Source organism: Scardinius erythrophthalmus, assembly GCF_964197995.2.
Source record: "Scardinius erythrophthalmus genome assembly, chromosome: 15".
NCBI classification, from domain to species: domain Eukaryota; kingdom Metazoa; phylum Chordata; class Actinopteri; order Cypriniformes; family Leuciscidae; genus Scardinius; species Scardinius erythrophthalmus.
In genome coordinates this window covers 28,323,471-28,467,649 of record NC_138235.1, presented here as the reverse complement: position 1 = coordinate 28,467,649, position 144,179 = coordinate 28,323,471, and the positions used below count along the sequence as shown (strand labels likewise).

Here is a 144,179-nt window from a genome sequence, read left to right as displayed (position 1 = left end):
GGTTACATTGCAGAGGACACACACATGCGACGCACACGCAGACTAATGAATTGATAAAAGAGCTGTTTTAGAAATAGATGAATCGCCAAATGAACTAATTGGCGTGTTGTTATTGGGGTCAGCGGCTACAACGTGAACCTAAACTTCAGATTCTCGCTGGTCAGTGAGGCTGGTCCTGTCACATGCTCTGAGAAAGAAAGAGAAAAAGGATTTAATGAGCAGACGTAACCTACTTCTTCCCTTTGGTACCCTGAGTAATGAGTAACTAACTGACAAATGATCAGACCTCATTTTGGTTCAAAAGATGGTGTAGTAATGCTTGTAAATGAATGTAATATCTAATAACTGTAGAAAACCAAACCGTTGAGACATAGACAGCTGCACAAGATGTTCTCGCTCTGAGTTTTGTTTATTTGCTGTTCTCTGCAGCACTGTGAGTTTCGCATGAGGGGCCATTATCATTGTCTGAGACCTGGCTGTTACTTCGTCACTAACATCACCACCAAACTGCCCTGGCACGTCAAGAAGCACGAGAAAGCCGAAAGACGTGCCGCTAACGGGTTCAAATACTTCACCAAAAGAGAAGAATGTGGCAGACTCGGTAAGAACCACATTTTCATGTATTAAAAGAAGCCACGGATCACAGAGCTCATTCTGTCATTATTTACTCAACCTCATGTAGTTCATAATCTGTATGCTGGTTTGGAAAGACATGAATGTGAAAAAAGAATGACCATATTTCCATTTTTGAGGTAAACTGGTCCTTTAATCCCCCTCAATCCTTTGGAAATCTGATTTTCTTGATTCATTGTGGTTTGCCAAGTAATTTGGTGAATTCAGCATTATCAAATCTTACAAATCGTACATGTTCCAGCCTCCCACACTCTTTATTGTTTCGATCACTGTTCACATTAGTTTCTCATGTTTCCAAACACTCTGTTTATTCGTTCACTCTCCCACGTTATTTTCAAGCAGTGACTGCAAGCTCGCTGTTTGTAATACAACTGGAAGGATCAGAGATGGTGTGAAATCAGAGATGATGTAACTGTAATTTCATATCAGTGCCATCACCTGCTATAAAAACACTTTTTCCGTTGGCTCTGGCTACAGGAAAAGTGTCGTTCTCCTTGTTGAGTTGGTAATTGTCACGCTGTTTGCAGCACAACAAACAGCACAGGGCGTAAAACGGCTGCGCTCCACACTTATTCACTGAATTTTGAGTATGTTTCTCAGAAGCTGTTATCTCATTAGTATCTGTGCATTGATATTTTGTCAAGTGAATGGTTTACATTGACAACAGAGTCGGCACGCTAGCAGTCGTTTGCATTTTGCAGAACAAACACGTCTGGTGGAAATAAAGATGGTCTCATCTCATTGTAAAACTGGGGACGTTTTATTTATATTACAGAAAACGGGCCGAGAAAAATGGTGTCTGCCTTTTTGTCATACATTAATACTTCAGTATTTATAGTAGGCAATCAAACAGAGGTTGTTTTCTTGGGTATATTTAACCTGTCAGGAATGAGCAATTACATATGTTTGTTAATTACTGTGCCTGTCGAGCTCAGTCTGTTTGTGTTGCTCTTTTTCAAGCCTCGATCATCATCACAAGCAGGCAGATTAAAAGTTTGTATTTTATTTTCTCTACTCTCCTCCCCTTAAAGGGAGAGTAGACCAAAAAATGGACACCCTCATTTCGACTAAAACCCATCGGATTTTCTTCTTCGGAGGAGACGTTTGGTGGAATGTCCAAGCTGCTCTTTTCCGTACAGTGAATGCTGTTGAGAAATCAAATGACAACAAAATGTCTGTATAAAATAGTCTGTAATGTATGTCTATTGAATAAAACAGGTTGAGTAAATGATGACAGAAGGTTCATTTTTGGGTCAACTATCCCTTTAAGTCGAGAAAATAACATTTATTTAAGAGTGGAAAGTATCACAAGTGTCCACAGAGTATAAGGTCTCTCCTGTTGCGTTGTTAGTGGTATAAACCAGGGACATATGACAAAAGCAAGCCATAGAGTCATAAAGAATTGATGGTTCAGCTGGACTGGGAAAATGGTATCCATGGCAGCTACATTAAACAGAACACCGGCGATGAGGTTACCAGGATCTGGTGGCACAAGATCCCTGATATTTCAACATGTGCTCATATTTACTCAACTCTGCCGTTTTAAAGTACATCACCCTTGTGTACAAAAGCAGTCTGACAACAGGCGGCTTGTTGCTTGACGCCACGGGTGCCATGGTAACGGACAAGCCAGCACCTGCCCTGAATGCTACTCTTTCAATTATTTCAGCACGCATTATTCACAATAAAATTATTACGAGCACCCTACAATATTTGATTAGTGCGCAGAGGCAGTCTTTAAATTTGAAAACATATAGCAATTAAAATCTGTAGGGCCCTTTGTGTAGAAAAAAATAAATAATAAAAAGCAAAGGGACAGGCGTGAGGGGGAGGAAACACACCAGCAACAGATAGGTCATGAAAAATGAATTTAATATGGAAATAATTGTGTGTTTACTTTGGTTTGCAGGGTTGTGCATTATTGCTTCTCCAAATGCTGAATGTATTTATGTAAATTCCAAATTGAATATAAGATGTCATTGTAATAAAAGAGCACCACAGGTCTAATCTTCAAAAGGTTCGACTTTCCCAGTGTGACACTGGACTCATCTGCTCTGTCTCTCTGCATTATGCAGGCGCGGGACGGAAGCACAATGTCCTCATTACCTCGTTGAGAATCCATGATATATGTTGTCCCTGAAACCCGGGCGCGATGAAGACGGTCTTTGCTCAAGTTAATTTTGTCGCTCGTCTCTTGCAGGGTGCAAATACAACCAAGTTAACAGCCACTTCCATTGTATCCGTGAGGGCTGTCAGTTCTCCTTCCTGCTCAAGCACCAGATGACCTCCCATGCCCGCAAACACATGAGGAGGATGCTGGGTAAAAATTTCGACAGAGTTCCTTCCCAGGTACGAAGAAATTTACGTGCACAATTATAATATAAAGTTAACTTTTACTCTAAAAATTTTATATCATTTTAAGTCAGCCCCTTTTTTCAGAATCATATTTTTTTTTTAACATGAATTCAGTGTTAATTGATTTTTGCAAGCTATTTAAGTGATTCAATTATTTTATCCATTGGCCATTTGTAGGTCTCTCGTGCCCACCGACATGAAGAGATGCAGCACATGGCCGGTCTGGCTTCGTCTGCCATGGTAGGCAGCCACCCTAATATGACCCCCAACTTCTCCAGCATGATGGAGGACAACGATGACTACATGGACTACACCGGCGGAGGAAGCCCACTGGGTCTCTCCTCAGAGTCCTCCAATCAAGACCGCAGTTGCACCAGCACCCCCGTGGGCAACGATAGTTCGCCAGCAGGTGAGTCGACCTCAGCAACAAAACTATTTCATCGCAATAAACATGTTCAGCCTCGCATGTTTGACAACATATGAGAGAGATTAAATGATACCACAGGCTCAGTGTGGCCAGTGGAGCAAATTTTCAGAGATTTATCTGGTCAATCAGTCAATCAAATTTCATTTTGTTCCTTGTGATTCTCTTTGAAAAGAGAAACATAAAAACCTGCACCACGTCTCACTGAATTCTCTGTAGCTGACTCATAAAGCTACGTATGTTGCATCAGAGACACCAAATGTTTCCAACTGTAATGATATTTATTGAATTATAAAGCACTAAATTTGTCATCTAGTATTCCACACATTAATGCCATCCCTGTGGCGACTGCATAACAGAGGCATCCCAGACTTTTCTCATCTCTACTGTCATTGAAATCAGCAACACACAGAGGCAGCACAAGTTGTTCATTTTCTCTAGGCTTAAAGGTGCTTTTTTTGTGGAATATGACAGAAAATGTACAGATATTAATATAATGGGTGTCCTGGGAACAACAATAATCAGCAAAAAATTATCTGAATTCAAAATAATTTTTAGCCAATCAGAAAACTTGTGGAGGGTGGGGTTTTGGAAAGAACTTGTGGGGTTGAAGGGGTCTAATTCACTGGCGAAAATTAGCAAACTGGCTAACAATGCTATCAGCACCTTTAAATCTGGGCCTTTGCTCTTTGAATCTGAGCTTTCCTTCGTTGAATTGATTTTTATGGGTTCACTGTTTGATTTCAAATGTTATCTTCCATTCTCATCACTGTTGCTTTCGTCTGTTGTCTGACTTTGGTTACCATTTGGCTTTCATTATTTCATTACTTGATCTCTTTCCCTTTTTACCTCCCCACCCTTGTGTCTTGTACCTTCCTGTCTCTCTGTTACCATCCTTCCTTGGCACCGTGTCTCTGTAGGACCAGGCTGTCAGGTCCCTGCCTCTGCCACCACTACCTCTGCTGACTCTCCTCCTTCTCAATCTGCACCTCCTCCTCCTCCACCACCTCCTCTTCCACCTCCTCATCAGCCTGCACTCCAGAGTCAGCCTCCATCTCTCTCCTCGGCTCTTCTCCGGCCACCACTCCCCTCACTCCCATATCTCCTCTCCCCATCCTGTCTATCATACTCTCTGCTCAGCGCCTCTCTCGGAGCCACTAGGAGTGTTGTCATGCCAACCAACACACCAGCTTTCAGCCCCATCATTCCTACTTCGTCTTCGGTTAAAAATGACGTCCCTATAGTGCAGGACGCTGCAGGTACCTATCTCGTCTCCACCCGAACACTGCAGCTCTAGAGTTACAGTAGTTTGTACTATGGGTAGCAGTTACAAAGCCATTAAAAAGCATTAGCTAGATATAACTCTTTAGCTTTTTACACATGCAGTGCAGTTCATACAAGTCACTGTGGCTTGTGTAGTACATTGCACACCTGCCATTAGGTCCACTGTCTAAAATGCTGTCCATTAGTAGCCTGCTGTAAAGGGCTGGTTTAATCATGCCAGGCTTTAATAGAGTCATGTGATTCCTGCTGGCCAGGACAGGGAACACATCATTAGCACTGACCTGAGGCTTATGGGAGGGTATCCTGCTCTCCCATAAAGCCAGATGTACGGAAGCACCTCTGAACTCTCCCAATGCCTAGACGTGACAATCCCGTTAAAATGTCACCAGTACATCATGCAAATGGAACTGTCTCTGTTTGATTATGGCATGGAATCACATTATGTAGTATATTGCTGTAGGTAGCTTTGATAGGGCATGTGGCTACTCCTGTTTGCAGAATTGCTTTGCTGCTTGTCGTTCTAATTGAAGTCTAACTTGTATACGCCTTTTTTGCAATCAGGTAACACCATCTCTATCCCCACGGCAACTGGCGCCAAGAAACGCTTCTGGATCATCGAGGACATGTCACCCTTCGGCAAGCGGCGCAAGACCGCTTCGTCTCGCAAGATGCTGGATGAAGGCATGATGCTGGAAGGGTTCCGCCGCTACGACCTCTATGAGGACTGCAAGGACACGGCCTGTCAGTTCTCCCTGAAGGTCACCCACTATCACTGCACACGGGAGAACTGCGGCTACAAGTTCTGCGGCCGCACCCACATGTACAAGCACGCCCAGCACCATGACCGCGTGGACAACCTGGTCCTGGATGACTTCAAGCGCTTCAAGTCTTCGTTATGCTGTAACTTCCCCGATTGCCAGTTCTCTGGCAACAGCACCCACTTCCACTGTCTGCGCTGCGGCTTCCGCTGCACGGACAGCACCAAGGTGACGGCGCACCGCAAGCACCACGGCAAGCAGGATGTGATCAGCGCCGCCGGATTCTGTCAGTTCAGCTCAAGCGTAGACTGCGAGGTGGCCGACTGCAAGTACAAGCTCAAGTGTTCGCACTTCCACTGCACTTACCCAGAGTGCAAGCACACAGTGGTGGGCATGTCCCAGATGGATTCCCACAAGCGCAAGCATGAGAAGCAAGAAAGGGGGGAGCTGCCTTCGGTCTCCCCCAACCAGGATGGCAACCATCACCATCACCACCACCACCACCACCACCACTCTGGCCTAGCTGTGCCCCCAATGCCCATGAATCTGCACCCAACCTCACCTGGCACACCGGGGCTGACCCACAACAATATGGCCATGTACCTCACTTCAGAAGGGGCAACTGGTGAGTATGAGCTTTCGGGCTCAACGCTCAACCTTGACAGCTCTCTGAACCTGGGGACGGACACCAACAACTCCTTGTTCTTCCTGAAAAACGCTGCTGGGTTGGGCCTCAGCGACTCCATGGACCTGAGCAAAAAGATGCACCGGGAGCCACTCTCCCTGGCCACCAGTTCTGGCCCTGCTGCCTCAATGGGCCTGAGCAACCCTCAGGACGACACCACCGGCACATCCGGCGATCCCGAAGATGACCTCTCGCCCGAGGAAGAGCCGTTAGCCGAGGAGGATGATGACGACGATGACGAGGAAGAGGAGGAAGTAGAGGAGGACATGAATACAGACTCGTATGAAGATTCCATGCCAGAGCCAGAAGTAGACAAAGACAATGGAGAGAGTTTCGATGCTTCCATGAACCACGTAGAGACTTCCCAACTGGATAAAGAGGAGCCGGAGGCCGAGCCCTAATCTATGCTGTAGAAGGAGAACTATGAATTCCCTGAACAAACGCAAGTTTGAGTGGCCTCATTTATCATGCTTAGAGACGCTGCAGATGACAAGAAAACAACCAACTACAAGAAAAGTGAAGGCCCAAAATGATTTATTATGATGTTTACAAGATGACCAACATTATTAATTTAATTATGCATTAAAAAATGAACAGAGAAACAGACAGACGAGGCCCTCTTTTACACATGGGTGGCTATGTAAACCTTTTCCTACACATCAGTCTTTTGTGTGTGTGTGTGTGTGTGTGTGTGTGTGTGTGTGTGTGTGTGTGTGTGTGCATGTTTGACTTTAATTTATTCGATTTCATTTGTTACTTTTTGTGTGTGGAAAAAATAAGGAAAAAACAATCTCTCTATATATGACTATCTATATAAAGTAGATGTGTGTGGATGTTAATGTACATTTTAATTGCAGTCACTGGATTGCAGGACCCTCGTACCAACCTGAAAGCAACGAAAAGCGTACATTGCAGGAAATCTTTTATAAAGAATGTTGCTCACATAATTGATTCAGAAATACCCTGTGTCATTATTATTATTATGAATATTATTATTGTGCAGGGGCCTGCATCAGTGCTTTGAGTTCTATGCTTCTCCGTTGATCAGATGATTTTTTTATTATTATTATTTACAATTATCACAGTTCTCACTTAAACCTGCTGTCATGGTCAGTGGTGTCATAGGCTCCATTCCATGTGGACATTCGCCTGCAACTTCAGGACAAACAAAAACAAAAACAATGACCAGTGACTGCAAAGCTTCAGGCCATAAAGCATTGATCTCAGTGAATGCTAGCTCTCACTTGATTTCTGTTCCTTCTCCTTTTCTCAATGAGGACCCATTTGGCATTGCATATTCATAGTGCACTTTTGTATAGATGAGAGCAGATACTCAAGCCTCTATTTAAGACGTTTTGTTATCTTTTACATAATTGCATTAATATGGCTTTTTGTTTGTTTGTTTTTGCATTATTCTCTAATTGCACAGGCATGACCAGGTGACGTGGGGGTGCCTCACTGTAAATGGGTCTGTTTTGACGGCAAGAGTTATCGCCCCCCTGTGTTTCGGAGAGTTTGTAATGTGATGATGGTGCTACTGCCCAGTATGAATGGGAGGAGATTACAGCTATGTCTTTGTTTTGCTCCACAAATAGATGTCCTAAAGTGTCCATCAAACACAGATCAGGAGACAAGCGTCTCTGAATGTAGGGAAACGTTTGTAGGTGTTATTTTTCTTTCCTTTTCCCTCCACAGTTTCTGTAGCATGAAGAAAAAAAAAAAAAAAAAAAAAAAAAAAATAGTTGCAACAAAGTGAGGATGGAGACTGGCTTTTTGAAGCTTCTTTTTTCAGAAGCATCACGTATCTATTTCTAAAAGAAGAGGACACATGGAGAGAGACTTTCTTTTCTAGAGGGCTGAATGGAGGACAGGCATCACAAAGGCACCATGATGAATGCTAGCGCCGGTAGCGCTGCTCGGAAAGTGTGTGATTTTATGAATTGTACAGACAGAAAACAATGTTTCAAGCTTTTGTTTTCTATTTACAACAGCTGTGGTTTCACTCCAATAATAAGAAGTTATTTAATATTTATGTGACCTTGCAATGAGAAAATTCTAGGGTGTTTTATGCACTTTTTAGGTTCATTTTTACCTTTTGAAATGATGACATATATCTTTTGACAGGGAATTTGCTTTACAACGTTGTTTAGTTCACTTTGCTTTGATGCACAAATAGTCTTCAGTGTGACGAAGAACTGTTGTTCTGTGTTTTATTTAAGAAAAAAAGAGAAAAAAAAAGAGTTTTTTTCTTCGCTTCCAAGATTGGATGGTTTCAATATGAAACAGGCATGCTAGAACCTGGCTTGCTTAACGAGTAACACTAATGATGACTGTAATTTAAATGAATTCTATACAGAGGAAATTATTGCAGTGCTTCGCTCCAAATTACAAAAAAAAAGATGATTTTTGTTTACTTGGCCTCCATTGAAGATAAACAAAGAAAAGCAAGGCGAGGAAATTAATTCTTTCCTAAACGTGGCTTTGAACGAACTATCAGAATATAGGCAACTAAATGTGTAGATGGTTATCTTTGAAATATTGTTTCAGGAGGGGGAAAAAAAAGGTTGTATAGTATTTTCTTCTGTAAAAACTATATATGAACAAAAATGCTCTTTGATTAAAAGCTTCCTTTAAAAAGAAAACAAGGAGAAATAAAGAATAAAAAGTTCAAAACTGAACTAACACCAGAATAGTTTGCTTGAATGTGTGCGTGAGAGAGCGTATGGAAGCGTGTGTGTGAGGTTTTATTGTTATTACCATGGTTTCCCCATAGTGCTAGAGGAATTAGTGCTAATTAAATCTATATGAGTCACATTATTGTAGCACTGAACAGTGGAGTGTATTTCTACCTTATACGCAAGGAAGTCATCATTTTCAAAGCTGTATATCACGTGCGCTCACAATAACGATGATATCTGCATAATTTAATACCATCCACAACTCTTTGTTTGCTATTGTTTTGGTGTTTGTTTTATTTAATTGAACTTCTGTATTTTGCATATGGCATGCCCCTTTCACAGGCCGTTTGTTCTCTGGTCTCGAGTGCAAAGGCGCAGGACTCACACTGAAGCAGCTGTTTGCCTGGGAGATACTGTGCACTTGAATACATTTTATGTGTGTAAAATAGCAGGATTTGTAAAGAGTCGAAATAAAGAAATTCTAATTATTATAACAAGCAAATGTTCCACACGGTGTTTCTCCAAATCATGGCTTTCTCTCCCAAAACGCAGTGTGGTAGTCTTAGGTAGCACTGCTGTGCTGTGGGGAAATGGTTTAACGAGACTGCGGTTAATAAGCAGCTCCCGCTGAGACTCACACCGTTAAAGGGCACCAGGCCCCGGGTCCGTGCTACGACGCAGAGGACGCCCGGCAGCGCTGCACATACGCTGAGGATGACAGTATTTTAACATCTTTTTTATTTTTCTCTGAACTGAGCATTACAAACAACAACGGAGCATCAAATTCCGACATAGTCGCGGGGCCAGGGGACAAATGCTCTCTGGTGCATTTTGGGAAAGTTTCTAGCACTCTAAAACGGTTTTGGGTGGTTGTTTTTTCATTGTTTTCTTTCATTGTGCAGGATGCTCGTCGCTTTGACCAGCGTATACCATCCAGTCCCACTCGCTACAGCTGTTCTCTTGCCTCACCCTCCTCTTCCTTCTGATGTGTCTTTAAATAAAAACGTGTAAAGCCACCACCATCTGTCTGCCAGCTGGCATCCTGCATATAATCTTGAAGAAAGAAAGAAAAAAAAAAACTATGGAAATTATATTACACAAAAACCAGACGGAAACAACCTCCAAACTAGCGCAGGCTGCTGTTGAAACAACAGACCACCTTATTGTCTAAATAATAAGGGAGAAATAAAATCTGAATAATTTCTAATTTTGTTGTATTAATTATACGTTGCATCCAATTATGTAAATGATGTATTGTAGCAACCATAATTCCAAAAAGTATTTGCCATACAATTTCAAAAATACAAATGTTTCACACAACATTTTTCACAAAAGATTCTAAATGATAAAAAAATGTTTTGAGGTGTCCTTGATACAGTGTAATTACACATTTAAGTACTGAATAATATATGTAACAACATGTACTTAGAAGGTTAAGGTTAGAAATTGGGTTTGGTTTAGGGTTAGCTGCATGTAATTATGCATCATTAACTGCTATTACTACATGTAACAAGGACACTAAAATAAGGTGTGTCATACAGTACATTTATATGTATTGTAAATAATAATAAAAAGGGTTTAGGGTTAATTAGATATGGTTAATTCTGAGAGAATGTCTAGCATTATTTATTTGTACTTGATTTTCTATTTGTTCTGTAATGCAATGAAATTTAGAAAATTGCATAAGCCCTATTTAACTGACATATTTCCACGTGAAACATCTCATTTCCATCATAATGAGTCAATGATGAGGATGCACAAGAATGACGCATACCGCTTTCAAGCAGTCGAGTTTACAGGAAAAGCCGTGCGTATATTTAGTTTCTTTTTGTGTTTTTAATTGCATTAAACCCACAAACAAATGATAACAACTGTGTATGTACGACCGTTCAGAAGTGTACAGTTGTTTGCTTACAAATCACATTTCATATGCTTGTCATAAACATTGAAAGAATCATTTCGTTTGAGCATATAATTGCAGCATTGTTCTGTTTTTAGTTTGCGTCTGTAAATCTCATCCATTTCCTCATAACCTTTGGCATTCACATTCATTTTGCCAATTTCCATTCATGCATGGCTTTATTTAAAGAGACCTTTGGTCAGAGTAAAGAAGAAAAAAAGGCTTCATAAGGAAGCTGCTGTGCCTCTGGTAGCAGCTGTTGCTTGTGTGAAAAAATTAAGTTCAGGGACCCCAAAGGAAAAAGAGAATTAGACACACATTCAGCCAATTTAACTTTAACAAGACCTTATTGGCGGTAATGTCACAGGCCCGCTATGTACAAATGCTATTCTCTGTATTCATGTCTACTGAAATGAGGAGAAATGCTCAATTATGTTCTGGATCAGGGGAGATTTCAGCATAAATATGACTCTAAATGTGTGTCAATTTTTGGCAAATCAGAGTTACACAAAAGCAAAACCAAGGCTCAGAATGATTTAATATCCTCTTATCTGAACATTACACTAAAGGCACACCTGTCGATATTAAGCAAGTTTTTGCTTGAAGCTGCACAGCTGCAGGTAAACAAGTGAAGAATTTCAATCTCAGATACACACTTGCATAAACTCACTGTGCCAAATTCCAAAAGTCACAATCTTTTAATAACAATTTGGTGCATGTGAAAACAAGTCCTCTCTCTGTGCATGGGTTAGTAATAAAGACTTTTCCTATGGGTAATTTTTTACCAAGCGTGATTTAAAATAATCTTTTTAAACTCAAACGTCATCACAAACATTAAAAAGTGGCAAATTGTAATACAAAGGTATGAATGCCCTTGTTATGGGTATTTACACAAATATTTTTAAAATAATATATATATAAAGGCCCAGTAAGAATCTGCAGAAATTGAATTTTGCCACACTTTAGATTAGGGTACAATTCTCACTATTAACTATGACTTTTGCCTCAATAAACTCGTACTTACTGCTTATTAACAAGTATATGTTAAGTTTAGGTATAGGACTAAGGTGTGTAGAATATGGTCATGCAGAATAATGCATAAGCAGGCCTACTAATAATAGCCAATATCCTAGTTGTTATTCATGCTAATAAACAACTATTTAACAGTGAGAATTGGAACCTAATCTAAAGTTGCACCTTGTATTTATATAAATATTATATAAATGGGGGGGGGGGGGGGTAACAGTGTAATATAACGTATAACCCTTATCACATAATGGTTTAATATCACAAGTGCACACACAAAAATGTATTATCCCAATGCCATGTCTGTTGGTAGGCTACTTTCTGCCTCTTAAAGTGAAGTCTCTTCTCGGGCCTCATGCGTTTTCAAATCAGCGATCAAGGATTAATCATCATATGACTTAAAATATGTAGAAATGATGGAATAAAAGCGTTTAGGAGACTTTGGCGCTCGGGCTGGGAGCTGTAACATTACAAGCAGTTTTCTTCAAGGCTCAGCAGCCGTCTCTGGAGCACTGGGAGATGTTTCAGCTCTTTACGACTCCTTCCAGAAAGAGAGTACTGGGAGCAACAAGGCATTACTCTCTCGCACACATGCGCGCACACACGCCAGCAAGGGCCATTTACTTACCAACTAAGGAGATCCTTAAGTGCTAAGCTGTAAATTTGGTTAATTTAGCACGATTCCACAGAGAATTGGTTGGTTTTCTTGCGGGGAAAACGCAGCACGCTTGCTGAGAATGAGCGGAGATGGTTGATGTGGTCCTTAGCGCCTTGATGATGGCAGGAACACGCGGCTGACAGCGCGCGCCGGAGCTATAAAACAGAGCAGCCTGGCAGCCCTACACGCTGGGGCACAATGCATGGCAATATGAAAATTGCTCAGATTTAATCCAATTAGCTTGTATTGAAGAAGGATGAAAATGTTCAATACTTAGAGAGAATGGTGTATACAGATGGAGACCCTGTGAAATCACACGTCCAGGCAATCAACTCTGAAAAAAATCACGCAAATGCAAGCGATAAATCGCGATATTTCACATTGTTCACAGTATGTGCACTACCTGTGATTAGAAGCACCTGAACGTTCATGTATTAAGGATACAAACCAGACCATTTTCAAATTGAACCTTATTGAATGAAAGAAGAGAGGGAGGGAGAAATAAAAGCCAGCTACCAATTTCGTCCATTTAACTGACTCTTAAATCAGACTTGATTTAGAGGGAACAAAGAGAAGTAGAAAAGCTGCTCTTTTGACGAACAGCACAATATATGACGACTTTGAGCTCTGCAGCTCTGCTCAGTCTCTAAAGCCACCAGCTACATGTGTTTGCATGATGACCATAAGGACATGACAGAATCTCCCAATGCATTCTTGAGAACTGGGTCAAGGTAAATAAGAGCTTTTAAAATGTCTTGTTTGGTGCAGCAGCTGCGGCCTTTATGAAAAGAAAAGTGAAAACAGGTGGGACGAGGCTTGTGCTAATCTGTCACATTATGGTGGTTGATAACACACTGGTCTCCTCACTCCACACACTTAAAATACTGTCATACATCAGCAATGTGATATTTGCAGAAGTGAAGATTGAAAAGATGTTGACGACACTAACAATAGATAGTGCTTGAAGTGGAAAAAAAAGTTTATATATATTTACATATAATTAAATGTCAATGCATTTATTTAGTTTGACATTTAAAAAATGATCATGCTAAGGAAAAAAGTGGCAAAGTTCATCACAAAAATCTATATCAACAGCTGAAATATATCATATTGTGTGTGGAGGGGAAAAGTCTGTGACTTTTAAAGGGTTAGTTCACCCAAAAGTGAAGATTCTGTCATTAATTTCTCACCCTTATGTCTTTCCAAAACCCAAAAGACTTTCGTTCATCTTCAGAACACAAATTAATATATTTTTTTATGAAATCTGAGAGCTTTCTGTTCCTCCATTGACAGCAATGCAACTGAAACTTTGCCGCTTCAAAATGTTCATAGAGGAACTAATTTATATGAATTGAGCAGTTTAGTCCAAATTTTCTGAAGAGACTTGATCGCTTTATATTATGAAAGGATTAAATTTAGCCTTTTATTCACATATAAACATTTATCAGAGAACATGAACAGAAGCTCAACCGAACTTGACACGCAAGAATGAACCTCATTGGTTCTTGCGGAAGATCAAACGTGCTGCGTAACACGAGAATGAACCTCATTGGTTCTTGAGGAAGCTCAAACGTGTTGCGTAACACGAGAATGAACCTCATTGGTTCTTGCGGAAGATCAAACGTGCTGTGGAACACGAGAATGAACCTCATTGGTTCTTGCTGAAGATCAAACATGCTGTGTAACACGAGAATTAACATCATTGGTTCTTGCAGAAGCTCAAACGTGTTGCGTAACACGAGAATGAACCTCATTGGTTCTTGCGGAAGATCAAACGTGCTGCGTAACACGAGAATGAACCTCATTGGTTCTTGCTGAAGCTCAAACGTGCTGCGTAACACGAGAATGAATCTCATTGGTTCTGGCGGAAGCTCAAACGTGCTGCGTAACACGAGAATGAATCTCATTGGTTCTTGCGGAAGATCAAACATGCTGTGTAACACGAGAATGAACCTCATTGGTTCTTGAGGAAGCTCAAACGTGTTGCGTAACACGAGAATGAACCTCATTGGTTCTTGCGGAAGATCAAACGTGCTGCGTAACACAAGAATGAACCTCATTGGTTCTTGCTGAAGCTCAAACGTGCTGCGGAACACGAGAATTAACCTCATTGGTTCTTGAGGAAGCTCAAACGTGTTGCGTAATACGAGAATGAACCTCATTGGTTCTTGCGGAAGATCAAACGTGCTGTGTAACACGAGAATGAACCTCATTGGTTCTTGCAGAAGCTCAAACGTGTTGCGTAACACGAGAATGAACCTCATTGGTTCTTGAGGAAGCTCAAACGTGTTGTGTAACACGAGAATGAACCTCATTGGTTCTTGCGGAAGATCAAACGTGCTGCGTAACACAAGAATGAACCTCATTGGTTCTTGCTGAAGCTCAAACGTGCTGCGGAACACGAGAATTAACCTCATTGGTTCTTGAGGAAGCTCAAACGTGTTGCGTAATACGAGAATGAACCTCATTGGTTCTTGCGGAAGATCAAACGTGCTGTGTAACACGAGAATGAACCTCATTGGTTCTTGCAGAAGCTCAAACGTGTTGCGTAACACGAGAATGAACCTCATTGGTTCTTGAGGAAGCTCAAACGTGTTGTGTAACACGAGAATGAACCTCATTGGTTCTTGCTGAAGCTCAAACGTGTTGCGTAACACGAGAATGAACCTCATTGGTTCTTGAGGAAGCTCAAACGTGTTGCGTAACACGAGAATGAACCTCATTGGTTCTTGCGGAAGATCAAACGTGCTGCGGAACACGAGAATTAACCTCATTGGTTCTTGAGGAAGCTCAAACGTGTTGCGTAACACGAGAATGAACCTCATTGGTTCTTGCGGAAGATCAAACGTGCTGCGTAACACGAGAATGAACCTCATTGGTTCTTGCTGAAGATCAAACGTGCTGCGGAACACGAGAATGAATCTCATTGGTTCTTGCGGAAGATCAAATGTGCTGCGTAACACGAGAATGAACCTCATTGGTTCTTGAGGAAGCTCAAACGTGTTGCATAACACGAGAATGAACCTCATTGGTTCTTGCGGAAGATCAAACGTGCTGCGTAACACAAGAATGAACCTCATTGGTTCTTGCTGAAGCTCAAACGTGCTGCGGAACACGAGAATTAACCTCATTGGTTCTTGAGGAAGCTCAAACGTGTTGCGTAATACGAGAATGAACCTCATTGGTTCTTGCGGAAGATCAAACGTGCTGTGTAACACGAGAATGAACCTCATTGGTTCTTGCAGAAGCTCAAACGTGTTGCGTAACACGAGAATGAACCTCATTGGTTCTTGAGGAAGCTCAAACGTGTTGTGTAACACGAGAATGAACCTCATTGGTTCTTGCTGAAGATCAAACATGCTGCGTAACACGAGAATTAACATCATTGGTTCTTGCAGAAGCTCAAACGTGTTGCGTAACACGAGAATGAACCTCATTGGTTCTTGCGGAAGATCAAACGTGCTGCGTAACACGAGAATGAACCTCATTGGTTCTTGCTGAAGCTCAAACGTGCTGCGTAACACGAGAATGAATCTCATTGGTTCTGGCGGAAGCTCAAACGTGCTGCGTAACACGAGAATGAATCTCATTGGTTCTTGCGGAAGATCAAACGTGCTGCGTAACACGAGAATGAACCTCATTGGTTCTTGAGGAAGCTCAAACGTGTTGCGTAACACGAGAATGAACCTCATTGGTTCTTGCGGAAGATCAAACGTGCTGCGTAACACAAGAATGAACCTCATTGGTTCTTGCTGAAGCTCAAACGTGCTGCGGAACACGAGAATTAACCTCATTGGTTCTTGAGGAAGCTCAAACGTGTTGCGTAATACGAGAATGAACCTCATTGGTTCTTGCGGAAGATCAAACGTGCTGTGTAACACGAGAATGAACCTCATTGGTTCTTGCAGAAGCTCAAACGTGTTGCGTAACACGAGAATGAACCTCATTGGTTCTTGAGGAAGCTCAAACGTGTTGTGTAACACGAGAATGAACCTCATTGGTTCTTGCTGAAGCTCAAACGTGTTGCGTAACACGAGAATGAACCTCATTGGTTCTTGAGGAAGCTCAAACGTGTTGCGTAACACGAGAATGAACCTCATTGGTTCTTGCGGAAGATCAAACGTGCTGCGGAACACGAGAATTAACCTCATTGGTTCTTGAGGAAGCTCAAACGTGTTGCGTAACACGAGAATGAACCTCATTGGTTCTTGCGGAAGATCAAACGTGCTGCGTAACACGAGAATGAACCTCATTGGTTCTTGCTGAAGATCAAACGTGCTGCGGAACACGAGAATGAATCTCATTGGTTCTTGCGGAAGATCAAATGTGCTGCGTAACACGAGAATGAACCTCATTGGTTCTTGAGGAAGCTCAAACGTGTTGCATAACACGAGAATGAACCTCATTGGTTCTTGCGGAAGATCAAACGTGCTGCGTAACACAAGAATGAACCTCATTGGTTCTTGCTGAAGCTCAAACGTGCTGCGGAACACGAGAATTAACCTCATTGGTTCTTGAGGAAGCTCAAACGTGTTGCGTAATACGAGAATGAACCTCATTGGTTCTTGCGGAAGATCAAACGTGCTGTGTAACACGAGAATGAACCTCATTGGTTCTTGCAGAAGCTCAAACGTGTTGCGTAACACGAGAATGAACCTCATTGGTTCTTGAGGAAGCTCAAACGTGTTGTGTAACACGAGAATGAACCTCATTGGTTCTTGCTGAAGCTCAAACGTGTTGCGTAACACGAGAATGAACCTCATTGGTTCTTGCTGAAGCTCAAACGTGTTGTGTAACACGAGAATGAACCTCATTGGTTCTTGCGGAAGATCAAACGTGCTGCGTAACACGAGAATGAACCTCATTGGTTCTTGCTGAAGCTCAAACGTGCTGCGTAACACGAGAATTAACCTCATTGGTTCTTGAGGAAGATCAAACATGCTGCGTAACACAAGAATGAACCTCATTGGTTCTTGCGGAAGATCAAACGTGCTGCGGAACACGAGAATGAACCTCATTGGTTCTCGCACGTCAAGCGAACATGCATGAGCTTCCGTTGTTGATGAATGTGATGATATGTGAATAAAAGCCTTCATTTGTATTCTGAAGATTCATTTTCATGCATTCTGAATTAAAGTCTTATGGGTTTGTAACGACATGAGGGTGGGTAATCAATGAAAGAATTTTCCAAACTATCCCTTTAAGAATTTGTGGCATATTGTTGAATGTAAAGAGATATGTTTGCTTTAACTATACTTTTGACACTTCCTCTTGTAATACTATCCCCTAAACTACACTTAACTTCAGTGAAGTGTGATATTTAATTCAGAAGGACTCTTTATATCTGAATGGATGCTTTTGGCCAGATTAAAATATGCACTAAATCTAATTCGGATGGTAAAAACATTGGCTTGTGAGACTAACAGTCTGTGTATGCTGACACTAAACTGCTGAACTATGCCACACTATCTCAGAAGATATTTAATGTTTAATGTACATTGTGCATTATGTGATTGCAGGATTTTGAACTAATGAGGTTATGTAGTGGGCGGAGCTACAAGGATGATTTGGCAGAAATGGAAACCGAACGACTTTGCATCTTGTTAGAACACAGCGTGATACATATTGCTACTGGTGCGTCTTGATCCAAACAAAGTATAAGAGAAAATCCACATTTGAGGGCCATGAAAGTTATATCAAACAGCATTTCTGATCTTAATATTGAGTCTCTTAATGGCTTTATTGTTTCTAACAACATTTTAGCACTGTTTCAAAGCACACAGCATTTTATGCAAGCAGCACATTTCTAAACAGTCTTTAATAAACACGTTAATGACAGAGCAACCCTCCAGCTGTACAAGAGACTTAGTTATTTCTCCAGGCATCAGACATCTTACTTATTCCACAGTCATTAAGAGCTGTGCTTCAGGATATAGCAGAGCTGGTGTAATTACACAGGTACTGTGATGAGGAAGTTAGCAGTGGTATTCATCGTCTTAATTAAGGCATAAACTCTCTGCTCTCAGCTAAAAGCAGCTCTGTTGGTTTAGGCAGCGCACAGGCTTAGTAGCTTGTCAGTGTCAACCAGCACATCCTTTCAGGGTTGTAGTCTGCATTTGCATGTGGAAAGTAAACCACAGAGAAGACTGCGATAAGGAAAGACGACCGAACGGAGAGTCAGCACCAGGCCGACCTTCGCTTTCACTTCCTCCTCAGAGCCTGCGGCGTCTTTCAGGTGCCGCGCATGCGAGGGTCTATGCGATTTGTCTAATTTGCAAGCTTCGGCGAGGGCCGCACCTGTTGCCCCGTCACCGCCTGCAGTCCCGAGCCCTCAACAAGCTGACAAGCACCCCCAGATAATCCATTCTATCCACTATAACACGGATGCTCTCCCTGGTCCGTGCAGGACAAGGGCATTTTTCTCCGGTGGAGCACTCATATCCGCCATGCCGCTGATGGCTCATTACAGGCCAATTCATAAATATTGTCTCCAGTATTACCACTTCCAGGGCCTTCTCAGCTCCCCAGAGATTTATTCTTCTCTTTTACACCATGCTATTGTTTTCCTCCCGCTTTCTGTTTTTCATATCCCACCCTCCGTTCTTCCATACCTCTCACGCTTTGAAGCACCCGAGCCACATCTCCTGCCGCATGAGGACGACGATGACGGCGGCGGGTATTTGTTCCATTTAGAGTTGAAACAGGGCCAGAGGAACATCAAGTGACAGCAGCCACACAGCAAGGCGAAATGCAATCCTGCTCGATTGAACAATCATATAAGTGATGACAAAGTGCTTTATGACTATGCGGCTTTGTTGCACTTGGGTTTAGCCCACTAAGGTCTTATGCAGGCGGTCTTGTGCGACCTTGGCCCATTTTCACCTCAACTCCAGCTCCCAGAAGTGTGGTCCTTTTATACCAGGATACCACATTCAGCTGGAATATGTTTTACCCTATAATACAAAGAGAGATTTAGGGGGGCGGTCACATTTAAAGATGTTTGCTACACTGCTACACTATTGACAAGACACTGAGCCATTTTTCCCCATGATGACTGCACCATCATATGACGTTTTTGTGATTTTATTTCAAATATCAAGGCTAAAACTGACTGAAATGTCTTATTAGTACTGCCATTTTTTTTAATAGCCAAATTACCCTTGTTGCTTAAAGTATAGGCAATGGGGCTTCCAAATATTTGTGCCTAAGCTACAGTACTTGCAGGACCATGATGGAAACCAAACTCTTGTGTTTTGCAGATTGAAGCGCATCATAGCATGTCGCCGACTTCCAGCAGCATCGAGCGTGAGCGTCCTGTAGTGCGTGATACCATCTGTCCATCAGTGGATTCCCTTTGAGTGTAGGATACCCAGTGGTGTTCCAGAGGTCTGGACCCACATTAGCACAACATCAAACAGGCTCCCTCCTACACATGCAGCCCTGCGTGCTCTCCTGCTTATCTTATCTGAGACGGAAGGAGGAAGTCACCCCTCCGGTCCATCCCTGTAGAATTTGGCTTGACCTTTCTCATGCAAAGCTGAGAGAACTTGGAGGTTTTCTGCCCCTGCGACTGGGATTGTGTCCAGGGATATGCTTTAATGGGACACCTGCTGTGCTATTGTTAAAAATAAAGATAGGTATGACTGGCATCGCCTAGTATCTTAAATTCTTTAATAGGTGTTCTAATTCCACCTTATGACAGCAGTGATGAGTTTATGGGGTTAAAAGTGTTTCTTTAGTTTTATTTGTAGCACATGTAGAACAATTCTTTTCATACTGTATATACACCTCTCACAATCACATTATGAAATAGGCCTAGATGTTTTTCTCCAAAACACGTTGGCCACAATTATTGGCAACCTTTAATTAAATACTTTTTGCAATCTCCTTTTGCCAAGGAGCTCATATATATATATATATGATACATAGACGCGGAGCTCATATATATATATATAATACACACATATATATATATATATATATACACACACACACACACACACACACACATATATATATATATATAATATATATACACACACACACACACACACACACACACACACACACACACACACACACACACATATATATATATACACACACACACACACACACACACACACACACACACACACACACACACACACACACACACACACACACACACACACACACACATATATACATATATATATATATATATATATATACATATATACATATATATATATGTTGGTATTTGATAGAATCTATGATAGATTCTATCAAATACCAACAAATAATCAAAAATCAAAACCTGACAGCCTCTGCTAGAAATCTTATAATGGGCTGTGGTTGGATCTTCCATCAGGACACTGGTCCAAAACAAACATTAAAATCAACACAAAAATGCGTCACTGAGCACAAAATGTCCTAGCACCCCAGTCCCCTGACATGAACCATATAGAAAACTGGGTTTCACTTTGATCGTCCTTTTAAAGGGTTAGTTCACCCAAAAATGAAAATTATGTCATTAATGACTCACCCTCATGTCGTTCCAAGCCCGTAAGACCTCCGTTCATCTTCAGAACACAGTTTAAGATATTTTAGATTTAGTCCGAGAGCTTTCTGTTCCTCCATTGAAAGTCAATGGACGGCATACTGTCCATGTCCAGAAAGGCAATACAGACATCATCAAAGTAGTCCCTGTGACATCAGTGGCTCAATCTTAAGTTTATAAAGCGACGAGAATACTTTTTGTGCGCAAAAAGTAAACAAAAATAACGACTTTATTCCACTATTCATTTCCTTCTCTCTGGGCCTCGAGCTATTTCACATAGTGTTTTTGCGCAGCGCGTCTATGTTGTACGTCACACGTAGGCTCACTATTGGCCGACGCTGGTCATGTGTGATGCGTGTGATGTACCACACAGATGCGCTACGCAAAAACACTACGTGAACTCACTCGAGGCCTAGAGAGAAGGAAATGAATAGTGGAATAAAGTCGTTATTTTTGTTTACTTTTTGCGCACAAAAAGTATTCTCGTCGCTTGATAAACTTAAGATTGAGCCACTGATGTCACATGGACTACTTTGATGATGTCTGTACTGCCTTTCTGGACATGGACAGTATGCCGTCCATTGACTTTCAATGGAGGAACAGAAAGCTCTCGGACTAAATCTAAAATATCTTAAACTGTGTTCTGAAGATGAACGGAGGTCTTACGGGCTTGGAACGACATGAGGGTGAGTCATTAATGACATAATTTTCATTTTTGGGTGAACTAACCCTTTAACACATTCTGTTGACTATAAGTAACGTTGCACCTACATGTCTACTAACTCTCATTAGAGTTTTATTAGAGTATTAGTAGGCTGGTAGGGTTAGGGTTAGAATAAGTTGACGTAGTTGCAAAGTTACTTATAGTCAGTATAATGTTTGTAGTTATTTCTGTAAAGAGACCCCACCCCCACCCCTCCCTCCCTTACTTCAAAGAAAGGTTATATTTTTGTGCTTTAAAAAAAAAAAAGATCAAAACGATGAGCAATGCAATTTTTTTCACAGACTTCTTTGTTCATATTTACCAAAGGTGCCAATAATTCTGACTATAACTGCATATTTAAACAATTTAAATGTTTTATATAGTATATTTTTAAGCAAAGAATTTATTATTTACAAATGTTAACAAAAATATTTTTTTAATCATTTATATCTTTATATATATAAAAAGCATAATTCATTTTTATTTCTAAATTTAAGTACACACCAGAACATTTAAATTAAAAGTCATTGAAGTGGTGTTGAAATTGTAGATTTTTCTTTTTTCAAATGGCTCTTTAAGCTACAGATGGCAAAAGACAATCCAGATTGGTACTTGTGGTCCCTATTGCAATTCCTCCATAAGCACCCTGGGCTGTGAGCGCAGGCTGTGTGCAGTGAACCTCCTGGGGCAGGAAGGGCTAACAACCCTTGCATTGATCCAAGGAGACACTCAGCCCTCTAACCTGCTGAGTGCTCAGTTCAGGAGAACAATGGAGTTCAGCACACATCAATACAGCACCAGCCTATTGAGCGCACTCCGTTTAGTAAAGCCGAATGATGAGGTTGAAGCTCCTGAGTCTCTGCAATAGCAGGGCAGACACCTTCAACATCTATATAAACCCCTTTCTTCCCATCATCATGGAAAGATATACAGACACCGGCCTCCCTGTGTTCCCTACTCCAGCTTTCTAACATCTTACCCTGTTACTAATAGTCACGTTGTGGCAAAATGAGTCTCACCTACCACTCTAAAGAGTTGGAGATTGGGATGGAGGCGGCTTTCTAGGCAGGAATGCACTGCTTGTCCCATAAGACACTAAATGACGTACAAGTGCATTTATTACAGCAGCCCCTATAAATCTGAGCCTGGCCTGAACTCCGGGGAGAGGTTAATGGATTACAAAGGGATGCGGTATCGAACCTTTGAGAAGTTTATACACCACATCAATATGTGCAAGGCTATTGATCATTTAGACCTTGACAGACAAATTAAATTCATAAACTTGATAATGTACTGGAATATTTGTATTGCTTACTACAGTGGAATAGGGCCCTTTTTTACATTTTTTTTTTTAAACAGTGCTGCTTTAAGATAAAGGTTTATTGACTGAAATTAACTTAATAGAGTCCACTGAAAACGGCATGAAGAATGCTGAAATAATGTGAAATTTAGAGTAAGATGAAGTCCTTAGTTAATACTGCACAAACTTTATCCACATTTTCTTTTAGGTTGCTGAACATCTCATTACTTATGCAAATTATATATAAAATATGTAAATCATTTAATTTTTTATGGGCTTTTTGCCAATGTTAGATCAGGAAGGCACCTGTTCCAACACAGGCAAAAAGCCAACAAACAAACAAATGTATTATATATGAATCACTTACATTAATTAATATTTCGCCTTTCTTATATTTACAGTAAACACTTTTATGTTGTCTTTTTTGTCACAATGAAACCATGATACCAAAGTTACATTTATTCCTTATTAAATAAAAAAAATCAACAGTAGAAACAAAGATATTTGTGTTAAATCAAATTTATTACAATTATGTACATTCGTCTTTTCATACCAGAATTTCTCTATGACAAATACCAACAGGGTGTCAACAATATCAACATACAGCAACGCTGTGCATTTCAGACAAACTGTTACAGACCTTTGAATTAAGCTTACTTATAAAACCGATCCCACACACACACACACACACACACACACACACACACACACACACACACACACACAAACAAATGCTTAAATCCCTATTCTGAATTGCTGAAACTGAGCAGCATGAGTAAGATTCCTAACAAAACAATCGTAAAAACACAGTTGGAGATGAGAATGTCATCTTAAGAGAGATATAGGCACTGAATCTGTGGCTTATATCATGATTAATTCAGTAGCCCTCACAGAGGCTTTACAATGATTAGCTAAAATTAGCAAACTATGTTCTTTGAAGGCCTCTGCCGCCACACTACCAAAAACAACCTGCCAGTTGCAGGAACTCCTGAATGTGGTCAAGCAAAACTGGTACATACACACACATACACACACACACTCACACTAAAGCTGTCTCATTCTGAAGCCGATGGTCTTCCTTCCTCTCACTTAAATAGCTAACTATCTGTAACTTTGCAATGCCACTTCTGACACCAATCCAATACAATTAACCTTCTAGATCAAATGGACTTCTCGGATTCCATTAAAAGAATAGTTCACCCAAAACATAAAATTTATTTTCATTCTCATGCCATTCCAAACAGCCTTTCTTCAGTGGAACAAAAATGTTGTATTTTGAAGAGTCTTCATGTACGTTTTTCTAGTGTTAAGTGACAGTTCATGTATAGTGACCACCTCCAATATAAGATGCAGAACGACTGATGCAATTCTTGAGCTGTTAACTCAAGAACCGCTCTGGCCATGTTCAGTTGAACACAAGACCCTGATCAGTCCAATTTGTGAATGAACTGTTTAGTGTGCCGGATCAACCGTTTAATCAAGACCGTTTGAAAACCGTTCATGAATCAGACTGATCTGGTTTCTCAAGTTCAACTCACTGACTCAGATCAACTTCAGAATAAATAGACCACTTTAATGGGGTTTTTCATGGTCATTTTTGGAGTTTAACAGACCACTACGTCTGTTAAATTACAAAATTGAACTGTGGTTGTATGCAAAACAGCAGTGTATCCTTTAGCATTCGTGAAAAGAAAAAAAAAAAAAAACAGCATAAAGGTTTGAAATGACGTGAGTGAGTAAATGACAGATGTATTTGTATTTTTTTGTCTTTTTGACTGGACTATTCCTCTAACGTTCACTTAACATTTGGATTTTTAGCTTTTCAAATCAACGCCCAATAAAAAAAAAAAAAAAAAAAGTCACTGCATATCAAACGAACATAGCGGGTTTCTCTTGACATTGTATCTTATGAATATATGCTATTCTTGTGTGGGTTAGTGTTAAGTCAACCCTAGTCTAGGAAGTAAGAAAACATACACACATGGCCAGACAGGTTGAGCTCTTTCATTGTGCCTTCGCATTGTGCCGCCACAGACCCACAATTCACCTGGCTGCGCTGTAATCCGGTTACTCTGAAGGTCATTTGTTAAAAGTGAAAATGTCACAATGGATCTGAGGCTCTTGTTCTCACTCCAGGATCTCTCTGGCTTTGTTTCTCATCAGCTGGTGAGTGAGTAATTTCATTAGTTAAATATTCATACGTTACTCTCCATTTGCATCACAGGGGAATTTTTTTTTCAGTCTTTTTTTTTTTTTTTTTTATCCTCTCATGACTTTCTGAGAGAAAAGCCCCCAAAGAGAAAAGCACAACTGTCAGCACCTCAGCTGAAGCATCCATTGTTTTACACAGTTTAATTACAAAACCCCAGCACCGTTTCATGTTAAGATTATTCACTGCAGGAGGCCTATATAATTTGGACTGGAGGGTTTGTCATGTAATATAATACAATATAACAGGCTTTCAGTATTAGATTTCCGATTTTAGCCTCCTTGACATTTCAAGCCGCATGAACTAATACATCTGTTATTTGTCGATCATTTGATTATTAACATACTTCATAAACCAAATCAGCTACCCTGCTGGAGACTGGAGAGATACGACCGAGACAAACACATTTCTCTTTCGCCTCATTTTCTGTGTTCTCAAACATGTTATCCCTCCCTCTCTTTCTTTCTTCCACAGAAATCTCAAATCCGCCAGCACTCTGATCACAAAATACAAGGCATCGTTGTTACATAGACTGCTGCTGCCCTGTGTACTACACAATCTCAAACGTTTGAAGGAGAGTTATTTCACTACGACAGAGTACAAGGTCTATAAAGAATAAGCGGATCCAACAGTGTTGCTGAACTAGTCTTTACTGCTGAACTAAACTAAACACAACGCAATGACATAGAAACAAATCCAACGGCCTCAGATCACAAGAAAGCCAACTTTCTGATTCTTTGGTACCTCTAATTGGTTGCTATAGTCCCTACACTGCAATTGTTCACGTTTGTATTGTCTTGAAGGGTTATGGAACAAACAGGCTTTTTTGGAGCATGACGGTCTCTATTAAAATGAGTAGCTAGCATTTAGGGGAAATGTATGGACTGACTGGCTGCAAAAGAAAAGTCATAATTCTCTCGTTGTCTATCCAAAAATGTCTGTCGCTGTGCTTGTTCAGGCATGCAGAAGGTTTGTGCCGACAGTCAGGTTTGCACGTTGAAAGTTTGCATGTTGAAAAGTCAAAAGGGGAAAGAACTGCAGTGAAAGGAACATAATCCACCTCAACTGCCGCTCTCATACAGTGTTAAATGATGCTCACGGTAGCCATATTACAGCAACGAGGGTGTGATATCTGGACTTAAATTAACTCTCAGGAAATCTGGGAAAAGGTGACTGGACGGATGAAGTCTGGTTGGGGGTTACTCTCTAATCAACCTCGCTCTCGTTACTCGCCCCCTCTGGACGCCGCAGTTTCTCCACCTGTTCGTTTATCTGTCCGTCGCCTCCTCTCCTGTCCTCGGTCTGCACGCTCAGGGGGTCTTCCTCATCTGCATGGATCACGTCGTCATCCTCGTCTTCTTCGTCCTCATCCTCTTTCTTTTCCTCCTCCCCCTGCACTTCCATACGGACCTGGTCTTTCAGGTCCAGAGGGAGAATCGCGCCCAGGCCCACGTCTCCGTTCAGGCAGTGTGAGCCGGACGGGGTGGCCAGGGAGCTGTTGCCCTCTTTGACTGGGGAGGAGTTGGCCGATTCGTTGCTGACAGGCGAGATGTCACTGCTGCTGTTGGTGTGGTTGACTGAGGGAGGGTTGGACAGTGACGCTGGTTTGAGAGGGATTTGCCAGGATGGGATTTTGGGAACGGAAGGTGAAGCAGGGAACTGTCTCCTGAGAAGAAAGAGGACGTGAATAGAAAATTACAAGCGTTTTCTTTGAACTGTTTGCTGAAAACTCTCACAACAGAGTGCAGATTGTGCCTCAGGCTTGATTCTGACTAAAATATGCACAAGTGAGTCCAGCTATTGTGCTTTGGAAACACAAGCAAATTTGTCAGTATGGTAGTACACGAGAGATTATGTCCATATGCACGCCACACCTGGCATCGGAATCAAAACAAAGCGTGTCTTCACAACAAAAGTAAAATAAATTCAAAAGCTTCAGATATGTACTGTCAGGGTGGTTTTGTTTGAATATGAGGCAACAAGTTGAGCAGATGGTGTGCTTGGTTTGTATTTACAGCGAAGATCTCACATCTTGAGGAGGACAACCAGATAAAACATTCAGACACTGGAAGAAAAAGGTAATTACAGCTTAAAATGTTTAATGAGAGTGAAACAACAGACAAAATGAAAGCTTTTATCTGTGTGAATTTCAGATGTATGAGATTACTTGGATCTTAATTTGCATGATACATACACAATCAAGTAAACATTAATGAAAGTGAGGGAAGATCCATCTTGGGGCATTGAGGGAACCTGTTGGATGCATCAGGCCTCATTAACCAGTAATGAGCCGGTTCCAGCTACATGCCCCGGTGAAGAGAACGATATGACACATACAGATCAAACCATCTCAGACACATTTATCTGCCTAAACGTCCCAAGGAATACAAATATCAGCTGCCCTGAGTAAAAAACAACGCTCTCCCCTCATTTACATAGTGATAATACAAAACTTGCATGTTGGAAGATCTACTAGAGGCTTCTTTCAGGCTGTTTTGAGCACTCTGTAAAGATATTTGTAATGGCAGATAAATGGCTTTTGGATGGCAGACCTTAAGAGTAGATGTCACATTTAATTTACTTGAAAATAGGTCCAAGTTCCATCTAATATTTTGTGGAGACAGTTTTGAAGGTGCATCAGATTTAGGATTGACATCCACATACACAACATTTTGAATTAAAGTCCCTCAGTCTCATTATGGCCCCTGTCAAATTAAATATAGCGTCTATTATGACTAAGGTCTCTTGTTATTGTCTACTGTCTATTGTTATAGCTGATTAATGATTGAAAACAGTTACCTGCTGAGAAGAAGACCCTTAAGAGACACAATCTCAGCCTTGAGTTCACTGATGCTCTGAGACTCCAGCATGCGGTTGGTGGCAGATGAGGCCTGAAGAGACCAAATTACACAACAAATTATGATCATCATCATTTTTGTTATCAACAAACACTTATTATTTACTCCTATGGGCTTTCTAGACTTGAAACCAAGGATTTCTAGACTTTAACCCACTTACATGATCCTGGTCATTTTTTTAAAAAAATTGCTACTTAGGGTTAAAAATATTACCTTCACAAATGGTTTAATAATATGTTAACCCTCTACTCTCTTTAAAGGTGAAGATCTACCCTAGAATGTTAAAAAATCTGTCATATCTGGTCACTCAATGAACAAAATAATCTGATGCATTCAAACTGCCAATATGAGACAATGAATGTCCTCAAAGTCATGATATCAAACCACAACTATACTGACGAGTCCCAACAACTCTATCTTCTCCACCCGTAAGGTCAGGATCTTTCAGAAAAAGGCTAAGGGAATTAATCATGCCATTTTTACATATTTTTACATATTGCAGACTGCTGATTTGAGCAGGACAGAGGTGTTTGATAAGAGGTCTCTGGCACAACAATGGAAGTATTCATCAAGTCAGAGAGGTTTTTATTAAAAGAAGCCTTATCACTAACTGCTTGCCATGGGATGAATTGCTGAACGGAGTGATGGCCAATTGAAGTGGCCAGCAAACATTTGAATAGCAAATGAATTCAAGGGAAAAAAATCCCCCCAAAAAATCCATCCATCATTTTTTTTTTCTCCAAATAGACAGGTGGTTGGTAATGTCGATTTATGAAAGGAAACCCACTTCAAGAGAGATAGAGAGAAAAAAAAGGGAGTTTTTAGCACCTGTACATTTCTATTTCAATTCTCCAAACGTTCTGACAGATTAACCCAGGCTCTCAAGCAAACCCCGTTGCTGTACGGCTACATGGAGCCACTGACTCCTTGAACCGTCCACAAGCAAACAATCTACCCCATAATCCCATTCCAGTTCATCTGCCCGCTGAGGGGGGAGGGGTGAAGGAAAGCAAGAAGAGGAAGTGGAAAAAAGGACTGGGGGGAAAAGGAAAATAAAAGTGTAATTAAGAACGTCGGAGTCACCGGGGGCGGCTAGTTAGAAAGCAGAGACTCCCTATCGAGAGGAGAGGGATAACTCGGACTCTTCCACATGTAATTAAATCTAAAGTAAATTAATTGAATCACATCTGAAAAGGATCAGACTCATTTACAGCGAGGGATGGCGGTTTTGTCTCCTTTCTGCTCCTAAAGCCCTCAGATAAGTGTGCCATTTTCAAAGAGGCCACATCTGATCCGAGCCACGCGCATTAGGCCTGGTGAAGACACTCTTATTACAGGCCTCACCTCATTATGGCCATCTTAATCCCACACTCCCCACGGCATCTGGTATAATATGGCTGGAATGTACCTCTTGCTCATTTTACCTTTGTAACGGGGAAAAAAAATTAATTGCTTCGGAGGCTTAGCTTACACTTCTCGGACATAAAATCTAAATAATATTTTAACAGAGGCTACAAAGCACCTCTCAGCCGGCGGTGTTTAAACTTCCGCGGTTGCAATTCTTCATTTCAAGAGCCGAACACACACGCACACACATTTAGTGATGACCGTTTAATTGCTGCTAAAGGCCTTTCTCTGCATGTCTTTGACTGTGTGAGCAGCCATCCAGTCAGAGAGGTCAGTGCAGTGTGAGCGGGGTCCGTCACCCTCTTAAGTGTGAACAAAGCTTCACCACAGTCTGGGTAATTATTTAAGGAGGTAGAGCATACTGTACAAGAGAGGTATATGCACGTACTTACACCACAGCAGCAGTTAGACAAGGAATACATTAAACAAATGTCTGCAGAACATTAACAACGGATAATATCTTAAGTCGAGTTAAGAAATGTCTGAATGCAAATTAATTCACTGCTTCCCTCTCTGATGCTATTTCCACCACGTAATGCATGTATATTTATGGCTGAATCAGCTCGAAAATAAATCCCAAGGGAGAGTTTTCTGGTGAAAACACTGGTACAATTTATTTGAGCCTGTTTATTCACTTTCCCAGTGGCAGAGCCTTCCGCAGTGGAAGAAGAAAAAAATGTAAGAGCTTCTAATCTTCCACGAGCAGCCACTAATAAAGACAGCTATCATTGGATTCAGACGTCACAGCAATTTAACTTAAATAGTCATGATGATAATGGGTTATATATGTGGAGAATGAGATGCAACATTCTGCGTGTTATTTAATATTACATTTTATCAAAGGAAAACAAGGTGTTTTAGCTTAAAAAGTAAGAACTCTTAAATTTTACTCCACAGATACACATTCTACTCCACAATGCAATTCAATGATGGCAAATGAGTTTTACAAAATTTCCTGAAAATAAATTTTGGAAATGACATAACAGGGAAATAAACACATGGTGGATGCAGATATCAAAATAGACAAATATTACCGATATATCAGTCTACTTCTACTCTAAAGCCCTGTTTAGAACATTTTACCATATTTAAATCCATTGCGCAGAAAATTAGCTGAGAAAATGACGCAAATCCATTAAAAGTAAAAACAGATTCTGCTCTTAAAGGCACAGTTCAAACAAAAAGCTGCAGAAAAAAAGTCAGTCATACTGGTTTGGAAAAATATAAGGGTGAGTAAACAACAATTTCCATTTGGAGTGAATTATTCCTTTTAAAATTATACAAACTAAAAATAAAAAACACTATTGAAAAAAGTAAAGTCATTTCTAGCACCCGATAAAGTACTAAAGTAAAGTATTTTGAGCAGTACAAAGACAATGCAATAAAACTACACTTCTATAGAAGTTCCAACTGACTGACTTTATCAGTTAACGACTTTATCAATCAGCATTTGAATAACAGTTTCAGGTGTGCATAATGACATTTAAACACAAAGTATGTAGCTAATCTACTGAGATGAAAAAGAAAACGAGCATAAACTCGTGTATGAGCACTAACTCATCCAGAGAAAAAGGCCGACTGTGCTCACAAAACAGAACATACTTCATTTGTGTGGTTTTAAAAAAAAAATATATATAAAAAAACTGTTTACTTAGCAGCTGAGGAAACAGGAGTCACCATGTGTTTCGGGTTAAATACACATTTACGCATTAAAGAGTTTAATTGCCAAGCTTGGCGCATTCTGCAGAGAGTGAAGAACCCTGAAAAGGCAACTCAGGAAACCGCACACTGAAAACGATACACAGCCAAAAGGCTTAACACATGTCCTTAATTTCAAGCTCCGGACCTGAAAATAATTTCCCCAATTTCCCATATGGCTTTAGACAACATTTCTCAAAACAAAATTTAAGATCAGCATGAAGTAGACTTTATGATTTGTTTAATGGGCTTTTTGATGTGAAGTATACTTTATACACACTGCTGCTTTCCAGCAAGGCACTCATAACAAATGAAGCTTTTTAATTCAATCTGGAATTTGATAGAGAATTTCAGCCATTTCTACTTGACTTAAGACTGCTGTTGCAGATGATGACTGGAACTGTGTTGAACAATAGATCAATGTTGTGGCATTTTTTCTGGAACTAGCAGAAGCACATCTGAGGTGAACCAAGATTTTTTTGGGGGGCAAGTCAGTTTATGGATGGCGAACTTCAAGGGCGCGACGGAAGGAGGTTGGGGAAGGGGGATGTGAGAGTAGTGGTGAGTCTGCAATTCTAGCAAACTTCAGAAGGGTGAGAGATTCATATTTTCACTTCAATTTGTGCCAGGCCAGATGTGTTTGCATATGCTTTCCTACGGGATCCAGATGCTTCAGTAAAACACCCATGTGCTTAACAAGCTGTGGACATAAAACATGCCCTCGATTGCGATTCCAAAGCGCTTTTTGGAGCCTGTTACAAGATGATTTATCACAGTATCGCAAGATACAAACTGTATCTTAAGAGTTTCACATTCTGGCAATGTTTTCAGCAGGCGATTTTCCTCAGATGACTATTCATTATAGATTATAAGCACATGTCTTCAGAAAGGATTTGAAGACCTTGTCATCATGAGGAGCTTTCTTCTGAAAGATAATGACACCATAATGCATTAAATTAGCATGTGATAAAGACAAAATCAGCACTGCCACAATAGACAAACAACAAAGATGACAATTCTGTATCTTTCTGTGAGTTCTTCTCTTTTGTTTACTGTTGTCTATTACTGTGGGTGGTGTGGCATAGTGGTCTTTTGCTTTGAAATGACCTTAAGCTGACTTAAATTCCACCTGGAAATAGTTTTTTACGGTGGCCGAGAGAGCTCAATGCGCTGCAACTGAAGAAAACACATGCAAATACAAAAACCGCAAATTAAAGGGTAACTAAACCCCTGGTCAGAGCCTGACTCCACCCACTAGCAATATTTGAAAAATGCTGGAAAATGCAGACATCTGAGACACGTCTCTCGGTAGGCAAGGGCGTGGTTAGCTGGTACCCTCTGACGTCAGAGGGTACCACAACTTCCAACAGGAAAATTCAACTGCAGTAGCCACCGTTCAACCTGAAGAGGGCAGCACTCAGGCGTTTTTACACCATATATTGTAGAATTAAAACACTTTAAACCCAAATGTCAAAAAAATTACTTGAATCAATGAACAGCATTAATAAAGCCCCAGTCTTACAGATCATTAACTAAAAAAAGTTGTTTTAGGGTTTAGTTACCCTTTAAGAAAATATCTTCATCATCTCATCTCATAGCTACTCAACTAGAGGTAGTGTCACAGACATAGTTCCTTGTATATTTAAGAGCTGTTCTGGGCAAAATACCTTTTTGTACATGGCAGCAATGGAATGGAATAAACTTCCAGTTGAGATTACGTTAAGCCAGTCAGATTGCTGTTTTAATAGAGCATGTGGTGAATGGTTGCTAAATGCTAATTAGATTAAATTTTTTGTGTGATCGTAAGGAATATTTATTATTGCTGTGTATGTATTTGTTTATTTTATTTTGTATTCGGATGTGGTTGAATGTACAAGGTACCTATTAGTCATCTGTAGCTTGCCCGGCCATCTTTATCAGACTACAACGAGGACCACAATGGAAATAAGTTTGTAACTTTTTTTGTGTTATCCTCGACAGTTCTGATTAATGTATAATGTTATGCATTTATCTTTGTTACTGTCTAATAAATCAAATCAAATCAAGTTTTACAACACACGTGTGCTCCAAATACTCACAACACAACCAAATACTTAAACGCGCTGCAAAAGTTCACAACACAACCAAATACAGAAATGCGCTGCAAAAGTTCACAACACCACCAAATACAGAAACGCGCTGCAAATATCACAGACCACAACAGAAATGTTTCCAGGGGACCCCAATAAGTGACGAACCCGGCTGGGACATGCTTATTGCTTATTAAATAAAATGTATTTATTATCAACAGTGTTGGGTGTAATGCATTACTAATTAATTCATTAGTGTAATTTAATTACTTTTCCCTTAAAAAAAATTTAAGTATGGGTTGTACTTAATTTTTCTGTAATTGAATGTCATTTAATTAATTACTTCTGATGTAATTGCATTAAATACAGAATAAACAATAGAACAATTCTATATAACACAATAGGTTATTTAACCTCAAAATGTAATGTCTAATGTTAAAATGTATGTTATCAATGTAACCTTATCCCTTTAAATAATTGTGTCAGTTCAAGAATAATTGATGCAATTTATTGTTTATTTGAAAGAATTAAAAGCGCACTGGTCAAGGTTGATATGGGATTTTGAAAGTAATTAGTAATCAATAATGCAATACTTTTTAGAGAAAGTAATTAGTACAGTAATCTAATTACACTGTTGAAGATGTAATTAGTAATTAATTACTTTGTTAGAGTAACTTACCCAACACTGATTATCAACAATACACAAAGAAAAACAGTCCTCAAACTCAAAGTTGTGGCTCAAAGAATATGTTACTGGTCCAGTTTTAGTTGCAGTATGGGTGGGGGTTTAATTGAGGTCTCAGCCCAGATGAAATTAGCAGAAGGCAAATGACAGATTGAGGAGAGATCAGGAGGGGGTGGCAGCGTGGGTTCACTTCCTGTCCCTGGATGGCTTGCTTGAGCGGTCTGGAGATGGCCGTACATGTTCTTTATGGAGCTCCCATGACATGGCTTGTCCTGCTGATGCACATTTTTCTCTTCTGAATGGCATATGAGCTCTGTCACAACTAATATTCACATCAGGGTTAGGCATCAGTCTCAATGTCACTGAAAAATGCCCTGTGTTGTTTTAAACTTGAAGTGGCCTTGTTTTATAGAGGCTGCGCCCATGAAACTGAACGGCACAATGAAAATGCACACTGACGTCTTTATATAAACACAGCAGATCAACAAAACAAGTCTCTACAATGATTCATATTATATCGGGGAGAAATCACAAAACTGGGGAGGAATGCAACTGTTTTAGATTTTTTTAATACTTCCTTTACACGGGTTAGCTGCGCTCTCTTGTTGCAAAGTTATTACAGACAATGAAAGGCATTTCATGGATTTCTATCCTGCCGATTAAGCAGTTTGATAGAACTTATATAATGCAGATGGAATTTTGTTCTCTGATGATGACTATGCAACAAAAAACACAGACAGGAAAATGTTGGCTACCATTGACCCATGCACCATGGAGGATATGTATATCTCATTCTCTCAGACATGGTTTGGTCTGTAATAACAAGAATGTCAAAAACTCAAGGAATGTTCTGATTGTATGATTTGTTTTTTGGCTGACTATTTTGCCCTCTGTTGCAGCTCTTAAATCCCATTGGCACTATTGCACGTTTAATTCAAAAATGAGCACACTGGGTTTGACATCAATGTCTTGTTCTTTTCACAAGTTCAAGTCAAACCTGATGCAACACAATTCAACCACATCTTGCTACAGCTTTTTTTAAAGAGCTTTAAGAGCTGTGGTGAAGGGGAAGATTATCACTGAATAACAACTTAAATTCCGCTGTTATTCACATATAACTTCATAAGAGCTAGGTAGTCATATGGACTACTTTTATGGTGGTTTCAGACAGTTTTGGAGCTCTCTAACATCAAAAAATGTATACTGGACTCTGCAATATATCTTTCTTTTGTGGTCCATGGAGGAAATAAAGTCACATGGGTTTAAAACGACATTTAAAGGGTTCTTGATGACATACTTTTTATAATTTTTAAATGAAAAGGTTCTCTGTCTATCACTGTAGCAAGTGTGTGTGTTATTACCTGGGAGTTGGCCAACTCTTGTGTCAGCTCCTGTATTTTCTTCTGTTGCTGGACCAGCAGCTCCTGCACTGAAGCCAGGGTCGTCTGCAACTGGGTGACTGCATCCAAAAACACACAAATGAAGGTAAGTCTACACCCAAAACATTTACCAGAACTTCACAAGCAAGAAAATGACCGCTTTAGTCGAGAACCAGTGCAAACCGACATATCCGTTTGTTTGAAAGCATTACTGACGATAAACACACAGTGGTTTTCTCTTTGATTTAGCCTTCAGCTCAATCAGTAATATTAGACACCTCTATTTGTACAAGATTAATCACCTACGTCTGCTCTTATATCAAATCAGGGTCTCTTAACCTCCATTAGCATGGGTTTGAAACGCTGGCTCTATCAAACTCTCCAAACAATCAACAAGATGGAGAAAAAAAGCCGCTCACTTGGGAGGCAGCAGGGCTAGACACTACTGTCCTCACTAATCTTACTAAATACAGCTCATTTTCCTCCCTCTCTGAAGATTGAATTATTGTCAGATTGTGCTGGTCCTGAGGATTAGAGAAAGCCCAAGAAAAACAGCCCTAGCAGGGCCAGAGTTGGTGTTATTAATGGGGGTATCATTTCAAATAACCCAGAGCACAAGTTGCTCTCCCCCTGTTTCCAGTCACACATGCATTCCCAAACAATGCATTAAGTTTCCAAACTGATTATGTTACAGAAAACCAATAAACGCCTCTATAAATCATGCTCTGTAAAGTGTTAAATCAACTCTAATTGGATTAACATCAGCAGATATTATTAGCTGCCGACTGTTGGCTCTCCGGCGCACAGTTCCAGGGCTCTCCTTTCATAGAAACAGCCTTTCCACTTTCTGCTTAAGAGCTGTTACATGTTTCTTTCTCTCACAGCCTTTGTCTGTCTCATTAGGTGACTACTTACACAATAAGAGACGCTGAACAGTTTTGAATAATAATGATTGTACTAACTAAGATGACTTAGTATTAACAAGAGATCTGAAATCCAATTTGTTAACCTGTTTTCAAAAACATATATTTAAAAAAAAAAAAAAAAAAGATTTACTCAACCTAATGTTGTTCCAAACGAGTTTTCTGTGGATCACAAAATGAGATATTTTGCAGAATCCACATACAAACCTGGTTGCTTGGTCCAGATGGCACAAATTTTGAATGTGTGTGAATAATTTGAAAGCAATGACAGAGGGGAAGATTTTCAGAAATGTAATTATCAATAACTTAAATTTCAGTCCCCAGACAAACCAATCATATGGCTACAGTACAGATGAATTAATACATCAGTAAACCATATGGGATTTAGAACTAATACATGATGGCTGAAATTTTATTCTTGGGTGATCTAGCCCTTCAAAAAAAGATTTACTTATAATTATAGATCTGGGTTTATATGTGATCATGGACTCGTTAAATATCACATTTACTGAAAGTCACCCTTACGATTTAAAATATTCCTAGCACATGGTTAGAAGTTACTGTACATTAAGCCATGATGCTCAAATGGGTCATTCAGGTTTGAATACAGCTTGCAACATCTCACAACCTTCTTTTAATCCTTTTCTACCCATAATTTTCAGTTATCTTTGTACTATTCTTTGAATAAAATAGCTAGAAGGTCTAAAGTAAAAATCTGTTCCAAGCAGGACTGCCACTACAGCCTACGTCAACCCCAGCAAATCCTGCAATATTACACTGAGAATGAGCAGCAATTGCACTAGACCTCTAAACCCACCAAACACTCGCTTCATACTCAAAACACAAGGAATAATGCCTCCATTTAGTGTGGCTCGGGTTTCCACAAAGGTTCTCTTTGGAGAAAACAATTGGGCGAATTTGAGATCCTGCAAGTGGCTTCGCAGCTGCTACAAGGAGGCAGACAGTGTGTACAGCGTAAATTATTCAGTAAATACCTCAATATAATGTACACTGCATATGTCCGGGCCTGTCTAAGGCTTTATTGGCCAGCTGGCCACCAATATGCTATCCGCAGACAAAGAGACCAAGCAGCTAGTACAATTCCATTACAGCCAGCAAGAGGGTGAGTGTGTGCGACAAAGTGCTTCCAAGACCTGTTCATTAATTGCGTGTGGAAAGTTGTTGGGAAATCATAATGGGAGTCAAGGCTTACAATCAAAGGCTGCAAGAGTAATGGAGCCACATTCAAACGAATACATCACTCCGGTGCACTTGGCACTAGAGAAATACACAAACTTTAACAAAGGAGTGCGGGCAATTGGCAAGAGCGGCAGTCACTTGCTATTACTCACGTTGTGAGAAGTGAGGGAAACTCACTCCGTAATTGCAACCCTCTCCCAAACTGTTAACTGAAACAGTCATTAACTACAATAGCAACTTGGCTACTGCAGCCACAGCAAATTAGATCAGCGGCGTGACTGACTGAGTGACTGGGGGTAGGTACGGCTCTTCCAGGAGAAAACCAGAGAGTTGCGGAGGGAAGGAGGGAGAGAGAGAGAGAGAGAGAGAAAAAAAAAAAGATGGTCAGGAACAAGTGTTTCACAAAGGAAATATGAAAAGCAGCTTCAGCCCGGAACAATATAAATACTCTTATCATCTGAATGTGACGCTAAACAAAACAGGAATCCTGTTTAAAACCAAACAAAACGAGGGTTAGACAGGCAGCGTAACACAAAGGAGGCTTTTTTTGCATATATGAACCAAAATGGCAATGAAGAGGCTCATTTGATAATCAGATAAAGAAACCCACATCAAGCTTGCACGCAATGGCTCACAATCGACTGGCCTTTTGGTAACCCTCCCCAAACTAAAAAGCTAGGCAACGGAAAACATAATGCAGAGACGCAACCAACCAAAATCACTCGCCCTTTATCCTATATGCCCCAAATTTGCTTATATTGATCTCCTGGATAATGAAAACAAAACTATATGCATAACAGAAAGCTACATTGAGATCAGAATTCCATGTATAGAACTAGATTATTTACATGGTTTTATAATGCAAATATTAATATGGATAAATAAGTATTTTATAAACAACAACAAGTCTGTTGTCTATTACAAGTCAAGAGTGCCTGCTTTGCATGTACTGTTTCACATTCACAGACTGTAACATATCTACAATTTTAAAAAAATTCAAATGTTTTCATGGTATTTAGCTAGATTGGGAAGAAGAATATTTCCTAGCAGAAGTCTGTTTAGTACTAGGCCCTTTAACTCATTACACGCAATTCAAACTGAAAGCTTACAACTGAAAATAAAATACGTAATTATATGTAAAAATGACGCTGAACAGTGGTGCAAGAAACATTTATTTGTAGAACTAAATAAAGTTTGTTTTTAGGATGTGTGAAACCTTGAATTAAAGAGCTTCAACCTTTTTTTAAAAAGAAAAAAAAGAAGAAAAAAGGAAAGCCTTGTGAATATTCAGATGTCAAAATTGCCTTTGTACTAATCTGGTGAGCATTAGATTAGTACAAAGGTAATTTTGACATCTGAATATTCACCAGGCTTTCCTTTTTTCTTTTTAAAAAAGGTTTAAAAATAATAATTTAAACACTGTTAAATGTAAGTTTTACAAATCTCCAAATTTTTCATACTGTACACAAGGCCGTAACCAGGGTTTGAAAATTAGTGAGGTCCGAGGTGAGGTGCAGAGCCGGATTAAGAATTCAGAGGCCCCTGGGCACAATCAATGTCTTGTAGGCCCCCCCTTAGGCAGGCCTAATGTATAGTTTGTCCAAGGACATTTTAATTTTGCATTAAGAGTTTTAGTTTACTGACTTAAAAGGAACTTTGTTGTACTATGCTGGAGTAAAGTTCATAAATGATAGATCTTTCCCATATAGGATTTTGTAAAACTATGTTGGGTAAACCTCTGTCCCTCTAGGGGGGTTCGGGGGCATGCTCCCCCGCAAGAAAATTTTGTACATTTTAAGGTTAAATGCATCAATCTGGTGCTCTTTGAGAGCTCAAAATTAAGAGCTTCAACGGGCTTCAACCCATGAACTGTGCACAAATAAAAAACATTGACTTGTACCTGGACATTAAAGGGGGCTCAAACATATTTTTTAGTTATGATATGGAGTTTCAGTCTACATTACATTATAACTGGTGTTTTAGTATGCCAAACAATTAGTATAATAATATAATAATGATTTCTATAATTATTCCTATGACATAAAATCCATATAGCCTAATAAATGAAAATGAATATTTCAAAAGTATATTTTACATTACACTATAGGAAAATTACAATACTTTTGTCCTAATGTCTTCACTTGCAAGAAATAAACCCTTTGATCGCGTGAGCAAAGTGCGCACTTTTCTTTAAATCACGCAGCACAAACATAATGCCTATATAGGATACTTAAAGTCTTGTGCTGTTTTATAAAGCACAAAACCATATCACGGTTTCGATATTAGTTCGTTGGCAAAATATAACGCTAGAGACCTTTATGTTAGGCTATACATTTTACATCTCATGTGTATTGGGAAAAGGGAGAAGAGGGAGAAGAGCGAGTTCGGCAAAAGGCGGATTCGAACTCGAGTCGAACGCGTCAAAAGCTACTTAGTTTCAAGCACCTCACGCACGCCCAACGACCCGTGCAACTGTAGCTATTTAGTTGTGGGTGCCTTTTTTGCTAAAAAGACAGGCACTTAGTGCAAATTATACGCGCCATTATCGGAAATGTAAAAGAAAAAAAAGTTTATTGGCACTTTTTGGTCATTTCATGACTTTCAAATTGACATCAACTACGATGCTGTTGCATCATGCTTGTAGTTTCTTTTGCGCTTTATTTATAAATTATAATAAAGTGACATAAAGCGCTCTGCCGCATTTTTTACAGTCTATGCTCACAACACGCTCTCAAGCCCCGTTCACTGATCTACCTTCTCGCAGCGACATAAATTGCAAACACACATATGACGCGGTTTAAACGGCTAATTAATCATTCAGAGAGCTTGAAATTTTATTTTTGAATATAAAAAAATGACCGAGGTCCGGACCTCGGTGACCTCATAGCTGGCTACGGCCATGACTGTACATTATAATGTTGTGAAGCCAAAATTAACTTGTAGCATATAAAAAATTAATTAATTTAATCTATTCATACAAAATAATAAATGATTTTAATATCGGATGTATCAGTTATCAAGAATTATGGGTTTCTCAGTATCAGCCAGAATTTAATTTCCCAGAGCATACCTATTTTTAATGGTTAAATATATGCAAGGGAGACAAGGCCATTCATCCAATATGCAAATTGATGTAAGGGAAAAAAGACAGCATGCAAATATTGTAATTGCATCACTGTCTGTTAGATTCGAATAGCGAATATTCTATATCCACTCACTTTAATCACTTCTAATCTTTAATCTTAATTTTAACTTTAAAACCTTACATAACGCAAATAGATTTTAACAGAAATACAAAAAACCTTCTCATAAGGCTGAAATTATATACAAAATGATCATTTAAGTTTCATGTAAAGCAGAAGTGTAAAAATCCTAACCAGAATGTTTAATGAATAAGCGCTGCCTTGCAAAAACTGTAATAAAAAAAATGCATAAGTTGTCCTGCCTTTCTTTAGAAAAAAAAAGTTGCAAGAGTGAATTGTCGTTTACACAGAAGGAGCCACCCAGCTGTAAGTCGACTGCGGCACTAACGAGACAAAGTTTCTTCGGGAAGTGTCCCGCTTTCATGGTTGCCGGGATGTTTAATTACACCGGCTGCGTAGTGGGTAAAGAGAGGGGGAGGAGAGAGGAGGAGAGGCATCCCTCTCTGACAGCCTAGCTGAGATTCCTCACCTGTCCAAGGCGGGAGACGCACCTGTCAGCGCACACTTAATCACCAGCGCACTCTGGGCCCAACCGGGGAGCCACACCACCACGCCGAAAATTAAAATGAACTTTCTTGCCACGCAGTTAAGAAGGCAAAAAAAAAAAAAAAACGCTGTCATTCCTCTTCCCCTCATTAATATTCTGAGGTTAAGAGCTTTTCAGCGAAACGTAATTAATTGAAGCTGAGCTGACAGTAAACAAGCAATTTCAAATTAAAGCAAAATGACAGGACCGTCATTTGTAAAATGTGAGCAGATTTTGGCGACAGATAAATGAAGGAAAATGTTAAGGAGGAAAAAGTGATGAAGATATTAATCTTCACCTGTCTGTGTCAGCGTGCCACTCATATCTGCGATGTTGCTCTCGATCCGCTGCAGATGCTTCTTGTCCTCTTTGCTGCCCATAATGAGGGGAAGGATGTATTTCTGCAATTAAAAACACGGCACGCTATTAGAATTCCACTCAGGAACAGGGAAAACAGGCCTGCGGACCAAGACATGCTCTGTTGCCAACTCAACAAATAGACAAAGGGCTAATCTATTAGCGTTAGCATAGTCAAACCAAAACTTAACCCTCACTGAAGGCTTCTTATGCTCATGAATTTTTTTAAAGAGCTCTATAAGCTTTACTATCAAAATATTGTGAAATATAACAAATTAAAGTAAACATTTGGTATTTTAATAAATTTTAAAATGTAATTTATTCCTGAGATGGCAAAGCTGAATTTTTAGCAGCCATTACTCCAGTCTTCAGTGTCACAATTGTGCTGCTTAATATTTTTGTGAAAACCATGATACATTTTTTGATAAGAAAGTTAAAAAAATAACAGTATTTATTTAAAATAGAAATGTTTTGTAACATTATACATGTCTTACTGTCATTTTATTTGATCAGTTGAATGCATCCTTATCAAAAAATGTATAGTGACCCCAAACTTTAATATAGTCAATATTTTTTTCTGCCACAATAACAAAGAGGGGTTTTAAATGATCACAAGTAGTAAATAATATAAATAAATAATAAAATTTTTAGAAATACTAGAATGCACTGTAAAGTATATAACAGAAAAGTTGAAAATGATGAACAGCAGCCTTATAATAAACATTCCCCTAAAACGACAAGCAGGGAATCAAATGGCTATTGTAAATCTTTTTTTTTTTAACTGAATGAAGTAATTATGAATCAGACTTAATAAAGCTATATTTAATAGTGTGTACATGAAAACTATGCTTTACTATGTTTTACTATAGATTCTAGTACATCAGCACAATATATCAAACACCCGAAATAAAAGAAATGAGGAGAGAAAAAAAATCAATACTAGTGTTTGTGCTTGATTTCACAGTATCAGGTTCAGTATTGTGTTTGGCAACGGCAGATAAAACATCATTATATGAATTATGATTAATAGGCCTGCATTCATGCTGAAAAAAACAGGACCTTTTGTTTTTTTAATCCCTCTCAAAAGTCTTGTGGTTTTCTCACTTCATCCAGAGTAATTTGCCTCAATGGCTGACACTGAGGCCAAGAATTAAGCATCGGGGCATGACTCTGGGTTCAACATCATTAAGTCTTTTAGCCCACAGGCTGGCTTCTCCATTTGAACATGTCACCTTCTGAGGACAATTGCTTGTCAGAGTTTAAGCCTTGTAGAACAACATCTCCAAACACTGAGAATAAGAAGCAAAGGTCAGACGGCTGGTGCTTCCACTAGCTGCCGCCCGACTCACACGCCAATGCTGTTATATTTACAAAAGCGCACGTCGATTTGTTTCCCTCGACAAATAAACAGCACATAGACGGGGAGATTAAAATGGCATTTGGTGAATAGCTGGGTGCTGTAAAGCGTAATGTGCGTGTGCAGACTCTCCGTCTGGAAAACAGTTGGCCTTAACAGGTTTTCACAGCGGCGCAACCGTTGTTGACACCGGCATAAGTAATAAACACTTTTAAGTTGAAAAAATCAGAATGAGTGTCAACACCAGGGTAGTTAATAAGAGAGCTGCTGTGAGAGCTGTTTACAATGTGCTCTATAGCATAAATAAAGTGGAGGTGGAGGACAGGGCATATGGTGGCACCGGTGAGCTGTTCCTCTGACATGACAGCAGTGAGAGCTCTCACACCAGGGAACTGCACCTCCGGCCACGGGCACAGATCCTCTCAACAGCAGAGACCCACACGGGGGACTGGAGAATCACAAACTCTGTGTGTGTGTGTGTGTGTGTGTGTGTGCATGAGAATGAAAATGAGAAAGGAGTGAACAGAAATGCATTTTCTAAAGAAATTATGAGTGGTGCTTGCCTGCACAAAAGTCAATTTCACAATGCTGTGAACGGTTGCTATTGCATCACTACACGGTTGCTAAAGTGTTCAGAGCGTTTTCTTGTTTCCTAGAACATCTCTAGGTCCAAGTCAAAAGAGCCCACACAAAAATCTCTATTATATTGTCATCTCTAATCATGTCTGTTTTTAGTTTTTTGCACATTTTATTGTCTGCCAGGTAAATATCTTAAATCCATTCTTTTTGTGAATTTGCTCAAATTGCTCATGGTTTATGGGCAATACACTACCATTCAGTAGTTTGGAGTTGGTAAGATTTGTTTTGTTGTTGTTGAAAGAAATAAATCTCTCATGTTCACCCAGACTACATTTATTTGATCAAAAATACAGTAAAACGGTTGTGAAATATTATTACAATTAAAAAAATATATATATTTTAATATATTTTAAAATGTAATTTATTCCAGTGATTCCAAAGCTGACTTTTCAGAATTACTCCAGTCTTCAGTAGGGCTGCAACAAACGATTATTTTGATAAAAGATTATTCACGATTATAAATCAACTAATCGTAGATTATTTCAGAGATTAATCAATAGGCTTTGATCAATTAATCAGCTTTTGCAATTAATTAAAATACTGGGTTATCATGAAATATTGACCTATTCTAACTAATAAATAAAACAAGGAAAATGTTGTTTTAATGAACTTCGAGCCAAATGAACAGATCAGGTAGAGCTTTAGGTTATCTGTCCTTTTCAGAAGTCCATTTGTTACAATGGCTGGTGCTGTGCTTTTTTAGGGCAGGGCTTGGGCAATTTCTATACATAAGCTTGCGATAGAGACTCCATTTGACTAAATATCGATTCATTAAGATATCAGATACGGTACATGTTAATTTTTCTCAAGGAAAAAAATCTCTCAACTAATGCTGTAAACTATACAGGGAACCCAGTTGCATTTAATGCTAATAAAAAAATTGCTCTTGTCTAGAGTTAATTTTTCTAGCCAACTATCGAGTTTATGTTTATTGAATGCATTTTCTGAGGTAAAATTTAACAAGCTGTTTTATTGATGTCTTTACGCAGTTGAAACACAGATTGAGCGATTACATGAGACTTGATAGGGATATTGATAAGTGATACCGTTTCTTTCATGTTGTTCATTCTCTGATGTTCATTCATGTTTATTTGATTCTATAACTAAGGTTGGGGATTTGCTCAAATAATAATAGTAACAATGAAACGGCAATAGTAACAGTAATGACTTTCCTGAACAAGCACCAGAAATGGGAATGAGTAAAAATGAAAGTTGATAAAAACGAGAGTTGATGTCGAATTCTCAAAAGATCATTTTGAGTATTGAACAAGCTACAGTTTCAGATTGTAAAACACGCTCTTGTTAAAGGAAAATGTGACTTTTGGTGTTAAAATAACAGCAGTCGGGTGGGCTACTGGAGATGTGGACTGGTTTCATAAACCCGCGTGTGCTGAGAGCAGCAGGGGAACTGACTGACTGAAGTGGCTGAGTGCAGACGGAAGCTTAGGAAGCTAAACATGAGTTCCTAATCATGACATCATGGGAGTTCCATTCAATGTCATTGGAAATGCTCTCTTAAAGCCCACTGCTCTATTTTTCGTTGTCTTATTAAACACAGAAATGGAGTCCAAATGCCCCTGTGGGTAGTGTGGGTTTACCAAGAAACGGGGTCTATCTCTTACTCGACGGGGCCTGAGGGCCCACGCACCCATCCGCGCCCACGTACAAAATCGTGTGGAAAGCAGCACTGCCTTCGGGTTTTTCCGTAAGGGAAAACAAAGAAAAGATCTAGGGGTTGAGATGAGCTCATTCTGATGACGTTGGACAGATTGACTGTAACTACAATGATTTACTCAATGTAAAGAAACTCACACAAAAGCAGAAATGCTGGGAAAAGCTTTAGTTCTCAGAAAAACATACATTAAAAAAAAAATTGCAATTGGTGGCTCTTACACATACCCTGTAGAGATGATAGAAGCCAAAGGCCATTCCTGCCATGATGACAGCCATGGCACTGTAGTCTCTCCATCTGTAACCTGAGGGACCTGCAGGGACACACACAAATACAACAAGCCCATCTATTAGCCAAACACTGGGAAAAGCTGTGGTGGACCTTCTGGTAGATGCCATATTTAATTTGACATGAAAGAGGCAAAGCTGTGATGTACAGAAATACAGGTTATTCAATGGCTTCATCCTGCAACACAGGGCTTTCTGAGAAAATCTTATTTGTAAAATAATTCGTGTACATTTTTTGTTTGTTTTTTGCTTAAGATGGCACTGGTTACTCAGACCATTTCTGTGAATCAGTATAAAGTATCCATTTTATAATAATAATAATAATATTATAAATAATATAGTAATAGAACAGAATATAGTAATTCACAGAACACCCCTCATATTTTTTTCATATACTAAAAAGCTTTAGTAAAAATACATGTAGGTAAACACTGCTGTTTATTCTTATATTGGTGTATTCATTTGAAAATGAGTAAATATGATTCTTGCTTGTGTTTTAGTAAAAAGCATGCGGGAAAGCAAACTTTACTGATATTTTAGCTAAATATTTATAATCTCATGTTCTGCCACTTAGTGTTTGGTCAAAATTATGGTTAAACAATTTGTATCCATGTGCATAAACAGCAGTGTTTACCTACATGTATTTTTACTAAAGCTTTTTAGTATATGAAAAAAATATGAGGGGTGTTCTGTGAATTACTATATTATGTTCTATTACTATATTATTTATAATATTATTATTATTATTAGAAAATGGATACTTTATACTGATTCACAGAGTAACCGTTGCCTTATTTTACAAATAAGATTTTCTCAGAAAGCCCTGTGTTGCAGGATGAAGCCATTGAATACACTGTATTTGAATAATACAGCAAAAAATATATATTTTTAAAATATTTATATTAAATATTTTATTTAAAATGTTAAATATTTAAATTAAAGATATTTTATAACAAATAATCTCCACAAAACTGTACTTCTGTACTGACTGTACTTCTACCGCTTACAGCTTAACCATTTGCGTCAAACTACTGTACAAAAGGTGTCAACACTGGACTAAGTTTTATAGTTTCTACAGGTCTATATGAACTGGAGCTCTTGTTCCTAGAAGGAGGGGGGGGGGGAATTCTGATTACACGTCGTAAACTACATCTGAACATCTAGATTAAGTACCACATTACTGTAAAACAGAAAATGAGCAATTTCATAAGCTATGACTGAGCTTAACGGAAACTCCCGCATACAATATTTGAGGGGAAAAATCACTCAGTTAAGGGTAATTGTGATCTTGAAGAAATGGAAATGAGAATCGTTTAAAAGATCGCACTTGCACAGTTTCTGCTGAGACCTCACACAAGTGCTCACAAGCGGTGAGATGAGGTGTGAATGTCACATAAGCGCAGTATTATCAGGGACTATCAGGAAATGAAAGCCCACATCAAAGAGTCCCTCCTCACCCCTCACCCTCATTCTCTGAGAGAGACAGTTGACCTGACAGAAGGCGAAAAACTATGAAAAAACAGTTCAGTGCAGATTCAAAACAAAGAACATGCTCTGAAAACGCTCTTCTTTTAAAGTGAGATCAGACAGATATCCTGCTAACAGCTATAAGAGTGAAGTTATTTATACAAGTCAACATTCTGATGATAAACCATATGAAAAATCAATGGTCAAACAATCCAGGTGTCAGAAAATTAACAATCAGGCATTAGAGAAAAACTCAAAAGAGTCATTAGTCAGGCAAAAACATAGCCCCGCCCCAAACTCACATCATTGGTTGAGCCAATGCTGCTGTGTCGCTGGTCGGGAACCTCAAACAAACAAGTGGAGTTTTAAAAGCGTCTTTTCAGAGAATCCACTAACCAATGGCTTACATATAGCTGGCATATTAATGTTGGATACGAGAGAGTGTTGTTACATAAAATGACATAAAATGAAACTTCAGCTTTAAGTTATGTTTTAACCAGCTTGTGAAAACAAGAGCAGCAGTTTCAATTCACGCTGAGGCAATCTGGCAAGGCTCAGCCAACAGAAAGGAGGGAGAAATAATCATGCAAATGTTTAACGGCACACCAAACAGAGAAGTAATTAAAGCAAGCCTGGCTCTGGCAGGTCAACATGTCAGATACAAAATGCTCCATTTTGTAGCATAGCGAGGTCTGCGGAACAGGTGTGTTACTGTAATTTGTTTGAATCTGCTCTACTGAATACAAATAGACAGGCTCGCTAATAGACTAGCAAAGCAATACTACTTTTTCATTTTTTGCTAAACAGAGAGAGCATAACTAAACAGGCAGTTTTTATCTGATTAATTATATGAGAGGTCTGTTAGGGACACCATAAATAAAATCTGGCCCTGATTCTTGAGCTTTTTTTTTTTCCTTTTAATTAAAATGGTTTTAATGATCACTTACTACTCCTAAAAACATGATTTAAGTACATATGTATGTACTTCATATAAAATACATATTTATATATATATTTTAAAATATGTGTATATAATATGAAATACATATATCCTTAAATCTATATATATATATATATATATATATATATATATATATATATATATATATATATATATATATATATATATATATATATATAATCATTTAAAGGGTTAGTTAACAGAAAAATTATGTCATTATTTACTCACCCTCATGTCTTTCCAAACCTTTCCATGTTTTTTATGAAATCTGAGAGATTTCTTTCCCTCCATTGACAGTTCATGTAACGACCACTTTGACACTTCAAAAAGTTCATGAAGAGATCATAAAACGGATCCATATGAATCAGGCAGTTTAGTCCAAATTTTCTGAAGAGATCATTGATCAGCCGAACATAAACATAAGCTGAACCATACCTGCTTTGATGCACGAGAACAAACCTCCCGCAGAAGCATGAACCATGAACCATGAACCTGAGAATGAACCTCATTGCTTCTCGCGTGTCAAGCAAGCATGCTTGAGCTTCCGTTTACCATAACTGACGTGTGCATTGATGAATGTTTATATGTGAATAAAAGCTCAATCTGTTCATCATTTAAAGAGATCATGTCTCTTCAGAAAATTTTGAATAAACCGTTCAATTCATATGGATTACTTTTACAATCTCTTTATGAACTTTTGAAGTGTCAAAGTGGTAGTTGCTAGACTCTCAATGGAGGGACAGAAATCTCTCAGATTTCATTAAAATATCTTCATTTGTGTTCTGAAGATGAATGAAAGTCTTACGGTTTGGAATGACATGAAGGTGAGTAAATAATGACAGAATTTTCCTTTTTGGGTGAACTATCCCTTAAAGTAATCTAGCTAGCAAATATTTGTAATAAATATTTGACATTACTTTAGTATCTGACGCTGTTAATTCATATTGAATGATAGGCAAAGGAAAAAGCTTAATTTGTGAGAAAATGTAATAATTGTGGGTAAAACGTTGGTGAAAACCTCATGTTTAACAGATTGCTTCAAAATAATTTTCTGGTGCTTAAACTTTTCTGCACTTTTGTATCCTCTCTTCTCCTAATACTCAAGAAACAGTTCCTTGAGGATCAAATGTGCCTGAAGACTGAAGCTCAGTGACATTCTACGTCTGCAAGCACATCAAAACATCAGCAAACCTGCAACTGACTAGAGCTTCCATTTTAAGGACTTCTGTCAACATCACTTTTTGTATCAATGGTAAACACCACATTAACTAAGTGTCCTTGCGAGAGCATGGCGTGCAGGAAACACATGATGACAGTTTGGGCAAGGCCTTGAGCTTAGACCCTGACCGATCTGACCGATCTCCTACTTCAACTCGAGATCCACACGGGACTCCTTCGTCCACATCGGTACCACCTCCACCTCCACTTTCCACTCCTGCTTTTTATTTGGTCACTTAAGGTGTGAGCATGGCCTCCATTCCCCTTTTTTCCAATCTCCGTTCAAATTTATTGGGTTCAGAAAAGGCCCTACTGTCCTTCTGCCGCTTGAAAATAGAGATCAGAGTATCCATTACTCCGACAGAGATGGATGCAGGTCCCAACGCATCGTCCCCATAACAAGGACATCAAAGAGAGGGACCCCCTCTTTCCAACCTGACCCCCGCGAAGATCTCCTCACTCTCCCCTCATTATGCCATTCTCTCATAGCCGTTTTGATATAAAACCCCCCACTCTAGTGGGGCTGAAGCCTAACTACATGGCCATCCCATCAACATCGCTTTCATTACAAAACATGAGATGGCGGGGAGTCAAGGACAGGGTGGCAATAAATGAGGGTGGAATACATCTGGAATCATTGTCATACAGGTTAAGCATTATGCGAACTTCATTCAGGATTGGTAAATCAGCGGCCGGCCTGGAGCTCATAACCCGCAGAGGTAATAAAGATAGAGGCTGCAGAAAGGCCCTCGGCAGGCCAACCAACCACAGATTGTCGTAACGGTGCGGACATCATATCGCAAGGCCGTGTCGGAATTAATTATGTGCCTACGCAAAAATTATGCCGTCCGCCACTCATTTCCTTTGAAAACCATTTGCTTTAGATAACAGTTATGTTTGGGCACTAATAAAAATATCTGCACGATATTCAAGAGTATTCCACACATTCTGTTTTGAATTGATGTACAGGCGAAGGTTTAAATAGGATTATGGGAGCACAGAGGAGATGTCTTCGATGGGGGACTCATTTAATATAGTCACGCACCATTTGGTAGAGAAAATCTACTAGGCTAGACGTGTCATATTTAAGGAGCGCATGGGCCACGGAAACATACAGTGAGGGGACAGGTGGAGGGGTTATAGGGTAGACCACCTATCCTAGCAAAAGCGATTGTGGTTATACTCACTGTACGGGGCCAGTGGAACAGGGTGAGCGACGTGCGTAGGCCCGGGAACAGCCACAGTCAGCAGCTCATCCACACCACCGGACCGCTGGATGGCTAGATCGACCTCCTCATCGGTCAGACCTGCACAGAAAGAACGTGGTATGACATTAAACATATCACCAATATAAGATATTTACAAAAACATTCAAATATATGTTTTATATACAAGGTAATTGTGCATATATTTTTGGTCACATTCACAGATATTGTAAATAAATCATTTGGTATTTCTAGATAGTTTTCCTCATTTTAAGTAGCCTACCTAGTAAATATTTGTAATAAATATTAGACTAATTTTGTATCTGATGGTATTGAGAGTGATAGGCAAAGGAAAACACTGAGAAAATCAAAGGTTTGTAGGTAAAAACGCTGGTGAAAACTGATTTCTCCAAAATAATGCTTTGGTAGATCAACTTTTCTGCACTTTTGTAACCTCTCTTCTCCCAGTATTCAAGAATCAGTGCCTTGTCAAAAGATAATCTGTCTAAAGACAAGCTGAAAATGACAGAAAACTCCATGAAATTATGTGAAAAACAGTGGAATGGGAGAGGGAAAAGTGGTGATATAAATGGAAGCGTGTCATTGATTGTCCTTTGCAACGTGCAAATAAATCTAAACGTTAAAACTCTTGCTAAACTAGGTTAATAGCACTATAAGCGGCAGACGTAGACCCGAATGAGCGGCTCTGGAGGTCCAAAGCTCTGAGCTCCACTCCATTACAGTCAGATCTCAAGAACAGAGCCTGTCTATTTCCTGCCGCTATATTTCCCCAGGTAGAGCTCAGCGGAACCCCAGACAGATAAAATGCATTATTTTAATTTCTTCATTGTAATGTAAATGTATTACATAATTTTGCAAATGCCAATATAATTTAATCTTCAGATCTTTTTTAATGATTTTAGTGGTGATTAAATTGCATAGAGGTCTCTAATGGAAAATGACAGGAGAGAGAAGAAAAAAAATCTAATATTAATATTTCCTTTTGTGGGAAAAAAAGCTGGTTTATTTCCAACACTGCATGCAGTCATTGGTCTGTGTCTTGTCTTGATTAAGCGTCACGATGCGGGCCTAAACAGAGCGGTGATGCCGGAGAAACACTGGGAAAGGAAAGACAGAGGCGGAAAAAGCCTGTTAGTCGAATGTACTTGTGCGTTGACATTTAATGAAGACATAAAAGCGGGGAAAACATTATGGGCTTCCTCTACAATTGGCACATAAAACCCAAATGCTTTAACATCTCCATTTAGAGCCAATGGTTTAAAAAGGCTCCAGTTTCTATTAAACTGTAAGTTACACATATCAATTTAATAAATCTACTGAATCCTACAATACACACACACTCCCTCTGACCTTTGTTTGTCCACAGTAGACTGGAGTGTGTCACGTCTGTCATTGCGTATTTAGTCTCTCTCTCGCACGCTCTTGCTCTGTTTACTGGAGATATCCCCTTGGGCATTGCGCTACTCTATTCCACATGCTTTCATACGGCACGGCTGCCTGCCAGAGAGCCAAAAGGCTGAGCTTTGCTCCAAATTGAGCTGTTTAAAGAGCAGACAGCAAGCTGTTTTTGCGCTGTAATACACACATCATAAATGTGGCAAATGCCAGTGCCACATGTGCTTAAATAGAGCGGAGAGAACTGAGAGCTTGGCAGAGAACAGAGTCTGAGCCTGTTCAGCCCTGTCTGCTGTCTGCTGGGTATGAAATCACAGTCACACTTCATAGAGCCACACTAACACTGCAAAACAATACAAGAGCGCAGCGGAGGTAGGGATGCATAGTTAATCAGGCGGTTTTATCGCTGCGTTTCATGCTTTTCCAGTAAAATTTTCAATTTATGACTGTGAGAGAGTTTAATTGTAGGAATATGGGAATTTTAAGTTAAAAAAAAAAAAAAAAAAGGCTTGTTGTCCATAGGCATAACATGATGTATTACTACTGTTACTGTCCATAACAAAAATAATAAGTGGCTAAAGCCAAAAAGAGGCCTTGAGTGGCAAATGTTTTGGGTCAGTTACATTTTTTTTAAAGAAATGAATACTTTTCTTCATCAAGGATGCATTAAATTTAATTAAATACAATTATATTTCTATTTCCAATAAATGTTGTTCTTTTGAACTTTCTGTTCATCAAAGAATCCTGATTAAAAAAAATATTGTTGTATTAACTGTTTTCAACAAAGATAATAATAAGACATGACTGAGCATCAAATCAGCATATTAGAATGATTTCTGAAGGATCATGTGACACTGAAGACTGGAGAAATAATAATCATCACAGGAACAAATGACATTTATAACATTAAAATAGAAACCAGTTCTTTTAAACTGAAATAATATATCTAGTTGTAGTTTAAACTAACTACAGACTGTTATAGTTGTAAAACAAATGTAGAAACTTGAGCCGCATTAACAGTGAACGTGCAATTATCTGTATTTTATAACCACTTCAGATGTGGCTCATCCAATCAGAATTTGTAGTCAGATTAAAATTACCTAGTTACTTAACAGTTTATGGAGGTTTTTGAATGGCAGTTTCCACTTGAGATAGCAAGAGGACACAGCAGCAAAATGTTAACGTCCAGAATTTATGACACATCTCTCTCTACATTTAACCATATTCTCCTTTACTGTCAAGAATGATATTAACAAAATTTATACCGCCACCATTTTCAATAAAATGACCATGTAGCCAGTTTTACCTCTCTTACGGAAAACTCTAGGTTGAGGTCAAAGTTAAAAGGAGGGCAGTTTCTGTGGAGGTTGAAATGGCCCTGAAAAAATGTTGAATAATTTAAGGCAAATATTGGTCATCCTGTCTTGCATGGCATTCAAAGTGCCAGGAAGCAGCCATGGCCATGTGCTGAGCTGGTGCAGTCAGCCTGTACTGTCCAATAAGCAATAATGTGTCCCTGGACTCCCTATTCATCTGACCACACCAGACTGCTTGGTGGCAGACTATTGAATGAGACTTGGAGGCCCCCCTCTCATTTCCTCTCACTCACCTCACCGTAAAGGCACTATCAGGAAGTTCACGTTTTCGTGAGTTCACCTCAGAACGAACAGGTCGTTTTCTAAGGACATAATGAACAAATATGTACATATTTGTAATGTCATTTGAATTCTTAAATAGCACCCACTGCGCAACTACAAAGTGGTCCTCCGTGCACCCGAATAAGATGCATGCAAATTCATTAACGCGTTTGCTTTTCTTTCGGGTTTTCGGACTCACTCAGCTGTTTTGTCTCCTCTGATGCCTTTATTACAAAGAAAATGGGACGACAAATGAAAGACCTTTGAGGTCCAATTTAAAAGAAGGACAACAAGAGTGAGTTTTACATATAAAAGGAAAAGGACACAAAAAGGAAACAAGAAATTTATTAGTTTCCAAAACCTGTGGAATGACCCCTTGGACCTCCATTTCAGATCGACCCGCCGGTAGATGAAATTTTTTAAGGCATAAATTACATCTAATGATGACACCGTAAAAAAGAACAATAATGGAAAGCTATTCTGTATTTCATTATACTGTATTATTTGGTGCACCTGATACACGCAGAGCCTGTTTATGAGTCACCATATTAGCAGATGCTCAGTCGAAGCATTTGCTTTGACCTTGCCATTCTCATTGGGGCATGAAATTACGGTGGTGGCACCACGATATTACAGCTATAAATACTGTAAACTGCATATCTGGGCTACGTTTTCTATTGTCTTTCAACATAAACCTGATCGGTATTTATTTAAAGGAAAAGCCATTGCTCTCTGTATTATTTATGGCTCTATTTTCAGGCCTCTTATTTTCAGGATGTTTTTTTTTTTTCCCAGCCTTTTTTTAAAGAGTGATGAGGCGACTCATCCAGCCATAAAGTGCAGTTCTCCAATTTTGGCACTTGTGAACTTCATAGGGTATGAACAAGCTCACAGGGACAATTATAAAAGTGCTTACTGAAAGGCTGTCAAAGGTGGCTGCTCTTTTTTCAGCAGACCAACAAGGCTGGGATGAAATCGCTTGGTGAATATTACTTCTTATTATAATAATAATACCAGATTGAACAACAAGAAAAATACTTAAGGTCGTAAAGATGGAGGTCACCGAGAGCGTTTCTGTGAGATTTCACATGTCAAGTCCATGTCCCACATGATTGCATGCCTTAAATAATGACCGCTCTCATAGCGTATTCATTTATGTATTAAAAAAAAAAAAGAGGACTCTGGTCATTTTCCTGCTTTATCGCCTTCTCCTGATGACAAAGTGAAAAGCGACTGGCCTAGGTGGCGCCGTGGAGTAATTTATAACCACATCAATCCCTTTGTCTTTTATGCAGGCCTTGGTCATTGCCATTCCTGTCCAAGAGGTGAGTCGCATCACCTTACTTGCAAACTCTTTCCTATTAATATCAGGGATGATGAACCATTTCTTTACCTTCATGTTGTGAGCGGTATTACACCTGCAGTGCACCAGTGTCCCTCATGGCCCTTTGAGCATAATGAAATGACTACAGGAAGAACACTAGCGAGGTCAGAGATCAGAGCGCCGAGCCTTAGCGGCTTGTGTCTCACCCGGAAGTCCACATACTGGTTTAAAGGAAGCTACTGGGTGAAGTTTGTGACAGGACAATATAGAAAATCCATGACTTTCTCTGTTGGAAAAAAGCTGAGGAAAAACAGTATTACATCCCTGATTACACAACGTGGAGACAGTAAATGAAGGACAGTAAATTCTGTACCGCTGCCAACTAGCAGTCATCTGAGAAATTCAGCCTGTAGTTTTTAAGATAACGACATATCAGCGGGCACACTTCATTTTTAGTGATTTCCCCTGAGTGAGAACACAATTTAATGTCGTTCATAATTAAAATATCATTTATTAGAAACAATCCTCTGTTGAGAATGTGTTTACACTTAACTAAATGTTGTTAAGTGCACAGAACGTGTTTTTGTAGTCCACTGCGCTGCTTTTCCATTGATCTTCTGCGAAATTTTGATCGTGTTCACATCTCGCATAATTTCCAACATATGACACGCCATTCTAAAATGCAGCGTTCATGTTAAAAGAAGTTTAACTTATAAAAAAATTATTCCAAAGAAATTTGAATTCTTTGAGTCAGAGATCGTAATGACCGAAACTAATGACTTATGATACAGTGAATGAGTCATTAGACCGATTCAAAATGATGACACATGAGTTTAAGACTTGTTTTGATTTGTCTAAACTCAACAGTTCACAAAACATTCAATTCATACTGAAACCGTTTACTAAGCAACAACAAAATGTATTCTACCACAGTGCTGCGAAATCAGCAGACACAGACAATTAGTAATTTATAAAACATTGGTCTATCTGTGATTTAAAAATGTTTTGTTAAAAACAACAATAATATTATAATAATCATTTAAAATAATAATAAAATACTAAAACAAATAAAAAAATAAGATATATTTTTAATGAATTAATAATTTACTAAAAATATTAATTAAAAAGATTTGTTTAAAATCTTTAATCAAAATATAGAACAAATACATCTGAAAAGTGATTACAGAGTGCTACCCACTAAGTTGACATCACTAAACCCACATGCTCGTTAGTGTACGTCAAATCAAGATACTGAGACATAGACTGAAGCCATAACTGGCAAAAAAAAAAGCGAAGAAATGTTCGTTTGCAGATCTTTCTCAGTACGATCATTTTGGGAATTTTTGGTAAAATTGTACAGACCACAGTAATTACAGTGTAGCGATTACATGCAGCTTCTTTAAACCACCTTTCTTTAAGGACAGCTCATACAATTAACACAAGCCTAGATAATAAGTACATATACACCCACATTTGGAAAGCTCAATCAAAGAGTGATGTAATGATGTTCTGGGAGATTCACAATTTACACTGTAAAATGACCTGCTTAGAAAACATTAGCGCATATCTCTGAATGCTTACCGAGACCAATCACATTCCCCTTGAAAAGAGAGGGAGACAGAAATACTGAGAGAGAGTGAAAGGGGTGGAAATCACGGAGGTATCCTTCAGCACGGATTAGAGCATAAGGCATGTAAATAATACGTGTAGGAGAGATTGTTGTGTAAAAACGCTGCAACATGTAATCAAAGTGCTTCCTATTTTCCCCTTCATCAGCTGCCCGCCACTATGGCTGCTTGCTGCAGGAATCCAATTTAACTCCCCACTCCACCAGAAGATGGTATTGTTTTATTTTATGGGGACTTTGACATTTCTCACCGTTATTATAGAGCAAAACTGGAAAATATTTACATAAATATGCCATTAAACTGTATTAGAAATTAAGATGGATGGATATTAAGGTCTTGTTTGGGGGGGAAGTGACTGACCCCAAATCTGATCTCTGATCTTTGTAACGTCCATGATGCTCCTCTTCTACTTCATCATGACATATATATATATATATATATATATATATGTGTGTGTGTGTGTGTGTGTATATATATATATATATGTGTGTGTATATATATATATATATATATACACACACATATATATACACACACATATATGCATTTTTTTTTATAGAATGACATTGAAATTTTAACAATAAATAACATAGCAGGGCTGTCAAAAAATAACTAACTATTTATGCAATGGTATGTAGTTAACAGCTTATGTAGCTATTTTGTTAAGGAAATAAAACTATACTACATAATAATAGGAGTACATTAAGCCAATTTGTGTGAATTGAAGTCAATTTCTACAACAGAGCTCTATACTCATCTCACACTTCACAACAATACACCGCTCTTTCCTATTTTCATCCCATCAAGTGTCTCAGACTATAAAACCAACCAATAACAAACTAAATGCAGTTATAAAATATAAGCTTCTAGCCTATATTTCTTATACTGTTTCAGTTTGAGGGGAAGCAACTGGGTGAGTCTATTTTTCACCCACAGTATTGATTGCTTTTAGTTTAAAAGTGACTCATTGTAATAATGCCACTTTAATAATATTAAATATAATGCTAAATTATATACAGTGTAATATGAGTTAAAAAGGGACAGATTTCTGGTTAGGGGTTGATGAGGGGGTACTTAAAGGAGAACTCCGGTCAATTTCAACATTGAGCTCATTTTTTTGTAAATTTGGAGTGCTGCCAGTACAGAATACAATACACAGTAATCGATTGTCGAGTTCACGTGCATAGGTTTATCACGCGCGTGAACTCGACAATCGATTACTATGGACTTCGACCGAAAACAGGATGTAAATGCAGGTATGTGCGCTGGCTGAAATAACATCATTTTTATTCATATGTTTCACATCTACTGCAGTCAGATTCACCGTGTTCACTCTGAAGGAATCACTCACATGCCTGGTCACTTAAAATGACACATCAAGGATGTTAAGAGGCTAAAAGCAGGTTTAAAACTTGCCCCATTGAAGTCAACAGGGTGCAAAAAAGAGGATAACACGGTGTAGGCAACACCGATTTTTGTAGTTGTTCTCTGTATTGACAGCACTCCAAATTTACAAAAAAAATGAGCTCAATGTTAAAATTGACCGGAGTTCTCCTTTAAGGCTTAGTGATGTGGCAAAGGGCGTAGTGTACATATACTGTATAAGAAACAATCGGGGAAACCATTGTAAAGCACTGATCAGTGGAAAAAAACTCTATAAAACGCAATGCGAGATAAAACTTAGCACAAATGGTTACATGAAGATATGATGCACAAAATTATATAGTGTGGATTACAGACAAAACTCTTAAATGCCAAAGATAATCTAGACGAGTACATCAGCCATTACTATTGAAGAATTTGTTCCTGCATTTAGCAATTATTAAATTGACCTTGGCTTAACCCTATCCTTAATTAATAGGTGTTAGCCATAAACAGTGAAAATTAAAGGTCACCTTCATAACCACTGATCCGTCATTTCAGCTAGCTTTTTTTTAAGGCATATTTTAATATGAACGATGTTAATCAAATTAAACTTTCGTGAAAACTCCAGGAATGGAGCTGAAAACACTGCACGAACAACACACAGAGCAGCACGTTAAAATTGCTTCTGTGAGCTCAGCAGGGCACTGGGAAAATGGTAAATTTCAGGAGAAATTTAATAAGGAGAAATTGGCTTAAGATTACTCAGCACTTTGCTTCTAGATTAGTCTCCCTCCTACCCTTCAAATTGCACGAGTTGCTTTCAGAGTGATACAACATTGTGACATAATTACATTGTTGAAGGTGAGGCTCAGTAGAAATGGCTCGGTGCTGACACAAGACGATTTTCCAGCACATGCAAATTCACAGACAGCTCACTTTAAAGCCTGTGCTCTTCTTCCATTTGAGGGACTAGTCAAAACAAAACAAAACCGTTTGCATGTAGACAAAAGGTTGCTGATTGCGAACCACAATTAAAACAAGAAGGTCATTGTGACTTTAATCCGAAATCCGTCCTTAACAACAGGCATTATGAACTGTACGTACAGTACTTACAAATCATTCCTAAATCATGCTGGCTTAATTAAGCTGTCGCAACGGGAAAGTCCATTGAGAGGATATTGAATAGTTGTCTATTCCAATGTTTAACATATTTTCATAACTACATGACAAGTGGCAATATCACAGCGAAGTGGTCCTCAGGGTGCAAGCGGCTGCGTCCCACCCAAAATTGCATGAGCGAGCAGAGAAAACGTAAGAAATTAAACTTGCGTTGGTGATAACTCGTCCGCTGTGGTTGTAAACATTTTTGTGCTCTGAGTTCTATCAATACCCTCTCGGTTACAAGGGTCGGTAATTAAAAGGCTAGTGACCTGGAAATAGTGTCCTCGTTCGAAGATCTCCAAATGTCCGCATAAAAAATACAACATCAAATTAGAATAGCAATAGCACAAGGCCGAGTCTTACAGCTATAGATCTATTGATGTTCAAACACACCCTGGGGACACATTGCCATGATAGTCCTGAGTTCACCGTGTTCCCTGGTTTTGCTGTTCGGAGGGGTCAAAGTCAATCTAAATATACATTGTACACACATACAAAATAGAGACTTGTACACAGATACATGTATGTATGAATTATATATAACACAAACATAGTGGGGTCTGAGAGCACATGATCGTCAGGTTTTGAACAGATTTCTGGAATCAGCTCGAGCGCTGCTGTCATTAAAGAAAAATGTCAAAAACGAATAAATATTAAAATTCATGTTAATAAATAAAGTGTTTTTCTCTAAATGTTGTTGATAATATAATTTTAACTAAAAATTAAATAAAATAAGAATTAATACTTTAAAAAGTAACTAGAAGAGTGCAAAGCTTTCCGAGCGAAACGAGTTATCAATCAGAATTCAGGACCAAACTTAAAAATAAAAAATAAAATAATCAGATAAATAAATGTTTGGAGAGAAGGAATATAATTATTATTTATCCTTTTCAGGAAGCATAATGAAAAAGTCACATTCATGTGGATTACAGGGACCCATTGAACACTATTGACTTCAGTTGGCATGGAGGGGGGAGGTTGACCTATCATGAAACAGTGACACACTAGCATATTAATATTTAATGCACCAGTAGGCCCCTTTGAGAAATCCATTTGAACCACCAAACACACTTTCTACACAACACAAACATGATGCATATCGCTCAGAACCTGCAAATACCTGCAGCTGGATACAATTTCAGTCGTACGCATTCGAAATAACCACATTTCGCCCTGAACATACAGCATATTAAGCCGCATAACCCAGCTGTGAATTATAAATGAAGCTGATCTACTGCTAACGAGAAGCACTGACCGAGGAAAATGCTAAAGATATTGAGAAGTCATAATAAGCCACTGATGTGAACAACAGCAGCCGGCATCTATGGATTTTGTCTCTGGTTACCCACACCGATCATTGAGCTATTTGGCTCGTTTTCCTCTGTCCCTCTATAAGCACTGTCGTAGGCCAAATCCACCTGCCTTTACCATTAATTAGTCCTGAGAGAACAAATTTCATTTTAAATAAGAACTAAAAGGAGAAGTCGTGACAGTACTGTATGTCCGATAAGCACGGCTCTGCTAAGATTTACAATTATCAATACCGTGCAGAGACAGATGAGTTATCATGTTATAAAGGACAATGCTGACCTTGCTAAACTTCAATGTAATCAAGATAAAACTAATCTGACCTTTGTGAAGGACTATATTTTATTTAAAAAAACGATATGCATTTCAGCGCCGAAGTGATCGTCATTTTATGTGACTGATTTTAAAGTTTTAAGACCTGCTGGCAAAACACTCAAATAAGCCGTAAAGTGAGACAGATTACATTGTGCTTCTCGGTTTCCATCACTGCCGCCCCCCAAAGTGATTCACTAAAACATCACAATGTCATTTTTGGTGCCGGGTTTTAAAAAGAAAAGAAAAAAAACCTCTCAAAAAATATCAAAATACAGCGTATGGATTGATTACTATCCAGCACACACTCAGGCCGGTGATCTGATCTGAAAGGGGTTTTTGCCATAGGAGAGATAGTGGTGGGTTATGCATCAAACACACATATTGATTGATACCTAAACTGCTCTGAATTTAGAGTGAATGCATATGTATGCTCACAACACGTTACTTCTCTGGTCGATAAAACTTTCCGATGCATTCCAGTGCTTTAATATTTATGATAACAGCTAAATTAAGTAAAAGCTTTAAAATGCTGGGAGGTAGCATAATTGACAATTCCATTGTAAGTGCAGGAGGGTTTGTCAATATTAATTTTCTGGATCCCAAAGCGTCCCAACTGATGGGTCATTTATCCACACAGCTGGGGATCAAGCTCTCTGCAGTCCGATCGACCCCTACTTGACCCTCCAGGGCATGCAACAATGGCCTCGACCCCTGACCCTTAAAAGCAAACGACCTCACCCCATGAAAATCTTTGGACACTGGACAACATGCTGTTCCTAAAACTGAGCAGTCTTTAAAGGGATAGTTTACCCAAAAATGACACCCTCATCATTTACTCACCTGAAACCTTTATGACTTGATTCAGTGGTAAAAAAAAAAGAAAGAAAAGAAGATATTTACAGCAGAATGTAAAAGCTGCTCTTTTCCACACAACTGGGAAGTAGATGGTGAACATGTCCAGCATTTCTGCCATTTTCCCACATAAACCTTTCATATGGCTTCAGAAGATTTATCATATTAATTGCTTTTTGATTCATTCATGGCACTTTTTTGTCCATTTTGGTGCTCAACAGCATCGGTCCACATTTACTTTTGTTGTAAATGAAAGTAAGAGAGCAGCATGAACATTCTTCAAAACGTCTCTTTATGGGAATATGAAAGGTTTTGGAATGAAAGGTATAAAAAAAATATTTAGTGGTAAACTGTCCTTTTAACCTGACATTGCAAAAAGGCTCTCTTTACTAAACTGATTCCACTCATGCCTGAAAGAAATAACGAAAGCATTAGGTTGGTTAAACGTAAGGTCAAAGTCTTGGAATTGAGCCATCTTGTAGCCGTTCTGCCTGTAAAAACGCAATATTTCACATTAGGGTTCAGGAACATACTGATGATACGCACCTTTTTTCTTTAAAAAAGCCTTTCTGGTTGCCAGGGGGCTCTGACGAACTTGCTGGTTTTGTAGAAACCTCACTGCCGTGGCAATCTGTGAAGATGAAAAAAAAAAAAACCTTACATTTGCAGCGTGAAATGAGCTCATCAGTATAATAAAAAGTCATCAGTAAATTAACTTCACTGGAAATGAGAGGAAGACTCTGGAATTCTTGCAAGGCGGCTGAATTATTGTACATTTCCAACTCCCCAAGGTATATCATCAGCCAACAACAGGAACTTATAAAATAACCCTCCCCCTCCCAATAAGTATATGGAGGCCAGACCACCAAACCACTTTAGAGATAAATCTAGGAAATGAGTGAATCAGCAGTTATAAAATTATCCCATCAAGGTTTGCAGAACAAATGGGGTATGGAGTTTAATTTGCCATTATCCTCTTTAAGACAAACTCCTAGCCTTAAGTGAGCAGGGACTGGAAATCTATACTTAATGCTGAAGTGCCCATCTGTATCTAATAACGCCAGAATACCTGGCTAAAAACTTCAGTGATTCTTAAAGAAGAAAATGCATTATGATCAAATCACCTAGGCTGCATGTTGTAATGACTGAGTGTTAATGCACTAGAAAATTAAATATCATCAGAACACGTGTAGTCGGAAGTGCAGCGCCGTTCCCATCGATTCCATCGTGTTTTCCTTCGAGATGCACCTTGATCTGCCACTTTAGCTTGCTTCTCCTAGAATTAAAAAAGGGTCTCCTCCTCAAACACCATTATAGCATGAATTTGAAGTGCGGGCTCTGAAGTGGTGCTTTTAAAGAACAGATAAACATGAAATAACATCTGGAGATAGGGGGAAACGCACACTCAAGGATAAAGCCGAGCCGCCTCGTTATCGCACCTGTGGTCCCTGTGATTCAATTGTAAAAGTCATCCCTCTAATAGGTTGAAAGGTTTTGATTACTGTTCTTTTTCTTTAAGCGGCAAAAGATAAAAAGTGATTGAGCGCGCTGTCTGTGGTAATCCGTTTTAGGTAATGCATTGCATATACTAAAGACCTGTTTCAATCCAAAAGGATTGCATTTTGAAAATAGGCTGAGAAGAATGTGCAATAGTCGGGACGGCTGTATAATTCTGCGGTGACAAATCAAGACAGAGTGAGTAGGGGACCCGGTTTTCCTTTCAAAAACACATCATATTGATTTCAGCTTAAATTTATGGGGAACAACTTTGACTTTGTTGGATGAAGAAGGAAGACCAAAAGGGGGGCACTGACGATTTAGGGAACGGCATGAGATTATGATTCCGATAATTGGAATAAGCAAGCAGGCATTTGTCTCTTCAAATATCTGAGGCAGTGTCTGCATAGAACGCAACCTTAGTCACACCTGGTTTCAGAACACATCAGCGACGATGTTTTACGTTAACATGACCTTTCTGGAAATTTCTGGATCTCTATATATCAGTGTCAAAAATTATCCCCTAGAGTTGATTTTCAGGGGCTTTTTTTATTATTTTTTTAATATATTTTTCAAGTATCTTTTCTGACCATCAACAACAACAAAAAAACACTATGGGCCAGATTTACTAACAGCTTGTGCTAGCGCAAACCTTCTTTTGGTGTTAAAAAAACTGTCAGGATTTACTAAAGACACACAGTGAAAAACTAGCGTTGAAAAGGTGTGGACAGTTATTTTTGCAGCTGACCTTAATGCATATGAATTTGTAGGAGTTTCCCTTTCAGACGCAAAATTTATAGAAGGAGAGTATTTAAATGAATCACGCAAGGTGATTTACAAAGGTTTGCGCTAGTCAATTTACTGGTATTTGCGCTATTACTTACCTCCCCCAAAAAAACATGTCTTAAACCAGACGCTTATTTGCTCTGCTCTTGGTAGATTGGGTTGGTCGTTATGGAAATGATCTGGCTGTGTTTGTGTTCTTTAATTTGATTGGTGTCAGTAGATCACGTGCAGAACTTTCCAGTAAATCTGGCCCATTTGTCAAATACTTTAATTTATGAAAATTCTCTAATCATCAACCAAATCATACCATGTGTCATTGCAATAGATTAATTTATTAAAGTATTAATATGCATAATTATTGTTAACTTTAAACTTAACATATTATGCAATATTTCATGGAAAAAAATGTAAAAATAATCCAGGATATTGCAATAAAATAAATAAATAAAAAAAAAGTACTTCTCCCACTCTCTCTCTCTTATTTTTGGTGGCCTGGGCACCCAGTAATTTCTGACCACGCTATATATAAGCTGAGGGCATATTAAATTTATTCACCTGGAAACTTATGACAAGAAAATTGCAAAGTCCACATCGTCAAACTGAAGCACATCCTGCTTCATAAATGAACCAGTTCAGCTCAGCTCAGTTCTGAGAAGTCTTCAAACATGAATTGCAAGTGAAAATCAGCATTTGAATGGATGAGGTTTTTGAGTTGTTGGAGAATCACACAATAAGTGGCTTTTACAATCCAGAAACACTCCTTCCCCGCTCTATAAACACCACATAAACTGCATAAACCATCAATTTCTTTATGCACTGCACAAAAATGACGTTGCATGTACAGTAAATCACACTTTATAGGAAAAGAACATTCTCAATTGAGTCACTGCCAGCGAAAAAAAAACAACAGCAGGAATGTTTCATTTAAGATTATAAAGACAAAGGGGTCAAAATCGCAGCTCCTTGGCTTGAAATACGACTCTGTTTTGTGATTGAGACTAGCTTTTACTTGGATGGAAGGGGCACGGCATTCTTGTAAACACTCCTCTAAAAGATGGGATCAAAGTGGGATAACAAATGAGGGTGATGTCCATTTATTTTTCAAGAGTGTTACGTCTGTTCTTCAGGGAGAAGAAAAGTGCTTTTCTTTGCAGATGACACGGCTGCTTTATGCAAGTTCCACCCAGACATCTCAATCAATTATAACCACATTGCACAGATTTTAGTCTTGTCTACTTATTGACGTATAGATCACCCTCGTTGTCGTATAAGGTAGCAGCGCACGATCGTGCTTTTAAGGGGGAGAGCTGTATCATGTCAGTACAAGACACATTTGGTTTGGCAAGCAAAATATTAACTCAAATTAAAAAGGTGGGTGCATGTTTCTTTGCTGAATACCAGTAAATACTCTTTGTTAATCAACCATTATTTTCTAGTGTTTCTTGTAAGGCTAAAATTGCTAATGCACGGAAAGTGCTCCCTGTTCTAACCGATAATCTTTACAAATGAGATAAATGATCAAGTGTCAGGTGCAACCTAAAAAGTGGTGAAAACTCAATCATAGGGGCCGAGCAACATTAAGGGCCACGTCTGGAGACATGCCCGCCGTGAACATGATGACTGCACAAGGTCTTGCAGATCATGCCGTGTTGGTTATTGAGTTTGGATCGGACCGAGTTTTAACAGAGCACTTTTGCCTCACACTCGCCTTAAATTTGGAGGAGGTGGTCGTTACGCTTAACATGATGATATTGATCGGGAAGGAAATATAAATGTCCTATTAGGGAAGCCAAATTTTTAGAGTCAACCTCGTATGATGCTTTCATCATTTCAGTCTCCTTTAAAACAAGTTAAAAGTTCAATATCTGGTCTATAAAGGAGCATTTTGACAGTCAGTTTAATGAAAAAAAAAAAAAAAAAAAAAAAAAAAAAAAAAAACCAATTTTCCTGAATTTATCCTACTTACCCTAAAAATGAAATTCTAAGATTAACCAGTGAATTCTGAATACTTTTTTCCTATTTTAAGGACATTAAAACTTAAAAATGAGAAATTCTGACCTGTAAGAATTAGAGGAAGTTTTGCTTATAAATGCAGCCATATAACCAGTAGATATGAGAAGGAAGACTTCCCTTGCAAACAGGTCAAACAGGGAAATATAATTTTGCTCAAGGCAACACACTTACAAAAGTACTATTAAGCCAAACAAGATTAAATCAGTTGTAGATGGGGTTATTTCAAGATCTTGATCAGTGAAAGTGACACCAAAACTTAAAAACCCCTTAAAGAAAATGGGATTATATTAGTAAATATTCATATTGTATAAAAAAAATGACAAAATGTTTGTTTTAAATACAAATAATGTACATTTAAATGGCAGCTACAAGGGTCTTTTAGAATTGGAGAATATAGTGAAATACGTACAGTATGTAAATGTGCAAATATAATGATACAATTTGGACATCATATGCATACACTTATGTATTAAGATATTTAAAGTAGTGTGTAAGTAAATATTTAAAATAGCAAATGGTAGTTAGCTAAAAAAATTATAAAAAAAATCACTTTTGCCTTTTTTAATAACCTTTTAAACAAACACACACATACACTTTGAACAAAACAAAAAACAAAACCCTACAGGTTGTTTGTTTCAAAATACATGGGAGCGTTTATAGATTTCATTCAGTTTTATTAGCAACATAAATCTGCAATAGCTAAAAAAAAAAAGTTAGATAGCTTTGTCACTGCATATGATGTATGCATGAATAGCTGTACTTAGCTTTTGTTGAAAAAATTAAATAAAACTAAATCAACAAGGCTTTTTACTTTTACTGGAGTTCCTTTAGCGCGAAGTCACATGCACAAATTGAAACTTTGTGGAGGGTGGTGTGAATTGAAGTTATAGACCAAAAGGTGTGCCTGACTGTATACGAGTTTGATCTTGCTACAGGACTGTTGACAGTAATGACCGCTCCGTGAGAAAGGACAAGAGCTACCACAGCAGAAGGTGGGGGCCATCAGTTGGCACTTAAAAGCAAAGGGTAAAGGAAGCTAAAAGGAAATCATTAGCAGGTCTGGGGATCCAGTCTTAGCGTGAATCAATTCATTTCAAATTGCCCTGTACATTTGTGAAGAAGCACCCCTGATATAATAAAGGCCTAATAGACACTGATCCAATTGTGTTAGGTTGGTCTCAGATTCCTACAAAACAATGGTTTCAGGAGAGGAGAGAGGGAGAAAGAGACCGTAGTCGACTTTCTATATTAATTAACCTCTATCATGAATGATTCCATGACATAGATGGATATCTAGGACGCTTTAAGCGCTCCGAGTCGACTCTGAAATTGCAATGTGGGTTTCCTTGCAGTCAGATTCCTTTCAACTCCTGAAGGGTTGATGCACAAAATGGTATTTTTAATCTTTTATAATTAGATCTTAAAATGCCCTTCTAATTATGACAACTTCTGCTTTAAATGACCTTTATTGAGGAGAGCACACTGAGCAAACTGTGCATATGAGAGAGAGAGAGAGAGAGAGAGAGAGAGAGAGAGAGAGAGAGAGAGAGAGAGTTCATCTAAAACAGCTGTATGAAATCAATTCTTACTGATCAACTCCACACCCACACGACACAGACATTACATACATCAATAAATCATTCTTCATAAAGCAATGTGTTATTTTTGCTTTCTTTTCATTTCATTGTGATTTTTGGAAGATTTAATGTCATTTCAAACCTTTTTTTCTTCTTCTGCAGAACACAAAAGAAAATATTTTGAAAAAAAAATCTAAATTCAATGAAAGTCCACAGAGGTCCACGGGGGAAATATTTTCTGAAATATTTTCTTGCGCTCCACAGAAGAAGGAAATTCATACAGGTTTGGAATGACATGAGGGTGAGTAAATGATGACAGAATTTTCATTTTTGGGTGAACTATCCCTTTAAAATGTTTTGCCTCCCCCTTATTATCATCACAAAAATCTTAGCAGTCACTCCAACGGTCTTCAGCATAACTACGCGGTCTGTTTACGACTTTGAACTACTGAAAAAAGTGCATGAAAAGGGAATATCTCAGTCAGTTATGCCTTTACCCATCTTCCTTATGCAACCAAATCCAGTTTCAAAAGGTCACATTCGTGATAAATAGATCTATGCAAAAAGAGCCATTACTGATGACAAAGTAGAGCGATACACATTTTCCATGTGCTGCGAGTGGATAGAGCACAGAGACCCGCGATTACAGCGCTGATATTCAAATCATGGTGCAGGCAATTTTTTATGAATGTTCTGAACTTTGATGACTTAAAGGTCACAACAAAGTTTACCACCAAAACAAAACAAAAAAACAATAAATACAATAGCAGAGAAAAAGACAGTTGAAAGTTTTGTTATATGATATACAGAGGTTTGAAAATAAGTATGAACTAAAGCCTTCTGGACAAAATTGGGAATCCAGGATTTCCACACTTTCCACCAAAGAACTGTTGTTTTTGATGACTGGATAAGGATTTTCACTTTATATAAATTATACGTTATTATCCAAATAAATACGTTAGAATCAGGCATAACTAATAAAAGAAATATTGACTACAGAAATACCCATGATCTTAAAATTGTATTTCCAGGACTATTTATTTACAAGCCTGGAAATGGCAATTATGAATTTCCCTTATATTTCCGGAAACCCTGTAAAACATCATTTAGTTATTAAATTCATGACATCAACAGCATATTTCATGCTATTCCACTTTCACAGGAAAGACAGGTATTGAAAAGTACAAAATTAAAATAGTAAAATTTATAAATAAATATTAACCGGACTGTTATTTAAGCCTAATGGAAAGTCACAGGTTTATGGCAGAACTGACACACATTTGAATACACATAGATGTTTTCCAGCGACTCGCCTCACTCAGCCGAGGCTAATCTGTAACGTTAGCCTAACTAGTACTCAATACTTTCGATTACAGACCTGAAATATTTCCTCTTAACATGTAAATCAATAAAACATGGTAAAGCAGAGCATTTGCTGGAAACATTTCTGTTAATGTGGGGCAAATTTATCTTAATCGTTATTATTAACTGTTGGGAGATATGTCCAGCTTTCACATGTGATCATTTGTTTCCACTAATGAGAGAGCCAAAGTGTCTGTGGTGCCAGAATTACACTTCCAATGCATTTTGCCGGCTCACTGAGGTGTTCGATATAAGTCCTACTAGTTTATATGGCTAACTCAGAGTGGTTTTAAAAGATTTGTGACCAAAAAAAAAGCTCGTTTTGGGGTGTTCATTTAATCTGATCTCTTCAGGGAGAGAGAAAGAGATGCCTAACTTGCTTAATAAATAATAACAAATGTTACACTTATTAAAAAGAGACATGAATCTTAAGGTCTAATCTTGAGGTTCTGCTTTAAAAAAATATATATTTTTTATTATTATTTAGATTTTTACCATTAATTATGGACATATTTTAATTGTGTAAAATGTGTGTACTAGATGTGTTTGATATTAAGAGAGAATAGTTCATTTGGCTAATTTAATTTAATTTAATTTAATTTAATGTTGCTTAATAAATAATAACAAAATGTCACAGTGGGGTAAAAAAGACAGGAATCTTCAGCTCTAAAGGTCAAATTAAGCTTAAAAAATATAAATATTTTTTTCAACATTATTTTTAGACATTTTTGGAAAAGGAAAAAAATGTGTGAAATGTGTGTGTATAGGAGAGAAAGATGAAACTGTGGCCCTTGGACTCAGCAGTGAGAAAAAAAAGAAAGGAAAAAAAAAAAAACCAGTACTTAGCCCAGCTCACCGCAAATATTCCAGCAGTAATCCAGTAATGGATACTTCCTCAGCTCCTCAATTGGTCAAAATGTTTTCATACAATAATTTAATTCAGAAACACTTTTACAAAGCAAGAGTAATCAATTTTAATTAGTTGATTCCCCCCCCCCCCCCTATTGTATAAAGTTTAATGTACTGCCATCGATCCTCTTTGTTCTTTAATGCAGTGCTGCTTTCCTGTAATTTGAGGCATTTTTTTCTCTACTTTTACAGTCAATGATGACATTCGGTGACAGGCCGTGCAAAATGTCTCCGAGTTGTAAATGAGCAGGGCGTAAACGCGCACACACACACACACACACACACACACACACACACACACACACACACACACACACACACACACACACACACACACACACACACACACACACACACACACACACACACACACACACAATGCCAGTGTAATTCATAACAAAACCTGGGGGGAAAAAGCAAACATCCGATTTCAAGACAATCTAAAAGAAACGGAGCATAAATTAATAGCAGCCTATCGTGACTTGGTGGCACATCCTAATAACACGTTGTGATCCGGCTCATAGATAAACACAAAGGCGGTCTTAAACCCGACGCTGGATCCTTGTCCTTCATTTTCAGAGACACTACCACCCTTCACATCTAATTAGCTAATTGAAGCAAAATGAAAACAGCACCAATGGCAACAACGCCGCACTCATGTCCGAACCGCACAATGCAGGGTTTATGGAGAGGAAGGAAGAGCCTTCTTGTCATCTACGACTGCCATAACCCTGACGAGTGTCTTCCCTCTCCGCTACAGACGCCCACCTAGCACACACACACAAAATCAGAGTGTACAATTGTGCCACAGTCTCTTACACTAAACTAGCTAACAGACGTATAGTACATTGACAATTAAAAGGGAAATGTGCTTGCCGGCGGTTAGTTGATTAGGCATAAGCACAATATGACACTGAGAGAGGACGGCCATGCCACCGGCAGACAGATTGTGACATTCCGGTGACATTATCATCTCACAATGGCTTGCATTCGATAGCTTGGGACGCTTATTGCACGTTGCGGATCAACAGTTTTGCGATCTTCAAGAAGGCGAAGAATTGGTGCTGTGACCCTCTTGCTCGGTGACCCTACTCTCAATTACTCTGAGGGCGGTGGAGATGGAACCAACTAGATGGAGAGCAAAAACATAAAGTGTTAAGTAAAACAAAAACACGGTATGGGAGATACAGTTCGTAGACGGAAGAAAAAAGGCAGAGAAAGTTTAAAGAAGTGAGATCAGATAAGGAAAGAGACAAAGACAGGGCAACCTGGCCTCCCACAGGTCTATGGGTGCATCTCAGAAGATGAATACCACCATCTACTGGTTGCAAAGGGAAGTGCGGCACAAAGTGGCTTGTCCAAATAAACCGACAAGCCTCCCAGGCTGTGTGATAGTCAGAGCTGTCAGGAACGATTAGATGACAATGGAGCTCGCATTTAAAGAGATACTCAGACCACAGTCGGAGTCACATGACTGAGAAGAGTAGTAAGCGTTTAATCCACCAATGAGATTAGGCCTCCTTCAAAACCACAGTGGCACAGCAAACCAATAAAAACAATTAAGGTTTGCAGTTTTAATTTAGTGCATCCAAACCAATGGGAACATTTTAATTACCATAGCGACTAAAATTGCATAAAAAAAACGAGTTGTGTTTTGTTTTTCTTGCAAAATGGGTTGGAAGGGGTAGAAAATAAAAGCGTAGCAGAGTGATTTATGCTTGTTGACTCATATGGAGAATTGCTGTTACTCAACTGAAGCCACAGAATCTGAGAAATGCTTGTGTGCGAGAATAATCGTGCATTTCTAAAGGATCAGCCAGAATGTACAGGTTTTACTGCATTATTGCCCAAAGCATGTCTGCGGTACGACGGTGCCACCCAGCCCTGTTCTCAAACCTGCGTATAAATCAGTTGGGTTTGCGTAAAAACTCTCTTGACCCTGCCTAGGCAACAATAACCACCAAAACACAATGGAATGAACAAGTAGGGATCCGATCACATGCAAAAGTTCAAACAAGACTGACAGATCAGACTGGCTTTCAAAGGGAAGTTTCATATAGACACACCTTAAAGGGATTGTTCAACCCAAAATTACAGAATTTTTCACCCTCATGTCATTCCAAAACTTTGTTTCTTCTTTGGAACACAAAAGACAAAATGTTTTTGTCCATACAATGACAGTCAATGGGGTCCAAAAAAAAAAGAGCTATTTTTCTAAATATCTTCTTTTGTGTTCCACTGTGTATGGGTGAGTAAAATGATAACAGAATTTAAATTTTTTAGTGAACTTTCCTTTCAAAAACTAAGTCATGACTAGTAAACACACGTGAATTATTACAATGCAAAATGGCTTTGTTGCAGTATCGGATGCAATATGTGCTCAATACGTATGGCTCTACGGGAGTCTTTGCTGTGGCCGGAGGTGACCCGCACTGGCTTTATGGGGCATGAGGATCCAGACGTGCGTGTGTGTGTGAGAGAGTGTGAGTCCTGCTCCAGTGTCACAGCATGTCGTGTTGGAGCCCAGGGGCTGCGCTGGCCACTCACTGACAGACACACACCTGCTCTGACATTTCCTGCCGACCTTGACTGAGAAAAACACATGACAATACCGTTGAGTCCCACGGGACTGTCGTCACTCTCTCTTGCTCTCTTCCCAACTCCTTTAAAGGAATAGTTCACGCAAAAACTCAAATTCTGTCATCGTTTACTCACTTCTCATTTCATTCCAAACCTGTATGACTTACGTTCTTCTGTGGGACACAAAATGTCCTTTGTGGGACAAGTAGACTGAAATGTACATCTTTAAAATGTATTTATACAACTAGGACCAAATCATTGAGTCAGTGAGTCAGCTTTATAACCTAAAACAAATAATTCAGATTGAGAAAAAAACAAAAAACAAACATTTATTCACAAATCAGAAATTGTTACTTCGATATAAAGGTTTTAAAAGACAAACTCGTGTTTTTTTAACAGAGCACATTTTATCAAATCAAAATTCAGAGATTAGTTTCACAAATACACTACCAGTAAATCAGTAAGATTTTTGTTTTTTAAAGAAGTCTCTTATTTTCACTGCATTAATTTGATAAAAAATACAGTAAAAACAGTAATATTGTAAAATATATTATTACAGCTTAAAATAACTTTCTATTTTAATATATTTTAATTGTAATTTATTCCTGTGATGGCAAAGCTGAATTTTCAGCATCATTACTCCAGTTTTCAGTGTCACATGATCCTTCAGAAATCATTCTATGCTGATTTAGTGTTCAAGAAACATTTTTTTATTATCATCACACTTGAAAACAGTTGTGTTGATTAATATGTTTATGGATACAGTGATAATTTTTTACAGGATTCTTAGATGAATAGAAGGTTAAAATAGCAGAAATCTTTATAACATTATAAATGTCTTAGCTGTCACTTTTGATAAATTTTGTCCTTGCTGATTAATGCTGAAGAAAAATATTACTTTTTTTTTTTTTTTTTAAATCTTACTGAACCCAAACTTTTGAATGGTAGTGTATACATAAATATATTTGTTCAAATGTATGATTTTTCCCCCCAAAGCTTCAGCCCACATTCATTGTAACTGCATGGTGAAAATAGCCAGTACATTCTTCAAAATGTCTCCTTTTCTGATCCTAGCACGAAAGAAAATCATACAGTTGACAATTTTCAACAGCGACCTCATCTTCAGCTACGAGAAAATGCAGCAAAAATAGAGGAGCAAAGCAATGCATGTGATAAATAACAGGAAGGTCTCTGAAGTTGCTGACAGCTCTCACCTATTCCCCACCTCTTTCACAACCAGCTACTCTGCAGAAATGGCCACTGCTGTTTAACCAGGCAGCCCACCCAAAATGATGACATGTGCCACATTTAGCACCTATTCTGAGTGTTTAGGCCTGTCTGCCATTCTCTTGTTGTCACAACACTAAAAGCCCTCGGGCCACTGGTCCAGGTGTTTGACAAGGCTGCCAGCAGCTAACAGATACATGCGGGTTCCTGTTTCTCATCTGACTTCTAAGAAGTGTTAATAATAATACAGAATTATTGAAAATTGGGCTCCTGATGATATACAAAGAGGAAAAAAGGTGGTTTGTCTGGATGCATGCGAGTCCTCAGACGGACAGTAGTGCTTTTTTGATTGTATGCACACCTGACTCAGTCGGAACGCCAAAGAGAATTCATCAACAAAACAGCACTTACTAGAGCCCAGAGGCAACTGCGATTTTATATAAGCAAGTTCAAGCAGCGCCTTTGCCCTTTTGAGACCTATAAAACGCATAGTTAAAGGCCCTCGGAGGGGATTTACTCTGAGAGGAATGAGTACGAATCTATAATACAGTCTCCAGCAGCCCCTAGTGCTCACAAAAGGGGCAGCAACAGGTGTCTGCACACCCCCATATCAAATACACACATATATATAATAACTGCAATTGCTCTTTTGCATTGTTCTTAGTGCTTTAATTTTCTGTCTATACTTATTAACTTTTTTCCACAACTTCCTGTACGTTTACGGAGCTCACACACTCCATAAGACCTTTTACATGCCATACTGCAGCTCACTTGACTGATTCCTGATTGGCTTGTTAAAGCTGTAATCTACCAGCGCCACACAGAGAGAAACAAGAAGCCTATTAGCATCTTCTCTACATTATTTTTCATCAAACTGGTTAAAACTGACACGTATTAATTAATATCTATTACTCAGGTTTTTTTTTCTCCTTTTTTTCTTTTTTCTTTGAGGGGGCAAGATGTTAGGTTTGAAGGGGGTGGGCAATTAGTTGAACAAAATAATCAAAATAGTGTTTTTGAACGAGCGCTGATAAATGTCCTGCACCATCCCATCTCAGAGAGCGAAGTGCAATATATTCTTGCTGTCACGTTCTATTAAACAGCTATTACAGTCGTGATAGAACTATTAGTCACTTCATTATTAATAACATTAATGTATTTACATTTTAGTGTACATGCCAGTTTTCCAGCAATAATTTATGAAGTCGACTTCAAATATTTCATAATGTTCCTCCATCTGAGCCTTTTTGAGCTCATTATTGATTGTGAAAACAGACAGAATTTTTATGTTCTCTCTCTGCCGACCTCACTCACTCACTTAATGTATTGGCGAGGGGGCCTCTGCATTAAGAGACTGAAACAAAGTGCATTTACATCTGAAGCATAACTTCATAATTTACATTCCAACATTTATTAGAGGTGACAAATGAGTGTTTGGTCCACTCGCGCTTTTCCACAATACGGCACTTATTCAATCCGCATAAATTACGGCGAGGGATTGAGAGTGCTAGTGCAAATGATTCTATTACATTTATGCGGCGGTACACGCGTGTGCCCGCAGAGGTTATTCGAGGGGCGGGCGTCCCGTTTATGAACTAATCCATAAAGTGGCTACCTACAATAAGAATAAAAAGTATGGAATAATGTATAAAAGGCTGTGCCGGCATGCCAGCTTGTACGGGAATCCTGTTAGAGCCGAGCAAAGAAAACGAGAGTAGATTAGAGTAGAGTACACTAGAGAGAATTAGAGTAGTGAGAGCTGGAGTAAAGTAGACTAGACAAGATAAGAGTACACTGGACTGTAGAGTTAAGTGCACTGGAATAGACTACAATGAAGTAAAGCAGAAGACTGAATTAAACGATAGTACAGTGGACTAGATCTGACATTTTTTTGACTTGTTGATGACCCCCTTTGTGAGTGACCTACTCACTAGAAAAATAATGTTTTTTTCCCTGCATTTATATTGTGTGAGAAAGTACTAAATTATAAAGATAATAAATTAAATACAATTAAATAATTGCCACTGTATAAAGCAAATTGTTAAAATATTATCTGGAAAAATGCTTAAAAAAAAAAATAGTTTGAAAACCCCTGAACTACACTTTAGCAAGCAGAATGAAATATATTATCTACATTTTATTACATTTATTATAAAAATCTATAGAGTAATTTTTTTTATTAATATTTAATTTATATCACTTATACGGTTACATATCTAAATACACATTTTGTGTTTTTTTCTTTCACAAATTTTACATGGACCCCCTAACAGAAACTATGGTAACTTAGCAATGTTGCTATAATCCAGCAAGTTTACATATTGTATTTGTATACTGCTGTTCATTAACGTGCATTGTCTCTACTGCATAAACAAACAAACAAATAAACAGCACCACCTTAAAACCCCTGGAGTAGACTAAAGTACAGTACTGTAGAAAATAGTACACAAAAGTAAGACTAGACTCCAGTAGAGTAGAGTACAATGCAGTGAACTTGAAAGAATAGAGAAGGGTAGACTACCTTATTGCACACTAAAGTCTTTTTTTTGGATGGGAAGCAGAGGATCACATCAACTGCCACATCAAAGGGTCTTCCATAAACCTCTCTGTCCTATTGGTAAGAGATGTGTCCAACACGTGTCATTCAAATCAGGCAAAATTTGACCTATTGCGAAAGAATATGAACATTTGCCATAGTATTCAAAAGCAGATCATAGCAAACCCTGAGCTCCAAACACAACTCTGGCCCAAAGTCTCAGTCGTGATTAAACAGCCTTGCCTCTTCCCATGTTAATATTCCAGCACCGATAACCACTATAAGTCAGCGTGTAATGTTAAATAATTATAGAGAGGAGCATTTCAGCAGTGTAGTTACAAATGCACCATGGGAATCCCTCCATTTAAACAAATAACGGGCGCTGCAGGGGAGTTGGCAGATGAATTAACAGCTAATAACTTACTGCGTAGGCAGATAAAGAACAGTCCCAATGTGTCAATTACATCGCATTTTTCTCTGATTTCTAGACTTCCAAACATAATCGTGCACTTCAAAGAGGTACAACTAGAAAAAGTTGGCTTTCGCAGTGCACCGAGGAGATTTATTTTTATTTCTTTTCCCTTCTCCCTTATTCATTCGATCAAACGCTTCCAGAAATCAGAGGAACCGCTGTAAAAACTAGGCGTTTCCAGACGAAATGCTGGCTGCCGGTCGGTCCTCTCTCCTGACAGATCCTGGGAGTCAGAAACACAGGGCTTTAGTCCCACTCCTGTTCATTAAAATCACAGGGACAGGGCCTGCAAAGAGAAAGATGCTGACATATCAAAGGCTCTCTGTACCTGCATTACCATAGTCATTTACTTATTAAAGCAGAGATGTTTCCTGTCAATCAGGGGGCCATCATGTCTCCTCATTTGCAGCGGAAAAACTGGCATAATTGCTTCTTAGACTAATCAACACAACTTGGAGTAATTATGCCTTGAAAGTGACATTGGAGGGTGAGGGGGACGTGCGGGTGTGTGCGTTCAAGAGGGCTGACGGGGGAAGGCAGTCACTGATTCGACCTGATCGTCAGTCATATGGCGAGTCTCTCTCTTTCCATCACATGCTATACCTCTCTTCAACGCCTCTGCTCCACTTCATATCTGCCGCCAAGGAGAACCTTCACATCAAACGGAAGTAATTACAAAGCGCAACCCAAACTGGTGTCACAGATCTCCTTCCATGCTCTTTAAAAACACGGCTACGCTATAATTAAAATCCTGTCATATTTCCATCATCGTGTCAGGCCAACATATAATGACACAGTTCAGCAGGCAACAGCAAACCTAGAAATTACAGATCTGTACTTGCAGTTCAGTTGGCATTAATATATTTGCAGAGATTTTACAAATTACGGGGCAAGTATGAATTATATTTTATTGATTTCTGGGTAATCAAAGAGTTCAATTAAATCCTGCCTTCAAAGCGGTCGGCAAAATATGGACATCAGAAGGAAAGTGCTGAAAATACACTGCATTTCCATGCAGTGCGGCCAAACCTCATCAGGTCACTGAGCAATGTGAAAGGAGGATAGTGTAACGTTAAACTGTGTCATACAAAATTAATCTAGACACATGGGAAAGCAGCAGACGGGGAGAAATACGCACTGACAAACAGAGACGCACCTCATAAAAGAGGATTTAATTAAGGAACCTTGGAGAATTTAATGGTCTATAACCCACAATTTCCTAAATTCAAGACATTCTCAGTCATTTTGACAGGCCATAAAAGGACGTAAGATGAAGCAAGTGTATTTGGCTTGGAAAATCTTGGCTTTGAGAACAATATGACACAGATTGTAATGTTTAACAGGCTATGTCAACACAATTTCCTAACAAACATTCTCTCTGCGGTCAAACTGAAGGCAAACTTTAATTATCAGCTTATACAGGCAAACATGAAACCATCATGAAAGCTTGTGACTGATGAATGGCAAAGCCTTGTTCTGGTGAAGTGGACAAATCAGAAGAAAATGGACAAATAACCACTGATATGCTGGTGACTCAGGCAGTTTTAATTGATTTCCGTGAGCTGATAGCTTTGACTCACCTGACAAATCTAATGAATCTTCCCACATGAGCGCCAAACAAACAAAATGCTGGATGTCACAGGACATTAAGAAACTAGAGCTATTTGGAGACAAACGACAGAGACAAATGTAGCTCCTACAAGGATTTTAAAATTACATCTTGTGTATCAGACGTACAATATAGTATGCTCATGCTTCTGCTGTTGTCATCCTAGAGAAAACACCACAGTGATTATAATGGTGTCAAAACGGTTAACACAGAAATGCTAAATAAAATGTAAAAAGCCATATTTGTATGTATTTTTCTAAAATATTAACATATAAAAATAGAAATGTCATTTAAAAACTATAGGCCTAAAAAATATAGATATACTGTATATATAAATTTAACAAGTAGGCCTATAGTTGAAACCTTGAAATAAAGAGAAAGTTTTGGAAATGTAAACAAGCTGTACATTTGAATTCATGTATTATTTTTTTCAGTTCAAATATCATTTGCATTTTCCCAACTTGGTCTTTTCTTTTGGACCCCACTGTAATCAAAAGTTTTGGCAGTGAAATTAATTTTGTGTTTGCTGCTTCAGTATTTGTTTATTATTCTTTTCACATGTTTCTATGGTATACTGGAAATGAGTGATAAGCATTTAATTCATTTAAAGGATAGGCAACAACATTAAATATATACAAAGAGTCATTATTTACAGTGTTGACATCTTCTTCATAACCTCTGCAATTCACTCTGGATATCAGCTTCTGGTCCAAATCCTGACTGAGTCCAATCCATTACTTCTTTATTAGAGCTCGTAGTTGATCACAATTTGTGGACTTCTACTTGTCCACTCGCTTCTTGAGGACTGACCACAGGTTCTCTATGGGATTAAGATCCAGGAAGATGCCTAGCCATGAATCCAAAATTGTAATGTAATGAACTCAGAGCCACTTCATTATCACTCATGCCTTGTGACATAGTGCTCCATCATGCTGGAAAATGCACAGATCATCACAGAATTGCTCCTGGATCATTGGCAGAAGTTGCTCTTGCAGGATGTTTTGATACCATTCTTTATTCATGGGAGTGTTTTGGAGCAGAATTGTGAGAGAGTCCATACCCTTGGATGAAAAGCAACCCCAACATGGATGTTCTCAGGATGCGTCACTGTTGGCATGACACAGGACTCATGATAGCATTCACCTTTCCTTCTAGCCTGTTGGACACTCTATTGGCGGCCCGCGGGCCACATGCGGCCCGCCAATCATCTCCATGCGGCCCGACGGCACCAACCTCCCTCCTCCTCTTTTCGCTCCGATTGACCTGAGAAACGTTTTACGTGTGAATATTTCAGCAGTTATTATATGTGTCCCGAATTTATGTCGACTGAACCAGCGATAGGCTACCAATCATTCGTGAATGAATCATTCTTTTGGTTCGATTCTTTCTAAATGCGCTTGCATAACGGTCTAAAACTATTCGGATTCATTCGGACCGCTCCGTCACTGAATCATCTGAAGCGGTTTCTCGGTCAGTAGCCTACAGTTACAACAAATAGCGATGTTTTCAGTTGTTTCACTAGTTGTTTAAACACGGCCCAGCGCGGAGTTGCGTTTACTCCCGGTCCCGGACACACTAATATTAAACAGCGTTGCGACAACCAGTGGAAGCGTTTCAGTTCGACAGAAACATTTCTGTTACAAACCACAAATCACTCGATGATTTAATTAGTATTAAATCGGATGAAACAGCCTCAACATTCCCAACAAGACTGATGAGGAAAGCAGGAGAAACATTGTGGCATGAACGAAATTAGAAGACTTTAAATCCCCTAATCACCCTTACAAACATTTACCACATTTACTGTAGTAATTTACCATGGTTGGGCAGAAATGTGCAATATTTATATTGAATACTATGTAGTAATAAATAAATATAGTAAATATATACTATAATATTATATAGTATAATAGTAAATATAGTGATTTATATTGCATTAGATTTATTAGGTGGGTAGAGGAATATATATTTAATGCTTGTTATGAAATTATGTCAGTTTCTTTGTAAAGGTGCGTATAGTTTTTAACTTGTGTTTAGGCATTTTTTATACAGTGGGAGCCTGTGGTTAACAAGTCTCACTGTCAGAATATTTTCATTTAAGCATAACAATTATAAATAAAATAATTATTATTTCTCACCAACAGCTATAAGTTTGTATAAATAATTTATTTGTTCCAAGGAAAATAGTTGTACACAGCTGTAAATTATCAAGTTTTTATTTATTATGGTTTTATATATTTGCATACTGTTGGGTACCACATTTCCAAGTAAATACCACACTTCTTTAGGGTTACTTTAGCTTAGTTCCTCCTGAGGAACACGTACATCGACACCTCTGTGCAGAAGGGTGGAGTCCCAAAGATGCCAGGATGCGTCGAGCACACAGGAGTTGTCACCCAGCTGTTACGTGAGGCACGTGAAGGCAAAGGGGATCTGGCAGTCCTCTGGCTCGATCTCGCCAATGCCTACGGGTCAATCCCACATAGGCTGGTAGAAACCGCACTTGACCGACATTACGTTCCAGACAAGATCAAGAACCTCATACTGGATTATTACAATTCCTTCAGTTTGAGAGTCACCTCTGGAGCGGAAACATCTGCGTTTCATCGGCTTGAGAAGGGCATTATCACGGGATGCACTATTTCCGTGATATTGTTTGCCTTGGCAATGAATATGCTGGTTAAGTCAGCAGAGGTGGAGTGCAGAGGCCCACTCACCAAGTCAGGTATACAGCAGCCCCCCATCAGAGCATTTATGGACGATTTGACGGTGACAACAACATCGGTTCCGGGGTGCAGATGGATCCTCCAAGGGCTCGAGCGTCTCATTAACTGGGCCCGGATGGAATTTAAGCCAGCCAAGTCCAGGTCCCTGGTGGTGAAGAAAGGGAAGGTTACAGACCAGTTCCGCTTCTCACTAGGAGACATCCAGATACCATCTGTCGGAGAAAAGCCAGTCAAGAGTCTGGGCAAGATCTACGACTGCACCCTGAAGGACACCGCATCACTCCAGACAACCACCAACCAGTTGGGAATCTGGTTGACGGCTGTGGACAAGTCAGGTCTGCCAGGTAAATATAAAGCCTGGATTTACCAGCACGGCATCCTGCCCCGACTCCTCTGGCCACTGCTGGTCTATGACGTGCCAATAACCACCGTTGAATGCTTCGAGAGGAAAGTCAGCTGTTCCCTGTGGAAGTGGTTAGGCCTACCACGAAGCCTCAGCGATATCGCCTTGTACGGGACGAAGAACAAACTAAAACTGCCCTTCAGCAGTCTGAAGGAAGAGTTTATGGTAACCCGATCAAGAGAGGTGCTACTGTACAGAGACTCAAGTGACATCAAGGTCTCTTCGGCAGGCATAGAGGTCAGAACCGGCAGGAAGTGGAAGGCCCAAGAGGCAGTGGACCAGGCTGAGTCACGGCTGTGACACAGTGAGCTGGTGGGGGCAGTGGCATCTGGACGGGCAGGACTCGGGAGCAATCCAAGACCTCGCTTTAACAAGGCCCAGGGAAAGGAAAGGCGACAGCTGATCCAAGATGAGGTCCGAGCTGGGGTGGAAGAAGCCCGCTGCAGTAGGATAGTAGGGATGCGGCAGCAGGGGCCATGGACCCGATGGGAGCAGGTGGCAGACCGAAAGATATCGTGGACAGAATTGTGGAAGTCTGAGCCACACCGGATAAAATTCCTGGTTCAGTCTGTCTATGATGTCCTCCCCAGTCCATCCAATCTTTTCCGCTGGGGCCTGGCAGATACACCACTGTGCCCACTCTGCCAGAGAGGAGGTTCATTGGAGCACATCTTGAGCAGCTGCCCAAAAGCACTGGGAGATGGGCGCTACCGTTGGCGCCACGACCAAGTGCTGAGGGTCATTGCTGAGGTCATCAGTACTGGGATCACCTGCAGTAAACACCAGCAACCAGCAAGACAGAACATCGTCTTTGTTAAAGCCGGGGAGAAGCCACATCAGCGCTTGAAGGAATCAGGGGGGCTGCTCGCAATAGCAAAGGACTGGCAGCTGAAGGTCGACCTAGGGAGACAGCTCAAATTCCCAGGAAACATCGCGGTGACCACGCTCAGGCCAGACATTGTCCTGGTGTCAGAAAAAACAAGGCTAGTGGTCCTGCTGGAGTTGACTGTTCCCTGGGAAGACCGGATGGAGGAGGCATTTGAGAGGAAGAGGGCCAAGTACGAGGAGCTGGCAGGCGAATGCCGAAGCAGGGGGTGGAGGACCCGATACAATCCTATCGAGGTCGGGTGCAGAGGATTCGTCGGCCAGTCACTCATCAGGGCTCTCAAGATGCTTGGAGTGAAGGGACTGCACATCAGGAAAGCCACCAAGAATATCACGGATGCCGCTGAAAAGGCGTCAAGATGGCTGTGGATCAAGCGGGGTGATCCGTGGATTGGACAAGCTACTCAGACACAAGCCAGGGTCTGATCAACCCTGGCTGGGTCGCCTGGGCGAGGGTGTATGATGTTGTGAGACCCGAAACACCCAATGAACCCAGGATACATCACTGATGATGTGTCTGAGTTGCACCAGAGGTGTATTTCAAGAACTAGCTTATTTATTGAAACTGTTATGTTTCAATAAATAAGATAAACCCCCAAACCAACCCACCGGCCCACCTCAACTTTTCGATTTGATAATGCGGCCCTCGAATGAAACTAATTGAATAGCCCTGCTCTAGGATGTCCTGAAGCTTTCTTCACTGCAGGTGCCCTCTCTCCTTGAAGTTCTTGATGATCCGGTAAATGGTTCTTTCATTCTTAGTAGCAATTTCCTTGCATGTGAGGCGATTTTGATGCAAAGCTATGATGGCGGCATGTTTTTCTTTGGAGGTAACCATTGCTAAAGAACACAATGTTTAGAAGCACTTCTTCCCTCCATCAGTCTGCTCTTATAATCCAATCAGAATGATAGAGTTATTTCAACTGAAATTACTAGAAGCCAACTCATTTCCCATCTCCTGATGATTCGATTAGTGAAATCATTAGCTGGTCATTTTGTGCCAGGGCCAAAAAAACTGTGAAATTTGGGTTTTTGTAATAAAGTTTTAAAAAATTGACCAATGAAGCTTTTTGCAATATTTAAAATGCATCTGATCACTCATGCCCAATAATCTAGAAACATTGTGAATCAACACAACAACTGAAGCAGCAAACTTTGCAAAACAGAATTTATGGTCACTGCCAAAACCTTTGGCCATGACTTTACCATGGTATTTAGTGGTTAAACAGAGCGTAGTTGATCCGTGATCCTAAACACAGTTGGGTATGTCTTAAGTGAACGTAAACAGTTGAGAAAGAAATTGAATGTATATCATTATATTGGGTCAGTGCATTAGGTCTTAACGTGACAGCAGCCTATAAATACCTACTGTGACTGTTCACTTGCCTTTAATAATGTTTGAACTTTATTAGTTAAGCTAGTACTTTAGCTGTGGTATCGAAATATTTAAATGACTTTGACATGAGAAACATTAAAAAAGCAGCAATATTTGATATCTCAGCAAAGAAGTCCTTAATAGAATGTAAACGAAAACTGGAAAAAAAGAAGAAAATGAAATGAAAAGAAATGGCCTTTTCATGTGGGAAGATGTCTGGCCATAAATCTGCTGAATTTGGCCTCAGGGGGACCGGCTCCAGAAATCTGGTCCAATAGCACACAAGACCAAAACCACAATGTAAAGAAATCTGGGCGCCACTCGTCTTTATCTTCTCAGCCTTTTCAAAGAGAACCAGAAACAAATATATATGACCAACATAAAAAAAAACCTAACCATTTACAGTTATGGAAACTACTTTAAAAGAGGCTAAATAACACAATCACTCAGACTAGTGTCATAGAGGCAGGCCGAAAACAACTGAGGATTCGAGAGACGCCATTTCACGGTTCAAACGCAAAACTGGGATTTCTGGTTTGTGTCATCCCTCAGTCATTTAATGAGCATTTCACAGTAGTAAACAAACACATTCAGTAGGGGACTTTGCAGATGGAGTTGTGAAATTATACACCGTGGGGCTTGAAGAGGAGGCCAGGTCTCATCTATTCACCTCTAATCTGGTAAATTGAGTCAAAAAGGCTGACTGAAACAGGAGAATGAGTCGAGCCAAAAGCTGTAAACACATTTTCCGAAGCCCCTGATCTGCAGACTTCAAGCATGCACAATAAATCTGACGTGAAATCATAATTATAAAAGCAATTAGCTGACCCTGTGCCGCTCGCCCTTGGACGTGACAGTGAAAATTCACACAGAGCCCCTCCAAGGCGGCTGGGACAAGGTTGGTGGGGGCGGAAAAGTGCAACACAGCAACAATAAAACCGCAGGCCTTTCCTGTATCATTAACCACAAGCTCAAACAGCTCAGGACACGACAGTGTCAATTGCAACAACACAAAATAAACTTCCACATCTCACACAAACACATATTTTATCGGTAATTCCTCAACCTATTTATCCATCCATCTCCAAAATGCACATACTGTATGAACAGGATAATGGCTTACACCAAAACTGTGCAAGTGCAGGTGCTCAGCTGGGGTATCAACAAACAGCCTGGATTTGTCAGCTAAATTATGGTCCAACTAACAAGATATGTTTATTGTATTAAAGACCCCCTGTGGTGAAAATCAAGTTTTTAATGTCGTTTATATGTCTATGTGGTGTTTTTATTATGCTATAAGACAAACAATGTGCAAATTCATGTCAACACCATTGCTGAGTATTTTCTCCTTAAAACTGCAGTAAACCGTTCATAAAACGTAGTTTTAAATCGCCCTTATTCTCCAAGTCACAAATATGTTGTAACCTAACAAGCATAGTCATGTGTCCACGTATACTAAATGAAGCAAGGGTTTATAGTTACAGGCTATTTTAAGGCATGAAGAATTTTTTTGGCATGAAGAATTTTTTTTGTGAGTGAGCGCTGTGTGATCAGGCGCTGCCATTCTCTTCTCAGGCGCTGGTGTTCTCAGCGTCACCAGTCAAAATAAAAGTCCCGCTTCCAACACATCAGCCAATCAGAAAAACTTATCAGCCGATGCCGATATTTTAAAAATGGCAAATATCGGCCGATATATCGGTTGACCACTTATTATTTGTAGCATGCTTTCCATCTAATGCATTGCTTTGTTACATATGCCGGTGTGATGTGTATCAATCTTCAAGCAGAAGGAACTGGATGAAATATTCTGAATGATACCAGAGGAGGACTGGTCCCCCAACTGAGCTTAGTTTCTCCTAAGGTTTTTTCCACCAATTCTGTCACTGATGTAGTCAGGGTTCCTTCCCACTGTATACTGTATACACTCACTGTATACACTTAATATTCAGCAGTATTATTGATTTGACTGTACTGAGGCTATTGGATAAGAACTGAACTGAGCTGGACGATGACATCACGGTTTTCTACAGAGCTGCTTTATAATTTAATTGAACTCATTTCATATTTGATGATCTTTATACAGTTATTGAATGAAACCGAATCAACACTTAACTGACCTCAGCTGTACAATGACACTAGTGTTCCTTTTAGAGCTGCTTTACAGCAGAATTAATCTCTGTTTGCATCATTGAATCATTATTTTTCAGTTTATCCCTCATTATTTTTCAGTTTATCCCTGTGAAGTTGCTTTGAAACAATCTCTATCGTATAAAGCGCTTTATAAAGGTGCCTTGACTACTTTTGATATGAAACAGTCTTGGCTTTCAAATTCTGTCAATTTTATAATGAAATTCAAAGAATAAATGCCGCTTTGGCCGCTCTGGAAAATATGTTCTACCAATGTGTGCTGCTTCAATCAACCTAGCCAGATCCTCAAAGCAATCTCTCAGGAATGAGAGACCCCTCATTGGCCCGCTCATCGGCACCTAGTGACCATCATCCCCAACAATCATGAAATATCTCCGTGGCCTGTGCCCCCATACCAACCATAACTCTCCTTTACTGCAGACAGCTCCAATAAAGGATTACAATTACAATTAAAGTAATGAGCAAAGGGGGGGAAAAAGGGAAAAGTCCAAGGATGGATCCCCAGGCAAATTAAATTGCAGCACAGTTTGAAAGTGAGCACAGAGTAAGTCTTTTGGGTTATTACTGGCTAACCACCCCTCATTCCCTCAATAATTAACTTTCAAGTTTCATAATAAGGAACTGCAGAATTGAAACAAAAGTGAAATGCTGTCCCAAAATGTCAACAGCGGCCCATGAACCATGAATATAAATGAGTGCTCCTGATAGTCACTGATACTTTCTGCTATTGGTGTTCTTTTACACGAATCCCTGCGAGGTGGAAGCTCATTCTCAAAACCAACATTTGAGCAACAGATGTCTCCATGCCTAGGGCAAGCAAGGTGTACGATATAAAGAAAATAATGGTATAATTAAAACAGAGCGCCAAGTCTACACAATGGTCAATGCCACAGGCTATAATGTCAACATTGGCATCTCGTCAGGCAGACCCCAATTCCTCAGCTTTGGGTGTGCTGTGTCTTTTTTCCAGCGTGGTTGTGACAGCAGAGGGGCTCCGGAAATTCAGAGACTGCCGAGCCAAAACAGATCACTTCAAAGCGCCTTATTTAACGCTTGCTAAATTTTTCATCACAGTTGCTTAATATCCTGGGGAAGGGGAGCTTTTGAAGTTGCGGCGAGACCGGGATGTTCTTCTAACAACTTTCCTTTTTTTTCCTCCCCCCTCCTTTCACCTCCTCCCTCTGCTCCTGCATCCCTCGCTCTTTCCACAGGAGGCCAGTGATATTTGGGGCGCACAGTGGAGCCCCAGCGGGCAGAGAAGGGATGGGAGAGCATCCCATGGAGCCGGCAGTTACCATGCCAACACGCTGAGCGTTACAGTCACAGGCGGTAGATCGCAGAAGGGTACCGCAAAACACCACTGGAGGGAAAGATATTTAACCTTTCACACACCTTTGAGGCAGAAAGCCCACCACAGAAGACTAAAAGGCAAACAAGAGAGCTGACAAACATGGATTCTGTGAGTCAAACAGCACTGGTTCTCTGACAGCCTGAGGTGATATTTAACTTCACCAATCACGAATATGGTTAAATATTTTACTGCTACATTCTTAAATTCAGATATGTTATTCAGTTGGGAATTTATAGGCATTCTATGATGTAATAAATGCAACGGCTGATTTGCCTATACTTTCAGGTATAGACTGAAGACAGAGAATGGGGGAAAAGACAAAGGAAAGGGAACATGAAAAGAAAGGAAAAGAGAAAAGAGAAAAAGAAAAGATGAAGGAAATGACAGGGAAAAGGAGTGCGGAATGGAAAGGCAAAACGGAAGGGGGAAACAAAAAGTAAAAGGTAAAGAAAATTAGAGAAAAGTAAGAGGAAAATGTAGAGGAAAAGAAAAAAATGGAAAAGGCAAAGAACAGAACATAAGAAAAGAGAAAAGAGAGAAAAGGCAAATGTAAAGGGAAAAATGAGAGAAAAAGAAAGAGAAATTAAAAGGGAAAAGAAAGTGCAAAGGCAAAGAACAGAGAGTAAAAAAAGGGAAAGGAGAGGAAGGGGAAATGTAAAGGGAAAAAAGAGAAATAGAAAGAGAAATTAAAAGGGAAAAAAGGAAAGAGCAGAATTTAAAGAAAAGGAAAAAGAGAGAAAGGGGAAATGTAAAAGGAAAAAGGAAAAGAAAAGGCAGAAGGAACTTAAAGTGTAAAAGGCATGTAAAGGAACACAAGGGTAAGGGGAAAGGAAATTAAAAAAGAAAAGACTAGAAAATGACACTGAAAGGGAAATAAAGGTCAATTTAAAGGGAATGAAAGTAAAAATGTAAATGTAAAAAAGTACAAATTTAAAGACAACAACACAAAGGAAAAGAACAGAAATAAGAGTAAAGGGAAGAAAATGAAAAGGAAAGTTAAATGAAAAAGAAAACTTGGAAAAAAGGAAAGGACCAAAAAGGAAAAGAAAAAGAACAGAAATGAAAGGAAATGAGAGGAAAGAAAAGTGGGCGGTTAAAAAAAAGAATAAATGAATTACTGTGCAGTGTGTGTAGTGTGTGGTAGCGGGACAGGCCAGGAAGCACAACCCCTGGAGGCAAGAGCTCAAGCCTGAGCGCGACTGGTACTGGGTTTGAGTGACAGCGCAGGTCCAAACCTGTTCTGGCTCAGACTCCAGCCAGAGTCGCCTGCCACCGAGGAGCGAGGGCCGCCCATCCGGCGAGGTGAGTCAGAACCTGTTAACATGACTGGTGTCCCCAGCCTGACACCCCGGCACTCGCGCCCAGAGCCTCCCTCCAGCCCTGCCACTACTCCCCTTCCGCTCATCCACATCAAATCCTTTCAGACACAGATTTCAATTATTCACCCCATCCAAATAATGCCTTGTGACATGAATTATCCAGAGCTGTAATAATCCACTTAACTGGGAAAGAGCAGCTCATCAAAAAGAGAAAAGCAGAGGAAAAAAAGGGGGACTTGTCAAGCAGTTAGAAAGCCAAGAAGCCTTAATAATCGGCATTTTTCCCCGCTGTTAAGGACAGTGCTTTGAGCATGGCTAGATATCATTCATAGCAGAAAATCACATCACACAAAACCGAACAATACACAGCCTAATTGTCCAATGATAGTACATGTTCCATAGATAATCCAAGAACTTCCTAGTTTAAGAGCAATAAAAGAAAGAGAGCAGTTCCGCTGCTGAGAAGCACACTATGGGGATTGGTGAGGATTACTCACATTCACAAAACTACCTACTAGTAAGTCATCTACGAATTAATGCTCAAATGTTTTGGGGAAGGTTACTTTTTAAAGTAAAGCATTACAATATTGTGTTCCTCCCCCAAAACGTAACTAATTGTGGTACTTAGTTACTTTTAATGAAATGAATGCGTTAAGTTACTTTGATGTTACTTTTTCTCACCTGTGCTGGGCTTTCTCGTTCGTATTTAAATACATTTTTGGCATACGTAAAGGCCCTTTGACATCAAAAGTGACGGCTGCTGATTGCAGAAGAATAGGATACAGGATAAGTTCAACACACTTCAGCAATAAAAACAAAACAAAATGAAAAACAGATTTGATGTTTATCTAAAATCATTTTTGCTTATTAGTATGGTTGAATTGGATCATTGAAGGTCAGCAGCAACTGTGACTCACGATTTCTCTCAACATGGGGACAAGAGACGAGTCGGTCAATAAATGGGAAAACAAAATACACTTATTTGAAAAAGTAAATCAGATATTTTGTTTTTAAACTACTGCGTTACTTTAACAGTTACTCAAAGTAATCTGAAGTAAACCTCCAACACTGATTACAGTCAATGACATCTTTGACATGCTGAGAATGACATTTTATCAAAAAAAAAAATCATGATCATACACTACCGTTCAAATATTTGGGGTCGGTAAGTTTCTTTTAAGAAACTTTTATTATTATGATCAATGTTAAAAACAGTTGTGCTGCTGTGATACATTATATATAATTCTTTGATGAATAGAAAGTTAAAAAAGAAGTAGAAATCTTCAAATAAATTAATTTTTCTGTCACTTTTGATCAATTTAAGGTGTCCTTGCTGAATAAAAGCATTTTCAAACTCCAATAAGACTAATTAAAGAGGTAAAATCTCTGTAAAATACAGCCTCAACTGGGTTAATCCTTCTATAACACAAAACAAATTTGATAAAAGACACCAACGACCAAGAAATATCGGCCTTGAATGTGGCTTGTCCAATCATGTTCAGAGCAGGAACTATACATTCTTATAATTAACCAATTAAACAGCAGGCAAGACAAAACAAAAAAAAGCAGTACAAAATATAATTTTCGCTAACATTTCTGCATTTTAGACATATGGTAATAATAATAATGTAATGTAAAACATTTCTATAAAAAAACATTTTCAACAAAACTATATAGAGAATAATGAGTGCAGGTAAGCAGGACTTCTGAAACTCACCAGCGCTTCTCTTGGAGCCGTGTCTTCTCTGGCTGGAGCAGCATTCTGAAAGAAACAAGCCTTGTGTTACAGCGCCATCTAGTGGGAGAATTTATGACTACATGTGATTCTAGGACAGTACACCTCTAACAGGAGGAAAAAAACATTCAGTGCAGCCATCTTTCATACTGTCAACAAGATAAAAGGCCTTTAAATGATAACACTATAATCATGAAAAACCCCTCACCAGAAATGTACAGTAATGTTCAAAAGTTTGGGGTCAGTAAGATTTTGCGTATTTAAAAAGAAGGAAATATTACATTTATTCAGCATTAAATTGATCAAAAGTGATAGTAACATATATAATGTTACAAAAGACGTCTACTTCAAATAAATGCTGATCTTTTGAAATTTCTATTCATCAAAAAAAAATCCTGAAAAAAATTTATCTATCATGATTTCCATAAAAACAAATATGACCACTGACAATGTGTTCAATTGACCAATTTACTCATGGAGCCGCATTAAGATCTCCATGTCTCTGGGATTGTACAATATGAGGCCTTTAAAATGAAGATACCAAATTAAAAGTTTGATAAGAACCAGAATTTAAAATGTAAGATATCTTTAATACTTATTGAGTTACAGGCATGCAAACTTGAGGCTTTTTTCCATTTTTGAACTGTCTCCGTTGGCATAATGCAAGAAAGATTGCTAAAGTGAACAGATTTAACTAATAGACCTACCAATTTCTGTGTAAAAATAAAATGATGCTGCCATCTCTCTAAAGTTATTTTTAGCCCACCATAATTCCAGCTCCAAATCTCAGGTAAAAATTGTCATTTTGACCCCCTCTACAAAATAGTAGATTACTCAATAAATATGCATCCATAACATCTAATATGTGGCTTTCTTCTTCATTTATGTATTTCTTTTACCATACAAAAAATGATCAAAATCAACATTTTTAGGCGGGGACCTCTGGTTGAGTTGACACGGAAGGACCCAGCTTTGCCAGCACAGGAATAAATTACATTTTAAATATATTTTTTTATCAAATTAATGCAGCTTTTTGGTTAGCAAAAGAGACTTCTTTCAAAATAATTTTTAAAAAAGGGTGAGTAAAAGGGCAGAAATTATAGGATACAGATAGGATCTAGCCTACCCATCATAAATCTGAGAAGAATAATGCATATTGTCCTTAAGATGTCCCTTCATTAAAACTTAATGATGCTTCTCTCTGTTAGCCAGCAAGAGGTGAAACTCAAGTTTCACTAACCCTAATGTCTATATATTGCCATTCATAGGCGCCGATTTATGTTTTCCTCCGTGGGTGCTCATGGGTGCAAGCCCTTTAAAAAAAAAAAAAAAAAGTAGTCAAAAAATGTTTGCATTTCAGAACCTTAGGAAATGGACAGCGGCCGACACGAACACACACACACCTATTTAGCCTACTTGATAATACAGCCGTAAAGTACGGTAATCTTTCAAGGACAGCGCCACTTCTCACAAATACAGACAGGATTGGAGATGGAAAGTTTAACTGACACGTAACCGCGATCAGCTTCGTGTGAAAATTACAAAATGTAACAGTGTTAAATCTGACAAATACTGTTCGATAGAACTGCTTGGTTTGTTACTACAGAAACAGTTATCTGCGTGCTTCCTCAGCGATGAAGTTCTACATTTGTGGCTATCCAACACGAAAATGCATGCAGCAAAGCCTTTCCCAACATTGTTTTCTTCAGTTTTGTCGACAACTTTACCATCTCCACTAGCTATTCTTTTCTTCAACTCCTCAGACAGCATCCATCTCGATGACTGCAAGCAGATCGCGCGCGCGGTTATGATGACTTTTTAAAAGTGAAAGTAGGTATAGAGACTCCTGAGAGGGCGTGGGCACAAATAAACTGATGTGGATTTTAAATTATTTTATTTACTTGAAATACAGGCAGATGTGTTCCTAAAAATGTGCATATATGTTTACGTCTGTACGTGATTGTTTTAAACCCGTGTTTAGACCTGTGTCCGACCCGCACCCGTTTGAGCAAAATTTTTGTTGACTCACCATTGCGGTTAATTCTTCAGGAGGATATACTGACTATGGGAGCAACGCGTCTCTGCGTACAAAGCGGGGTCACTAAATAGGCGTTTTCATCCGAGAAACACTTCACATAGCACCAACTGCAATGTTTAATGGCAGTCTGGCACACGTGGGTGCTCGGTATTTTCCGTGGGTGCTCAGTATTTTCCGTGGGTGCTCGAGCCCCGGAGCACCCACGGTATCGGCGCCTATGCTGCCATTCAGTTCTTGACAGACTATAGAGTTTACTGCATTACTGATTGCCATTAGACGCCTTTATCAACATCTGCAATTGAGCCAGGCCTGGCACTTTCTTTGTAGCAATCACAGTTTTATTTCTGATCAGTGGATGATACCATTGGTTAAATCATAGACTGTAAAAAAATATGGACGTAGTGTCCGTGACGTCACCCGTAGGTTTCTGAAGAGCATTTTTGAAGCCTAAAGTGGGCGGAGCCGGCCGTCGCCATCTTGGCCTTGCGTCACTCCCGGATAACAGAAAATGGACAAACAGGCGGGGCGTGAGTGGAGCTGAGGAGCGGAGCCTGGCCTGGCTATCTGAAATCACCTAGCTCGACGTGATCGAGTTAGCTGATGATGTAAAGCCAATTAAACGTTCATATTTTTGCCCTTCGAAATATTATAATAGTTAAAAGACATGGCTACAAGTGAGACTGTGTATTACTTCGAGAGTGTTTGTGTACGACAGTGATTTATGTGCATACATGTCCGTCACTCTTTCATGGTCCGTCAGCGCGGCATTGCTCAAGTTCGTAGAGAGCTTATTCAGTCCATTTTAAATTCTGATGTTGGCCGTCTCTCAAATGGGTTATGGTTTAACCGTTAAACCATAGATATATTGCCTTTGAAGTGCAAGTAAATGCGCTAGAAAATCCGCGCTCATTCACGGACGGAGAAAGCGCCGACGCCTGCATGATTTCATCTGACGGTACATAAGCATATTATAATCCATCTGTTCCATGGGAGCAGAACGAACGAGCATTTATTGACGTTTTAAATTTGAAAACCCCAAAAAGCAACGAAATTGTCAGACATCCATTAGTGCATGTTCACAGAGGAAAACAACTGAAATACAGCGCTGGTTTTTCTCTCGAACGCAGGGTTCTCAAGTCTCACGCATTGGCCGTGAGACACACGCAATTCAACCAGTTCACACGCTCACACGCCACACCGTGTATTTCTCACGCTGAAAAGGCAATGCCAACCAAGTTGTCCTGCAAGCTTTTTATATAACGTTGTATATGAGGCGCGGGCACACAAAGTGAAGTTTCCTGCCGCCAGCACGTATCTCGGCCAGATTGCGTTCGTTAATAGGCGCGCGAACACACGGAAGTTGACGGAACATTCTCGGCCACCGTACGTTCGTTACTAGATAACCAACAACATCGCGCGAACACGGCGAACACACGTCGTGAATGATGGAGAAAGTAAGTTGGAAGAAAGCTCGTCTAACATTTTTAGGCTAGAACATTTCATATATAGCCCATCGTATACATTATTAGTGATGCAGTCAAAAACTCTACAACTACTCTGCAACCAGGCCAGAAGCTTTGGCTCAGTTTGGCTAGCTTACGTTATCTGAAACTAAGGGAAATGTTAGTGGGTATGGGAAGGAATGAAAATGTATTTCTTTATTTTATTTTAAATAAATTTAAATTATTTATTTTATTTTAAATTATATATTATACTGTATTAATAGTCTTTCTAGTTACATTAATGCTATGTATTAAAGCAGAGTGCTCTAATATTTTATATCCTGTCAAAACATATTAATTGCCATTTGTATTTTTCCAACACTTACAACACAAAACACATTTCATAAGCTGGAGTGTGTACTCCAGTGTGCACACACACACACACACACACACACACACACACACACACACACACACACACACACACACACACACACACACACACACACACACACACACACACACACACACACACAACATAATACTCTATTTGTTCTCAATGTCCCACCACACAAATCATTATACCATTTTAACTAGACACTGTTCAAACTATATGCAGCAATTTGTTATATTTTTGTAATTTGCGTAACTTATTTGTAATTTTGATATTATAAATATAACATTAAAGAGTAGGCTATATTTGATGTGATGAATTTCTCTGTCATTTATCAGATTTACCAATTGTTATATTTTCAATTTGTCCTGGTTAATTATGAACAATGGGTAAAATTGGGGGGCGGGGTCAGGTGGGGGCGGGGCTCCATTAGGGCTCCTCCCCTAACCGCATGTGATCTCACTCCAAGCTTTTGATAAAACTTGAGAACCCTGCGAACGATAACGACGGAATCCAAAGACGTGAGCTTTGTAACGTTACCCAAGTATTAAAATTGTATGAAATGATAATCCCGAAAAAAAGCACAAAAACTGCAGAGATTTCAAGTTCAGCAGCTAACATTGCTGAGGTGAAGTGACGGCTAGCAACAGCAGACAAACGGCTAGCACTGACAGCGGCAATCCATCTGTCACTCAAGTGGCTTGGCCACACCCTTAAATTTAAATATTAATCAACTAAACGGACGAGTTATAAAATAATTCACCCCCCTCACAGTTGTTATGAAGGGCAAAATTAGCTGTATAGACCAAATCCACATACAGACACCAGGCTTTAAACATGTTTTTTTCTGCTGTAAAGTTGGTCATTTTAACATGGGGGAGATACAGATTTGACTCACTTCTGACAACAGCCTCAAGCGGCCAGTCAACGAATTACAGTTTAACTCACTTCCGTGTTGGTTTCAAGAGAGAGACGGGGAGGTTGCCGCTTGGGTTAAATCCACTTTAGAGCACTAAGTAAGCCTGCAAAGTTCAAATTAGGATATTTAATTTAATAATTAATTAGCCATTCAGTTGACTCTTTTAAGCAAAACGTATTAGTCTCCCTAAAGCAATTTTGGGTTAGGTATACTGTATTAGGCTCAAGGACACAATAGTAACAGTTTTAACAGTTCAAAATTTTGAGGTCAGTAAGATTATTAATGTTTTTGAGAGAAGATGAATTTGTACCACTATGAAATATTATTACAATTTAAAAGGACTGTTTTCTAGTTTGAATATATTTCACTTTTTTTGATCCTTCAGAATTCTTTCTTTCTTCTTTCTTTCTTTATTTATAAAGCACATTTAAAAACAACCATGGGTTGACCAAAGTGCTGTACATAAAATAAATTAAACATTTAATACATTTACAAAGGGATAAAATACAACTACATAACATATTTTAGACTAACAACATTTGTTCAAGGAAATAGGATCGAAGCATAGATTTTAAAAACAAAAAGAGATGGTGTTCGGATGGCTACAGGGACCAAAAAATGTTGGACCAGAAATAGAAAAAGCTTGATCAACACGGTGTTTCAATCTATTCAATATTCTAAATCAATTCATTCTAATATGCTGATTTGCTGCTTAAGAGACATTTCTTATTATTTTTAGTTTATAATTGTTGTGGTGTTTAATGTGGAGAGTGTTTGTTTGTTCTCAGGATTTTTTAAAAGAATATAAAAATGATTAATTTATTGATATTTTTCAATTCATTTAAAGTGGTGGCAGAGTTTTTCATAAACACTTTTTCGGTCACATTTCGGTCCGAATGCAATGATAGGATGCCATACCTGCCTGTTAACCTATACACTCTGTTCACGTCATTAGCATGTCCCATGACGTGAAGCAGACTTGTAGACAGACAGACACTGAGCACAGCAAACAAACAGCAGAAACCTTTTATAGTTCCTCCTGAACCAAAACAATAAGCTTATGCTGCGTTCACGTCATGTTGTAATTGCAAGATGGCACCCCTGACATTCTACTCAGAGCTGTTCACATCCTCAAACTCTGTGGCAATTTCTTTTAACACTATCAATGCGATCTGCATCAGTCAGGTGGTACAAAGACTTTAGATAGATATACAAAGATGGTGCACTCATTTTACTTATGAATGGGAGAAAGTGCAACATGGAATATGGCAGATTAAGTCCCGCCTTCTAAATATAAGAGCCAATCGCTGATTGATAAAGTTGTCGCATCACTGCCGTTAGAAGCTCCGGTTGCTACAGAAACACTCAGTGTTCTGAACATGCGCATTGGCAGATCCAGTAAAATACGCTTTTTAAACGCTATTTGAGCATAATAAACAACATTTATGGGGCAGTCCATGTCAGATTTTGTTGGTGATTTGAAATATGTTATTCAATTGTGTTCTGCAAGATGTTTTTGAGATTTCAGGATTCCCCCATTCAGGTAGACAGGACTTGGTCTTGGATGCCCGAAATAGCTGCCCGGAGGCGTTGCAAATATACGGCCTCAGAGCGAACAGACTTTCCTTGAAAGCGACTTTGGTATAAGTCGGAGCTCTCGAAGTTGTTTGCATTCATTATTATTGTAATGTTTTGTGCTTTGAGACATGAGGGAATTTAACGTGGTCTCTCGTGGCGCTTTGCAGACTCTGCTCTGGTCTGGTGATGTGCGTTCATGTGTTTTGGAGGAGGAGTGGCTTTGGAGACGCTCTGAAGGGAGGGTGGGATCTTATGCTTTCAAAGCTAGCTCGCTATTGCTAGCCTCTAAACTGCACACCCTAGCTCTAACGCATCCTTTTTAAATAAAATGCATTCTTTCAAACAAAAAATAAATAAATAAATCTTACTGACCACAAAAGTGTAGGCTACATCACTATATTTTTACCTGCATAAATATTAGGGATGGGACGATTACCGGTTTCACGATAAACCACGATAAAATGCACTGACGGTTAGTAATATCGTTTAAAATTTAATTATCATTAAAACCGTGTTTGATTATCGCGATTTTAGATCCTGTTCAGCCAGCAACAGTCTGACGCAGCCGCAGGCGCGATGTTATTTTTTTATTCAAGAAGGAATTGCGGAAGGCAGTGCCCGTGCTCGGGAGATTTTTCAGCCTTTTAAAAGAACCAATTCTGAGGTGTGGTCATATTTTGGCTTTAACAAAAGTCCTGAGGGAACAAGAAAAAGTCGCTGCAATAACTTCAGATCTGCCTAGTCGTCTTGTGTGACCATCACCGACTGTTGTAGCGAACGCAAGGCAAGTTAACTTTGACCTCAATACCAAAACTAAGTCTGGGAAATAATTGGGAATGAAATTTTGTTTTAAACTGAACTATATCAATAAACGTGAGGCTTCCGCAAAGAAATATTCGCAGCAAGTGGCTTAGCCAAAGACGAACGAACAAATTCAAGACTATTAAGAGTGACATGTAAGGGATAACAATTTATATTCACTATACACTTATTACACCGATTTTTTTTTTTTTTTTTTACCACATAATTACGGGGATATTGAATTGAGATGAATGTTTTCTTACCTTTTTATAGCCTAAATCATGTACAGCGTACAAAACAATCGTTCAGACAAGATGTCTAAGATGTCAAACGGAGACGCAAGACGGCAAGTTGTATTTGAATGAAACGAGAGAGCGCGTCCGTTGTGATACATGTTGTAACGTCTGTCAGAGAGTTTGAAGTCTGCCCAGATGAAGAATACAAGACATTGCAAATGAACTGGTAGTTCCACGAGACTTTTATAGATGTTTTCTCTCAGTTAAGCACACTCTTCATACATGGCGAAGAGCGAATGTTAAAAGGGAAAAGAAAACTCTAAAACACGCTACAAATCAAAGTGGAAGTAAACACATTATAATAAAACAACGGTCAGCAGTGGACGGTCATCCTCTTTGCGTGATCAATCTCACTCTCACTGTGCGTGCGCGCTCACATAAAAACAGCATGCATACAATAACATACGCCATAGAAGAAGTTATCACATCACTGATCTATATAGATATACGATGTTCTGATGCGGAGATATAGGTCTTGCAAAACGGTTGCTAGGGTACTCAAGTTTGGTTGCTATGGAGTGGCTTGGCAGCTGCCAATGACGAAACTGCAAAGGCTTCTTGTCACTATGAATGAATAGATCAGTGTATCACATCCACATTCATGTCATGAACACTACTTAACACTAGGTGGCCGTTACAATGCATGTGCGCGGTCTTATAATGCGTTGCTATTGACGACCGTCATTATAAGGAAGGAAATGCTTTAAAAAGTGCATATAGCTGCTTGTTTTATTTGTTGTTTGTTGATTTTCAAATATAAAACTTGTTGAAATGTCTTCAGTGTGAGCATCAACTCTTTTTGAACACTTTCATCTCGTTTTAACAAAACCGTGATAATATTGATAATCGCGATAATTTTGGTCACTAGTATCGTGATATTAAATTTTCATACCGTCCCATCCCTAATAAATATTTAACCTAGGGTAGGCTTACTAGGCTACTCTGTCTGCTGTGAATGTAGGCCTAGTAGACTGAGAGCTGCAGACCCTCCAAAACCAAAGACAGACAAATATTAGCACATACACTTAACTTCTAATTCAGGCTGGTTCACACTGTCCCAACAAACGGCAACACTTCAAATATTCCAAAGCTGGCAATAGATTTAGTATGTTAAGAATCATAACTGTAATTTTCACACTGCACCAACACAGAACAACAGGGTTAACACCATGACTGAGCAAAACTCACTCAGCAACCGTCATTAACTAGTATTCATAATACAGGCTAGGCGACGGCGTCCTGTATTACTTGCAATAAATTCATTCAAAATAAGCAGTCATAAAATTCACCTATATTTATATGCAATTATTTATTATGGCAAACTTAGGCTATGTTTACACCATAGTATTTAATAGAGAAAAATGCATAAGAATAATTAACCAAGAAGATTCATATCCTATTCTTAAATCTGAGACTTTAAAGGCATTACAGCAGCATTTAGTTAAAGGGATAGACCTACTTCCCCCAAAAATGAAGAGTCTGCCATCATTTAAAAAAATCATGGAAATATGCAATAGAAATGAATGGTGGATGTCAGTCTGCCTAACATCTCGTTTTGTGTCCTAGTGAAGAAATTCATAAAGGTTTGGAACAACATGAAGGTTTGTAAATAATGACAGACTGTTCTTTTTTGGGTGAGGTATGCCTTTGTTGCTGATTTATATAGCACATTTTAAAGGTTACAATTAATGCTTTACATATTTTACATAATTTAAAGGGATAGGCTATAAAGAAAAGTATAGAAAAAGTAAAGAAAAAAATACAAGAAATACAATTTTATTAAAGGAGAACTCCGGTCAATTTTAACATTGAGCTCATTTTTTTGTAAATTTGGAGTGCTGTCAATACAGAGAACAACGACAAAAATCGGTGTTGCCTACACCGTGTTATCCTCTTTTTAAAATTTGCACCCTGTTGACTTCAATGGGGCAAGTACTAAACCTGCTTTTAGCCTCTTAACATCCTTGATGTGTCATTTCAAGTGCACAGCCAAAGTGGGTGATTCCTTCAGAGTGAACACGGTGAATCTGACTGCAGTAGATGTGAAAGATATGAATAAAAATGAAGTTAATTTAGCCAGCGCTCATACCTGTATTTATTTCCTGTTTTCGGTCGAAGTCCACAGTAGTCGATTGTCGAGTTCACTCACGTGATCATAGGTAACTAAGCAACAGTGGAGAACTCGACAATCGACTACTGTGGACTTCGACCGAAAACAGGAAATAAATACAGGTATGAGCGCTGGCCGAATTAACTTCATTTTTATTCATATCTTTCACATCTACTGCAGTCAGATTCACCCGTGATCACTCAGAAGGAATCACTCACATTAGCTGTGCACTTGTAATGACACATCAAGGATGTTAAGAGGCTAAAAGCTGGTTTAAAACTTGCCCCATTTAAGTCAACAGGGTGCAAATTTTAAAAAGAGGATAACACGGTTTAGGCAACACCGATTTTTGTAGTTGTTCTCTGTATTGACAGCACTCCAAATTTACAAAAAAATGAGCTCAATGTTAAAATTGACCGGAGTTCTCCTTTAATGGGTTAAAGTAATAAGATATGCTATTAGAATAAAATAATAATATACAATATATATTTTAAAAAATAAACTCTTGACTTTATTATAAATTATATATCAAAAAATTATGTTTATACATTATTTAATGTTTATAATTATAATTATATTGTATCACCCCTGAATCTAAGATACCATCTCTCTCCTTTACCTTTCTTTTACATTCAGGTCTGGCACATCAAAGTGGGTAAATGATGACAGACTGTTCATTTTTGGGTAAACAATCAAGTTAATTTGTTGCTGAAACACTGCATTAATGAAGCTTTTACTTTAGCAGTAAACACAGAAAAAAACTTTTCTGAGACTAAGACAGATGAGCACAAGGAGGGATCCCGCATGTCAATTCGTCCCCCGCACTTTTTTTCAGGTTTTCATGTGACAATGTAAATCAATCTAGATTCAAATTCAAAGAGATAATATATTCTATGCGAGACCGGAAGTTTTTTCTTATCTAAAACCAGGCAATGTAAGCATTATGAAGTGTTAACACTCTCATGTAATGCAAGTTTCATTCATACTGGAAGCCAGAGCACGCTCTCTTACAGAAATTCCAGAACGGACTCATAGAAGTAATAACTTAAGACATTATAGGAAATCCTTATATAGACAAGAGCATCAAGCTATCGCTGTAGCTGAATAAAAAGAAGAAACATTTTGCATGATGAAACGTTAAGACAATAAACACACGATTATGACAATATATGGTTTATGTGTTTTTTAAGCCATCTCTGGGAATTTTAACAACAATAATAATGCAGTGCTAATTGCCATAGCCTTTATTACAGTATATAAAGTATGTTCTGCCTTATTCTGTGATAAAAAAAATACTTTTTTTTTTACATTGTATAAAATCCATTATGACAATGAACACTAGTTTGTAGTACATTAAACCAATCATTAAATTGGCATTAGGAAAACATAGGGACATATTTTAGAATACAAATGATAAGTTATTGTTCAGCAGTGTGTTTGATTTCTTAGCCAATTAAAAGCAAGAAATAAAAGCTGTCAATTACTGTTTTTTTAAAAAATGGTATGGTGAAATGATGGTTGCGCCCCTGATGTGACCTGTGTCATATTTTCAGGGTCAATGACCCCTGACTGAACATAACAAATAATAGGTGATAACTGTCCCCAAGGTGCTTAATTTTAACAGTTCCAGACACAAAGATCCGCCGTGAAATTTCCCGAATGCACTATTCTCTGTGGCCTGCACCTGTCACACACATCTGTCTAACTGCATGGGATGACAGTGAGCAGGACGCTAGCAAACCAGCTAAAACTTTTTCCTAAACAACATGGGACAGCCAGATTATGAGTATATCAATAATTAAAACGTGACAAATTGTGCGTTTACTATGCAGGTCCAGGGCCGAACAAGCAAAATACAAGTTGCTAACTGGAGAAATTTTATGAACTACCTGATTTTGCTGGTCAGGTTGGTCCGAGGATGCCATCTTCTCAGAGCTACTAGCCAGGAAGCTAACGAAGCTAACGGCTCAACTGTGCTCCATTGCTTTAGTCTGAACCAATGCCATTCTTCTCTCAATGGCTCTGGTCTGAACTAGTGATAAGAAGTTCGAGTCTCACTGGTCAGTTCTTTTGAACAGTTCATTTCAAAGAACCAGTTCAAAGTGATTATTATTTTACTTTAAGAGTTCAGTCCGGTTTTGGTAATCGGTTCAATTGACTCATTAAAAAGATTCTAATCAAAAGAACGATTCGTTCACATTACTATTCGAGCAGCACATTTCAAAACACGGAAGGAAGCAGAAATATGTCAAACAGAGGGTGAGGATATTAAGTGTAACGGGATTTATGAGTATTCCGACTCAAAAATAATACCCAAGAACAAAGTGTAAGGCACTGAGGATACTACATTATGCACTCTGAACTTTGACTATCATCATGACAGAATTAAAAGTATGTAAAGTGTGTAGCATTAGTCGACAGAAGTGTTATGGGCTGGCTGTGACTTCTCTGGATCAACTCAAATTAAAAGGTGGGTTTGAAAATAAATGAGTTCGCTTCACCCTGAATTCAGGTGGAAGTTTATATGACTTATTTTAAGTACGCTGTTAGAAACTTAGCATACATGCAGAAATAAACAGGATTATAAAAACTTTTAATTTAGCTAGGCAAATTGATTGAATGTAAGAGAAAAGTTTAAAATAGCCTAATTTTAGAACATAAAGATCAATATAGACACATGAGAGTAATGTTTAATTAATGGGCTAAAGTATTGAGAAGAAAAATAATAATGATGATCTAACTGATAATTTATTTAAATATAAATACTTTTTAAAAATCTAAGGTTTTCGGAATCGATTCAGAATTGTTGAAGAGAGAATCTTTGTGTACAGAAGGATCGATTTGTATTTTAAATAAATGAATAAAAATATTATTCATTATAAATATAGCACAACTGAAACAAAAACAGGTGATATGACATGCTATCTTGTTAATAGTTTAGCCAAAAATGCTATTAAAATGAATGTTACATTACATACATTCTTTAATGTTTTTATATATATATATATATATATATATATATATATATATATATATATATATATATATAATCATATATATATATATACACTACCGGTCAAAAGTTTTAGATCGGTAAGATTTTTAATGTTTTTAAAAGAAGTATCTTCTGCTCACCAAGGCTGCATTTATTTGATTAAAAATACAAACAAAAACAGTCATATTGCGAAATATTATTACAATTTAAACCAGCTGTTTTCTATGTGAATATATATTTAAGTGTAATTTATTCCTGTGATCAAACCTGAATTTTCAGCATCATTACTCCAGTCTTCAGTGTCACATGATCCTTCAGAAATCATTCTAATATGATGATTTGATGCTCAAGAAACATTTATGATTATTATCAATGTTGAAAACAGTTATTTACATTTTTATTTCATGATGCTATGATGAATAGAAAGTTGAAAAGAACAGCATTTGTCTGAAATGGAAAGCTTTTGGAACATTAAACACTACCGTTCAAAGGTTTGGGGTCAGTAAGAATTTTAATTTTATTTTTGGGGGAAAGAAATAAAATAAATCAATACCTTTATTCATCAAGGATGAGTTAAACTGATCAAAAGTTACAGTAAAGACATTTATAATGTTAGAAAATATTCTATTTTAAATAAATGCTGTTCTTTTGAACTTTCTATTCATCAAAGAATTTTGGAAAAAAATTGTACACAACTGTTTTCAACATTGAAAAAAATAATGAATGTTTTTTGAGCATAAAATAAATCAGCATATTAGAATGATTTCGGAAGGATCATGTGACACTGGGGACTGGAGTAATGATGTTGAAAATTCAGCTTTCATCTGATGAATAAATTACATTTTAAAATATATTAAAATAGAAAACAGTCATTTTAAATTGTCATAATATTTCACAATAATACTGTTTTTTTTATTGCTTTTTATCAAATAAATGCAGCCTTGGTGAGCAGAAGAGACTTCTTTTAAAAACATAAAAAATCTTACTGATCTAAAACTTTTGACCAGTAGTGTATATTGAATAACCCAATTTATTATGCACCATGAAAATAGCTAAAGAAGCTGGCATGGCTTTAAAAAGCAAGCAAGCAAACAAACAATGTAGGCCATTACTCATTTCTTAAGATTGACAGTTCATTCATCCTGTGCTCTATTTGTCATTTGACACATTCTCTTCATCTCTCACAGGGGGTGAGGCTCTAGGGTTCAGTCCCAGTGCATCAGTCTCAGTGGTGCTAGAAGAAGATGGGACCATCGTAGAAGACAAAGCTTACTTTCTGTGTCTGCCAGCAAATACAAAATTCATGCTGTTGCATGCCGATGAAATATGGATGCATACTCATCAAAGTGAGATATAGCCTATTCCAGGATATTTTTATTACTATTTGTTCAGTGCATCATTACTAATCTAAACTGATTATGATTTGTCTAGTTGATGGAGGCACAGCACAGCCTTGCAGAGAGTCTGCTAATCTGGAGATAGATGGACAGGACGATGTTGACGGGTTTGAATCTTGGCGCAGTTTGGCAGAGCAGCTCAGACAGGACTTGGCCAGTATTATCCTTATGTCCGAGGCAAATTTACAGGTCTGCTCGATTTTGCCTTTTTACTTTGCCACATAAAGACCTCTATCCTTTACATGTATTGTTATATTGTGTAAATAGCCAAGGTTTTACTGTGGTTTTCAGAGAATAAATGTATAAAAATGTGTTACAGAGTTTGATTGAGGTGCCATGCTCAGATCTGGCTGCGGCGTTGAACTTCTCACAGCAGAAAACCCAGGTCCTACAGGACACGCTGCAGAGAATGCTGGACCGCAGGGAAGAAGAGAGACAGTCCAAAGAGTTACTGAGGCTCTATCTGAAAGCCATGGAGCGAGAAGGCGCCTTGGACCCACAAGAAAAACGTAGGAATATGTTTAAAGATGCCATATATTATGATCATCAGATTATGTTTTTGAGGTCTACTAGAATAGGTTTTCATGCTTAAATGTTCAAAAATATTATTTTTCACATATTTTACATTAGCCGCTTTGACACTGTCAGACCAGACCGCTCTCATTGCGTAACCGTTCCATTCCGTGCTGATCCGGCCTAGCTGGTACAGATGTGGTTTCATTTTGCTCTGTGGGGCTAATAACGGCCGCTCTTTGGATTGTAATATAAATGCGTAAGTCTATGCCTTGGTAATGCAAGAGTTTACAGACGGTAAAATATGTAAATAGCGACCACGTTATGGAGGATGATTGGATATTTCTTTTAATTTTATTATTAACTGCGGTAACTTCACTCAAATAGCACACTTGGACAGCTACAGAGAAACTGGAAGCCAGGCAACAGACAAGTGACCGAATTTTCCGGGAAAGAGCGGCTTGTAATAGTGACGCGCTGAACAAAGCTCAATGGGGAAATATAACAGGAACCATTCCTTACTGTTCCGCTATTAATGCAGCACCTCTCTTCCCAGTCTGTCAGTAACGCTCTGTTTAGTTCCTGTCTCTATGAAGCCCCTCCTTCCGAAAAGTGCAGTGTTCTCTGAATGGTCGACTGCTTAAATGGACGCGTGTTTCAGAAATGTCACACTCCTTACTATAACGCAAGTTTCAACACACTACTAACGCAACTCTACCAGGCCTCACCCCCTTTTTTTATGTATGCCTTGGGCGGAAATTATTACAAATTAGGAATATTGTGACGAGTATGTTCTTGGAAGTTCGAGGCGTTTCAGGAAGTTCAGAAACAGTGCGCACAGATATAGAGAATAACTCCCTATTGAGTAGACTTTGTGCTTTGTAACTTTGCAGACATATTTCATGCTCAAACAGCAACATTACACACTAAAGAAAGTAGAAAATGTAAAATAAAAAATAAAAATAGGTCCTCTTTAAAGCAAATAATATGGATACCAGGCCTAGCAATATATGAAAGATCCCCAAGTTAACTGTGACATCATGCTATATACTGTTGCTTTGACTCTGCTGCCACTAGATGGTGTCGCAGAGTTATTTCTAAATATTGTACCAGTTCATACAAGTTCATTTCATCATTACTTGGTGGAATGAAGAAAAGTAGCAGCCTGGATGATCAACAGCTTATCTGTTTTTGTGACAGCCCTAATCTTTCCAGCGCTTTCGGGATGTTAACCACTGTCATTGCTGCAGGCGCTAAACTAGATGAGACAGATGGGGTGCAGGTGGAGGCCGCAGCAGGGTTCAGCTCCACAACGCTAATGGTTCTGAAGGACAAAAAATACCCAGAGACCAGACTGTCCAATGAGGAGCTACAGGTATGATATCCAACCACAACAGTGTTGTAAGATCTCCCACAATTTCATAAAGTCTGCAAGTTGCGATTAGTCTTTTCTTCTCTATTGTGACATATCTGAGTGAAACGGGAATTGATTGGATGGTTGTGGTTTGCTATTGCTGTGATGTCATGTGAGTGACAGGTTGTCCCACCTCACGACAGTAAACACATCATCATAGAAGAGAAGAGATGTTTCTGCGAGAGGGAGGGGAAGTTATTTTGATTAAAGATTATGAGGGTACATTAATAAAATTAATGATGTGCACAGAGAAATCATTTAGAATAAATACTCCGATATTCCATAAAAAATAAGAATTGTCAGTTTTGATTTCATGGTGATTTTAAGCAAATAGAAATAGGTGATTTTTTTATACACTAGAGAGTGAAAGGCATGAACACTGTTTACAACCCATTCTGCTTCTGTAATCTGAGTGTAACAGGATATTCAACTAAATGAAATTGAAGGCAGGACTTGATTTCTCTACATTGGGAATTGATTGAATTGTGAAAAGTAGGCATTACATACCTTAAGGTCAATTTTTATGTCATGTTGACTTAAAAAAAGAAATAAAAATAATTGTACTTTCATATATCAATAGAGGGCACTCACTCTTTTCAGTGGTATGAATGAGCGAAGACACAGGAGTACATCTGCAAACAGTTTAATAAAAAATTAGTGTTTTTGAAAAAGAGAAATACCTATTAATTATATTAATTCATTCATATTAATAAAATAATTATGCTTTTGTGTGTTTGGTAATTTAAGAGGACTAATTTAGTATTATGGTCTCATATATGTATGTATTTGTTTATGCAGATGGTGGTGAGGCAGGGAGTGGAGGTCATGACGGAGGTGTTGGGTTGGGACAGTGAAAGGACATCAGCACTGGTCCAGGCATGTGAAAGTGAGCTCAGTAAACGCCTAAAGCGAGTTCAAGCCCTGCAATCCATCAGCGCTCAAAACCAGTCCACTTCACAACCACAAGCTGAGAGAGAGACCCGAGCTAAACGCAGCAAAAAACACACGCACTGACAATATACAACACATTTATTCTAGTCTATATTCTTTTTCATGTAAAAAAATAAGCCATTTTAGATACTGATTATTTTGATAATAGTATATTGTATGGAAATGCCAAAGCCGCTTTTTTTTTTTTTGGACATATGGATTAAGAACTATTGTTTTCTTTAGTCAGTAATCCACATAAGTAATTTTTTTTAAGCTGTTTCTTATACATTAGCTTTAATTTAAGCCACCACCAGTCATTCAGGAGGTTTTTGGTGATAACAATCCTATACTATGTGATCTAAGTTAATTGGTGAAAAAAAAAATAACAAAGCAAGTACACAATTTATTGAAAATCTAATGTTAATAATTATTTCAAAAGGGAGTAAAATTGATTATTGATTGTTCCAAATACAACATGTCCAATCTTAATTTCATCACCTGTAATACATGCTGGCAGACATGGCATTTTAATACCTAATAGAAACATTTAATGCTGTTTTATGATATTGCTCATTGAAGGAATATATTACAGTGGTATTGCAAGGTTCACTAAATGTGTCAAATTGAAAATGTTAGCAATTAAGCCCATGGGGTGCATTTTGTTGTGGTACTGTTCACAACACTACTTGAAACGTCAAATGATGTCAGATATTCTTATTAGACTTTTAAAAATATTTTGACATTTAGTTTTGGGCATGAATATAAATTGTATTATCGAGTTCCATAATGATTAAAAAAATATTTCAGCTTGTCAGAGAGCATTGAGAATGGTAATACATGTAGATAAAATTTCCATTTGATAAACTAATGAAGAGACCTGCTAGTCTGTTCCTATTCACCAAGAATGTCTTGTTAAAAGCATCTTTTTCCGTGCGGATGTAGTCCTACCTTGTGTTGTAATGAGCATATGTAAGCTTTGATTGGTGTTGGGTGGGGTTGTGAAGCTATTTGGACAGTCTTGTGCTGTTTTGTGGCTGTGATGTTGTACTTTTGATTTGAATTTTTGAATTCTGGCCATTGTTAGACTATATGCTTATGATCAGAATATCAATTCAACAGAGATATAGAGATGTTACCGAGGAATTCATTAGACTGGTATGTATGCAGACACCAAGTCTACTGTTCTAGTCTTGAAACCCTTAACAGATTATTTCCTCAGTAATCAGAATAAAGATAAGACTGTTGTAATTTTTGACATTTTTACCTTATATATTTGACAAGCTTCCTATCTGTGTGGTAATTATAATGGTAAGTCTTCATCTGTTGGTCTTTATAATGTGCATATGACATATTAGAAAATAAGCAGCCAGATTAAATGCTCTTTTTAAGGAAGCTTTTTTTTTTAGCTGCCTCTGATTGTTGGTATAATGTCAGTGTGCCGGATCAATGCGTGACACTGCGCCCACCCTGCCCTCACATCACTGAACGCTGACCACCTGAAGCAAGCAAATCAACTGTGAATTATGTACTATCTACCAGACAAGCGTGACCACAGCTTCAACTGGGGTCTGTTGTTGCATGATGGATTGGCTGTGTCATGCAGGGCACATCCACAGTGCATTGATCATTCACTGAATCCTGCTAGCATACTGAGATTAACAGGCTGAAGAATATGTTGAGTCTAGAAAAAGCAAGATATCAAATGAGACTAGTTGAGTTGAGTTGAAGTAAGAATATATATATATGGATATGTATGTATTTAACCCTATAAAGCCTACTGTATCATATCTGATACATTAATTACTAAAGGAGTATTTCATGACTTTATTATTCTTAAACATAAGAATACATTTCAATTTGCATTTAATCATTTACCAGACACTTATCCAAAGAGATTTACAAATGAGGAGAATAATAGAAGCAATCAAACCAACAATAGGGAAACAATACATAGGCCTATGTAAGTGCTGTGACTAGTCCCAGTTAGTCTAGCATAGTAGCCAGGTTGTTTTGTATAGAATAGTAAGTGTTATTTATATTTTAAGATGATACATGCATATTTGAACATCTCACAATCATCGTTGTATTGCATTTCATTGCACGTTTTGCCCCAACAATTAAAACTATAGAGCTTCGACTTTAAGTAGCCTAGCTTAGTCTGTTAAGTATACTGTATAAATTTATAATTGATTTACATTACACGCTATCAAAATTCCGTCTTAATTTTTGTCCATATAAATAATATCTGCAACAAATGGCATGTTTCTGCTCAGTTTGGACCTCTGAGTAAAACTGACAGGCCTACGTGCGTTTTTCCTCGTCGAGTGTGAGGTGAGCTCTATATTCATAAGCGTGACGCAGGTAATCATGCTACTATTCAGAACAACAGCATGTTGCCTTTCTTTATTGAGTAGCTCACATTTTAAACACAATATTGCAAGTTATTTTTAAATGAAAATAGTTCCATATTAGGTTAAATTAATCAATGCGACCCCGATTGTCCACTGTGTTTCATTTTATTCTGAACGAATCTTTGGAGTGAATCATGTAATGACTCTTTAAGACCGCCACTTGTTTTGTTACTGAATGAATAAATGACTCACTCATTCTCGCCACCTACTGATATTTTCTTCTCAGCAAAAGACATTATAGCTCACCTCTAATCAACAAGTGATGCTATCTGAGGTATCGTGCATGTCTGTATAGCACAAAATTACAGGTTTCAAATCCCAAGCAAAGGGCTATTATGTGATGCTTGTCTTACTGTTGTTTTGATTTAGTTACGAATGTATTTAAATGGTGAATGTTGGTATGATATGTTGCTTCGAATGCATGCAGTATTTGCAGTAAACTTTCAGTTGTTCATACCTTGAGTAAATTGTGATAGGACACAGGTTGAAGTAGGCTTGAGAATGATTAGAACTCCACAGGGCCAAAATAGCGCTGGAGAGGTAATTACACAGGGCTGGAGAGACCATACGGTCCCTGCTACTGATAGAAGACAACAGAGGGACTCTGAGATCAGATGCATAATGCATAAGAACTTAATGACTGTAAATCATGATGTCTGAGCTTACTTGACTTTTAAACAAACACCTCTGCTTTGACACCAATGGCTTTATGAAAATGAAACAAGTAACTCTGGGTTATGCCATTTTCAATTTTTGAAGAAAATAATTATTAATCAACGTAAAAATAATTCTCAATGTAGCACACCCTCTTTTGTCTTTTGCTTTCACTACATAATTATATAGATATTAATTTTATTAACCTATATTTTACTAAGCAAATTCATTGACATCTTTCTGCAAGAAATTAGCATGTGGCAAAGTGTTTGAAAGAATGTATTTAGTTATATATACACTCACCTAAAGGATTATTAGGAACACCTGTTCAATTTCTTATTAATGCAATTATCTAATCAACCAATCACATGGCAGTTGCTTCAATGCATTTAGGGGTGTGGTCCTGGTCAAGACAATCTCCTGAACTCCAAACTGAATGTCAGAATGGGAAAGAAAGGTGATTTAAGCAATTTTGAGCGTGGCATGGTTGTTGGTGCCAGACGGGCCGGTCTGAGTATTTCACAATCTGCTCAGTTACTGGGATTTTCACGCACAACCATTTCTAGGGTTTACAAAGAATGGTGTGAAAAGGGAAAAACATCCAGTATGCGGCAGTCCTGTGGGCGAAAATGCCTTGTTGATGCTAGAGGTCAGAGGAGAATGGGCCGACTGATTCAAGCTGATAGAAGAGCAACTTTGACTGAAATAACCACTCGTTACAACCGAGGTATGCAGCAAAGCATTTGTGAAGCCACAACATGCACAACCTTGAGGCGGATGGGCTACAATAGCAAAAGACCCCACCGGGTACCACTCATCTCCACTACAAAAAGGAAAAAGAGGCTACAATTTGCACAAGCTCACCAAAATTGGACAGCTGAAGACTGGAAAAATGTTGCCTGGTCTGATGAGTCCCGATTTCTGTTGAGACATTCAGATGGTAGAGTCAGAATTTGGCGTAAACAGAATGAGAACATGGATTCATCATGCCTTGTTACCACTGTGCAGGCTGGTGGTGGTGGTGTAATGGTGTGGGGGATGTTTTCTTGGCACACTTTAGGCCCCTTAGTGCCAATTGGGCATCGTTTAAATGCCACGGCCTACCTGAGCATTGTTTCTGACCATGTCCATCCCTTTATGACCACCATGTACCCATCCTCTGATGGCTACTTCCAGCAGGATAATGCACCATGTCACAAAGCTCGAATCATTTCAAATTGGTTTCTTGAACATGACAATGAGTTCACTGTACTAAAACGGCCCCCACAGTCACCAGATCTCAACCCAATAGAGCATCTTTGGCATGTGGTGGAACGGGAGCTTCGTGCCCTGGATGTGCATCCCACCAATCTCCATCAACTGCAAGATGCTATCCTATTAATATGGGCCAACATTTCTAAAGAATGCTTTCAGCACCTTGTTGAATCAATGCCACGTAGAATTAAGGCAGTTCTGAAGGCGAAAGGGGGTCAAACACAGTATTAGTATGGTATTCCTAATAATCTTTTAGGTGAGTGTGTATATATACAGTACAGTGTTTCCCCTACCATTATATAAGGGGGGCGCCCCGCCCTCCTAACGGCTCCCCCCGCCCCCCTTGGAGGTCAAGTAAATTTGATTTGATTTTCTTTATAGCGCCAGATTACAATTTGTTATTTTATATAAAAAAAAAACTACATGGCCCTTAAGTAATATGTTATTTATCTTATTTCCACGATGGCATGTCTTTTCTCTCTGTGTTTGCGCGTTTACAATTATCCCAATGAGTGCGCACACTCACACACAAACAAACACTTGCGTCACATACAGTTGAGCACTAGCGGACAGAGAGCGCGCGGCGGGAAATATGTCGCTGAACTGAAGATGGCAACACTCGCTCTACTGCGAGTAGCAGCCGGAGTAGCTCTCCTGCTCCAAGTCTAACGCCCGGTTCACATATATTTCGTTTGCGGTGAGTATTTTTTTCCCGTACACTGCACGCGGATGCAGTCCGTCGATGATCGATCCGTTCCAGTTGCGGTGCGTATACAGCAGTGCAGAGATCGTTTCCGCACCGAGTCTATTTCTGCTGTGCTGCAAACGCTGAATTAAAGTGACAGCGCATGTTTCGTGATCAAAATGAACACCGATTGACCTGAAAATGTAGTAATTTCACCATAAGTGCGATTAATTAAATAAAATGTAGTAATCTCACCATAAATTTATTTAATTAATTACTACTTTTTTCACTTTAAGACTGAGTTAAAGCAAGGAAAACTACAATTTACCTCAACAAGGCGACATAATGAACAACACTCGTCTCATTCGTGGAGGTGGAAAAACAAGTTCTTTGTGACATGCAAGATTTATTGTATTAAAATTTAAATACAAAAGATTTTAATATAAGTACATGGTTAAATATTTTACCACTTGCTTGAACAATTTAATATATAATTATATAGAAGTAATGCATTGAATAATACATTGTTTAAATTGTGTTTACGTGAACGCGCGTTCACAGCAGTGGTGCGTCTGACAGGATTATTCTCTCCAATAAATGCATCATAGAAATAAAAACTTCTCATAAAAAAGCCCTTTTGAAATTTGTTTGTCATATATTTGTATTAACTAACATTAACGAACAATGAATGACCAATATATTTGTTAGTATTTATAAATCTTTTTTTAGTTGGTAGTTAAAAAATAAAAATATTTAAGCTCTGGTCCATTAATATTAACAAATACTTCTATAAATTTAACAAAGGTTATTTGCAAAAGTAAATTTTAAAAAGATTTAAATATGTTTATTTATTTTTTTAAAGAGATATCTTATGTTAACATTTTTTAACTTTTACAAACCATTACCCTCCCAGACAATTTATGTGACAGATAGATAGATAGATAGATAGAGATAGATAGATAGTGTCTGTGTCAATTTTCCCCAAACAAACCAACCAACCCCCCCCCCCCCCCCCCAAACCTGTAAACTTAGGGGAAACACTGCAGTATATATATATATATATATATATATATATATATATATATATATATATATATATATATATATATATATATATATATATTATGAAGAGTATATTTTATTTGTTTGGTACCCCAAAAGCAAATAAGTGAATACAAAATGTCAGTTTAGTTTATTTAGTTTACTTTATTTATTTAGCACTTTTAAAAACAGCAAGTGCCAACCAAAGTGCTGTACAAAACCAAGATTAATAAAACAATAACCAAAAAAATAAGTGAATGACTGATAGCCTACATGCAGTGCTGTCATGGTAAAAATAATTAACAATAATTTTTCGAATGATAAATCCATATCAAATCATAGTCAGACATTTTGAACACTTTCCCAACTGTTTCAACTGTTTTTTGACATGATTTCTTCAATCCACGGAAGGTAATTGCTCACTTTGGTATAAACCCCATAATACCCAGCCTGGGCGCAGCCATGACCCCATGACACAATACCGCCTATGAACCAGCTTTTACTCTGATTGTCAAAAAATGCATAGGGCCCTCCACTGTCCCCCTGGCAGGAATCTTTTCCTCCCTGAGCAAACCCAGCACATATCATATTCTCTGTCACTACTAGTTTCCCTTTAGCCGTCACTGTGGAGTCATATTTAGCCTTACAGTCCTCAAAATCAGTGACGGGTAAATGTACGTACTGGAGATTATTGGAAAATAATGCAGGTCTGTTTGTATTCGACACACCCCACCCAGACACCTTCCCGACGTCATTAACCTTCAAAACAAACCGCTCTTCCCTTCCAGGCAAACACACAGGCATGACGGCTTTACTGACAGGTACCTTATACTCCAGTTTAATCAGGGCAATGTCATGGTTGAAATTAACATTATCGTGGTGGTACTGAGGGTGAATAAAGATTTTCTGTGGAATGCCGACGACCGCCTCATTGTCCTGGTGTTTGACTGTGCCCATCTTCAGCTGCAGCTGGGAAGTGTCTGCATAGCTTTTCAGGACATGAGCGGCAGTGAGGACCCAGTTGTCTGACACGAGAGAAGCGCCACCGATGAACCTGGGACCCATTTGTACCATGACCTGCCAGGGAATCTCGTTCTTTTCTGCATTCTCCCCGCCAATCACCTTGGATAGCTTTTTCTCAGGCTGTCCACAAACTTTCAGAAATGGCAGACATCAGATTAGTGTTTAGACAATGTGACACTGATTATAAACTACCATGAAAAAATTTGGACATTTTTTTTCCTCAATTTTCCAACAAACCAGTAGTTCTCAACTTTTTTTACTAAGGCCCCATGATTTTTCCAGTTGTTCGTTATTAACTGGATAAGGATTAAGGATATTTTAAAAGTAATTTTTTTACTCAAATTTGAAAGTTTGGCACATTGAAAAAAAATGTTCTAGAAAAATATTCATTCTAAAAATGCTCATGAATTTCCAGGCCTAGAAACCACACGTTTTCCAAGGCTTAGGGAATTCTGTTTTTTCAAAGACAATTTTTTTTAATAAAATAAGCAATATCTTGATTTTTTTTTAAAGTCATATATGCTAGAGGTCCCTTTAGAAGCTTGCTGCACCCTGGTTGAGAAGCACTGCTCAAAACCGTTAAATAATTTTCATACTGTACTTCCATTTTAGTAACCAAAAAAAAGATCTGAGTCACTCTTTAGATTACAGTTCTGCACACTCTCACGGCCCATCAATTGTTTGGTTTACCCATATTCTTCAAAATATCTTCTTTTATGTTCTTCAGGTTTGAGGGGGAGTAAATGATGACAGAATTTTCAATTTTGGGTTAACTATCCCTTTAAAAACTTAAAATGTTATATTTCATATTAGTTTAATATAAGTTTATATTTGTCTACTACTTTGAGCATTTAAGATTTTTGGATAGGAAGGTTTTGAGATCCTGAAAAACAAATTCAGTCAAACGTGTCCAAACTTTTGATGGTAGTGTACAGTATATTAAAACATAAACCATCTGTTAAACCATTAAACTAAAACTCACTGGGTGAACATATCTGGTGTATTTTTCCACCCAGGGCATCTCTCCAGTAGCCGTCATGTGCACAGGTATAGACTCCTAATTTCAGAGAGAAAAGGATTGCTGTAAACCTCCAGTGATGATTGATTAGTACAGTGTCTTGCTATCCTGTGACATGCACCTTACCATTATTTCCAGCCTCAATTGCGTAGAATTCATTACAGGAATACGTGATCACAGATTTATATGTGGTTTTGGTGAATTTCACACTTGCATTATGCACTTCTACAGGCTCTCCACAATCAACAACTGCAAAAGAAGGGCATTTGGTAGCTGACAGTTTATAGACACAAAGAATGACAGTGTTGCCAAAACCTAAGCATATCCATTTTTTATTTATTTATAGTTTAATAAATGTCTGGCTCTTAAAATCTGTTTACGGTTGATTATGTATCCCTTTTTTAATTTTGAATTGAATCTGCTTATTTTTCTTTCTTTGTAATATTTTTTCTTGTCTTTTTATTATTTGTGTTTGTTATTTCAGCACATTTTAACATGTTTTAAATAACCTTGTATAATCAGTCCTACAGTTGTTTTTGCATACATTTGTTATTTTTTATAAATAATTTAATAAGCAATGTTGAATCACTGTTTTTTACAGGAAAAAAGTATATCTTAATCAGTATTTTAGTTTTGTTTCCTAATAAAAGTGTTGAAATTACTAACAATAACATAAATTTACTTGAGAAGCAAAAGAAAAAAGAAAAGAAAAAACAAGAATATGTTAAATTAATCCACACCTCAAAAAATATATGCCAATGAGATCAGAAAAATCGATTTTTCTGAAAACAATAATTTTACTTCTGAATTAGTTTTTAATTTAATTGCATGTTTAGATTTTTCATGCAAAAATTTTTTTTGTTTTTGTTGCAGTTTTAATCATTCATTTTACCAAGTACATATTGTTATCATCCCCTTTTTCCATTGTATTTTTTCATGATAAAATGCATATCTGAAATGTTTTAATTAAAAATGTGCTTTTGTTATGCGTCATCACGATTTCATCACAGAATTACCACAGTCAGAATTTCACCCACTTCAGCTTGAAATAACACCTTAGGTTTTAAAACGTACCTCCTCTTTGTTGCAGTAAACCCCCATTGACGATTGTACACACTTCATGCTTATCTGGGATTCTTGAGCAACTTACTGATGCAGTTAGGCAGCGGTCCATCCCAAAATCCACCCTTCAGGCATGTGGCTTGATAAAAGGGCAAAGCTTCTTCTCCCTTAAGATGCAAAAAGTCACTTTTAACTCTCTATATAGCATACCAAGCTCTTTTTCTTAAAAGGTCCCGTTCTTCGTGATCCCATGTTTAAAACTTTAGTTAGAGTGTAATGTTGCTGTTAGAGCATAAATAATATCTGTAAAATGATAAAGCTCAAAGTTCAATGCCAAGCGAGATATTTTATTTAACAGAAGTTGACTACATCGAACGGCCCGTTTGGACTACATCCCTCTACTTCCTTCTATAATGACGTCATTAAAACCGTTTTTTGACTAACCTCCGCCCACAGGAATGCTCCCTCAACTTTACCAAAATTCGTTTATGTACTTGCACACTTCTAATAACTTACTGTGTTTACTCAGCTCTTATGGTGATTTTCTGAAGTAAAACTGATGCTTCATCTTTTGTGTGATGTACAATAAACTTTATTAAACTTATCAGTATATGTTTGATCATCATTCAGACAGCAGACTTGTAGGCTATTAATAAATAATGGATACATACAAGCAGATGACAAATACGTTATAATAACCGTAATTAAACTACTAAACTATACCTGTTTCATCTCTATACAGCACTCTGACTCTGTAGGCATTATTTTCCGACTCGAACTGAACACCGTTACTGAGAGTTTCTGATATTATCATCATTCCGTGAGATGAAATTGTCCTGAGACTGAGCGCGAGCTCATGAAGCTCCGCCCCCTGGGTCGTCCAGCAGCAGCTTATTTGCATTTAAAGGGCACACACTAAAACAGCGTGTTTTTCTGAGCCCCAAAAAATGACAATTTAAACATGCTGTAAAAAATGATCTGTTGGGTATTTTGAGCTGAAACTTCACATACACACTCTGGGGACATCAGAGACTTATTTTACATCTTGTACGGGACCTTTAAATCTTAGAGAAAGTAAAAGAGGAAAAATAGTTACCAGAATTAATTCATAGCCCAGCTGACATGTGACATTGAAGGTGTCTGTCATGATGTACTGAGACTGCTGGGGCTGGATATGTCCGTGTCGAGGAGTCACGGGGTTTGGGCATGGCTGGGCTGTGAGAGAAGGGAACAGTAATGAAAACACACATTCTGGAAACCAGGCCATTGACTTGTCATTTAAATGTTTATGTGATTCTTAATGCATCATGTCCAAAATGTCTGGAGACAGCCATCAGATCTGAAACCCTGCTTCAAAACATTTATTTTTTGGTAGATTGCACACCATTCATCATTTTCTTGAAATGTGCTTGAGAGAGAATCCACACGAAACAAATGTATGGCAAACACCATATTAATCATTATTATTACACACATTCTGGAACACTTGATTCCTATTGTTCAATCATAGTATTCAGTGGTCAGCCCTTTCCTAAAAGAGTGCAACAGTGTCAGCGAAGTATTTTCCCCATAGAGGTTTTAAAAAGGTCTTTGTTTAAGAGTTATAAGTCTTGAAGCAAACAAAGCAGCTACAAGGTAATCACATTACAACTTTAATTTGAACAATTTTTTTAAATATTTTAATATTTGAAATTCGGACAAAAAGACAAAAGTACATGACTGTTTACTTAAAGGCAGGGCAAGCGATTTGTTCCAGAAATATTTTGTGTTACTGGTTGAAAGTCTCTTCACATCCTGATAGCAATCACTAAGTTAAGTGGTCTAAGTGTATTTATAATTTATATGTATATATTATTGTATGTGGACCAAAAGATTTTCGTCCAATCATTGAATTCGGTCCGAATGCAAATATACGACGCCTACCTTGTCATTGTATGTATTTATATACCTCCGCAATTAACACTTATCAACGCCGTGATGAACCTGCAGCAGTCAGGTGGTACAGGTCAGAGCTCTTTAAGCTGATGCTCATTATTATTGTAATGTTATGTGCTTAGTTTAATGCCGTCTCTTGTGACAATTTTGTTTGCCTGTGTTTTGGAGGAGGAGTGGCTTTGGAGACGCTCTGAAGGGAGGGTGGGATCTTATGCTTTCAAAGCTAGCTCGCTATTGCTAGCCTCTCTGAAAATTAACTTTAACACCTTTGATAGGGAAAAGAATTACAATCTCATGAAGTATGCCAATTACAATCTAAAACTAAAAACTCTGGATGAATATAAAACTACTGATTTATAAGATGCTGATCATATTTGTAAAAACAACATATTGTACATTTATTGCAAATTATGCATGTATTTAAGTAGTTTGAGAGCTTAGGGTGACTGACTTGATTAGTGCTAAAGAGTTCTTCTGGTGCAATTTGCTTGTTGAAATTTTCTGATTGGTGAAGATTTCTTTGCAGAAAAATGGGTAGTGTAGTTTTTTTTACCAGGTATTCTGGTATTGAACATGATTGTTTAAAACGTAAGATGAAATAATGCAGGCTGATGGCTTCAACAAAAGCATATACCATTGATTAACAACCTTGTAACTCACAGGTCTTCTTTAAAGGTTTAAAATGTATAATTCAAAATCAATTTTTACTTCCGGAACTCGACTGTTGCTTCAGTGTATATTGAACGTCATTCATGGCAATGTTGGTCCACTCATTTGGTAATTGAAGCCGGCGCTACACTCTTGTTTCTGCAAATGCAAGTTGCATTTGTTTGATTTGTCGCTAGGCTGATTGTTTTATACACTGTAGTGGGCAATATTTTTTAGTGGAAGTTTTAAGATAATATACAGGTAAGATTTTAAAATAATTTCAACACAAATCAATATTTTATGTCCACATTGTAAGGGTTTTGATATGTTTCATTGTGTTTTAAGTTCTGTGCCTGTTTGCCTGTGTGACCCAGTTTGTTCCCTTGATTGTATATTTCATTCACCTGTTGCCCATTCATCTCTTTTGCTTCTCTGTGTATTAAAGTCGTTAATGTTAAGTTGTGTTATGTCTGTGAGATATTTGGATTAAAGACTATTTTGTTTGAATCATGTACTTCCTGTTAGCAGCTCCCGTGACACACATATCTATTTCATTAATATGTAGTAGTAATTTAATATGTAGGATTATGCACAGTTAGCTGCTCATTATCACAAAATAAACTGAGGTTGGGTATACATTATGCTTTACTTACCATAAAGGTACATAATAGGGGGTTGTAAACTACCTGTGCTGGTATACTTGATCTTCCAGCCTTTGTTTTTCCCAGAACCGTCTGAGCGGAAGATCACATGCACTTTGTGAGTTCCTGTCTCTATTTTTCTTGGTGGGGTCCTGCCACAAAATGGGCCATACTCCCTTCCACCTGCAGTGATCTTAAACAAAACAGTTTGACTTGTCAGTAAATACAAATGGCAACAGATAAACAAGCCTCTTGGGAGATGGGAGGGTGATGAGAAATAATGGAGGGCATGAGAGAGCATACATTATGTATTCAACAGCCTTCAGGTCAGTGATTAGTGGAGTAGTCTGACACTTAACACCAGCGCTAAGGGGACCATTTTTGTTTTTAGAGGCAGTGAGGTTGGAAACAGCTAAACTCAAAATTACAAATTTGCTTAGCACAACAAGATGGTTAAACCCATAAGAAGGGAATTGGATTCAAGTCATTAAAATCGAATGAGCTTTGATGCAGAGTATAAAATCAGTGCTGAAAAGTAAACACTCTTAAACACTTATCAAGCATATCAAGCATATGGAGAGCGAATCTTCTCTGTGTAAATCACTCTAAAATCTATATTTTCTAACACTCAACAAGGGCACTAGAAGGCATATTATGTCTCTCTTCAAACAGTATTTGTACTGTAAATAATCTTCCTTAAGCTTAAAACGGGTCTCCAGTATAAAGTGCAGCATTATGACGGTTTTGTGGGGATTCTATTAACCATATAAAATCTGTTATTACATTTAGTACACTGTACACATTAATGAGTTAATTTTCTTATAGTTCTTCTACATTTGTAGTTATTCTGTACTTTAATCATTGTATTATGTTAAAAATGTAGGCACGATTTTTATGGTTGGGGCCAAATTGAAAAAGAAATAATTTAAAAACAGCAAATCTTTAGCATTAATACTTCTCACACATTGCAAAAATGCATGCTTTTTTTTCTGTATTTAACAACCGATTTAAAAATAAAAAAAACTCATTCTCTGAATATTATTAGAAGTATTTTTTTCATCAGGTAGAGGTATTGACTTCCCAAAGGACCCAGTAGGACCCCATTAAAGTGACTGAGATGTGTCCACACACATGCTATTATGGCTGGTGTTTTAGGTTTGAACTGTTGTCAGAGCTTGCTGATTGTGAAATAACCAACCTTAAGGATGTCATAAGGGCAGTGGGTTTCAGGATGAGTCTCCACATCAAACTGGTCTTGGAATTCCAGGGTCACTTTGAAGCCTTCCATCAAACTGATGGTGTAATCACAATGGCTCATCTTGGGATAAACACCTGGGTACTCTGGACTGCTCAGTTCTCCTGATCTCTCCTGAAACACCTGCCCACTACACTCAGCTACATTGGGAAAAAGCATTTTCACACCCACTGGAAATTGTCAAAAGCACACACATACACATTAAACAGACAACTATGCATGCCGCATTTAACACAAATTTCAACATTGATTTGGGATGCTCAGAAACCTTTCCACCTGTAAAATGGCCAAAGAAAGTGCTTTCTGTCACTGCATCTATAAATTTATGAAGAGTTACAAACATTACGTGCATGAAAATTAGATACTTTAGAGAATGCAAACTCTTTACAGCTAAATGGTTATGAGATAGAAACAGTCAAATTTTTCAGGTAAATTTGCTATTATTTTTTGCATTTAAATGAGATTATACATGAGAGATATGCAAAAAAACATACAAATAAGAGACCACCTTTACTCAAACCTTAACCACATCAGATGCAAAAATCACTTGGTTGCCCAAGATAGTTGTTGTATCATCAGTAAGATTTAGGCTTTGGTTTAGATTTAGGATTTTTAAGCTATGAAATTGGACCACTATTTATGCTAAAAAATAAATAAATAAAAAGATTATAGTAATGACAGTAATTTTATTTTTATTGTTTTGTCAGAAGTGCAAAATCAACATGCAAAATCAATCAGTAGTTACTGATTCTTCGAATAGAATAAAAAGACCCATACATATGCAATAGCATCATCAACATCATGTTGTTCCAAACCCATTTGTCTTACACAAAACACAAAAACACAAAAGATGAAAATCTGAACATTTTCTTTGTTTGCTATTTTCCAGGCCATTAAAATTAATGGGGACTAGAGCTTTTAAGCTTTATGATGAAAACAAGTTTTATTGTACTACTTTTGCATCCTGTGTGAAGCTTGAAAGCTTCAAAATAATACTTCATCATAAAAGCATCATTTACTGAATCCATAAAAGTAATATTCACTGAAAACCTTCACATGCACTCTATAGGCAAATTCATGAAATGAGTAGTCATGTCTGATTTATAAACAAATCAATCTTTTGAGTCAATTCTTTTAAACAAAGTTGATTCAGTCAATGATTCACTCATGAATTGACTCATTGACTCAATAACTGAGTAATACTTACTGGATGGAAAGATTTTCAGTGAATAATGACTTAAATTTCTCACAAAAAGAAATCAAATGGCTTCAGAAGACTTGGAATATAGCAGCACATGAGTCACATTTAGAATTTCCCATTTTGTGTTCCACCGAAGAAAAAAAGTCAAAAAAGGTTTCAAACATTGAGGGTGAATAAATGGTGACAGCAATTTTATTTTTGGCCATACTATTAATTTAATAAATGAACCCCAACAAGTGCAGATGCTACAAATAATTGCTATAAATGAAGAATCTCATGGCGAAGGTCTACTAATTCATATGATTAAATGATTCAGACACAAGTCATTGTTTCAGTGTGATATGATGTGATGTCTCTATCTTCCCCATTAGCAAAGAAAAACAATTAAGAGGCATGTCTGGCCCGGTAATTGTGATTAATTACCCATCATTAGCACAGTATCACAGCTAGAAAAAGGTGTAAATTTTCAACTGATCTCTATAACGCTGTTCCCTCAGGAACCAATGGTAATTAACCCTGGATTCGCTTAGAGTGACAGAGATCAACTGCTTTATACGGGCACACTAGTGAATCATCAGTCTGTTGCTGAAGCGTGCTTCAGGCTAAAGCCAGTTAGCTCTGTCCAGAACCGCAGTGAACATTAGCACTTTAAATGAGAGGAGTTTTTGGAGCTAATCCATTTTTCTGCCAAAAGTTTTCATAACCTGAAGGTCGAAAATGTAAATATGCCTATTCGAAAGCCCACACAATCCTCGCTTATATCGAAAAACGCTATGCAGTTAGTTGCGGCCACTCTATCAATGATATAACAAACCCCTCTGCTATTTGGTGACTCTATTTCCTGCTTTATTACAGGCCATGCTAGCTCAATCAAGAACTGTTGACAGGACTGATAGATAGTGTGTGGTGAGCTGTGGCTGCCCAGCCTGCTCCTGTGACCACTGTTTCAATAGGTCTGTGATGTACAAGAGTCACTACTGGAGCATCAATCAGTACTGACAATATCTCCTAAACATTTAAAGATTTGTTCAGGACTTACACAGCTAAAAGTTGGGTTTCTTCTGATTAAAAATGTTTACACATCTTAGATTACAGGCAAAGAGACTGTTGCTCATTGCTGTCTGTGGTAAATGGTTAAACTGATAATCACACTTATTATGCTCCAAAAATGTTACATTTAAGATTATACTCATTTGAAAAAATATATCTGATTTCATAATATTTTATATAATTATATAACCATGCATGTACATGGTTGCCAGATTGAGAAGATTAAGCAAAACACTCGGCAGAAAATGTAGGAAAGATAATAGAGGCTTGTTACCAATGCAAGTAATGTAAATGTCTAAAATAAAAACAAAAACGTTTTTAGCACAAATAATCAGCGGGGTAAATATCGTGATGATTATATTTAATTAATCGAGAGAAGTAGAAATCATTTTAAATTAATTGTGCAGCATGGAAAATGGCTTGTTTGGATATTGTGGGATCTGTGATGTCACAAGGGCAAATATATTTGCATATGCTTGCCTCCAGAGCAAGACACCCACGAATATTAATCAGGGTGAGCAGGGCACAACCTAACACAGGGCTAGTTGTAACACACTTAAATACTTCCACACATGCTAGCATGACGAAACTTAGTGTATTGACTATAGTTGCCATATCAACACTATGTAGAGAATAAAATGCGCCTTTGGAAGATATCACTGAACATTTATTTAACCATAGCAAAAGTAAATTTCTTTTCTGATATTATTTTAATCTCCAATCTGTTATTTAACAGTTTAAATATGGATATTTTTCTAACACAAATGCATCACTTCACTTCAGAAGGCCTTTATTAACCCCCCAGAGCCGTGTGGAGCTCTTTTATCATGGATGGATGCACTTTTATGGACTTCAAAAAATATAAAGCCATTCACTGCCATTATAAAGCTTGGAAGAGTCATGATTTTTTTTATATATATATAACTCTGATCGTATTCGTCTGAAAGAAGAATGTCATATAAACCTAGGGTGACTTGAGGGTGAGTAAATCATGGGCTAATTTTAATTTTTGGGTGAACTATCCCTTTAATCACATGCAATAGCGAGTGGGTGTAGATACTGTTTATGCAATGACGTTAAACAATCATAACAGTGGCCATTTACTGACCAGCCTTAAAGGAGCCGCCCCTTAAAAATTGATCATTTCAGACAGAGGGGCAGAATGAGGGTTGAAAATATTTGTTTTTCTGCATATATATTTGTTTTGCTGTTGTTGCATTATGAGTGAACTTCAAGGAACATGTTAAAATCATGACCCCTTTAAGAGTGCTTTTAGCTGCACAATCAGATCGTTATCATGAACAGTGTGTCCAGTCCTATACAATTCTTCATCAATGAGCAGAAAGACTACAGGCCAGGGTTTTCACCCGTTCTGATATCAGCCTTACCAGGGCAGTGTCTTTTATCATTGTGGAGTTCGTATCCCAATCGGCAAGTGCAGTAAAATCCCCCCACATAATTATGGCAATTATGGTCACACACAGGCTCTCCATCCATTGTGCTCAGGCACTCATCAATGTCTGTAAAGAGTAAAACGAGATTGTTTAGCAGCAGTTCTCATTCTGGTTTGGGCATCCAAGATCAATTCAAGTATAATAAAAAAAGCATTTAGATATACAGTATATAATTAAAATGACTTTAGGATATACTGAATATAAACTTAAAATCTATTTCATTTTAGACTATACAACGTCATAAACAAGTAAATATACAATATTTGATTTATTTAGCATTTTTAAATGATCGTCTAGTTCAACCCTTTAGCCTTTACAGCAAGAGGTGACAGCGGAAGAGAGAGACAGTCATGCAGTGAATCCATTGTTTCCATCACCTTCAGCAGCAAAAAATGCCTGGAAGCCTGTGAAACGGCCCTCATTGGAGTAATCTGATCTGAAGAGCACAGCCATGGTGTTGCTGGCAGAATAGATGACAGTGTTTTTGGGCGCATCACCGTAATTTTTCTCCGTTTCGCCACAGAACCGGACCGTCTCATTTCCTTCTGATAACACCTGAAAAGTTTAAGCAAGTAGTAATTATTACAAACACGCATCTGTATCCTGCATTCACATAACAGCCATACTGTGCATTTCATGATAGAGAGGTTTAATCAAATGTTCAGTATTTGAGTTTTCTGATATTAAATGGTGCTTATAGGCAACAGGTTTACTAGAAAGATGTTTACACTTGCTTGGCTAATATGTTTTGATATTTTAAATATCTGATTAATTATCAATATACTTAAATATTTTAGTAATAATCTACATTATATATTTTTGTAAGTGTTTAATGATAAATCATTCAAATAAACCCTTCCGTCAAATAAAGGAAGTATAACTTTTTGGGTTAGTTCACCAAAAAACGAAAATTCTGCCATTATTTACTCACCCTCATGTCGTTCCAAGCCTGTAAGACTTTCGTTCATCTTAGGAACACAAATGAAGATAGTTTTTAACAATATCTGAGGAATTTCTGTCCCTATTGACAGCTATTACGCTTCAAAATCGTTATCGTAAAACTAATCCATATGAATTAAGTGGTTTAGTCAACATTTTCTGAAGAGACACATTCGCTTTTGAACGGATTGAATTTAGGCTTTTATTCACATATAAACATTCATCACCTCACACATAAGTTGTGGTAAACAGAAGGTCAAGCATGTTTACTTGACGTGCAACAACCAATGAGGTTCATTCTCGTGTTACGCAGCACGTTTGAGCTTCTGCAAGAACCAATGAGGTTTGTTTTCGCATGTCAAGCAGGATCGGTTCTGTTTATATTCGCTGATCAATGTCTATATGTGAATTAAAGCCTAAATTCAATCTGTTCATCATATAAAGTGATTGAATCTCTTCAGAAAATTTGGACTAAACCGCTCAATTCATATAGATTAATTTTATGATCTCTTTATGAACTTTTTGAAGCGTCAAATTGGTAGTTGCGTAGCTGTCAATGGAGAGTACAGAACTGGCTCAGATTTTATTAAAAATATCTTCATTTGTGCTCTGAAGATGAACGAACGAGGTTGAGTAATTGATGACAGAATTTTCATTTTTGTGTGAACCTTGTAAAGCTTTCAATCAGCCAAACTGACAGATTCCTGAATGAAGTCTGATTTTGATTTGCACTAGCAAGAATGTCTTAATGTCTTCCTCATTTAAAACTGCAATTCTCTTTATCCAATTTCAACAGACTGATTTGTTTGTGATACCAAAATATGAATCATTATCTAGGACTTGTGCACTTTGGTGTGTATATATCCCATAAAATGACCCAACTTTCAAATCTCTGTTGAAAACATGGATCTAACCTGAACATAGTCATATTCGCAGCGATGAGAAGGCTCCAGGCTAAAATAAGTGAAGTAGAGGCGTAATCTGTGTCCTTTTGGTCCTGTGATATTCCACACCATACGCTGGTGGTTAGGGTAGACGTTTGGGAAGTTTGGTGATGTGAAGCTCCCAAACAGTCCTGTCAGCTCTGAACCAAAAGCTAATGGAAGCAGGGCGACGAAAGCCAAAGATACACTAAAACAGCAGCAAAAAAGGTGTATCACTGATAACGTATTGAAGCTGTCACAATCCCAACACATAAAACAGAAACATTGGGGACTGGCAATTGTTCCCACTCCACACTTAACACATCACAGTGAACACATTGCATACCTGTTCATCATTCCAGAACACCACAAACTTCAGTTCATCTCACAGAAAATGTCCTGATCTCCTTTGCTGAACTCTGTCCTCCAGGTTAATGAACCAGCTGAATAAATGGCTCAGTGTAAACACAGCGCTGAACACTGAACTTTTGGTTTTCATTATCGTCCATTCTGTCAAGTGTCAATATCAGTTATTGGGTTGAAGATATACCAGTGAAGTTAATCTCTTTTGTCAAGCTTGACAATGTATTTTTTCTCCTCAAACACGAAGAGAAACAATCACACAAGAAAGCAGTAAACACATTCAGAACAAGTAAATCAAACATTTGATTAAATCTGACTATTGACTATATTATTCTTACTTTTAAAACATCTGACAGCAAATGAACTCTCATTTTTGGAATGTGTCCTTCTGACCAGTCGCCAATAATTGATTTTTTCCCCTCTGTGTGTAAATGCAAACACAACTTTAGTTTGTAGAAATTAATTCCAAAGAACAAAACAACAGATCTTAACAATTTTATCTTTATAGCTTTATCAAACACGTAAGTTTTACAATGCTTATTTAAATATAGTGGGGTCCAAAAGTCTGATACCACATTGCAAATCGGAGTTAAAAAAAAAAAGTTTTAAGATTTAAAAACAACATTTTGATATAAAATAAGAAATCACAAGGTCGCTGATCAAATAAGTACAATTGTGACACTGGGCATGTGGACTAAAGATATTCTGAAATTTATTTTAATTCTTTAAATCAACTTTTCACTCAAACTACTACAATATTATTTACTATGAAAAAAATATATACTATACTCAGACTTTTGGACCCCATTGTATATTTTGAATATTGATAAACAGATTTATCAGCACATAATTTCACTGTAACACTATACAAACTTAAAAAGCAACCACATTCTAGAGACACTGAGATAGGATATTTATATTAATTTTTTTTCCTGACCGCTAATGTCACCATGATGTCATGTATTGTCTGCACCTGTTCTCGTTAGTCCCTGATTAGTTTACCTTCCTCCACCTGTGCCTGTTTAGCTCCCTCCTCACTCTGTGTATTTATACTCCCTGTTCTTTTCATCCTTTGTCCGTTATTGAATGTGGTCACGCTGTATGTGTTACTCACCAGTAAACTTGAATGTTATTTGGATCCTGCATCATTGTCTTCCTTCCACGGCAAGTTTGTGACAGCTCACACACTATAACTGATTCGGTTGACCCAATTTCCTAAACCATTCATTCAGTTCTTGAAACAAAGACACGTTTCTCAAAACACATATCACCTGTTTTGACACATTCCAATTTTCTCAATGTTTTCTGAAAAAAATGTCCTCATTTTGGTTCAACCATGTTCTCATTCAGAAAACACAAGTACACAAAATAATAATTACCTCAAGTGTCACACTGCGAACTCAAATGGCACACATTTATCCATGTGTAAACAGTAAGTAGCAAAACTGATCAGAATCTTATGATAATATAAATATGGCCACATGTGATTATGTGCTTTGGAAAATGAATCCTAGTGGTGGGAGACAAAGAGTAAGAGCAGGGGGAAAGAAAAATGAAGGGGACAGGGCCAAAGGATATTTGTTCCTGATGAAATACAAAGCGTTATAGTTGACCATGTTCTTGTGCATGGAATGACCATGGCCTACAGACTCATCTACAGGGGTTTTATACTACTCACACATACAGTATAATTATAGTGTACAGTAGTAGTCCTTTAGATCAGAGAACTTTCACTATTCTACAGGAAATACTGTAGCACATGTTCCCTCAAACTCATAATTGTCAAATTGATTTGGAGCCATGTACTTCTTACATTTGGTACTTTTGCAGAACTGATAGACGAATGCCTAGGGTGAAGGAAAGAAAATCTTGTCAGAAGACTAAAATATTGTAGAATGGCAAATATGGTCACCAATACTGTAATGCAGTTTGGCCGAAGATACTGAATTTATTTTTATTTTTTTACTGTACTGTAATTAACAGTATACTGTATTGTATTGCATACCAAGTTTGTATTCAATTCTTTGGAATTTGAACTTTTATTTTCAAGTGCTTTTCATCTACTGCAAGATCACTTTACAGAAATGTAATGAAAATAAACTTTTCTTAAAGCTTAATGTTGAATTTCACTGTATCTGCACCCCTATATTTTGTTGTATACTGTAATAGACATTAAACTGTAAAATGATTCCTAATTGCCAAAAGGAGGTTTTTGTAGCAGTTATTCATTGAGTTATGAATTGATCTCACTAGTGTTCTAGGCAGTGGAGTATCTGTGTATTTGTTAGGTTTTGTGTGTCATCTGAGGCCAAAGTTTGGCTAAGTTTTTGACTAACATATTTGAATTTGAAGTGGAAGTTTGAGGTTTGTTCAAGCTGGTGTGTGGTTTTGAGATTGTGTTGTGAGTAAATGGTGAATTGTTTCATCAATTGTGTGTTAGCAATCAAGAAAAACTGTGATAAGAACAGCTATTAATCATGACGTAGACTCCAATAAAACTGTCATCTGTCATCCTGCTGAACAGTAAAAATTGACCAAATTTATATTATAAAATGGCTTTTCCAACACCAATTGTTGCTCACTTTTGACCGTGTTGTGATAATGAATAAGAGACGTAACATTGCAAATGTATGAAAGGCAAAAGTAGAACACTCACACTTATGTGAAAAAAGTATTACAGCCCTATGACATTTTCATACATATGAGTTGCGATGTGCCACAGGCAGATGTTTATGATGAAAAAACAACAGGTGACACTGAAAGCGTGTTGCCGTCGCATGTGCCAATTACCCTGAGAGCAGAATGAATTATAAATGCCTTTGTAATGCCACAGTCCCTTTCATTTAAACCTGTTGGCACAGAATGAGATGGTTATTTAATGATTTAAAAAGATGGTTTCAGTACGAATGAGAAAAAGAGAGAGAGAAAGAGGGTTAGGAGAGAGAGAGACTAAGTGAATAAAGCGACAAATGTTCCATAAAGCTTATAATAGACCCCTCATTTCCAATACACTATGCTGGTAAAGGCTGATGTATGAGGAGATTACAATAATTATCCTCATAAATGACAATGGTAATTTCCAGCTGCACATGCCCATGCTGATTGTGGCTGTCAGGTGTAATGCACTGACCTCTGTCATCACGCCTGCTTGCGAGGTCACAGGTTGTTTGGACACAGCTGAAGTGATTCTAAGGAGAAAACAATCGTTCGCATTGGTTTATGACAGTCCCTCAAGTACTCTGACTGGAAACCTCTGAAGGCATCTAGGTACCTGCATGTTTTAGTGAGGGAAAGTTTTTTTTTATCTTTGAAAGAAATTAAAGCTACACTGTGTAGGATTTTCCCCCATCTAGTGGTGAAATTGTATATGACTACCAACTGAATATTACTTTCTAGCCCCTCCCATTCCAAGGGCGTTTTAACTTCTACGGTGGCCGTATTATTTCAAATCTGCCGGCAGTCGCGAGTAATCTCCCCCTCGCATTCGTCAAGGTGCCACTGAGTGTAAAAACGCGAAGGGCGAAGCTTGAATTTCCAGGTATGTCCCTCTTAGGCTAATGTATTTTCAAGATGGAAGCGCAACATGGCTGCCGCCATTCGAGCGACTCGCTCGTATGTATTCTAAATGGCAGATTCTACGCTTACGATAATACTTGATTAGTTGGTAGAAGTAATTACACATTAATGAGCACATAATTTTGAAAGAACAAAGTGTTTTTTTGCTAAGAATCAACTTAAAAAAATGACACAGTGTAGCTTTAAGATAAATATTTTCTTTATAAATTAGGTTTTCTTTTTTTCAAAAAAGCCATAATTTGGACAAACAAGCTGCAAAGTGGATTAAAATGATTTGATGCAAGAATTAAAACGCAGTAAAAATCTGATATAAGCTCTAGTGGGATAGTTTTTAGTGAAAAATGTCACTCATGATTCCTGTCTTGTGGACTTATGTTATTTCCTGTTCTGTGCCATGTTTTGTAGTCCTTTGTAGTTTTTCTTGTTTATTAGTCATTATGAGTTCATTTGTCCCAGCTGTGTCTCGTTTCCCTGATCTGTTCTGTGTATTTAAGCCCTGTGTTTCAGTCTGTTCTTGGTCCTGTCATTGTTGTGTTATGTTTGGTTGTTCTGTTCTTGTTTCTTGTGATCCAGTTTATGAGTGTTACAGTTTGTTTAAATAAAAGCTGCTGCAAGTAGATCCTGCATCCTTCCCTGCTTCAACCTGCAGCGTTACACACTCGCCCGTGCGCGTCTTGTCATATCCGTAAATAGATGCTGCGTCTCAATTTGCATACTGTCTCGCTATTATTGCTCACAACTCATTGCTCATTGGATGAGGATACAAACGCGAATAAAAAGTGTTAAACTACAAACATGATGGATGTGTGTGTCCGACGGTAGGCTTAGATAAAGGGGTATGAGTGATTAAAAATCAGTATCTAACCTGACGAAAAGAGATTTATTCAATGTTATCCACATTATATTTCCACTGCAACAGCATTGTGAACTTTTGTAAAGATACATTTGGTCATTAAAGGAACACTCCACCGTTTTTTTGAAATAGGGCTTATTCACATTCTTTCATACATTTAGATAGGTGGGAAAATGCATTTTTGTCTCAGTGCATGCATTGTTTTAGTTTGACAGGGTCGGCGCTAGCTTAGCTTAGCATAATGAATGGAATCCTTTGTTGCCAGCTAGCATGTCCTGAGTAAAAGTGATCAAAAACAAAAAAGAAACCCACGTAATTACTTTAACTGCACGAACTGAGGAGTCTGCAAAACGAGAATGCGACAGAGCTTGTAATAAAACGAGAATCAACATTGGCTTGGCTTTTCAGAGATGGCAAGAACTGAGAAATTTGAAATGTTTTAAAAGCATCACAGAAATGCCGTTCGAAATATAATTGACATATATGTAGCTCTCTAATAATTCATTGTAAAGAATTATCTATTGTGAAGGGTCATTTCATTATGATTGTTGTAACACTGTCAGTAACAAAAATCAGCTATAATGGTAAAAGATCTACTATAATATAATGAACGTTTCTGTGATTTACTTAGAATGCATGGCTTTCAATAGAGAGCGAATAGAAATATTAGCAGAGACTAACTGTCTTATGCTAAGCAGCCAAACCCCTTGGGTAGTTAAATCTAATGTGAAATCACTTAGTAAATCCACATGTAATCTCAACTATCCATTCCAATAATGGTAAAACAATTATATTCCAGGGGAATATTAAATGAAATCTGCCAATTTCTTTTGACGCAAAGCATTAGTTGTCGAGTAAGCACAACAATAATTAATGTTTTTACCATCTTTACATTTGCACATTTTGCTAAAGCAAGATTTTATACAATAACAAGAGAAATGTATAGACAGTGCAAATTGATGTTAATGAATTAGACAATCACTATCCATTCATTTACTCACAAGTGACTCTACGTCAGAGACCAGATACTTGTCTGTGCATCAGCAACTGTTAGCCCATATCTAATTCAAACACTGTTTAGAGCTCTTTTCTTCCTTTTATAAGTATAGATGAAGTTCATTTTGAAAAGATGAGTCACTGTTCAAATACTTGCATTTTCTGTTGCTGAGTATGCACTAGAACCTTGAGGAGATGAAGCATAATACGAACTATAATTAAAACAATTCATCATTCTATCAGGCCATGGTAGACATATTCCATCCCATTAGCCTTGTTTTAAATATTTTTGTGTAGCTTTGTATTGAAAAAGCATCTTAGGTTCAGCCTGGAAACAAATAAGTGCATGGATCCAAGCAAGAACTAGCAATTTTGCACAGAATCCAACGAAACTAACAAAAGGATATTTGCATTCACATATTCCGAGCCTCAGAAACTGGTCTCTGAGCAGCCCAGTAATGCTTGCTGTACCATATAATGAAGTGCATCCTGATAAGACGCCAGACAGTACTGTCACTTTGATGTGGAACGGGAGCACTGTGAACACAAAATACATATCCAGGATCAATAATGCCAATGAAGAAACAGAAGGGGACAAAATCACACTTTTGACTGAGACTTTAGGCTATGAGAGAAAAACCTGCTGAAATATCACACACATCATGTTGTACTTCAATGTACAATACAACAAAATAAACCCCATAAACACACTGTTGGGTGGTTATTTCGAGAGCAGGCAGAATCATGTGAAGGAGTAAATCAGGTGTTGGCATTAACACTGTAATAAGGGCCTGTCCCAATACCTCCCCTTACCCTAGATTTCTGCCCTAACCCTTGTTTTTGTGAGTTCTCGTGTAGGGATAGGGTGTCCCAATACTCTAAAGAGCAAGGGGGAGTGCTATTCTCCCCTTAAAATCAACCCTCAAAACATAGTGCGGTCCGATGCAGGCTTAAAACGAAGTGGAAGATGAAATTACCCAGGATTTACATTAAGATGAAATGATTATTATTATTATTAATAATTATTGTTATAAATTATTAATTAACATTAAGATGAAATTACCCAGGATACCTTGCGGACTCAGCAAGCGGGTCATTTTTTTAAACAAGATGGCGGACACCGCTGGAAAGGAACAATTAAATTGTAATTATATTTTCAATTTTTAAATTGAAAATGTGTATTAGATCTGCATTCGGTCTTAAAGTGGCAGCGTCTAATAAACCTGCTAATGATTACACCTTAATGTGAATAAAACAACTAAAGGCAAAAGAGAAAATTACTCCCAGCTCTTGAATGAATAACTTTAGCTTTAATGAGCATTAATCTATCTATAATAAACTATGCTGTGTTATTTTACATTTGATTACTTTATTAGATTTCTAGCATATTATTATGGATACTTATATCCTGATCATAACTGGGATAGTTATATATAATTTGCATACAGTGGTGTCCCATTTCATAGGAAAAGATCTTCAACTCCACTTCCCCTCGTTGAGGGGACTTTACTTTCGAGGGCACTCAAAACCAAGTGGAAGTTTTAAGGGGGGAGAAATGGGACAAGGCCTAAGTCTTTCTCATTCATGCAAGCCAATCAGGTGACCTAAAAATACAAACAACAAGGATGTAAAGAACAATGTAAAAAATTTTAATCATTGTCAGCTTTGGTATTTACACTTCTCAAGGATCTCTGTAAAGTCTCTGAAACTACAAAAGCGTCTGACAAGGTAATCAGCAGTATCACCCACCTTTCCATTTGCCCAGCTTGAAAAATAAATGACTACAATCAAGACAATCCGTTTCACAGCATATAATTTTCCCCATGGTTTAACTGTGTCATAAACTGACAAACAAACAAAAAGAAATAGTCTTTGCAGCCTCACGGTTTTATTACAGGATTTCTTATTTTTCTCCAAGAATTTATTGGTGTGTCGACTACCTTTGGGTCAGGTGTCAGAAAACAGAAAGAAGGGGTCATCAGCGCTTTGACCAGGGGCCTCAAAATGTGACATAATTCCTGACACTTCAATTATTTTCTGCTTAGTCATCAAAAGTTTGTATGCTAGGGTAGACTGAAACTTGGGCCGTGTCCACAAGTTACAAATGCCTGCATCCGCTCCATATGTTAAAAATAAGGTTTATAGTCAGGGCCAGAAGCCATTTACGGTACCTCAAAATATCTGTGAAACATTTTGTATACACATTTTAAAATAATTTAATTTATTTCTGATATACTGAAATCTGAAATGATAGAAGTAAATGCTATGTATTGTATAAAATGTATTTTTTCAGTTCCTATCTTTTTGATACTGCAAAGTTTTTAAGAATTCAGAAGTTTGATGCAACTTTAGGGCTATAAATCCAACTCCATTATACCTGTGTCTACTTGAAATGCACAGTGTTGAGCGTGCTTAATGCATTTTTGGTGTGTTTTCTGTGTCTGATTATAACTGGGTGTCCTGTTGTTTGTAATCAGGGTAGATATTATTCAATAGTCTGTGGTTAAACTAATGTCAAGTTGAATTCTACCCTAAAGCGGTGATTGCTGCACCTGAGCACCATTTCTCGCCATTGTCACCTCACTCTCCGTCATTGGTGCAGAGCTGCGTGTCAGAGCCACTGATTTGGCAAACGGCCACAGGCCCGCAGGAGAACGGAAATGGCCATATGGGGACTTAAATCTGTGAAAGATGCATCAAGGACTAAATCGAAAGAGTAATGGCAATCCGACATCGGGGCGAACCTCAATGCGGGGGGATTCAGCCTCGATTTATCACAAGTAATTTCCCTATCATTAGCTGTACTGTTTAAAAGGCCATACAGCTGCAGCTGGAGACTCGTGGTTGTTTTCATTTGGCTTCACATCAAAGTTTCCCCCTTAATCTTTCTTTCTTAATGCATCACCTTAACCTCAAGGTCACTCATAATCAATAACACACTGACATTTATGTATAGATATCGCAGCAGTCCATCACTTGATTAGCTGATATTTGAGGCAATACTGAGACCCAAAACACATAATAAAGTGTACTTAATGCCAGACTGTGGGGATATGTCAATGAAAACGAACGCTAAATCACAGTCTTTAGCTGTTTACACGTGTCTTGTGATGTATTTGATATGGTAATGTTTGGATTGGACTTTATCTGAGTTTATTTGAGTAATAGCCAATAAGTAAGGTTCGCAGTCTACTACTTGGCTTTGACACATGCTATTTACAGTCAAGTTTTAGAGAATCTGCATTTCCCTGTGTTTATCCATGGCATTTCTGGTTTACGCCACTGATTTATTTTCTCAAACATGCAGAAATCTAATAAGAAAGCTGGAAACAGGCTTGCAATTGTATATAAAAGAGAAAACATACTTCATCACAATACAATGCCTTTAGATCTACTTTCTCTCAAAATAATGTTTTTTTTATGCAAAATAGTTTCATAACTCAGAATTATAAAATTTCATATACAGAAAGAATTTCTGCATCGCTGACACTTAACTTATGTTGTTGTTTCTTTAACCTTCTCACAGCGAGATTCCCTCATTCATCACCATCATTGACCTTAAAGCTGAAGTGTTTATTTTGTCAGTGTTAAAATATTTTCTCCTATTCAGGCGTATGAAGACACAATAAGCCATTTGTAAGTTGATTTCCTCTTTAAAAGTGTAAACAATGTTGAGATATCACAATTGCTTTGCTCATTTCAGCACCGCCAGCACTGTTCATTTCGCCACAGGAACGTTGGCTCAACCAATGGCGTGAGTTTGAATCTGTTCCGTTGACCAATGGCAGACGACACACTTCAGCTTTAATTGTATAATTCTGGATCCGCTTAAATGGCCCGCACTGGAGAATAGTACTGAAATATATATGAAAGTACTGAGTTTTCATTTATTCATACATTCATGTACATATATGTCTGTATGTACATATATGCATTTATGTATTTTTAGGCATTTTGGGTCAAATAAATGTTATTTATTTTTATATAAACACCTTTTGATTAATTTCTAAATCAGACTGTCCAGATAATATAAAAATGAATGTAATCCATCTATATTTTTGTTAATGAAATGATTTTTTTTTTCACTGGTAATTTACATCTCAGTTGCTAATAATCAATAACAACCTTGATTTTTTGAGACAGATGTGAATAATGTATTTTTGTGCACTCTCTGTATCATGGTTGTCGTTTCAGTTGCTCATCTGGTGTTTAGACATACAATAGCCTTTTCAGACGTCACAAAACTATCCTCATTCTAATCATGTTGTATAATGAGGGTGCAGTCGTTTTGTCTGTGTCTTGACTGTGAAGACTTCATTACAGCAAATAACATGAAATTCTCATTCCTTCTAAAGCAACGAATCTTTTACACTCTCTAAAGATGAACCATTTCTTGTTCTGCTCCACAAGTGGCCTGTCTGTGATTGAGATATTTAAAGCACAAGTCTCACAGGTCAATTCTGCGCTTAAACAAGACGGTCAATATTGCGTTTAGTGGCCCTCCCTCTTTCCACAGTCCATTCTCGGTAATTATAGCACAGAGTCAGGATATGACAGAGTCATTGCACAGCTAATGAGCTGCTGCTACAACAACCACTCTGCTTGTTAGCAGACTATCTGTGATACTGACTTACACAAGCACAATGTCAAAGGAGAGCTTTTAGCAAACGCTGCTTTACTTTCATTTCCCTTAATGCTGAGGCCAGCGTGAATCTGGATCTGTTCCCCTGATAAACACACTTAGTCAAAGAGTAATTATGCTAATTTTGGAGCAGCAAACAGCATGGCTTGCAATAACGTCGACACATTTGTTGTTTTCAAATTATCATGAAAATAATTATCTACATTTTGGATACCTCTCAAAGACAATACCACGGTGATTTAGTGCGCACTGCACCGCTGAACAGCAAATGCTCAGATGATGCGGTAATTATCAAGCTCCGTGATTCAGTTTACTTGGCTAATAATTTCACAAAGAGAGATTTTTGTAAGTATTATTGTGGTTTAAAATATAATGAAGTTCCTTGTGCTGTGCACCAGACAGGTTTACTACACTGACGACAACAGCAATCATTTTAAACTTAGCTAAGAAATCTTAAATTCAAAGATATCCTTCACACCTGGTATTACAAACATTTTAGTTGAATGGGACACAATTAATTAAAGTAATTAATTAATTAACGTACTAGTGTGAATGCAAAATAATTGATTGTGATTGTATTGTGAAGCTTATTGTGAACCGCTTTGACTTAAATTAGGATTAGGAAAATTAAACCGCACCACTGAAAAATCATAAAATTCAATAAAAAAATAAGATTTATTGCGAGAAATTAAATGTTTGGAAACAAAGATATTGTTAGTTACTAAATTATGATGTTTACATTAACCGCAACTCAATCTCTTTTCGGATCTACCTAAAAATATCTGATACTGTAGCTATAAAACGCATGTTAATCCCAGGTGTGAAGTGTTCCCAGTGTTAAAAACTGTGGACAGCTTCTACTGAAACTACCAGAGTTGGGATCATTTTATCTTGTATTCTCAGCACTGAGTTTAAATGGCATTAGAAACGGCAGGATTGTGTCCTCTGTCCCCTATAAGCCCCTTACGAGGACTCTGTCCCTCCTCCTGAACTGGTCCCCTCTGTGATAGGCAGGGTCTCTATGGTTACAGGCATCCTGCATCCTTCTTCATGTCTGTGACATCTAATTTTCTCAGCTCTCGCTGTAGTGAAGGGTGCGCTGAGAGGGATAATGATATGCTTTTAGCCAGTGCTGACTAGCAATGCAGTCACAGCACACAAACACATCAGGCGTCATTAGTAGCTGTTGAGCACGAAATCTAAAACTTAATGTCTTCTGTGCAGCTTATTCTGTCCTCCTCCAACTCAACATGACCTTTGAGACATTGACACGGGTTTGATTCTGTGGTTTGTTTCATTATTTGTGTCTATGAGAAGGCAAATCAATTTTTACTCCCTTCAGACCTTTAATCTGATGGAATAATACAGGCTGTATGAAAATGCAAGGCAAACTTCTGATACCACAGATTGCATAAAAATAAAATAAAATAAAAATGTTTCAAAATAGTCTGAACATATGTGCTCTTTTTTCTTGATAGGTCACCAAATTCTAGTAATTTTACCTATATATTATTTTGAGGAAAAAACTGTAAATTCCAAGGTACAAAACTATCAAGCAACAAGACCGTCATTAGAATAAATGACTATGCAAAATTGCACCAGTTTTGTATGTATTTCCGAAACTAAAAAAATGCACGTCCGCAGTCATGAGAGCCAGTCAGGTGGCCAGAAACAGGTGGCCAGTCCATCACAGGGAATAAAGTACTCTTGCATAACAATGAATTGTTTGAGTATTTTACCATATAAATTGCACATCCAACACTATGAAAGAGTTGCAATTCATGCTTGAATTAGACGTGCCAACAACTTCCCACTCGCTCTGTTCTTTTCTCATCAGAGAAGCAGAGAGTGCGTGCTGGAACAATAACGCATAGTTCAACATGAACTATATGAGCAAATATGTCCTGACCTACACCTGAGGGCACCTGAGCCAACTACAGCACAATGAAGGGCAAATAACTCTATGAACAATGACTTGAAATAATTCAGAAACACATATTTATAGATTTTTTGATCACCAGTGGCAATATTTCCCTCTCCACAAATGGCATTCAAGTTCCTTCGTGTTCTTCCTTCTCAAATGTCTTAGTTACTCACCCATGGTATACGTATGTCTGTTCAGTATCCTACTTGCAAATGTCACCACAGAACCAAATCAAGATTTATTGATGATGATAGGAAACATTGCTGCTGGCAATAAAAGCAAACACACAGACAACGCAGAACTAATGAAGTGAGAGCACTCCCAGTTGCCCCCTGACCATGTGACAAAGATCTAACATCGAGCGCAATGCCTTTTACGTAGCACTGAAACATTACTCACCACTCGCCTGCGGATAAAAGAAAGTCTATCAAGAGAAAAGAAACAAGACATTTGGATTAGGGCCCTAGTCTGGTTGTCTCGATAAACAAACTGCCAATCATTAAAAAATATATATGTGTGTGTCATTTGAATGCCCGTTGCTATAATTTTACCATTCATAGTTTCTTCTATCTAAACAGTGTTATTGCAATTGAAGAGAGCGTGAGCATCATAATAAATAAGCAGCCGTGTCATGGCCTTTCACACAATCGTTTGGAGGGGAAGGTTTCAGAAATGAGATTTAAAAAATTCTACTCTCACGTTTCCTGAGGCAGACTCAACATTTGGCATTTGCTCCTTTCATAGACACAATTTAACTGAGATATAATAATGTCTAAATTAAAAATAAATATGGAGGTGGCATTATGAATGTGGATAGCTGTTCAATTATTGATTAACAAGAACATCCCTGTAGCTCAACTGGTAGTGCATGGTGCTGGATTCATGGATTCAATCCACAAGGGAACACATATAACCTACTCATAAATGTGTATATACAGAGTTTCTTTGAATAAGTGGGGCTTTGTGTCAAACAGCTTTTTATTTTTTATTCAGCATTTTTGTTTTATTTTTTCAGTTATCTAAATATCCCTTATGCAAGAAGCAGGGATGTGCCCAAAGCCGTACACCTTATTTGGAAAGGCATAAGGGCTAACCAAATAATAGGAAAAATATTCGGCAGAACCATTCACTCCTTGTGTTTGCTGGATAACAGGTGATTCAGGGGATAGCATAGCACTATATAATACATAAACCTCTAAAATCACTAAGCAATAATGAGTGTGTGAGGTGTATGAGTGTAAACTTTAAGAATGAAATTAGCAGAGTGCGATCGTATATCTAATAGCCACATTGCCATCACTGTGAGTCTCAGAAATCAGGGCTTTGAGAAGAGTGATATATCAAATAAAATATCACATCATACACATTTTCTACTATTTGATGTCTGATATGATACTCAAATTAATGAAAACTTCATGAAATAAGCACAGCGCGACTGCAAATCAAATAGGCCTAGAACAAGCCATTGTGAGCCGGTGTCTGAGGCACGTCAAAACAAGCCAATCTCGATTAGCCAAGCTTTGTGGACGTTGTGTCATGACATATGTGTCATTGAGTCCATAAATAGATGCCTGAAATGCATGTCATTAGCTTCTTTGTGTTCAGAAGCTGTATGTTTGTCTGCAGTGTGTCTGAAAATATTGGTCAGGAGTTTAGTCTGTGAACATGGCTTGAGAAACTACAGAAAGTGTGTTACTACGTGCCCCAACTTTATTATAGTAGTTGATTCACACCCCATGTGCGTGTTTGGGTAAGGAGCATGTGAGGTCAGTCCTCAAGGGGGCTGACTGTGAGCACTGCGATCACTTCAACACCTGCAAGCTCCGATCCCGTTCTTGAGGGAAGGGGGCCAAGCTCCCGCACCTCATGGCTCGGGTCCCGCTGCTGACTTCTGCCATGGGGTTCGCAAGCTGTTTCGGCGAAGGCGGTGTTTGAGATGGACGAAAACGTCTTATTTCTCATGCTCTTCACTGACTCAGAGGACCCCATTCTGGATCTTGAAGCTCGCTCAGCGAATCAGAACAAGGGTCTCATGCTATCTGAGTCTGATCTAGTCTCAGGCAGAGCAACTTCCTCAGTCTGGCCAAATAAAAACTGGATTGGCCCGATGAGAGGCAATTGGTCATGCATACAAAATTGAATAACCACTTCCTCACTTCCACATGTGAGTATAGCCTCCCTGCCGCCATTTTCCGTTCTGAAGGTTCCCTTTGCGACAGGTCAGCCAGATGTTTTGCAGGCTTTCTTTCGTCCACCTCATGATCTTCTTGTTTGCTTTGGGGATCACAATAGAGGTAATGAGATCACCAAGCAATGTATTTTGCATTGGATGTTATTACCCTCTCCTATAAGGCTCCTAACGGTATAGTTTTGTCTCTAGTGGTCAGGGCTCACTCCACTAGGATTATGACTTCCTCCAAAGATCTTGCTGGGGGTGTGTTATTGCATGATGTATGTGCTGAAGCAGGCTGGTCTTCTCCGCACACATTCATCATGTTTTAAAGTCTAGATGTGGACTCAACCCCAGAATCTTGTGTACTTCAAGGTTGATCCAAGTTGGAGTTGCGCTCAACAGTGTTCTGTGCTTATACACAGCCTTTTGGGCAGGCTCTTTCAAAGGGCTCTTTCAAAGAACAAAAGTTCCCATAGCGTCAATACGATGACGCAGCCTCAAAGTTCACTTCAAAAGGGAACGTCTCAGGTTACTTATGTAACCCGGTTCCCTGTGAAGGGAAAGAGACGCTGCGTTGTGTTGCCCTGCCCTGCCACTGACAGCTTCTTCAGACAAATTGTATCTAATGACATGCATTTCAGGCGTCTATTTATGGACTTAGTGACACAGTACGTCACATCAAGACGTCCATAAAGCTTGGCCAGTCGAGACTGGCTCGTTTTGAAACGTGCTTCAGACACCGGCTTACGCCGTTCCCCATAGCATCAGCTCATGGCACAGCATCTCGTTCCCTTCTCAGGGAATCGGGTTGCACACGTAACCTGATGCGTTCACTTCACAAGCAAAATTTGTTCTTTATCTTCTTTACTTGTGGATAAACCTCACTAAATTGAATTATATTTATGCTTAAAAAACAAGAAAACACGATCAATTACATTTATTTTAGACAGCTCATTATAACAAATGTAAATAAGATCAAAATATATATTCTCTAAAAACAAGCCTTGTGCAATTTTGATTCTCAGTTAAATTTTTCTTAAAGGGTTACTTCACCTCTGGGAAGATGAATGTGTATTTAAAATAGGTCATTTAAGTAGAAGAAATGTGAAGACATTTTTGAATTTGGAGCTTTCTAGACTGAGAAAAGCCAGAAAATGTATTTTTGGCTTATGTGGATGAAAGACAACAACTCCCAGAATGCACTTGCTTCGCTGCCTTAGGAGGCCACGCCTACCGGTAAGAGTGTACAGTTGAAAACAACAAGGCTAGCTAGTCTACGTGATGAGTTTGCCAGGGATTTACAGATCGCCCAAAATGTCCGGGATTCGGCTTTTGCGTTCTACAGTCGCCATTCATTCATCATGTTTACTGGGGCGAGCAGGACGAGGCTGACGGCCGCGGGAGAACGGCGCGAGGCCGGTGGCGTCATTACTGAGACGCGCCGGGTCTCGCATCTCTCACAGAGGAGCGGGAATTTTCTTAGCAATGTTAAAACGCACATCAACCGATCACTTGTTTAGCGTTCATGTAAACACTTCATTCAGATTCACCAATCGGAATGAATTCAGTTAGATTGTAGCAAAAGGTGTGCATGTAAACAATGAATGGCGACCGCAGAAAGCAAAAGCTGAATCCCGTACATTTTGAACGATCTCGCCCGCCGGACAAGTCCGGGAAAAGGAAGATGGTAACCCCTACTTACTCAGCTTTCTCCTACTATTCAGCTTTCTCCACAGAACAAGAGCCTGCTAGCTTAGCTTCCAAAGCTGACACTGTGTACAACATTCTGTGAGTGAGATCCCACCCTCTATGGGCGGGCTGAAAACATTCGGAACAACGCCATCTACCGGCTGTAGTCTTTAGCCTCTGGCCAGAAAATCCTCCCATGACGCAAAATGACGATTTTTGCGTCATCGGAGGATTTTTTCCAGACAAAAAATACATATATCTCTTGTCTCAGGGGGATATGAGGGTGGAAAGCATGGTAATTCGAAAATACTACAGGTTTTCTACTAATACAAAGCTTAATGCTAAATCCTGAAGTATCCTGTAGTATGTTAGATATTTTATTGGAAAACGAATGCTGAAAAATACTGATGAAGACATTAACTTTTTGCTTTAAATGTAAAACATTCTCTACATTTTATGATCTAAAGTGGATGATTTGGTGATTTTGCTTATACAGCTCTTATAAAGACACATTAATGAATCATTATATTGACCCATGTTTGACTGAGACTGTCATCTTGGATTTTGAGGGCAGCCTCTCATATTAAGTTTATAAATAGAAAATAACCCAGAACAAGCCATCTTGTGGTTTTGTGCTTACAAAAATACTTAACCTAATTTTATTTTAAATACTGTTGTTGATGAGTCAATCCTTCCTGTTTTTCAGCTTTTAGTTCATTAATTCTAATTGTTTATTTTCATACAGTATTTACTAGAAATACTGAAGTGAGTCAGCTGTGTATTTCCTAAAGATAAATATACACACAGTAGATATGAATTTCAAATTCATGTTCAGGTGGGAGCATGCCTTCAGATCAAAGGCAAAGCAATCAAAATTCTTTGCTTACCAGCAGCAGCTTTGATGTCTCCTCACAATGCTCTGAGGGCACTTGTATAATGGACAGTTTTTCTTTCGCTTCACACAAATCTTTGTGCAAATAAAACATATCCTAGAGTCATCTATTTGAGTCAGTCACAGTCCATTCATCTGTTGGCTAAAAAAGGCAGAAAGAACAAAAAGATAGATTATACTGTAATAGAGACTGTGCCAAGTCATTTGACATCTCGTGGAATGGCCAAACTCATATTGCATGATAACATAACATTGAATTCCTCATGTGTTTGTTGTCTCTTCATTCCACATTACTGGGCAAGACCAGCATGTTTAATTAAATCTAATTAAATTTGGCCCCATCTGACTTTTCGAGCAAACTGAACAGATATATGAACGCCATGCCTGGGACTCAGTTTAATAAGATATTGCATTATCATACACCTCTGTTGAATAACAACAATGATCCCACTAAGTGATTAAATTACTTTTAAAGGCCTGTTGGAGTGCATAACAATATATTAAGAATTATTCTTGCACACATATCTTAATAAATAAAATTAATGTGCTCTCATAATCTTTAACCAAGCAGCAACATTTCTTCTCTTCCCTGCGTGTTTTTTGGCAAGGGCGATCTAACGATCCAATCAATTTCCGGTGGACAAAGTCAAGCCCCGTCCTACATTTTTTCTTGGTAGAGGAGCCATTCCACTTGAATATACGTCACAATAGGGAAGAAAAGACTATCGCAACTTCCATTTCATGCCAATTTTAAATCGTTTTTTTTACTGTGGACAGTAAAAATTCAGAATCACTGTGCAGAATTTCTACTGATGTCTATATAGAGATGGTTAAGTATCTGTCATCAATATTGTGAGAGAAGAGCAAAGAGTTTACATTGTCACCATCATCTGGATTCAACCTTTGCTCGTATTGAAGAATAGAGGAATGTTGAGGTCGTTGTGACCCCAGCGCTACAGCATCAAATATCTACTGAAGACATCATTTTCTCTTTCATTTTATAAAGTGATCTCTTCAGCTGTGTGTAGAACAGCTGCCAATGTGTCACACACACAGACATGCAACGGCATAGTTATAACCTATACAGTTTGAACAATTCATTCACTTTTTTTCTCACTCTATGCTTTCAGCTCACTGAGATTTCAAAGGTGTTTTCTTCTCTTACTGTAGCAGCATAATATGTTTGCATTTGTCTTAAACACTAATGATTTACAGAACACAATAAATGACCATGACATTTTTGTCTTGTATTTTGGACATATTCATGG

At 38.2% G+C, this 144,179-nt stretch overlaps 4 protein-coding genes across 13 annotated transcripts in view; 2 read left to right on the top strand and 2 right to left on the bottom strand.

Moving 5' to 3' along the window:
- Positions 1–6,747, top strand: part of casz1 (castor zinc finger 1) — a 180,774-nt gene extending 174,027 nt beyond the window's left edge. For 7 of the 8 annotated variants that reach the window (XM_081386277.1, XM_081386278.1, XM_081386275.1 and 4 more), the window contains 5 exons: positions 430–601; positions 2,834–2,982; positions 3,166–3,397; positions 4,333–4,671; positions 5,258–6,747. In XM_081386277.1, coding sequence (XP_081242403.1) covers positions 430–601; positions 2,834–2,982; positions 3,166–3,397; positions 4,333–4,671; positions 5,258–6,540 — 2,175 coding nt within the window. In that variant the 3' untranslated portion in view covers positions 6,541–6,747. The remainder of the gene's footprint in view (positions 1–429; positions 602–2,833; positions 2,983–3,165; positions 3,398–4,332; positions 4,672–5,257) is intronic. The other variant, XM_081386280.1, reaches the window with a different exon arrangement.
- Positions 6,748–23,452: 16,705 nt separating this feature from the next.
- On the bottom strand, positions 23,453–101,515 carry pex14 (peroxisomal biogenesis factor 14). Its single transcript, XM_081387209.1, has 9 exons — positions 101,250–101,515; positions 89,765–89,809; positions 61,819–61,903; positions 50,249–50,368; positions 45,356–45,441; positions 41,402–41,504; positions 35,234–35,331; positions 27,955–28,046; positions 23,453–26,821 (listed from the first exon to the last, which is right to left on the bottom strand). Exons 1-9 carry the CDS (start codon positions 101,283–101,285, stop codon positions 26,362–26,364), a joined length of 1,125 nt encoding a protein of 374 aa, XP_081243335.1. The 5' UTR covers positions 101,286–101,515; the 3' UTR covers positions 23,453–26,361.
- On the top strand, positions 101,395–109,223 carry dffa (DNA fragmentation factor, alpha polypeptide). Its single transcript, XM_081387210.1, has 6 exons — positions 101,395–101,830; positions 103,543–103,701; positions 103,787–103,941; positions 104,072–104,261; positions 105,516–105,640; positions 106,478–109,223. Exons 1-6 carry the CDS (start codon positions 101,737–101,739, stop codon positions 106,691–106,693), a joined length of 939 nt encoding a protein of 312 aa, XP_081243336.1. The 5' UTR covers positions 101,395–101,736; the 3' UTR covers positions 106,694–109,223.
- A 3,579-nt stretch (positions 109,224–112,802) lies between these two features.
- Positions 112,803–127,186, bottom strand: masp2 (MBL associated serine protease 2). Of its 3 annotated transcripts, none has more exons than XM_081386117.1 (13): positions 127,104–127,186; positions 126,505–126,587; positions 126,150–126,313; positions 125,795–126,011; positions 124,319–124,496; positions 123,876–124,007; positions 120,180–120,376; positions 119,027–119,174; positions 116,854–116,972; positions 115,846–115,924; positions 114,822–114,944; positions 114,660–114,734; positions 112,803–113,808 (listed from the first exon to the last, which is right to left on the bottom strand). In XM_081386117.1, the coding sequence occupies exons 3-13, from the start codon at positions 126,158–126,160 to the stop codon at positions 113,027–113,029; spliced, it is 2,061 nt and encodes a 686-aa protein (XP_081242243.1). In that variant the 5' UTR covers positions 126,161–126,313; positions 126,505–126,587; positions 127,104–127,186; the 3' UTR covers positions 112,803–113,026. The 3 variants fall into 3 exon arrangements, with proteins under 3 accessions (XP_081242243.1, XP_081242244.1, XP_081242245.1); XM_081386118.1 differs by having other exon boundaries at positions 127,140–127,186; XM_081386119.1 differs by lacking the exon at positions 127,104–127,186 and adding an exon at positions 127,040–127,100.
- Positions 127,187–144,179: the final 16,993 nt, after the last annotated feature.

What these genes read in the sequence shown, in the direction of transcription:
- dffa (XM_081387210.1), top strand. Translation starts at nt 101,737, where the DNA reads ATGACAGAATTAAAAGTATGTAAAGTGTGTAGCATTAGTCGACAGAAG. An exon ending in ATGGATGCATACTCATCAAA is followed by an intron (nt 103,702 to 103,786) that starts GTGAGATATAGC and finishes TGATTTGTCTAG; the next exon opens with TTGATGGAGGCACAGCACAG. An exon ending in TGTCCAATGAGGAGCTACAG is followed by an intron (nt 105,641 to 106,477) that starts GTATGATATCCA and finishes TTGTTTATGCAG; the next exon opens with ATGGTGGTGAGGCAGGGAGT.
- masp2 (XM_081386117.1), bottom strand. An exon ending in GCCCTTATGACATCCTTAAG is followed by an intron (nt 119,175 to 120,179) that starts GTTGGTTATTTC and finishes GTTTTGTTTAAG; the next exon opens with ATCACTGCAGGTGGAAGGGA. An exon ending in ACCGCTGCCTAACTGCATCA is followed by an intron (nt 114,945 to 115,845) that starts GTAAGTTGCTCA and finishes CTTCTTTTGCAG; the next exon opens with TTGTTGATTGTGGAGAGCCT.
- pex14 (XM_081387209.1), bottom strand. Translation starts at nt 101,285, where the DNA reads ATGGCATCCTCGGACCAACCTGACCAGCAAAATCAG. An exon ending in CGGCTCCAAGAGAAGCGCTG is followed by an intron (nt 61,904 to 89,764) that starts GTGAGTTTCAGA and finishes TCATCTTCACAG; the next exon opens with ATTGCCACGGCAGTGAGGTT. An exon ending in TGGCACGCTGACACAGACAG is followed by an intron (nt 35,332 to 41,401) that starts GTGAAGATTAAT and finishes TTTTGGATGCAG; the next exon opens with TCACCCAGTTGCAGACGACC.